The sequence below is a fragment of the Panthera tigris genome, chromosome D4 (assembly GCF_018350195.1).
Source record: "Panthera tigris isolate Pti1 chromosome D4, P.tigris_Pti1_mat1.1, whole genome shotgun sequence".
NCBI lineage: Eukaryota > Metazoa > Chordata > Mammalia > Carnivora > Felidae > Panthera > Panthera tigris.
Window position 1 is genome coordinate 53,360,347 of NC_056672.1, and position 144,179 is coordinate 53,504,525.

Below are 144,179 nucleotides of genomic sequence, written 5' to 3' on the forward strand. Positions count from 1 at the left end.
CAGAACACCTTCTAAGAATCTTTCTCTATTCTTCAAATCAGTACCCCAGGGAACATAAATTTCTTCTCTTCCAAATGATAATCAACATTTGCTGTTAATTTCTATGCTATGTTTTCGTGATGTATTTCATTTCCAATACTTAATGGCAATGCATTGTAAGTACCTTGTTGGTTTGCACGCTGATATCTCTGAGCTGTTTGTGTAGTAACACACATACTATAAACGTTTTTAAATTGTAAATAAAAAGACTATGTATGTGTCTATAACTATATTCCATATATTACCAAAGTTATTACCGATATTGGTTATTTTAAGTAAGTGAATATAGGGTATTTACTTATTTTTTTTTCATCATTTTATTTTGTGAGTCAGGGAATTATGTTTCCCAAACACTCACCTGCTGTTTGATTTATGGTATACTGAGTCACACTGAGACTTCCCACAATCTGTGCTCAGGCACCCCTGTAATCGAATCACCAATCAATCTTATTTAGAAGCTGGAGGGCTCATAATAAAGTGTATGAGAGCAAAGACAGGGAATAAACATGTGTAAGATAAAATATTCTGTGTACTTTTAACCTGTTTCTTGTTACTATACCTTCATTACTCAATTAACTAGTAAATATCTTACTTAAGACTTTAAATATTTCATTGTGGAGTAAGCAAAACAATTACTTCCCGCATATAAAAGAATTGGAAGGTTGTTTACCGACTTTACAGGCCAGGACAGATTATGTTATACAAATAGTTGATATCAATTTAAAAGTAATATGAATTTTCTCTTGAAAACTTGTACCTTAAGTAATTATTTTGGACTCCAGTGAACTACACTGTTAAAAGCATTTCCATCTTAATGAAGTATTTTCATACACACACATGCCCCAAATACTGATCTTTGGATAGAAGTATGGGCTCAGTAATCAGAATACATACTTTTTCAATTCTTCACTCTGTGATGTGACTTACATAGAGGGGCACAGGTCCATGGGCAATTTATTTAATCTCCTGGGGTATCAGTTTTCACAAATCTGTTCATAGAGATAGCAATATTAACAGAGAATGTGGTTGTAAAGGTTAAAAGAAATAAAATAGATGATGTTCTCACACTGTCTGGCACACCAAACTGATGAATATAACTATTAGCTTTTCTATTTATCAGTGGATTCCTGCCACAGTCTCTAATATCTTTCAGGTTATATAGATACACATCTTCCTGTCTAAACTCTCCCACTACCTGACATATTGAAGCATTTGTTGTGTACCTCAAATGTAACCTTTATTAAATGAATTACATTAGTTAATTGTGGCTCTTGCTTGAGAATGCCCTAATAGCATGACAGGAAATAAATAATTAAAAGAGTTGCAGAGAGAGAACTACCTTCCTAACAGAGAGAACTACCTTTGTTTAGAAAAATGTCCAATGAATATGGGTAAGAACGGGAACAACATCTTCCAGGCTTGGTTTGAATGGGCTGGAATGAAAAGTAAGTATGGATGGAGAGAGAGAAGCAGCAAAGGAGAAAAGCAAGTTCGCAGAAAATGTCTGTGGGAATATATGGCTGAAGATTTTTTGAATAATGGAGAATATTTTATATTTTTACTGATATGCTATGGTTTGTATTGTTGCTCAAGTCTAAAACCATCCTAAAAAATATGCTTAGTATTTTTAACAAATTTTGTAAATGCAGATGGGTTTCACATTGGCTAAACTTATGGCACAGAGAAGGTTATAGGCCTTGTTGTAATACAATTATTATTAAAATAAAACGAGATGTTGATAAGAGGGGACCTTGGAAATGAGAAAGTAAGCCACTAGTAGACATCTTGTATTGTGTATTAGATTTCTCACAGGATACATATATAGGAGTTCAAGGCAATTTTATTCAGTTTGACAATTGAAAATGTCAAGGTGACATCAGACCACAGATCTTCACAGCATACACAGTTTGCAGGATATTACAGTCTTCAGAGCTAAGCTCTTAATTTAATCACCTGTGTTACTGATTTAATGTTATCAATCTTCCAGTAGATAGATAATATTGTTGTAATAAATATCTTGCATACCCTTCTGAGTAGGCTTAGAAAATGCCCACTACTGCTCATCGTTTGTTTCCCTCTACTGGATATGTATTTCACATCTTCATAGTGATAATTATATTTAGACAATTTGAAAGATTTTCTCCCCCAGAGGCAACATAACTTGTAGAATACTAGGACTGGGTGATATTATGTACATTTTTAGGGGTGAGTCTTTCCAAAGTTCAGTTTTATGTCTGTACTGTGAGTAGCCATATTTATACAACCAGCTTATCCCTTTAGTATCTTTCTTTGATAGGAGTACATAACGGTGAAGAGCAGAGCTGGTCTGCCATGTGTTGAAGGAGTCTACTAAAACTAAGGCCAAAATGAAAGTAACAGCCAAGCCTTGAATCACTTACTGCTACAGTACAAACAAGAAGCTAAACTAGGAAAAGGAACATCTCCACTGTTCCTCCACTCTTTCAGTTTTTCCCATAGAACTGCACCGGCCAGGTGTCAGGTGGATTAGCACAGGTATGGGATCCTCTCACTGCAGAGGTAGTCTCAAATAATAGGTTTCTGCCATCTTAGGGATGGGGAGCCATGGAAGGTGGAGAGGGAAAGGGCTAGAAGGAAAAGGTATTGAGTTTGAGTGGAGAAAAGTATGTTCAAGCTTGCCTCCCACTAGGACGCTTCCCAATGGAGGTGCCTAGGCTAGGAGTACAGATGGCTATAAAAGCACAGACATTCACAGGTGCCTCAGTCCTTGACTGTCACTCCCTTCGCAGACCAAAATAACAGGTGTGCGCCAAGTGTACTGTAAGTCAGCTTTTTCCAAAGAGGCACTGCCAGGTGAAACCATTTTAACCGCCTACGGTTAGGACTAAAAGATCACTCATGGGCCATGACCCACCCAGACTATATAGATACTTCACCCAGATACTGGGCCTACTACCTACCATTATCTAGACCCTGACCTTTCGTTGGTGGTTGATGGATCCTAGTGAGATATCTGATCTCATGAGAAGGTAAATTCTATTTCATCTAAAGGGGCTAAACAAAATCATAAAATACGAGCTGTTAAAAAACAAAAAAATCTATTCCTCCCCACCCATGGACTAAATAAGCAGAAGCACATAGTTACTAACAAGAAAGAAACTTAATGTAAATGCAGTCAAGTAGTGAGGAGCTGAAGAATATTCCAATGTTCATCTGAGAACCTCGTTCTAGTTCATTCTTACGGTCCCGTCAGATCCTTGTATTTCACCTCAGTGGATATTTCTTACTAATGTAACATGCCTTCTCCCACTTTGTTTGATGTGGCTAAATTACTTGTGTTATTTGAAACCACGAGTCCCAGGAAACACAAATGCATACATAAAGGGAAAACCAAAACAGTAATGCACTCTTTGAAATTTCCAAAACATACATAACCACTTCTTTAAAAATTTTCTCTGAGAACTCACTATTTGGCAAAGGCTTTTATTATACATATAGATTGAATCTATAGATTTTTAAAAATTTTTTAATGTTTGTTTATTTTTGAGAGAGATAGAGAGTGCACAAGCAGGAGAGGGACAGAAAGAGAGGGAGACACAGAATCCGAAGCAGGCTCCAGGCTCTGAGCTGTCAGCACAGAGTCCGACAAAGAGCTCGAACTCACAAACTGTGAGATCATGACCTGAGCCAAAGTTGGACACTTAACCAATTGAGCCACCCAGGCGCCCTGAATCTGTAGATTTTTTAAAGTCAATTATGTCTCCTGAAAACTTCATCCTAAGTATCTTCATTCAGCCCTCTACACTGAGGTAAAATCAATTATAATTTTTCTATATGATCACTGCTTAATGATCACAAAAGAGCTAGGTCTAATAGATTTTATCAATTCACTTGAAATCCTGACTATAGTAGCAAACTACCAGTGATATTACATAATGTAGAGTCTTCCATTGATTTTTCCTTTTGGTGTCACTTCATTTGTAGTTTTTAAAGAAAAACATGAATATGTACACATTGGACACAACACCCATATGACTATAAACTCATCTAAGGATTTTTAAAAATCTAAACAGCCTATGCTTATAGAGCAAAAATCTAGACTTTGTATTAATCCAAAAATGAAGACTGAAACACTGAAAGTTTATATTCAACAGGTATTTTAATTCTACATTGGTAGTCAAGTTTGTTGGAAGCAAATGCTATATATAAACAAAACCCAGTGGTGCCTGGCTGGCTCAGTCTGCTAAGCCTCTGACTCCTGGTTTCGGCTCAGGTCATGAGGCTCACGGTTTGTGAGTTTGAGCCCCGCATTGGGCTCTAAGCTGCAAGCACAGAGCCTGTTTGGAATTCTCTCTCTCTGCCCCTACCCCACTCATGCTCACTCACTCATGTGCATGCTCTCTCTCAAATAAAAAATAAAAAAAAATAAAAACAAAAAATAAAGAAATAAAACCCAGTCATAGCAACTGAGTGACTGATTGCCCTTAAGTGCACAAATATATTTTAAAATAAATGTGTACCAATCAGCTTAGGCTTGGTTACTGCATTAAAAAGCAATCCCCAAAATCTCACTGGCAAAAATCAAACATTTTTGCTCTTACGTTATATTGCAAGTCAGCAGAAAAGTCTCTTTAGAAGAAAAGGCTCCTGTGGCAGAGAGATAAAGAGGAATAGTGGGACCATCGCAGACACCCTGAGCTGAGCTCCACATCACTGGTTATCACATGTACTCCCATTTCCCGGCCAAAGCAAAACCCATGGTCAAGCCCAATGTGCAAAGAATGAGTAAAAACAAATCTTATGGTTAGAAAAACAGTTAAATAACTACAAATATTAAGTTGATCAACTACAGATTAATTAGAAAAAGTTCATCTTCCAAGTAGAAACATAGTCACAGTGCATACACATGTGATTCACAGAAGGGAGCATTCAAATGACCAAAATAACAGAAAAAGCAGTTACGTATTAAAATAGAGGCAAAGTAAAATGAGGAGGTATACTTTTTCAACCATCAGATGTGCAGCTAAAATCTAGTGTTGGAGGTATTATGAGGACTGAGATATTTTATAATCTGTTCTGACTGTACTACTCTGAACATGCTCAAAATACTTTTTTAAAAAAAGGCAAAATTGATATTGATTCTCTTCAAGAAAGTGTTGACTTGCACACTCCATTACCTGTGCCAGTTTGAAAAATTGAATGCTAGCCTGTTTTGTGGCATTCTGGATTCTTCAGAGAAAGTCCTTCCCAATGCCAAGTTAGGTAAGTCACAGACACAAGTCCTTATCCTGACAGACTTCCTTGGAGAGTTCAGAATACCACAAAACAAGCTGGCACTCATATCTCTAAGCAAGATGTCGCCAAGAAAGTGTTGACTTCTGTACCTCCATTATCTTCAATGGAAAACAACTGATAAAGACAGAACCTCTATAAGGTTATTGTTTACAAATCACCTGTGCAGGTAACGACCTTATGTAGGGATAAATCTGACAATGTTCAACATTTGTGGCTTTTGGCTATCCCTACGTTTTCCACTGCTTTTAAAGTCCTGCTTGGGTCATCATTGCCATGATCAAACACAGTATATCAAAATGCCCCAAAACAGACACAGACCTTCATTACTAAACCAGACAATCAGCTTAGTGAACTTACTTTAGTTCATAAAGTCGAATGTGCCATGGCAACCTGCTTGACAAGTTTTAATTCATGGCCATACTTTTGTTTTCCATGATGTACCTCAGATTACAGTCTGTGATAACAATACAGAACAAAAGAACAAGATTTCCATCATAAAAGACAAGAGTCCTTTGAGCAGGGAAGACATTTTGAAGGTACAATTCAGGACACTAAGAACCACAAAACTGAACTCAAAAGCAGACAAAGGTGCCTTCTAACTGTTCTTCTAAATCCTACACCAAAAGCATTACCAATGATGAGGACAAATAGAGAAGTTTTGACAAGTACAATGAAATCATCAACTGGCTCCATAAGAATCACATTGCAGTAAATAAGACTTTGCATATCAGCAGAAAGAGTTAGAGAAAATCTGCATCCCCATCATCACCAAGCTGTACCAAGATAAGGAAGCATACCAGAAAAAATATTTAGGTGCATCCCTGGGGCAGAGATCTTTCATCTGGACTTGCTTCTTCTGGATCCATCACTGAAGAGATTGATTAAGCCAAGAAAAACACAGAAACCATCCATTATTCTATAGTTGAAGAAGAAGAAGAAGAAGAAGAAGAAAAAGAAGAAGAAGAAGAAGAGGAGGCGGCGCCTACATTTATGGCAAATTCAATGATATAATGTTGAACCGATACATCAAATTTTCATCACTCTCAATACATAAATGAGTACAGAGGGAAAAAAGATAACAGTGCAGCATAGCAGCTCTATGTTGTAAGTTAGTAGAAAATTCAGTATTCTAAATGAAAACCCTGTTAAAAATTGGCACAGAAAATAATAGTAAGGAATACTAAAATTAATTAATTAACTAAATAAAACTGAACATATACAATTCACATTTAAATATTATATTCCAAATCATAGATCATAATTGCTCAGTTTTAGAATAAATCCCCCCCTTTCCAAATTGATAGGGAATTAGTTAGCACAGCTGTTCACTGCTGTCTCTCTGTAGATTCCACAAGTAGAAAAAAAATAGAGGAAGAAGACAAAACTAAAAACATAAAAAGATAAACATTGCTTTAATCATTACCATAATTACTATATTTCCTATTAGTAATTTTCTCTTTTTTGAAAAACCTTAGTAAACCTAGCCAATTGATACTAAAAGATAAGGTTAAGAATTTTATTACATTTTAATGTGGCATTTGCCTTACTAGATTTTCTCCCTTCCTGATAGTAATATTTTTGATAAATGAATTAAACACAAGATACTATCAATTAAAAAAGCAGAGATGATACTTCCACACATTAATCTCATTTATGGCAATATTATTCCTGGGCATATAAGGAAATCAAGGACTGGAAAAATATAAATATGGAATGCTTAGCACTGGATATGCACAATCTATCAGAAAAGGGATTTTTTAATTTATTTTTTTTTTCATTTTGAGATGTGAAATTACTCTGCTTTGCTGCCCTTGTCAGCAGGATCAATAAATAACAGTTTAATGGTATGAAGGCTTTAACACAAGGGAAGACTTATGTGCTCTGTAGTTGAACTGCAGCCAGACTATATCTCATCTGTTTTAGGTACTCCTATTAGTTTCATCTGCTACAAGTACACAAATGGAAGATTTGTACGCATTTATTCATACATAACTCAAACAAATGCTAATAAGCATATTTTAATTGGACAGAAACTGTACTACTAAAAAAGTAAGTTTATTGCCACCATATATTCATACATCAACTTAGTATGAAGCATCAAGAATAACTTAAAAATTACTTTTTAACTATAACTCCAAACGTTTTCTACCTATTAACCTAGGTGCTATTTTTTCCCCAAAATTTAGGTTGTACTTAGAGTGATAATTACATTCTAGGGAAAACAAAGGGAGAGGAAGACCAGTCAAATTTAGTGATAAATATAGATATACAGAAATATAAGGAGTACAGACATCTCTAATGTTACGATTTTAAATTAAAAGAATTTATCCTCAGCATTTTAATAATGACCCGTTCATTATTTAAAAAAAACAAATAATTCATGATAAAAATATCAATAAAAATCATTAAAATTTTTTAAATGATTGACATTGTCAGGCACTGCGCTCTTCCTTCCATAGACTGTATGTCACTTCACACACACACACACACACACACACACACACACCCATACCCATAGGAGAGAATTATTGTTTTCCCTATGCATTATATATAAATTATAATTCACATACATAAGTGATACTCCACTACATCCTTGCCAAGCCTGAACTGTGGACTTGGGGGATTTTTTGTGAGGCTGAGGATTTTTAATTCTTGTTTCCCCACACAGCCATTATTATCCAGGTTTAACTGTCTGCCTTGAGCACGGTCAAGAATCAGAAAAACACTGCCCACTGCTCCAGTCTCTCATAGACTATTATCTTTTCCATTACTGCAGGGAACATACATATCCCCCCTAGAGCTCTTCCCTTCCCCATCAGTATTTTGTTTGGAATTTAGTCAATAGTATTGCAAATAGCGTTTTATGATGATAGAGGATAACTGCACTTGAGGTGAGCAAAGTGCAACTGACAGACTTGTCCAAACACTATGTTGTACACTTGAAACACTGGGGCAACCATACTTCAATTTAAAAAAAAAATTTAGAAGATCGTCACTAAAAACCAGGAAACAGAGAGGTTTAATGTTCACTTAACAAACAAAAAGATCCCCCCAAATACAGAGCAAAAATAAACCCCTTAAACACAGCACATGTTCACATATTGTCATGTCTTAACGATCACATACAACAATCTGGGTTATACTGACTCTAGTCAGAGTTCTTAACCACAGCAAATTAGAGATTATTAATTAGCATTTCTTAATAATACGTATTCAAAAGTCAGACTGGTTAGCTTCAGTTCCACTTGATCTTAGCCAAAAGACCAAGAAGCAATGGTTAGCTGCAGTTCCCAGCTTTACCATGTGCCCGTTTTCATATAATTTTTGGACAGAACATGTCTTTTTTTGGTTTATTGTGATAAATAAAATGACACATGTCAAAAATGTAAGACTATGCCATACCTTTGTGTTTGTCAGACTTTGATTTTGATAGACAATATTGGATGGTATGGGGAACATAGGTTTTGGAGAAGTATCAACACTGCTCTTTATTTTTCTTAATTGAGATAAAATTGGTATATAGCATTATATCAGTTTCAGGTTACAACATAATAATTTGGTATTTGTATACACTACAAAGGGATTACCGTAAATCTAGTTGCCATCCATCACCACACAACTGACCTCCATCACCCTTTTTGGCCACCCCACAACCCCTTTCTCCTCTGAAAACCACCAATCTATTCTCTGTATCTATGAGTTTTGTTTTGTCTGTTTGTTTTTCAAATTCCAAATATAAGTGAAGTATTATGGAATTTGTCTTTCTCAATCTGACTTACTTCACTTAGCATAATACCCTCAAGTTTCATCCATGGTGTTGCAAATGCTAAGATTTCTTTTTTTTTCCCTTAAGACTAAGTACTGTGTGTGTGTGTGTGTGTGTGTGTGTGTGTGTGTGTGTGTGTTTATACACCAGAACTTCTTTATTTATCCATCAATGGACACTTTGGTTGTTTCCATACCTCTGCCATTGTAAATGATGCTGCAATGAACAAAAGGGTGCATCTATCTTTCCAAATTAGTATTTTTGTTTTCTTCACATAAATACTCAGAAGTGCAATAGCTGGATTATAGAGCTCTTCTACTTTTAATTTTTTTGAGGAACCTCCATACTGTTTTCCATAGTGATTGCTCTGATTTACCTTCCCATCAGCAATGTACCAGTGATCCCTTTTCTCCACATCTTCTCCAACACTTGTTATTTCTTGTCTTTTTGATAATAGCCATTCTGAAAGGCATTAGATGATATCTCATTGTGGTTTGGGTTTTCATTTTCCTGATGGTTAGTGCGATTGAACATCTTTTCATGTGTTTGTTGTCAATCTCTAGGTCTTCTTTAGAAAATGTCTATTTAGATCCTCTGTCCATGTTTTAATCAGATAAATTCTCTTTTAAGGTGATAGTGACTCAAATTTGAATACATTCTAAAGAGTCTATATTTTTGCTCTCCTACTTTCATCTTTTATGTCCTTTTTTACATCTTTCTATTTTGTGTATCCTTTAAATTACCCCATAAGTATTCCTTGTATATCCCTTAACTATCCCTGTAGTTACAATTAATTCTACTACTTTTGTTTTTTACTTTCATACTAGCTTGATTAATAATCAACTATCTACTAAATATTTGCTTTTGCCAGTGAGATTGCTACTTCCATGTTTTCTTGTTTTTAATTTTCCAACTATTTATTTTGAGAAAAAGAGAGCACAGGAGTGTGTGAGCAGGGGAGAGGCAGAGAGAGAGAGAGAGGAAGAGAGAGAATCCCAAGCAGGCTCTGCACAGGGCTCAAACCCAAGAACTGTGAGATCCCATGACCTGAGCTGAAACCAAGAGTCACATGTTCAACTGACTAAACCACCCAGGCAACCCCGTTTTGTTTTTAATTAGTGCCTTTTCTTTTCAGTCTAAAGACATTCCTTTAACATTTCTTTAAGGCTGGTTTAGTGGTGATGAACTCTGTAAGCTTTTTCTTATCTGGAAATTCTTCATCTCCATTTCAATTCTGAATGATCATCTTTCAGAGTAGAGTATTCTTGGTTGGAAGTTTTTTTTCTTTTTTTTATTTTATTTTTTTTTATTTTTCTTATTTTTTAATGTGAAATTTACTGTCAAATTGGTTTCCATACAACACCCAGTGCTCATCCCAAAAGGTGCCCTCCTCAATACCCATCACCCACCCTCCCCTCCCTCCCACCCCCCATCAACCCTCAGTTTGTTCTCAGTTTTTAACAGTCTCTTATGCTTTGGCTCTCTCCCACTCTAACCTCTTTTTTTTTTTCCTTCCCCTCTCCCATGGGTTTCTGTTACGTTTCTCAGGATCCACATAAGAGTGAAACCATATGGTATCTGTCTTTCTCTGTATGGCTTATTTCACTTAGCATCACACTCTCCAGTTCCATCCACGTTGCTACAAAAGGCCATATTTCATTTTTTCTCATTGCCACGTAGTATTCCATTGTGTATATAAACCACAATTTCTTTATCCATTCATCAGTTGATGGACATTTAGGCTCTTTCCATAATTTGGCTATTGTTGAGAGTGCTGCTATAAACATTGGGGTACAAGTGCCCCTATGCATCAGTACTCCTGTATCCCTTGGATAAATTCCTAGCAGTGCTATTGCTGGGTCATAGGGTAGGTCTATTTTTAATTTTCTGAGGAACCTCCACACTGCTTTCCAGAGCAGCTGCACCAATTTGCATTCCCACCAACAGTGCAAGAGGGTTCCTGTTTCTCCACATCCTCTCCAGCATCTATAGTCTCCTGATTTCTTCATTTTGGCCACTCTGACTGGCGTGAGGTGATATCTGAGTGTGGTTTTGATTTGTATTTCCCTGATAAGGAGCGACGTTGAACATCTTTTCATGTGCCTGTTGGCCATCCGGATGTCTTCTTTAGAGAAGTGTCTGTTCATGTTTTCTGCCCATTTCTTCACTGTGTTATTTGTTTTTCGGGTGTGGAGTTTGATGAGCTCTTTATAGATTTTGGATACTAGCCCTTTGTCCGATGTGTCATTTGCAAATATCTTTTCCCATTCCGTTGGTTGCCTTTTAGTTTTGTTGGTTGTTTCCTTTGCTGTGCAGAAGCTTTTTATCTTCATAAGGTCCCAGGAATTCACTTTTGCTTTTAATTCCCTTGCCTTTGGGGATGTGCCGAGTAAGAGATTGCTACGGCTGAGGTCAGAGAGGTCTTTTCCTGCTTTCTCCTCTAAGGTTTTGATGGTTTCCTGTCTCACATTCAGGTCCTTTATCCATTTTGACTTTATTTTTGTGAATGGTGTGAGAAAGTGGTCTAGTTTCAACCTTCTGCATGTTGCTGTCCAGTTCTCCCAGCACCATTTGTTAAAGAGACTGTCTTTTTTCCATTGGATGTTCTTTCCTGCTTTGTCAAAGATGAGTTGGCCATACGTTTGTGGGTCTAGTTCTGGGGTTTCTATTCTATTCCATTGGTCTATGTGTCTGTTTTTATGCCAATACCATGCTATCTTGATGATGACAGCTTTGTAGTAGAGGCTAAAGTCTGGGATTGTGATGCCTCCTGCTTTGGTCTTCTTCTTCAAAATTACTTTGGCTATTCAGGGCCTTTTGTGATTCCATATGAATTTTAGGATTGCTTGTTCTAGTTTCGAGAAGAATGCTGGTGCAATTTTGATTGGGATTGCATTGAATGTGTAGATAGCTTTGGGTAGTATTGACATTTTGACAATATTTATTCTTCCAATCCATGAGCATGGAATGTCTTTCCATTTCTTTATATCTTCTTCAATTACCTGCATAAGCTTTCTATAGTTTTCAGCATACAGATCTTTTACATCTTTGGTTAGATTTATTCCTAGGTATTTTATGCTTCTTGGTGCAATTGTGAATGGGATCAGTTTCTTCATTTGTCTTTCTGTTGCTTCATTGTTAGTGTATAAGAATGCAACTGATTTCTGTACATTGATTTTGTATCCTGCGACTTTGCTGAATTCATGTATCAGTTCTAGCAGACTTTTGGTGGAGTCTATCGGATTTTCCATGTATAATATCATGTCATCTGCAAAAAGCGAAAGCTTGACTTCATCTTTGCCAATTTTGATGCCTTTGATTTCCTTTTGTTGTCTGATTGCTGATGCTAGAACTTCCAGCACTATATTAAACAACAGCAGTGAGAGTGGGCATCCCTGTCGTGTTCCTGATCTCAGGGAAAATGCTCTCAGTTTTTCCCCATTGAGGATGATGTTAGCTGTGGGCTTTTCATAAATGGCTTTTATGATCTTTAAGTATGTTCCTTCTATCCCGACTTTCTCAAGGGTTTTTCTTAAGAAAGGGTGCTGGATTTTGTCAAAGACCTTTTCTGCATCGATTGACAGGATCATATGGTTCTTCTCTTTTTTTTTGTTAATGTGATGTATCACGTTGATCGATTTGCGAATGTTGGACCAGCCCTGCATCCCAGGAATGAATCCCACTTGATCATGGTGAATAATTCTTTTTATATGCTGTTGAATTCGGTTTGCTAGTATCTTATTGAGAATTTTTGCATCCATATTCATCGAGATATTGGCCTGTAGTTCTCTTTTTTTACTGGGTCTCTGTCTGGTTTAGGAATCAAAGTAATACTGGCTTCATAGAATGAGTCTGGAAGTTTTCCTTCCCTTTCTATTTCTTGGAATAGCTTGAGAAGGATAGGTATTATCTCTGCTTTAAACGTGTGGTAGAACTCCCCTGGGAAGCCATCTGGTCCTGGACTCTTATTTGTTGGGAGATTTTTGATAACCGATTCAATTTCTTCGCTGGTTATGGGTCTGTTCAAGCTTTCTATTTCCTCCTGATTGAGTTTTGGAAGAGTGTGGGTGTTTAGGAATTTGTCCATTTCTTCCAGGTTGTCCACTTTGTTGGCATATAATTTTTCATAGTATTCCCTGATAATTGTTTGTACTTCTGAGGGATTGGTTGTAATCATTCCATTTTCATTCATGATTTTATCTATTTGGGTCATCTCCCTTTTCTTTTTGAGAAGCCTGGCTAGAGGTTTGTCAATTTTGTTTATTTTTTCAAAAAACCAACTCTTGGTTTCGTTGATCTGCTCTACAGTTTTTTTAGATTCTATATTGTTTATTTCTGCTCTGATCTTTATTATTTCTCTTCTTCTGCTGGGTTTAGGCTGCCTTTGCTGTTCTGCTTCTATTTCCTTTAGGTGTGCTGTTAGATTTTGTATTTGGGATTTTTCTTGTTTCTTGAGATAGGCCTGGATTGCAATGTATTTTCCTCTCAGGACTGCCTTCGCTGCGTCCCAAAGCGTTTGGATTGTTGTATTTTCATTTTCGTTGGTTTCCATATATTGTTTAATTTCTTCTCTAATTACCTGGTTGACCCACTCATTCGTTAGTAGGGTGTTCTTTAACCTCCATGCTTTTGGAGGTTTTCCAGACTTTTTCCTGTGGTTGATTTCAAGCTTCATAGCATTGTGGTCTGAAAGTATGCATGGTATAATTTCAATTCTTGTAAACTTATGAAGGGCTGTTTTGTGACCCAGTATATGATCTATCTTGGAGAATGTTCCATGTGCACTCGAGAAGAAAGTATATTCTGTTGCTTTGGGATGCAGAGTTCTAAATATATCTGTCAAGTCCATCTGATCCAATGTATCATTCAGGGCCCTTGTTTCTTTATTGACTGTGTGTCTAGATGATCTATCCATTTCTGTAAGTGGGGTGTTAAAGTCCCCTGCAATGACCACATTCTTATCAATAAGGTTGCTTATGTTTATGAGTAATTGTTTTATATATCTGGGGGCTCCGGTATTTGGCGCATAGACATTTATAATTGTTAGCTCTTCCTGATGGATAGACCCTGTATTTATTATATAATGCCCTTCTTCATCTCTTGTTACAGCCTTTAATTTAAAGTCTAGTTTGTCTGATATAAGTATGGCTACTCCAGCTTTCTTTTGGCTTCCAGTAGCATGATACATAGTTCTCCATCCCCTCACTCTCAATCTAAAGGTGTCCTCAGATCTCAAATGAGTCTCTTGTAGACAGCAAATAGATGGGTCTTGGTTTTTTATCCATTCTGATACCCTATGTCTTTTGGTTGGTGCCTTTAATCCATTTACATTCAGTGTTATTATAGAAAGATACGGGTTTAGAGTCATTGTGATGTCTGTACGTTTTATGCTTGTAGTGATGTCTCTGGTATTTTGTCTCACAGGATCCCCCTTAGGATCTCTTGTAAGGCTGGTTTCGTGGTGACAAATTCCTTCAGTTTTTGTTTGGGAAGACCTTTATCTCTCCTTCTATTCTAAATGACAGACTTGCTGGATAAAGGATTCTCGGCTGCATATTTTTTCTGTTTAGCACACTGTAGATATCGTGCCAAGCCTTTCTGGCCTGCCAAGTTTCAAAAGAGAGATCAGTCACGAGTCTTATAGGTCTCCCTTTATATGTGAGGGCACGTTTATCCCTTGCTGCTTTCAGAATTTTCTCTTTATCCTTGTATTTTGCCAGTTTCACTATGATATGTCATGCAGAAGATCGATTCAAGTTACGTCTGAAGGGAGTTCTCTGTGCCTCTTGGATTTCAATGCCTTTTTTCTTCCCCAGTTCAGGGAAGTTCTCAGCTATAATTTCTTCAAGTACCCCTTCAGCACCTTTCCCTCTCTCTTCCTCCTCTGGGATACCAATTATGCAAATATTATTTCTTTTTAGTGTATCACTTAGTTCTCTAATTTTCCCCTCATACTCCTGGATTTTTTTATCTCTCTTTCTTTCAGCTTCCTCTTTCTCCATAACTTTATCTTCTAGTTCACCTATTCTCTCCTCTGCCTCTTCAAGCCGAGCCGTTGTGGTTTCCATTTTGTTTTGCATTTCGTTTAAAGCGTTTTTCAGCTCCTCGTGACTGTTCCTTAGTCCCTTGATGTCTGTGGCAAGAGATTCTCTGCTGTCCTGTATACTGTTTTCAAGCCCAGCGATTAATTTTTTGACTATTATTCTAAATTCACTTTCTGTTATATTATTTAAATCCTTTTTGATCAGTTCATTCGCTGTTGTTATTTCCTGGAGATTCTTCTGAGGGGAATTCTTCCGTTTGGTCATTTTGGATAGTCCCTGGAGTGCTGAGGACCTGCAGGGCACTTTCCCCGTGCTGTGGTGTATAACTGGAGTTGGTGGGCGGGGCCGCAGTCCGACCCGATGTCTGCCCCCAGCCCACTGCTGGGGCCACAGTCAGACTGGTGTGTGCCTTCTCTTCCCCTCTCCTAGGGGCGGGATTCACTGTGGGGTGGCGTGTCCCGTCTGGGCTACTTGCACACTGCCAGGCTTGTGGTGCTGGGGATGTGGCGTATTAGCTGGGGTGGGCAGGCAAGGTGCACGGGGGCAGGAGGGGTAGGCTTAGCTCACTTCTCCTTAGGTGATCCACTTCAGGAGGGGCCCTATGGCAGCGGGAGGGAGTCAGATCCGCTGCCGGAGGTTTGGCTCCGCAGAAGCACAGAGTTGGGTGTTTGCGTGGAGTGAGCAAGTTGCCTGGCAGGAACTGGTTCTCTTTGGGATTTTGGCTGGGGGATGGGCGGGGGAGATGGCGCTGGCGAGCGCCTTTGTTCCCCGCCAAGCTGAGCTCTGACGTCCGGGGGCTCAGCAGCTCTCCCTCCCTTTGTCCTCCAGCCTTCCCGCTTTCCGAGCAGAGCTGTTAACTTATGACCTCCCAGACGCTAAGTCGCACTTGCTGTCGGAACACAGTCCGTCTGGCCCCTCCGCTTTTGCCTGCCAGACTCGGGGACTCTGCTTGGCCGGCGAGCCGCCCCTCCGCCCCGGCTCCCTCCCGCCAGTCCGTGGAGCGCGCACCGCCTCGCCGCCCTTCCTACCCTCTTCCGTGGGCCTCTCGTCTGCGCTTGGCTCTGGAGACTACGTTCTGCTAATCCTCTGGCGGTTTTCTGGGTTCTTTAGGCAGGTGTAGGTGGAATGTAAGTGATCAGCAGGACGCGCGGTGAGCCCAGCGTCCTCCTACGCCGCCATCTTCTAGAACTCCAAGTTTTTTTTCCTTTCAGCACTTTGAATATTTTATGCCACTCCTTTCTGGTCTACAGAGTTTCTAATGAGAAATCAGCTTATCATCTTCCCTTTTACATGACAAGTTGTTTTTCTCACTGCTTTTAAGATTCTTTAATTTTGACATTATAATTATAATGTGTCTTCATGTGGATGTCTTAGGGTTCATCTTATTTGGAAATCTCTGTGCTTCCTGGACCTGTGTGTATGTTTCCTTCCCTAAGTTAGAGAAGATTAAGCCATTATTTCTTCTAATCAGTTTTCTGCCCCTTTCTCTGTCTCTCTTCTCTTTCTGGGACACCTGTAATGCAAATATTATTCCACTTGATGTTGTCCATAGATCCCTTAAGCTATCTTCACTCTTTAAAATTCTTTTTTTCTTTTCACTGCTGTTTGGGTGAGTTCCACCTGTATTCCAAGTAATTGACCCATTTTTCTGCTTCATCTAATCTTCAATTGAAACGCTCTAGTGTATTTTTAAATTCAATTATTTTATTTTTCAGCTCTGTGACTTCTGTTTCTACTTTCTTATATTTTCTCTTTTTTTAATTCTTTTAAATATTTTTTAACATTTATTTTTGAGACAGAGAGAGACAGAGCATGAACAGGGGAGGGTCAGAGAGAGAGGGAGACACAGAATCCGAAACAGGCTCCAGGCTCTGAGCTGTCAGCACAGAGCCCGACACGGGGCTCACTCGAACTCACAGATCATGAGATCATTACCTGAGTCGAAGTCGGACACTTAACCCACTGAGCCACCCAGGCGCCCCTCTGTCTCTTTTTTAAAGTTCTCACTGTGCTCACCCATTCTTCTCCTGAGTTTGGTGAGTATCTTTATGATCATTACTTCAAACTCTCCTTCAGGTGGATTACTCATCTCTGTTTCATTAAAGTCTTTTTCTGAGGCTTTGTATTCCTTTTTCATTTGGAATATATTGCTCTGTTTGCTCATTTTGTTTGGCTCTTTGTGTTGTTTCTGTGTATTAGGTGACACAGCTATCTATCCCATTCTTCAAGAGCTGGCCTTGTATAGGAGATAAGCCTTATCATTCAACTTTCTCCTAGGTCTTAGTTGTCTCTTTCATCTTTGAGATTGTGTGAGAAGCCTGATTTAATCCTGATAGGTCCCAGTTGTTGAGGGTGTGCCAAGACGTGCCAATATTCCAAAGGGAGGGATCTCAATCAGCACCTAGTTTCATGTTTATCAGAAGCCATACCCTCAGGAAGCAGCTTTTTAACTTCACAACTATTAGTTTAGGAAGCTATTAGCATTGATACTTTAAAATAAAAATTCTACCCTCAGAGAGTCATTCAAGTTTTGATTTGTTCAAAGGGGAAGAAGCAAACAAAAACTACTTACTCTATAGGACCTTAAAATAAGGTAATTCTGAAGTCCATATGCAAGTATTACATAGTTCTATAATTCAAGTTAGTGGTCATTGCTATTTCTGTATTCTAGAAATTGGGAAAACTATAGTTTAAGTTCCTGTTACTAGTTTGAGAAGAAAGATTTATTTGGAAGTTATTTAAAAGTTCTCAGACTTGTTGATAGGATCCGACTATCATTGGAGTACTATCAACGACTATCTTGCCCTTTGTTAGACATGCACTCTTTACCCTGCTCATACTAAGCATTGTACAGAACAATCTCCAGTGTTACTGTTACTTCTGAAAGCCAGATTTCTGGGTGCCATGACACCATAAATAAATATCCTACATATGTAGGTGTTGCCTACATATTGATGTACTCTGAATTCATGCCATATGTACATCTATCTGAGTGGCAGACAAGCCATATTCCGGGTACCTAGCCTCAAAAAAGAAGAGGAAGCAAGTTAGACCTCTGCCTGGGAGTACAGGACGCATGTGAAATTCCCCATGCCTATGAGGACTTTGGAAAATGCCAAGAGGCCGAGATGCACAATAATTTTCCAAAACACTAATAAAACTTCAAAGCTCATTGTTTTTATAGTCCAGGAAAATTGAAAAATTAGCCACACGCAACCCCTGTGCAGTTTTGGGGTCGTTATGTTTCCTAAGATTTATATCTGCCACCCCTTCTTAGAGAACAGATTGCTGAATGAATGAGTGTTCAAATAAATGTCTTTACAAAACCACTTGTGTCAGCACATGTTCACAAGCTATGTCATAAACATTGTTATCCTCAAAAAAAAAAAAAAAAAAAAGCTGAGGCCTACTATTTTGGAAATAATACAACCATGTATACAGCTGTTTATACCATAACTGATACCACTATAGTTATTCCCTAAGGGTGGGTACTTGTACTACCTTCCTTATCAGAAATGAACATGCTTGTGTTGCCTGAATAATGTTCTTTTCTGGTTTAGTATTGTTATAGCTGATGTTCAAAATGCTAAGGAAGTCCAAACATTTTTTTTTTCCTCAATAAAAGTGAATACCTACAAAAATCTCTCTTACTCACAGAAGATATATTCTCCCTTTCCTCTCTCCAGAACAACTACTAACCAGGTATGGAGAGCAACCTTAAAGTCGACCATGATTGTTTCCCTTACCAAAAGCTGAGATCCATGCAGGTATAGTCCTAAATATTTTGTTTAATGTTTATTTTTGAGAGAGAGAGAGAGAGACAGACAGACAGAGTACAAGTGGGGAGGGGCAGAGAGAGAGGGAGACACAGAATCCAAAAGAGGCTCCAGACTCTGAGCTGTCAGCACAGAGCCCAAAGTGGGGCTCAAACTCACAGATTGCAAAATCATGACCTGAGCTAAAGTTGGACACTTAACTCACTGAGCCACCCAGACGCCCCAAGGCGTATAGTTTTAAAAGGTAAGAATTAAGAAGCAGAAGTTCTCCTTTCTTATCCCACTACGTAATCACTAAAAATGTCTGCTTGTAGTTTGATGTTAAGAAACAACTGTCAGGCACCTGGGTGGCTCAGTCAGTTAAATGTCTGACTCGTTGATTTCAGCTCAGGTCATGATTTCATAGTTTGTGGGTTCAGGCCCCATATCGGGCTTTGTATTGAAAGCGCAGAACTTGCCTGGGATTCTCTCCCTCTCTTTCTCTGCCCTTCCCCCACTCATGCTTGCTCTTTCTCTCTCTCTCAAAATAAATAAATAAAACTTTAAAAAAAGAGAAACTGTCATATGCTAGAGCCATTATATAGTAGAAATCAAGCCTTATGATTGCCTCTGAATTTTTTTTAATTTGCTTGTTTGCAAAGAACTCCTCTGAGTTACTCAAAGTCCTGCATCCATCATATGATTCAATACTTATTTTAAGAGATCAGACAGTGACTGAACAGTAAAACATTTTGATGAAGAATAGTCAGGGGCACCTGGGTAGCTCAGTCAACTAAGCATCCAACTCTTGGTTTCAGTTCAGGTATGATCTCACAGTTCTTGAGATGAAGTCCTCCTTTGAGCTCCATGCTGATAGCATGGAGCCTGCTTCGGATTATCTCCCTCCTTCTCTCCCTCGCTCTCTGCCTCTCCCCTGCTCTCTTTCTCAAAATAAGTAAATAAACTTAAGAAAAAAAAAAAAAAGAATAGTCAAAGGGAGCACCTGGGTGGCTCATTTGGTTAAGAGGCCAATCTTGGTTTCGGGTCAGGTCATGATCTCACAGTTCATAGGTTCAAGTCCAACATGGGGCTCTGAGCTGGCAGCACAGAGCCTGCTTGGGATTCTCTCTCCCTCTCTTTCAGCTCCTCCTCTGCTTGTATTCTCTCTCTTTCAAAATAAGTAAACATTAAAAAAAAAAAAAAGAAGAGTCAAAGAAATCATGCTTTTCAACCTTCTTGAAGAGCTACTTCCTTGTTAAAACCATTAAATGAAAAAATAATTAACTTTTAAAGTAGCTCATTGAAAACAGCCAACACTAATGTAATTCCTTTAAATTGAATTCTGTAATTGTTAATGCTATGGTCCATCATACAGAAGTTATAGTTATAATTTACATGGACTTTCAAAACCCAGTTACATTGCATAATGCATCGCAATGTGTAAACAACAGCAAAACAATTCTTGCATGTCTACCCTTTTACTCCGTAGCCATAGGAAACCCCAGAGCCGGTAGGTAGTTCATGAACTTTCTCTGTATTCTTACTTCTGATTAAACCCATATAAATATTCAAGACATAAAGTTAATTTAAAAATGTTAGATGAAGTTTATGGAATACTTACTTTTTATGAACTACAGCTCTAAGTCCTTTGTATCCATTCATGCATGTATTAATTATTACATTAAAGATGAGAAAAGCAAAACAAAATAGAATCCTAAGACACAAATAAAGTTTAAAATAATTCTAAAAGGGCACATTCATTATGAACCTCTAAAAGCAATCTACTATAAGCCACTCTGCTCTAAATTAATACTAGGTTAGGGGGTGCCTGGGTGGCTCAGTTGGTTAAGTGTCCAACTCTTGCTTTCAGCTCAGGTTCTGATCTCACAGTTCATGAGTTCAAGCCCCCGCATCAGGCTCCATGCTGTTAGTGCAGAGCCTGCTTGGGATTCTGTCTTCCTCCCTTGCTTGTACTCTCTCTCTCTCTAAAAATAAATAAACTTTAAAGATAAAAAATAAATATTAGGTTAATTTTTTGTTATTTAGAACAGTTTTTCAAATATGCACAACGTGTTTGCAAAACATTGAAGAAATATACAAGCGTATAAAATTTGGCTCTTGGTTCTTGGCCTTTATTGATTTCAAAATTAGTGGTGGATGGAGTCTGTTGAGAAAAGATACGTATTTAATGTGACTACTACCATGTCAGTAGTAAGCTCTTAAGGTGGAAGTGGTCAATCCTGTCTGCGATGAAGAAGGTGAGCCTTTAGGGATAAGTATTTGCCAGGTAGAAAATATGGTGGAAGATGAAGAAGGGGTTGTGAGAAAACGTTTCAGGACTAAAAATCATGAGACTGTAAAAATACAACTACGATCCTCAACAGGATCAAAGCAGTGTGTTCTTAGGATTATTTTAAGAAATTGGAAAGAAATTAGGAAATATAGCTTGGGAAGGTGGCTGAGCCTAGTGGGCAAAGTAATTTGAATTCTATATTTTAAGCAGCCCTTTAAGCAATAAGGAATGAATGATCAGATATTTAGACACACCATTTTCATCCTGACAGCATTTTAGTAACACATTTTTAAAAACAATGTTTAATACTTAAAAATGTGTTAACACTAATTAATCTCTACTAAAAATATATTAAGCTGGGGCACCTGGGTGGCTCAATCAGTTGAGTGTCCGACTTCGGCTCAGGTCATGAACTTGTAGTTCGTGAGTTCGAGCCCCGCGTCGGGCTCTGTGCTGACAGCTCAGAGCCTGGAGCCTGGTTCGGTTTCTGTGTCTCGCTCTCTCTGCCCCTTCCCTGCTCATGCTCTGTCTCTGTCTCTCAAAAATGAATAAACGTTAAAAATATTTTTTTAAATATATTAAGCCAAGTTTCATCTATTATATTTTCATTTATTCTAATTAACATTATTGAAATGTATTATTTTCTTTAAATATGATTTATTTTTACATCTTTTTGTTTTTTTTTCACTTTAAAATTTTATCCCTTATAGCGTCTGCCACTGTAAATCTGCACACATGTGTGTTTGTGTACCATGTCTGATGTCTGCAGGTAAAAATATTTCCAAACTCATTTCACAATGAGAAGTTTTGGCCACTATTATTATTATTATTATTATTACTTTATATTAAAGACAAGTGCCAGTCATATTCGTTCTGGTTAGGTAGCAAGTACTTCTTCCCTTTTAACCAATGAGAAAATATGGAAAATTACCTTCAACTTTATTGACCAGATTGCATGTGTTCTACCACTCACTCTATGCAGCAGTCACCTTATCGCTTTGCACAGGATACTGTAACTCTCCCCACCAGTAACAGAGCACAGATGAAATAAAGGGTTAAACAGTGGCCTCAAAGTGCCCTTGAGTGTGAAAATGAAAAGGTCCAAGTCTTCTGCCACAAAGTGCGGCTATCACAGTTACTTAAAAAGAGAAATATTATTTAAAATTTTAAGAAAGATAGCTGGTAGCATCATGGGCAAAGGCATAGAGTGTAAGGATAGCAAAAATAGGAAAATAATAAACAAGGGTGTGATGACGGCTAAAACCGAAGATTCTGAGCTGTCCTTAAGAAGCAGAGTCACACATGTGAGGGGGAGGGATGTGCAAAAATAACTCCAGAAAACTGGTAACAAAGAGAATAAAGTGGAGTAAGCATTGTTAAAATAGTTATTTAAAATCCTACCCGGAGGACCTTGAGGAAGTGGGGCTTATGCAAGTCTATTGTCTCAAATTCTTGAAATCATTGCTGAACTGAGCTAAAAGTCAAGACATATGCTACATATTAGGGTGGACATAAATGGATTTCTCCCAAACCTAGAACCTATCACGTATAGCTTAGTGTAACTACAGCTATAGCAGACCTATTATATTTTTCAAAATAGTTTATTCAAATTCCCTCTTTCCTCTTGAAAAACTCTAACCTCCTTTGTCTTCCCCAAAACACACTTTTTGATTTTATCAAATATGTGACTCCTAGATTGTAATCCCTAACAGCCCAAATAGACGCATATATTTTATTTTGTGGCTTGCAGTTTTGTCTTTCATTGGTCAACAAAACAAAGTCCAGCAACATGTTATTAAAAGATATGCAACCGAAATCATTGTATTTCAAGCGGCTCAAACTACGGGAATGAAATCCCAACTAAACTTAATTTGAAAATGGAAAAAAAATGTCTCACATAGAATTGGCAAAAAAAGCAAATTTCAACTGTACCAGTTTTGTCCAGATGACAATTAAAGGTGTATGTTACACATTGTTCCCAGGATTCCTAAGTATTTTAGTTTCTAGGACTTCAGGACTTGTATTTTCAAGATTTTCATATTTTATGGCTTCTGGCTTCATGATTCTAATTCCTTGTAACTTTCCATCCCAATTAATCCTCACCTATCTGTGATTCTTTTTGTTTGAGGCTTTCTCAATTGATTGTCCCTTTTATATACACACTCATACATACATATCCTGCAAGGAGAGGAATTTTACATCAATAATTCACATCAATGATGTAACAAACTGTATTAAGCAACTTTTCCTACAATTTCTTCCGTTATATCACTGACCCTAGAAATTCCTAACTCCACCTTTCACACAGGTTTCAGATTCTTTCCAATAACTAACATTCCCTAGGTCCTTCTTCTCCTTTATTCCCTCTTTTCCTCTCGTAAATTACTATTTATTTGCAATGGAAATTACATTAGCTATCTCTTTGGATTTCCCTCTAGACCATGACTAAAATAGTGCCCTACCTTTTAATGCCAAACAATCTTTCCTAAACTTAGTTCTCTTCCTCAGAAGGATTTTTTCTAACATAATTTACTTTGGCTGTTTAGACATATTTCCAATCGTTATACCTGCTAAGCTTTGTGATCTGCTAATTTTTGCATTCTAATTCAGAATTTGATTAGGTATTTAACTTCCTTATAAAGACAAGGATGTCTCTCCACACTAAAATATTAACTGCCTCATTTCATTTTAAGCTGTTCTACCAATCACCTGAAGGAGATTTTGTTAGTGATGGCTTACATTGGTCAGCAAGAATTGCTGATATCCTTGCGGATAATAAATGCCATTCTAATAAGGGTGAGTGAGACTACTCTTTCCACACAATGCAGTCCCATATTATTTAAAATCTTATTTTTAAGTTTTCGCTTACTATTCATTTGAGTGACGATTCTGGGCAATGGTGGTTATACTTCTGCACCTACAGAGTCCATAAAGAAGGAAACCTCACACATCTTCTCCACTAACATGACAGTATTAGAAGTTTCAGTCCACATGTCCTGTGAAACTAACTTGAACAAAGTGATTTCAACCTGGAAATGCAAAGGCTGACTTCAGGAATCTGTGCCGTTTATTTGACCAATCCTAAAAAGACCCTGGGTGACCAAGATTGTGAACACATTCCAGATAAACAACCAAGTTTTCCAACCACCGCATCCATAAGGTCCAGAAAAAAATAGGAACTAATCATTGCCCTCTACACACACACACACACACGCACAAGCACACACAAATAGTTAATTCATTACGTCAGTAAACACTGCAAAGCCTTGGGAACTAGAAGCTTGAGATCTATTAAATGTTATGTTTCTAAATAAAGCACTTATCAGATCTACATATCAAAAATCTGGGGTTGGTTTTATTTGACCTTCTCATTCCTCATGGTGTGTAGTGAGAATGAATGCGATAGGGTAAAAGATTGGTTTTGAATTTCTCAAAATAAATGTCCTATATCTATTCTAGGAACTATTTCAAGAGATGAATTTCAGAACCTAAAATCTTAAATTGCCTCTGTGTGACATGCCACAGCATAATGTCTTAGATTCTTCTCTTTGCTCTGGGGCAGCAATGCCCAATATTTTTTCAGGCTTTGACACAGTTATGAACTTCTAGGAACACATTGTATAAACAAATAGAACTTCTCAGTTGGAGCTGCCTCAACCTTAAGGGAGATTATATTTATAGACCCTCTACCATGCAAGAGGCACCATGTAAAGCTTGTTCCATAAATACACTTAGCACTTCCCACAATTCTAGGCAATGGGTATTATTTTAGGGCAAACCAGGGTACAGACTACTTTAATTGTTAAGCTGATTTTCAGCTTATCAGTTGTATCACATTGAGAAAAATCTCCCAACTTTTACAATTAGCTGTGAAGCTGAGGTTGTTCTGACATCTGACATACTGATAGCTAAGTACTTTTACCTTTTATCCCTCAATTGTTAATATGCATTCGCTGACAAAGTGGCCAGTCTTCCCAGATTAAGATTGGTTCTTTAAGCAAGAATTGGTTAAAGTAAGAAATTAGCTAGAACTTCCAAGAGGATCTCGAGAACCATTTCTCATAAAGGTATTAAATCTTACTTTTTGTATTTCCAAAATTCTGCTAATCATGAAGTTCTTCTGTGAATCGAGTTAAATTATATATATAAATATGCATGACAAAAATTAAAACCTAATACAAGTGTAACATTATGGACAGTCATTACACTACAAATAACAGAGGAAAAATTGAGTTAGGGAGAAAACAGAGCAAAGTAAATTGTGGGTGAAAAAGCTAAATTGCATATGCATATGGAGGTGACAGATTCTTGCTCAGGAATTCTGACTACAGCTTTACAATCAAAGTCACCAGTCAGGATAGTCTTGCCATGCACATGATCTTGGACATGGACTTGAGCAACTTTATATACTGCCCATCTTTCTGCCACATGGACAAATCCAATGTGATCACCTAATTAATTAAAGACTTATGAGAGGTCAGGGAGTGACCGTTTCCAAGTTTGGTTTAACACAATTAGAGTTTATCATTCCTCCTTCCAAACTTTGGAAACAATGTAAGACATTATAAAAGCTTCATGTCATACATGACAACATCTTTCTCTTACAAAGCTGATTAGGGTCTCATCAGATAGGTACTCTACTGTCCTTTGCTTGAGAAATCTAAATATCATATACAAAAAAGTCTTAACATATTGTCCTTACCGATTAGCCACTAAATTATGAAAACTTTTATTGAGCAGCCAAGCATGGCATTGTGCTTATTAAGTGATTCTTGTGCTCAGTGTATAATCCTGGCAAAGTAGAGATCATGTGGGGTTGAATAATAATTATGCATTCTAGCACTTAGTGGCTAAGGCAATGCATAATGCTTGAAGTCATTATTAAGTATATTAAGTACAATCCTTTGAACATCTCAGTGAGGCAGGTATTACTCTTCCTTCTTTATAGAGAGGAAACTAGAGTCCCTAGTTTTATGTATGTTGCCTGATACACTTTGTGGAGTCAACAGCAGAACTGCTGTTTGAAAGGATATCCGTCCAATTCTGAGCCATTTTCATATATGAAAGCATTTGGGGAACCAAACCATATTCACAAACAAGCTGCTATTTGTAAAAAAACAGCCCATTTGTAAATTTGTTATAAATTTTTTCACTTAATAAATTGTTTTATATTTTATGAAGTTTTCTTTGAACTAAATGATTTACACATAAGTGCAAAGATTCTCAATAATGTAAATTGTCTATATAATCCTTTACATTGCAATTAAGTTGTATGACATTTCTAAAATGTGACAGAAGATTTATGCCAGAAAGAAAAATAAATGCCATTATATGCATTTTAAAATATGGATTACATTTAAAATTCTAATTGGACTTTCATCAAGTTGAAGTAAATATAATGTCATTTCTTCTAATTAGATATTAATTTTAACTAATGCAAAATCGAAATATTTTCATAGACTTATACATAATTATATGAGTTACATGTTGACATTCCACAACTAAAAATAGTGAATCACAATACTTAATGCAGAAAAAAAAAAATTGCTTTTTTTAATTCTGTGGTTTTCTTGTTACAACAAAATTATGTGGTATATGAAAAGATGCTAAATACCACTAGTCATCAAGGAAATACAATTCAAAACCACCATGAGATATTACCTCACACCTGTTAGTGATTACCACAAGAAAAAAAAAGCTAAGTGTAGGGGATAAGTTTAGGAATCCCCAGGGCTTACACCAATGGGTTAACAACGAATAAAGAAATACAAAGTCATAAAATACTCACACCTGAGTTTGGGTAAACCAGATTGACACTGCAAAAATAAGGGGGTGCAAAGACAACCCAAGAATACGAGGTGCAAAGTTGCCAGAAATAGGGAGGTGCAAAGGCACCCCAAAATACAGGGTGCAGAGCCCTCAAAATAGAGAGGGAGAAGCAAAGGCCTGAAATAGCAATGACACAAAGGAGCCCAATACACAGGAATAACAAGATTAGATATTCAGGGTGGAAGCACCCCCAATTTAGGACTATAGCAGAAAAGCTGCTTTCACAGGAGAATAGGGCCAGGTTAGGTAAATTGGTGAATTGGACTATGGACTGCTGCACTGCAGGCAAAGCAGCCCAGAGAGCAGATGATCAACAAAAGAAAAGGTGCCTTATTAACCCTGAGGTTATTCTCCCTATCTGCCTCATCCCCTAGGATAGCTAAGTTAAACAGGCACGGAGTCTCCTTTCTGCTGTTAACCATCTACCCATCTGCCTGGTGCCTAGATTTTGTTTTATATTGACCCAAACCCCAAACACTGTATATCTTCAAAGCCTCCCTTTTCCCCCACGTCCACAAGTTAATGTTCACAGTTTGTCTCTTTGTACACGCCCATCATGTTTGTAAGTCTTCTGATCTGAATAAATATGGGGCAAGGACGCTTATTCAGGGCTCTTGTCTTTTTCCCAGACATTAGCCGTGCCTCATTTTAATCCTGCATCCGCTCTTTTGCTGGCCAAAAGAGAACTTTAGACTTAGAGTCTATGACAGGTAAGAGTTGGCAAGAACATGGAGAAACTGGAACTCTTGCACACTGTTGGTGGCCAATGTAAAATGGTACAGCTTTTATGGAAAACAGTATGGAGGTTCCTCAAACAATTAAAAATGGAACTACCATATAATCTGCCAAGGTCATTTCTGGGTATCAATCCAAAATCACCGAAATCAATATATCAAAGAGATATTTGCATTCCCATGCTCACTGAGGAAAAATAGCCAAGGGGAAAAAATAATTTAAATGTCCACTGATGAGTGGATAAAGAAAATGTCATATGTACATACAATAGAATACTATTCAGTGTTAACAGGGAAATAATGCAATATATGACAACATAATGAACCTTGAGAACACTACACTGCACTGTCTTGTTAACTATAGGCACTGTGTTGTACAGATCTCTAGAAATTACTCATTTTGTATAACTGAAACTTTGTATCCATTGAAGAGCAAGCAATTCACTTTTTATTTATCCCCCAGTCTCTCTCTTTTTTTTTTTTAGTGTTTATTTATTTGGAGAGAGACATCATGTGTGCAAGTCGGGGGTGGGGGGGAGAAAGAGAGGGAGAGAGAGAATCCCAAGCAGGCTCTGTGCTGCCAGATTTCATGGTCCATGAGATCATGCCCTGAGCCAAAATCAAGATGCTTAACGGAGCCCCAGAAGCAAAGGCAATTCTTATCAGAAGTTTTCTGAAAGGAACAAAAGAAAGAGGGATTGGAGTCTGGGAGTTTGAGATACGGGCTTGTTTGCTGTTTCTTTACACAAAAAAGAAGCAATGTGTAAGATACAAGTCAGAAGCAATGTGTACTTGTAACAAAGTTACAAGCAATGTGTAAGATACAAGTGAGAATAACACACAAACAGAAAAAAAAAAAAAAACTGTATACCTTTCTAAGGTGGCAAGAGCAATGGACCAAAACGTAGGTGGCAGGATTAATTTTAGATAGTAAGGCATTGCTTCTATTGCAAAAAGTGAGAATGAGGAAAGGTACAATTAGAAATAGGTTAGTTTAGTGGAAGGACATTAACAAAATTCAGGCTTACTGGCCCATTGCTTTGTGTATTTTTTTTTTTTTTGTAGAAGATACTATCACTTCACTATGATATGGGGAAAATTTTTAGGCATTTTAGGAATTTGGGGAGAGGGAAGAATAACTAGTTGTAGTAGGGAGAATGAGAGTGTGTTGAAAAAGAGAGAAATAATAGAACAACCAGAGAATAATAAGGCCTTGCATTTTGTGACCATCAAGCTATAGTGGTACAAAATAGAGAACTCTTTCCAGCAAGAGTCAACTACTTAGATAGAGGTATGATTAGAATGAATCCTGGCACACCTGATTGGGCTCAATGGGTTGAGCTTCCAACTCCTGGTTTTGGCTCAGGTTATGAACTCTCAGTTTTTTGAGTTTGAGCCCCACATTGGGCTCTGTGCTGACAGTGTGGATGCTACTTGGGATTCTCTCTGCCCCTCGCTCTGTCCCTCCCCCACTCACACTGTCTCTCTCTCAAAAATAAATGAATAAACTTAAAAAAAAAAAAAGAATCAATGAATCCTTTGGTTTCAGTTATGTTTTGAGATTTGCCAGAGAGGGTGTGTAAAAATGAATGAACCAAGGAGCCTATAGTTTTGTCAATAATGTATAATTTTAGATAAATACAAAAATTAAAATAAATTAGTAAAAATATCACTTGTAATACATGCAAATAAGTACTTATACTTACATACCTATTAGACAAGCTGTATAATTTATAATAAACACTCATATATACACTACATGTACTTTAATGCTAATTTCTACCAATTAAGATTTAAGTATTTTACAGATATAAGTCATTTCATCCTCACAACAATCCTACAAAAGAGGTACTAATATTGAGAACACTAAGGAAAAGAAATCCAAGCACAGAGTTAACCATCTGGAAAATGTCAGGGATTAGATCTGAACCCAGATTTTGTGCCCACAGCATCCATGCTCTTAACAGTGTGCTATGACATTTTCTGAAATGGAGAAGCACATAATAAGACTGTAAATAATGTGGGTAACATGGGACATAAAATAAAGACTTGAATGACATATTTGCAACAGTTAGAAGGATGTTAGACTGAAAGTCTCAATGAAGCTGTCAAAGACTGAGGTGGGAATAACTGCCCAAGCAAACTGGAAAAATAAAAGGTTATAATAGCCGGGTGTAAAACTTGAAAGATTTTTAGAAATGGCTTAGAAATGTGTAATCATCATGTATAGAATGTGGGCAGGTAAGTAGGTAGCTAAGATAGAGGGTCCAAAAGTGTGTGGAGATAAAGAAGAATGGCTACCTTATTTGGGTATTAAAATTGATACCAAAATCATCCAGCATGATGCCAGGTTTAGGAAAATGTGGTGAGTCAGGTACCAAAATATTTAGTGAATCAAGATAAATGGCAGGGTGGTTGACAGATGGTAGGGTAAGGAAGGACAGAGATTATTCAATAAACCAAACACCAAACATTTTAAAAGACAGTCATAAAATAACGACTGGGAAGTGAAGTATGGTAAGATGACGGACGCCAGTTCCATATTCTGGCCCTGAGATCTAAGGGCTGTGAATACACAACTACTTTTTTAGAAAGGGCATGATGAGAATCAACTCCTCAGGTAAAAACTGGCTTTTATTAAGGCAAAGAGATAAAAGAAACATCCATAGAGAAAGCTGAAATAGAGGAGTTTTGAAATTATGGTTAAAAAATATGATTTTCCAGATTGTTCACTAAAAGAAAATTATTATGTGTGTGGAAAGATCCCTTGTGGCTAGCCTTCCAAATCTGTCAGGTTATGCTCTTTCAAGATGAAGGCAGGCATCTGGGCGATTTTGTTACTGCGATGAATCAAGAGACTGTCTGCCTACAAAGGGGAAGTACCATCAGTAAGGTTCAAGAACCCACTGGTCTGAGGGTCTCAAAGAAGATCACTTTAAACGGTGGGGCATTCATCCTATGCATGAATAACTCCAAACTCAAAAGAGGTAGACATTACTTTCTACCCACTTAGGTAATTCTCTCAACAGTCTTCAAGGTGGGTGGTGATTTGTCTCACAAAGCAGCTGATCATGAGGGCCACCATTGTTCTGTGATCATTTGTGTTTGCTGCCTTTGTTTCTGGCTTTCATATCTCAGCTCTGAAAATGTCAGCAATGCTCAACTCAACCACCAAATGAGATCGCCACTTTTCCTTCAACTGTTTTCCTGGTTGGTGCTTCTCAAATCTTCTGACGCTTTGTAAGTCATTCCTTTTTTTCTCCTGCAGGCAATTATCTCTCTTTTCTAGACTACAACTTTGTTGTTTTTGTTTTAAGTGTTGGGGGACGCAGAGTGCTGCAGCCAAGGCACTGAAGTTCTTAGCAACAGTCCTTTCTCTTGTTTTAACGCATAGTCCTCTCCTCCTCCTAATAAGCAGGTATTTAAGAAAAGGTGATAATTGGTGTGGCATTCTATTAGGATGTACTCAAATGCAATGTTATACGGTACCAGTGACCACAGCTCACCCACCACTCTCAGGGCTGCTGCTGATCTATCAACCCTGCCAGCACCATTTCCCACAATGCTTGCATTCTCCTTCACCCCTCTCCAGACACTACCTTCCAGCACTCCATCCCTGAGATAAAATACACAACTCAAAATATCAGGTGTATTAGGCTGTATATGAATGGGACTCATGTTCTTCACCATTGGATCCCTGGAGCTGTACAAGAAATTTGGACAGACAACTGTTCAGACATCCTTAAACATTCTGTGTGAGTTAAAGAGGATGTTTTCTTTTTTCCCCTCTTCTGTAGATACCCTTACTTAGATGGTCTTATAAAATAAGTAGACTGTTGTTTCTAACCCAGAATAATTTTTAAAGCCATTTTAGTGATGTTTGCTACTCTTACAAAACAGGGTACCACTAAAACATTAATACACAGATGCAGAATGCTCCCGATGTGTAATCTGATCAAACTTTACATGAAGTCTTTCTTTGTTTTTCCAACTGACCCTCCAGTGGCCTTGAGAGTTTGAATTAGCTGTAAGTGCCTTCACAAGCCTTTGCACAATTCCGGTGTTTTATAACAAACGCCTAATCCCATCATTTTTTCCCCTTTCTAAAATGGCTAAAGTCACAATTTTCCTTTCATCTCTGTGCTACAACTTTGATTTTCCATCAGCACAAACATGTGGATAAGCTAAAATAGATCCAGAGCTAATGCTCAACACCAAAAGATCAAGATGAAAACACATACACCCATGTAGTGTTTGTTATCAGCTTCATCTGAGCAGAACAGGATGGAACATTAACTTCAACCTCCTCACCTCACTGATCCTGGGTGAAGGCTTTCAGATGCCGTGTTGATTTTGAACTCCATTAGTCTTTTATGCTCAGGCTGTGAGAAGATTCATTCTCATGCAAGGCCTGGAACTGGTTGCTAATAAAATCCTACCCTGACAAATAAATGGACTGTAATATAACCTGCTTCAGGGCAGTGAAATCTCTACCACACAAATATGATCTGTGGCAAAGCAGTACGTTGCTCTTACTTACTGTTTCCCCAGCGATTCCTGCAGAACGGTGCCCTGTCCCTTTGCTTGTCCCAAATTTCCCCATTAATGAATCTAAAACCATCCCTCATCTGCTGTAGGACTGCAGTGTTCTTTTGTTGTGATTTCTGAGATACATTTCAACAGAATAGCTGTTAAATTTTAAGACAGACTCCTGTTGGAGCTGTAGACACAAATTTTGGGATTTTTTTGTGTGGATCAGCATGGAGATTGAATCAGGTATAACATAGGGTCCCCATACCAGCTGAAAACTTGAAATTTTCTGTTTTTACATTTTATCTGTGAATTAATTTGACATTTCCATTAAAGCATATGGCATCTATTTATCTAAAGTTTGTGATTGTAACTTAGCAAACTGTGAAAGACATAAAAAGGGAGGGTGAGAGAGGTTTGGAAAAGATGATTATGCTGATGGGGGCAGGTTAAGAAGATTTATAAAGCACACCCTGTAGAATTTTCTTCCTTTCTTTCCTCCCAGGAACACTTTGAGGATCAAATGTGACATGTTAGTGAAATTGTATTACATGTTATGAAGCAGTAAACAGAGGCAAGGTATTATTTTTACCAAATAGAATATGGTCAGTCCTTAATAAACATTATCATTTGCTAAATGCTATCTCAGCTATGAATCTGGCACCATAAAATAGTATTCCAAAAAGAAAAAGAGTCTGAACACTTAATTTATTATTTATGGCATTTACATAGTTGCCCATAGGTATAAATAATAATGTTTAACTTTCTCTCTAATAAACTTGCTGAATAGCTCAATTAATACTCATTGCTAGTAAGCTTTTTTCTTATTTATGTCACACTAAGGAATTCCCAGGTACTACCTAACCATAATTGCACCAGTTGCACTGAGTTCTGAATGTACATTCAGCTCAGAATTGTGTACTTTCATGTTTTCTTTACAGAGAAGATCCAGTGAGGTAGGTCCAGTCAATGAGTACATCATCTGTAAAAGTAGAACATCATGAACCCCAGATTCTCATGGAAAAGAAAACAGAGAAAGATAAAAGAGGATGTAAAAAACCCAGGAGGATCAATCAAGGTGGTCTCTCTAGGGGAGTGTAACCATGAAGGAAGAGGGAGTGGTAGGTTCCGGAAGAACAAGGATGAGGGCATAGCTGAGAGTATGTCACACAGCACACGTATGCGATTTATGTGAGATTGGTGTTAAGATCATCTGGTCACCTTGTATCATAGCTGGTCAAGTAGATGAGCCCCAATGGACGTACATAAAATATGAAGTGACATAAATTATTCCAAGACCTCAAGATCTTAGAATCTTTTGAAGTGAAAAAAAAAATATTTTTAACTAAAAACAGTGTGTGTGCCCTTGCACAGATCACTTAACATCTCCAAGTCCTGGTGTTCTCAGCTAGAACATGAAAATAATGACTGTGGCCAGGATCATTATGAGGTGCTCACTTGTTAGTACCTATTAGTGCTTAGGAATCACTGAATTAGAAGTAAAATAGTGATGTGCTATTTATGGAAGAGAAAGAAGATTGTTTAGGAAAAAACATTATTTCATTTTCTTCCAATCAACTTCCCTAATTGTAAGTGAATTATATATGAATCATAGGTCACGGGAACTATTTTGCTGGGAAGTTTCTCAAAGATCAAAAATATCATATATTACAGAGAAAACAGACTTAGTCATTCCAGAAATGTCTTCAAATCTAGGATCTCTCCGTTATTGTGTACTTTTGCACAAAGTAGTTATTTGTACAGTAAACTACACAGTGGCATTTGTAACTCACGTACAGCATGGAAACTATAATTAACAATACATTCTTGAAAATAAAAGGAGCTAGCTGGCCCATAATTCTATCGGAGTCAATGTTTAACTTCATGTCTAACGAATATTAAATGTAGACCAGAATTGTTCTAAAGTAACTCAGCAGCCTTCATCAGAGAAAACTGTATGCCACATTCAAGCAGAAAAGAAAAACATCTATTTCAGACATTCATTAGCCTGAAAACTGGACACTGTTTAATGTTTGGTAGCATCTCAAGACATTACTTTCCTGAACCCTGGAATTTTGGAAGGGAGATGGAAAACGATGTAGAAAAAGTTCTTTTACGTGACATCTTTTGTTCATCATTCCCTCTGGCAATATTCAAGTGGTACTGTTTCTAAGAAAAGCAAACCTGTAATGCTCTACCCAGAGCCTAGAAAATTATTCCCAAAATGTTATCAGATTACAGCTTAAAATTGAAATTAAAAACATTTCCTGGTTTTGATAACAGCATGTCATAATTTAGGACTAATTCTTAAAAAAAAATTCAAATTAACTGGGGTGAAAATATAAGGATTATTAAATAATGGGTAATACTTAAACATTACAAGCATCATTGCTGAAAGGTGTTATACATTCTTGAAAATGAAGCACTCAGGGCTTCAAGCATTGCTGCCTCATCACAGTCTGATGCTAGGCCCAGAAATATGCATAACTGGGCCCTGACTTAGTTATTACTTATTTATTATTTATTAGTGTGGATTATTTGTCACACAAGTAGTTCAGTCATAATCCTTAGTCGCTTAATTTATTAGACTGTGAGCATCTTAAAAAGCACACTGTTGGGGCACCTGAGTGGCTCAGTCGGTTAAGCATCTGACTTCTATTCAGGTCAGGATCTCACAATTCGTGGGTTCGAGCCCCGTATCAGGCTTTGTGCTGACAGCATGGAGCCTGTTTCAGATTCTCTGTCTCCCTCTCTCTCTCTGACCCTTCCCCACTAGAGCACACTCGGTAAATAAATAAATAAATACATACATAAATATTAAGAAACACACTCTGCTTTTATTTACTTAGCACTGAATTCACCTCTTGTATTTAGTGACTGAGTGAATGAATCAATATATAGGAAGTGACTCCTATATGAATCTTGGATTAAGAAATTTATTTTTAAACATGTAGGTAAATTATGAACTAGTTGTGGAGAAAAAGCAGATATATATGATGAGAAAAAACGTCAGTAATCAAATTTGAAATTAAAATTCATATAGCACTCTGGCCGCTAAAGAATATATATTAACTAATCAAGATTAATTGCCATTTTTGCACATGAAGCCCTGAATGATACACTAGGTTTTGCTTTGAGATTTCACACACGCATATATGCACACAAATAATAATCGTAACTGAGGCATATTATTTTATGTGGACTAAGAATCAACCTTCAGTGCAAGTATAAAACGGGTCCTAATTATGCATTTACCCATTTTCTGATGTGACAATCCTGTGACAGAAACGTACGCTCTCTGGCTCACATATTAGAAAAGAAAAAAAAGGTTTAAAGCCGTAATTCCTAACTGATTTGCCCAAAGCCATCCTCTAATATCTCTTACTGAGTTCACTATCATGAAAGATTATTCTACTAATCAGCATTGATTAAGCAATAGGTAATTTATTTTCCTATTTATTTAAATGCAAAACATCTGTGTTTGCTTAGCAGCACTTGTACCATTAACTTCATATAACTGTGATTATCACAGCAAGTAGAAATAATTTCTACTGACGTATTTTATGATAGTCATCAACTCTAGCTAGTCACAGCAGGTTTACTAATGCCCAAGTATACTCTGACCTACAGGTGCTTTGCAAGACCAGATATTTCCTGTGTACCTCCCCCCATCACACACCTGCCTTGAGTAGACTAAGAACACATGAGCTCATGTTGAGAAGCACGGACTTGTAGTTCGTAGATACAACGAAGACTAATTTGCAAATAAGAAGAATCCAGGGATAGACGTTCAAAGGACTTTTCCAACATTGATACCTCCAAATTCTAAAATTTTACAGGCACAGGACTGTGAGGAAATGGAATACATCTATAACAGATCTTTAAAAGAGGACATCCTATTAATTTGATCAGATTTTGGAAACCAATGCCATATATGTTATTCTATGATGTCAAGCATGGTGTTACTCATAAACCCATCATTTCCATCATCTACAGACTGTAAGGAAACAAGTTGTTTGTGTAAAACCAACGCTATTGTGCCAGTGTTGACACCTTTGTAATGCAGACTTTAATATAAAACTAGGTAGTAATTACACCCTAATGCAACATTTAAGAAATTATAACCAGGTACTCAGTTAACTACTGAGTGATAATCTATGTGCATTCCATTTTTCATATTCTAATGCCTACATTGAATCTGGAATGCTATCTTAGCTTTTTAAAGCACATTTCAAAACTAAGCTATAAAAGAGTAAAAATACAACATCATACCCCAATACTGTTTTAATATCTAGTATGTACATATTTGTATAAATAGGAGATTCAGGAACCAAGAAATATATTTCAGATGTGTGTTACTATTTACATTTGTTCAAATTATTCCAAGTAAATAGAATACATTTTAAGTAATAAAGATAGTAAATTCATAAATAAAACCTTTACCTCAGTCCACAGTCTCCTTTGGCCATTATTACTACATGTAAGTTCCAAGGCAACGGCTTTGCTCTCTAATGGATTCTTCCTCTAATGTTCTTCTACAGTACAGACTAAACACTGCATCAAGGATGAAAACGAAATTTTCCCAGAGAAAGTGCAATGTAGGAGATATCATTTATGGATTTTCCAGTACAGATTCAGTGACAATAAAGGTGGTGTGAGATAATAAACGGATGGCACCAGAAGCCTAGAATTCTATACATGTAAGATTCTGGGTATTGTGGCTAACACAGTGTCAGCCCATGCAAACTATCTCAATGCCCTTGAGCAAAACCATTCAAATACCCTATGCCTCTGTCTATTCATCTTCATAATGAGAAGTTAGATGAATTGTCCTTTTAGTACACTTCCAGATCTAATACTTTAGGCTAGCCTACCTTTTATTATAATACAAACAATCACTTTGATTCTCCCTTCTCTTTTTGCACTCAGGAAGTAGCCAAACATTTCCTTTTTAAAGGATGTGCTGCAACCCAAGTCAGAGAAAGAGATGGCTCATCATTATATAGGAAAAGTAACTAGATACCAGAACATCTCTGCCTAGAGCAAATGAGATAATACCCCACTTAAAAACCAATGTTCTGTTACTGTACTGTCTTCCAGTTTGAATAAATAACTGTTTTCACAATGATGTAATTCATCTCTATAACTTGTATCCTACAACTTTTCTTCCAGATGCCTTAAATCACAGCACCACCAACGATGAATAGTTTAGAGAATGTCTCTGATACATGTAGAAACTACCGCTGACTCATCCAGTGTCTCACAAGTCACAGGAAGCAAAAGGGAAGGAAGCAGAGAATGCACCTTCTGCTCTGGGTCCTGACTAGCTATTAGATGAAAGTTGTCTTTTCTTTCTTTCCACGGTTGACATGTGGGATAAAAGAAATGCTCTTTGACAGCATTCCTCTCCCTGTGCTCACTTCAGCTATGTAAATACGGAGACACCGTGAAAGCGAGGTCAGAAACAAAGCCCAAATCTATCATTCTTTTAGCTTCTCAAGCAGATGCTTATAGCTCTCTGGCTGGGAGCTATTTCAGTTGTCTTTTTGTGGCTCCCATTCCCCAAAGATGATGCACACATGACCCAAGGTGGGAATGCCATGGCAAGAGGGATTTCAACAATGTTTCAGGGAGAAGTTGCCAAGATATTAAAATAATCTTTTTCATTGTGATTGTTGTGATGTTTGCACTCTTTTCCCTCAAGCTGGAGAAGAAAATGTAAATGCGAAAGCATTCTTTACACCCTGGCATGGTGAGAACTGGCAGTCAGTATAGAAGAGTAATGAACTCAGGACACGCTCTATTGCCAGGGTGTTTACTGGAGCTTCGGCAGCACAGGAATTTGATTTGCTTTTCGAGAGCAAAGAGAGCTAGTTAGAGGCTTTCAGTTTTTTGTCTCTTTCTAGGACATAGGAACAAATGGTTTCATCAAAATGATGCATTTTGACCATGTGGTAAAAATGTAATAATTTATTTTTTCAAGGACATCTCTCTTAAAACATCAGTTTCATTTAGAACAAAAATAAGCTGCACGACCAAAAGAATTGTTCTGCTGCTGTGTTTTAATAAAGCTATAATTGATACCTGTAAGCCAGTTGTGTTTTAATGATAAAAGGACAATGACAACTCTCTGATGAATTTCACAAAAACTGAAAAGCACAAGCACTGTTGGTGGCCAAAGGAAATCAATGAACATGGCTGTCTTTTCAATTAAGCTTCTGTGAATACAAATTATTTAATTTTCATCTTTAAATAACCATCTAAGCAATTTAGCAAATGTTATGAAAAACATCATCAGTATCTTATAAGCAGGTCTTTATTTTTCCAGGCATCATATTGTAGATACATCTTTAGTTGATTTTTAATTCACTTTCAAAGTTGTAATCAATTTTAGTCTACCATAGGGGCACCTGGGTGGCTGAGTCGGTTGAGCGTCTGTCTCTTGATTTCCACTCAGGTCATGATCTCACAGTTCATGGGCTTGAGCCCCACATTGGCCTCTGCACTGGGATTCTCTCTCTCCGTATCTTTCTGTCCCTCCCCTGCTCTCTGAGAATAAATAAACACATTAAAAAATAAAATAAAATAATTACCATAAGAAGAAAGATAGAGGGGACCCTGAGTGAGTCAGTCGGTTAAATGTTGGACTCTTCATTTCGGCTCAGGTCATGATCCCACAAGGTCTTGAGTTCGAGCCCCACATTGGGCTCTGCGCTGACAGCATGGAGCCTGCTTGAGATTCTCTCTCTCTCTCCCTCTCTTTTGCCCCCCCCCCACTTGTGCTTGCTATCTCTCTTTCTCAAAATGAATAAACTTTAAAAAAACAGAGAAGGAGAGTAAAATTGAAAAAGGGTTGATGTCAATAGTGGGGAAAAAAATCCATTAGTAGAAATCAGAAAGTAAAGGAACCCTTTCCAAAAAAGGGGAAACATCCAAATCAGAATGGACTTCATGTTGCCCAGGGCTTTAGTGAGAATGTAATAATATAATTGGGTTAACTAAGTCATAGAAACAGCATCAGACATTGAAATCAAACACTTGACTCACTTAATTTCAAAACGAACCTCCTCACTGTCAGGTAAGGAATGACTTGTTTTCTTAGTATATAGTGGAAAGCCTGAGGCTACCAGGCAAATTTTGGCCCAGAATCCCAGAGTGTCCCTGCCAGCAGTGTTCTACGTCTCTCTACATTTAGCTTGCTGCCATTTTCACCAGAACACAGAATCATACCTGCAGTCACTGAAGTGTCTGATATTACTTAATTGAAATCCTCATTTCTTATAATCAGGCTAGTGCCAAACTCAGAAGATAAGCTCTGATCATATATGTATGTTGATTTCATTTTGATTTCAAAATTCTTTTTCACAGAAAAATACAAACTTCTAAAGTACGAAACACATCGCCCAAAGGACTGCTGGTCACCAAAATCCACTATGGATGTTTTTATTATATTTCTTTTAAAGAACTAATTTTTCTTTTAATGTTCATATAGTCACTGATATATACTTTTGTAGCCTTTTCTTGCTTAGCTTTTTCTATATTTGCCATAGTCATCAGAGCCTTATTTCTAATAAAGTTTCTATGTGATATTAATAGTAATACTTTATGCAACATGGGTGAAGGAGAGGGAAGATATAGGCTTCCAGTTATGGAATGAATAAATCACGGGGGTAAAAGATACAGCATAGGGGAGATAGTTGGTGGTTGTCTTAATAGGCTGCATGGTTAACAGATGACAGTGACACTTGCAATAAACACTGAAACACGTATAGACTTGTTGCATCGCTATGTGGTATGCTTGAAATGAATTTAACATCATGTGCTAACTATATTCAAATGAAACCAAATAAAACAAAGTAGTAATAGTTGATGATTTATGCAGAGTTTTACTGTCTTATGAGTGTTGTACTATCATATGCAACCATCTCAAAAGCGCCCACTACTTGTTTTTAGTTTTTCTGTTTAAATAACACCTGAAATTAATTCTTTAGTGCTGTGCCAATATCAATTCTCCAATACAGCATAGCTTCTCTCACTATGTCAGCCATATCCAGGTTAAAAAAATTGTAATCACATATGTGAAAATTGTATCTCAGTTTAAAATTGTCATTATTGAATTAGCTTTTATGTCTAATGGCTACTGGTCATTTGCATTCTGTTTCTTTTACTTCTTGCATTTTATTAGACTTAAGGTTCCAATTATTTTCTGGTTTATACAGCATTCTATGCTGTGAAGCTATCCGTATTTATGGTAAATATGCTCTCAGTGTCTGGTTTAGGTTTTAATTTTGTTTAACAATTTTTTCTTCTACCTCTTTTGCCTTACTAATCATTCTCCCTCCCCCCACAAAAAAAGGGCGGGGGAGAAAACAGGGAAAGTTTATCATTCTGGAGTTTACAAAATTACCACCGTTAACATCTTCTTATCCACACACTGTAAAGCTGATTCTCAAGGTGTTTGGACCTTTTCAGATATAAAGACACTTGTGGCCACTTGAGCCAACAGGCACGCTGCTGTTGTGCAAAAAGAAAAGCCTCACACCGCCAAGGCAACAACAGGCTGACTTTGTTCCTGTCACACCACTTTTTACAAAGACCTCCAGGTGGTCTTTCTTTCATAACTACAAACACCAGCTATCATGGTGATTATACTGTTCTAGTTGTTTTATGATGAAACACACATATATGCATCCATTGAAACACTTAAAAATCAAGTCTATAATTGTTTATCTATAGGTGTTTCTTCCCAACAAACCATGAGCTACTGAGGAACATGTATTTTCTTTACTCCAATATTATGCCTTGAACAGAATAGGTGTCCAATTAATGTTAAATGAAGAGCATAATTACCTAATTATTTAAATGACAAGAAGCAATTAGAGAGTGAAATACAGAGGGACAGGAGTAGAGAGCAAATACATCATTATACCATCCTGTCATGACGAGGAAGGACTAGCACATCAGGACACTCGGAAGCACCTAATGAATAGAAACTGCAATCAGTCACCTATTCAGACAGAAAGCAAGTGGCTGGACTCCCAGAAGCCCATGCACTTACCCAAGCCTCTGGTTTCCTGTGGAAGATATCTTCTTATCTGCTGCTTCATGGCTGCAAAGTGTCTGTCGGCCTCGCCCTCTTAGGAGTCATGCTCCCTTTAGAACCTGTTTTCTCACATTTCGGCTATTACAATTATGACAAACAAAAAAGAGCTATGCCCTTGAATGGAATATACGTCCATTTCCTATGTAGAGACCCATAGAGATGCCTCGTATACCACGTGGCAGCCCACTCACTCTCCCACAAAGACTGGTCTACCATAGGGTCAGTGTCTTTTAAATGAAAGGAGAAGCAACAAAAAAGGGAGAGGAAGATGGCGGTGTAGGAGGACGCTGGGCTCACCACGTCCTGGGGATCACTTAGATTCCACCCACACCCGCCTAAATAACCCAGAAAATCACCAGAAGACTAGCAGAATGTATTCTCCAGAGCCAAGTGTAGACAAAAGGTCCAGGGAAGAGGGTAGGAAGGGCGGAGAGGCGGTGCGTGCTACACAGACTGGCAGGAGGGAGCCGGGGCAGTGGAGGGGCAGCCCGCCCTGCAAGGCAGAGCCCCCCAGTCTGGCTTGCAAAAGCAGAGGGGCCGGACAGAGTGTGTTCTGACAGCAAGTGGGACTTAACATCTGGAAGGTTATAAGTTAACAGCTCTGCTTGGAGAACGGGAGGGCTGGAGGACAACGGGAGGGAGAGTTGTTGATCCCCGGAGGACAGAGTTCAGCTTGGCGGGGAACAAAGGTGCTCACCAGCGCCATCTCCCTCGCCCATCCCCCGGCCAAAATCCCAAAGGGAACCGTTCCAGTCATGGTACTTGCTTGCACTGTGCAAATACCCAACACTGCGCTTCTGCGGATCCATCCCTCTGACTGGTCTGCCTCCCTCCTGGTGCCGCAAGCCCTTCCCTAAGTGAACCACCTAAGGCAAAGCAAGCTGAGTCTGCTCCTCCCGCCCCCATACACCTTGCGGATCCACCCCAGATAATACACCAGATCCCATGGAAGCAGCACCACAAGCCTGGCAGTGTGCAAGTAGCCCAGAGGCCATAGCACTCCACAGTGAGTCCTGTCCCTGGGAGAGGGGAAGATAAGGTACATACCAGTCTGACTGTGGCCCCAGCTGTGGGCTGGGGGCAGACATCAGGTCTGACTGCGGCCCCGCCCACCAACGCAAGTTACTCCAGACAGAAAAGAGGAAGAGCCCTGCAGTTCCACGCCACTCCAGGGACTATCCAAAATGACGAAAGGGAAGAATTCTCCTCAAAAGAAATTCCAGGAAGTAGTGACAGCTAATGAACCGATCAAAAACGATTTAAGAAATGTAACAGAAAATGAATTTAAAACAATAGTCATAAAATTAATCGCTGGGCTTGAAAAAAGTATAGAGGACAGCAGAGAATCTATTACTTCAGAGATCAAGGGGCTAAGAAACAGTCAGGAGGAGCTAAAAAATGTTATAAATGAGGTGCAAAATAAAATGGAGGCGACCAAAGTTCAGATTGAATAGGCAGAGGACAGAATAGGTGAATTAGAAGATAAAATTATGGAAAAAGAGAAAGCTGAAAAAAAGAGAGATAAAAAAAAATCCAGGAGTATGAGGGGAGAATTAGAGAACTAAGTGACACAATTAAACATAGTAACATATGCATAATTGGGATTCCAGAGGTGGAAGAAAGAGGGAAAGGTGCTGAAGGTGTACTTGAAGAAATCATAGCTGAGAACTTCCCTGACCTGGGGAAGGAAAAAGGCATTGAAATCCAAGAGGCACAGAGAACTCCCTTCAGATGTAACTGTAATCGATCTTCTGCACTACATATCATAGTCAAACTGGCAAAATACAAGGATAAAGAGAAAATTCTGAAAGCAGCTAGGGATAAACATGCTCTAACATATAAAGGGAGAACTATAAGACTAGTGACGGATTTATCTACTGAAACTTGGCAGGCCAGAAAGGAATGGCAGGAAATCTTCAATGTGATGAGCAGAAAAAATATGCAGCTGAGAATCCTTTATCCAGCAAGTCTGTCATTTAGAATAAGAGAAAAAAAAGGTTTTCCCAAACAAACAAAAACTGAAGGAATTCGTCACCACTAAACCAGCCCTACAAGAGCTCCTAAGAGGGATCCTGTGAGACAAGGTACCAGAGATCACTACAAGCACGAAACCTACAGACATCACAATGACTCTCAACCCGTATCTTTCTATAATAACACTGAATGTAAATGGACTAAATGCTCCAACCAAAAGACATAGGGTATCAGAATGAATAAAAAAACAAGACCCATCTATTTGCTGTCTACAAGAGACTCATTTTAGACCTGAGGACACCTTCAGATTCAAAGTGAGGGGATGCAGAACTATCTGTCATGCTACTGGAAGTCAAAAGAAAGCTGGAGTAGCCATACTTATATCAGACAAACTAGACCTTAAATTAAAGACTGTAACAAGAGATGAAGAAGGGCATTGTGTAATAATCACAGAGTCTATCACAGGAAGAGCTAACAATTATAAATGTCTATGTGCCGAATGCAGGAGCCCCCAAATATATAAAACAATTAGTCACAAACATAAGCAACCTTATTGATAAGAATGTGGTAATTGCAGGGGACTTTAATACCCCACTTACAATGGATAGATCATCTAGACACAGGATCAATAAAGAAACAAGGGCCCTGAATGATAAATTGGATCAGATGGACTTGGCAGATATATTTAGAACTCTGCATCCCAAAGCAACAGAATATACTTTCTTCTCGAGTGCACATGGAACATTCTCCAAGACAGATCACATACTGGGTCACAAAACAGCCCTTCATAAGTTTACAAGAATTGAAATCACACCATGCATACTTCCAGACCACAATGCTGTGAAGCTTGAAATCAACCCCAGGAAAAAGTCTGGAGAACCTCAAAAAGCATGGAGATTAAAGAACACCCTACTAAAGAATGAATGGGTCAACGAGGCACTTAGAGAAGAAATTAAAAAATATATGGAAAAAAATTAAAATGAAAATACAACCAGCTAAATGCTTTGGGATGCAGTGAAGGTAGTCCTGAGAGGAAAATACATCCCAATCCAGGGCTATTTCAAGAAACAAGAAAAATCCCAAATACAAAATCTAATAGCACACCTAAAGGAAATAGAAGCAGGACAGCAAAGACAGCCTAAACCCAGCAGAAGAAGAGAAATAATAAAGATCAGGGCAGAAATAAACAATATAGAATCTAAAAACTGTAGAGCAGATCAATGAAACCAAGAGTTGGTTTTTTGAAAAAATAAAGAAAAGTGATAAACCTCTAACCAGGCTTCTCAAAAAGAAAAGGGAGATGACCCAAATAGATAAAATCATGAATGAAAATGGAATTATTACAACCAATCCCTCAGAGATACAAGCAATTATCAGGGAATACTATGAAAAATTATATGCCAACAAACTGGACAACATGGAAGAAATGGACAATTCCTAAACACCCACACACTCCCAAAACTCAAACAGGAAGAAATAGAAAGCTTGAACAGACCCATAGCAAGCGGAGAAATTGAATCAGTTATCAAAAATCTCCGAACAAATAAGAGTCCAGGACCAGATGGCTTCCCAGGGGAATCCTACCAGACGTTTAAAGCAGAGATAATACCTATTCTTCTCAAGCTATTCCAAAAAATAGAAAGGGAAGGAAAACTTCCAGACTCATTCTATATAGCCAGAATTCCTTTGATACCTAAACCAGACAGAGACCCAGTAAAACAGAGAACTACAGGCCAACACCCCTGATGAATATGGATGCAAAAATTCTCAATAAGATACTAGCAAATCGAATTCAACAGCATATAAAAAATTATTCACCATGATCAAGTGGGATTCATTCCTGGGCTACAGGACAGGTTCAACATTTGCAAATCAATGTGATACATCACATTAATAAAAGAAAAGATAAGAACTATATGATCCTGTCAATCGATGCAGAAAAAGCATTTGACAAAATTCAGCATCCTTTCTTAATAAAAACCCTCGAGGAAGTCGGGATAGAAGGAACATACTTAAACATCATAAAAGCAATTTATGAAAAGCCCACAGCTAATATCATCCTCAGTGGGGAAAAACTGAAAGCTTTCTCCCTGGGATCAGGAACACGACAGGGATGTCCACTCTCACCGCTGTTGTTTAACATAGTGTTGGAAGTTCTAGCATCAGCAATCAGACAACAAAAGGAAATCAAAGGCATCCAAATTGGCAAAGATGAAGTTAAGCTTTCGCCTTTTGCAGATGACATATTATACATTAAATCCGATAGACTCCACCAGAAGTTTGCTAGAACTGATACATGAATTCAGCAAAGTCGCAGGATACAAAAGTAATGTACAGAAATCAGTTGCATTCTTATACACTAACAATGAAGCAACAGAAAGACAAACGAAGAAACTGATCCCATTCACAATTGCACCAAGAAGCATAAAATACCTAGGAATAAATCTAACCAAAGATGTAAAAGATCTGTATGCTGAAAACTATAGAAAGCTTATGAAGGAAATTGAAGAAGATATAAAGAAATGGAAAAACATTCCGTGCTCATGGATTGGAAGAATAAATATTGTTAAAATGTCAATACTACCCATAGCTATCTACACATTCAATGCAATCCCAATCAAAATTGCACCAGCATTCTTCTCAAAGCTAGAACAAGCAATCCTAAAATTTGTATGGAACCACAAAAGGCCCCAAATAGCGAAGTAATTTTGAAGAAGACCAAAGCAGGAGGCATCACAATCCCAGACTTTAGCCTCTACTACAAAGCTGTCATCATCCAAACAGCATGGTATTAGCACAAAAACAGACACTTAGACCAATGGAATAGAATAGAAACCCCAGAACTAGACCCACAAATGTATGGCCAACTAATCTTTGACAAAGCAGGAAAAATATCCAATGGAAAAAAGACAGTCTCTTTAACAAATGGTGCTGGGAGAACTGGACAGCAACATGCAAAAGGATGAAACTAGACCACTCTCTTACACCATTCACAAAAACAAACTCAAAATGGATAAAGGACCTGAATGTGGGACAGGAAACCATCAAAACACTAGAGGAGAAAACAGGAAAAAACCTCTCTGACCTCAGCTGCAGAAATTTCTTACTTGACACATCCCCAAGGGCAAGGGGATTAAAAGCAAACATGAACTATTGGGACCTCATGAAGATAAAAACCTTCTGCAGAGCCAAGGAAACAATCAACAAAACTAAAAGGCAACCAACGGAATGGGAAAAGATATTTGCAAATGACATATCAGACAAAGGGCTAGTATCCAAAATCTATAAAGAGCTCACCAAACTCCACACACAAAAAACAAATAATCCAGTGAAGAAATGGGCAGAAAACATAGACACTTCTCTAAAGAAGACATCCAGATGGCCAACAGGCACATGAAAAGATGCTCAATGTCGCTCCTCAACAGGGAATTACAAATCAAAACCACACTGAGAGATCACCTCACGCCAGTCAGAGTGGCCAAAATGAACAAATCAGGAGACTATAGATGCTGGAGAGGATGTGGAGAAATGGGAACCCTCTTGCACTGTTGGTGGGAATGCAAACTGGTGCAGCTGCTCTGGAAAACAGTGTGGAGGTTCCTCAAAAAATTAAAAATAGATCTACCCTATGACCCAGCAATAGCACTGCTAGGAATTTACCCACGGGATACAGAAGTGCTGATGCATAGGGGCACTTGTACCCCAGTGTTTATAGCAGCACTCTCAACAATAGCCAAATTATGGAAAGAGCCTAAATGTCCATCAACTGATGAATGGATAAAGAAATTGTGGTTTATATACACAATGGAATACTACGTGGCAATGAGAAAGAATGAAATATGGCCTTTTGTAGCAACGTGGATGGAACTGGAGAGTGTGATGCTAAGTGAAATAAGCCATACAGAGAAAGACAGATACCATATGGTTTCACTCTTATGTGGATCCTGAGAAACTTAACAGAAACCCATGGGAGAGGGGAAGGAAAAAAAAAAAAGAGGTTAGAGTGGGAGAGAGCCAAAGCATAAGAGACTCTTAAAAACTGAGAACAAACTGAGGGTTGATGGGGGGTGGGAGGGAGGGGAGGGTGGGTGATGGGTATTGAGGAGGGCACCTTTTGGGATGAGCACTGGGTGTTGTATGGAAACCAATTTGACAATAAATTTCATAATAAATAAATAAATAAATAAATAAATAAATAAATAAATAAAATGGAGCAGGAAAACTGCATCATAATGATGTTTAAAAAAAGAAACAGGAAATAAGAATTTAATGAAGAAATAAACTAAAGTAAAATATTGTGAATAATTAAAGCAGAAAAATGCTCTTCAGAGAAGGACAATATTAAGTCCCCAAAAGATCAAAAGCCAGGATTTCTATGAAGGAGAGTTTAGTGAAGTAACAGATATATCTATTACACTATACATAAGATAAGCTTGATTCTCACAAGCTAATATGAAACAATAATCTGCAGATATCATGCCTATATGTAAAGCTTGTAGGATCAATTAACTATGACCTAGTAAGACTCATTAGACATGTTTCCTTAGATAAGATAGAGCTTCTCACCAGTTTGAGCATTTTCAATCATACCATCTTTTATTGAACATATATTTATAATAATAAGAAATCAAAATTTACATAATACAACTGATAAGCAAAAAATATAGCAGTAATTACTGCAAATGGACAGTGTTTATCATCTCTCTATTCATTTTCAGAAGGGAAAAAAAGGTTCCATGTAAGGCATTTTGCTATGTACAAGTTTAAGCTTAGTCTCATTGTTCCAATTTTAAAATGGCAGTTATAGAAGAAAAAATGATATACCCCATTTCCTCCTGGATTTTACACAAAATCAACAAGGAGAAACAATGACTAAAAAACATCATCTTTGGGGCACCTGGGTGGCTCAGTGGGTTAAGCGCCTGACTTCAGTCAGGTCATGATCTCATGGCTCCTAAGTCGAGCTCCATGTTGGGCTCTGTGCTAACAGCTCAGAGGCTGGAGCCTGCTTTGGATTCTGTGTCTCTCCCTCTCTCTGCAGCGCCCACCCTCCAAGCTGTCTCTCTCTTTGAAAACTCAACATTAAAAAAACAAACAAACAAAAAAACATCATCTTTAACAAAAGTCTGACATATCCATACAACCAAATCTAATAAATAAGGAAAGACTGATTTAGTGAAGACAGCTAAGGATATTCATGATTATAGGTCTCCTAATAAAGTCAGGATTTCATCATGAACAGTACATCCTGTGGGCCAAACCAACTCCTTATTTTTAACAATGGAACCCAAGGCCAGGGCTGTGCAGCAATGACCTCCATAGACCGCAATCAGCAAATCTGGAAAGGCCGGCAGAATGGAAGCACCCGCAGAAGTCATTTTTACAGAAAGCAAACTCTCTGTGTATTCATGTAGAAAGAAAACACTGCATTTTTACTAACCCTGCCATTTTTAGTTTGCTGGGGAGACAAAAGAAGTGAAAAACACAAACTCTCAATAACTAGATCATTAAGTGAAATCTGCTACCATGGGACCTCCCTGAAATACCTGGTGCAGGGAAATCCACTACTTCCAAAGATGAGTAGTGTTATAAAATGGAACTGGAAGTAGATCTATTCAAAGACGTTACTTTGTATAAGAGAAAAGAAGAATTAGGGAAGGGGAAAAGGAGAAAAAATGCAAAGGAGTAAGAATGTAAAATGTATACACACACACACACACACACACACACACACACACACTGCCAAAGAGAAATTGAAAATTATAACCAAATTCCAAATTTATATAAATATCTATATTGACATATATGTAAAAGAGGGAGGACATCGGTATCACTCTCAGAACAGACTACACCTATCCTATCAGAGGGTTTCTACGAGGCCCTCATTCAGGGCACTTGGCGCAGGGCAACAAGGTGTGGTGGCTGTTGGCCAGCTTCTGTACCATAGTCCTGTCTCTATCCACCTCTCCCGCTAGGCCCCTTATGATCTTAGAAGGGGATCTCATTTCTTTCCTGGGGTCAGAATGGCACCAACCTTCCTACTCTATGGCTTATTGGAAACTTCTGTACCCTAGTCTTCCAGACTCAGTGCTCTCAAATTTATTGTTTGTACTTACAAAAACTGTTCTTTGAAGATTAAAATGCATGTTGGAGATATCCACTGTGAAAGCCCTATTTTCAGATTCCAAACCGCACATCTACCTTCCCTATCAGCTCTAACTGGAGAACACTGAGGCAACTAAGAACAAGCCTAAGTTACTAGGAATATAAGTACTTAAGCTTAATGTATTCAACAATAGTATTTCTGATAGAGTAATATAATGATTCAAGTTTTATCTTCAGTAGAAATATGAATATATACCATAATAAATTCACTTCTTATACCATAATACAAACACACTGAGAAATGACTGTGAAGAAATGTACCACTTCTAATGTATGTATCAATGCAGAAATACTTGCTGCATTTTTACTATGTTCCAGGTATTGTACTGGGCACTAGAAACAAAAGGATGAATAAGACACACTTACCTTCTTCCATTTCTTCCTTCAGTGTTGTGGAGTTTAGGGTTATCCTCAACTAGCCTCATCCTTAGTAATTTATCTTTCCTCAGCCTTTTTACTCTGGCAAGAGGTATCGCATCACCAGTAACGTTTCAGAAAACACGTTTATTTCACAAATTCTATCTTTTTAAATTCGGTAAACAAGACTTTGAAAATACTAGCCTGTAATTTACACTGAGATATGAAGAAACTGAAATCTAGGTTTACGTCACATCCCATAAATGTCAATTGTTTCCTCACTCACCCTTTAGGGGATTGTTCCACATTCTGTTAGTATGGTCACCTGCTGATCCTAACCAGTCTCTTAACACTAAATCATTGTGATTTATTTCTTATGGTACATCCACTATTCACTGAAATCCTCAAAGAATGCAAAGTCAGAAACATTTTGCTTGTCACTGTCCCCACTGTCTTGGGGAAAAACACACTTGACTGGTGATTAATTCACATCAAACTTCTTTTGATTTACGTTCTTTGGGCCATTTCTTCAAGTAAGTTCCTTTATTTTTCAACTCATGCAGAACTGGACGTGACTCTCTATAGTTCTTAAGGTTTCTGCTGTTGTAAAGAGGAGTTGCGACTTTTCCTGAGAGGAGGAGAAACAATGTAACATAGTTTGTCACAACATTCCCAGGTAGTAAATGTTATCATTACCTTGTTTAAAGGGAAAAGACATGAATGGGCAAAAAGCTTCCTTGCACTCCGATCACATTCGTACAATGAATTAGCAGTGGATTCAAGATTTCAACCTAGGGATCTGGCTTCAGGTGCCCGAGGCCAGGTATTCTGTCTTACTGAACTCAAGTCTCCCTGTATTCTCTAGTGATATTTCAATCTCCTGGGGCCTCTTAATCTTTTAAGGCCTCCTGCAGAATGGGAAAAAAACAAAAACAAAACCAAAAAAACGTGATCGGAGGAAAAAGAAAACGAGGTCTGGAGGCATGGAGAAACCACTATAACAGCCTAGGTCAGGATAAAGCAAGTCTACCAACAAGTGGGAAGAAAAGATTTAGCTTTAGGAGGGAAAAAAATTTTCCTACTAACTGGGACAGGAATGATAGAGTATCTGCGTCACCTAATCTGATGAAGAAGTTTATAAAATCACTAAATAAAGAGGAGACAAGGGATACGTTTCATCCCATCTTATCAACAAAATTCCTGTGTCTCTACTTTCTTCATCTTGATGTAAGATTCACAGGCCACACAGATACTCCTGATATTGAGGATTTCACACTTGACTATTTTAAACAAATATATCCAATGCATCTTCTATGTAATTGAGAAAATGGAATTAACTTTAGATTCCTGCAGGCTGGAATTATAGGCTGTAATTCAACACTTTCTGAAGTCCCCATTCCCCCTTAACACAGTGCCTAGTATTTAATATGTGATAGATAAGTATCTAATTTGATGTACACATCATTGTGGAACCGGTTCAGGATTTAGCTATACTACAAATACAAGAAATTTAAAAAGTATGGTTTTGCACTGTGGAAGCTTGAACATATCTCATTCACGCACAAGACTGAAGCATTTCATTATTTGTTTCTGTTGCAGTTGATGTTATGAAGCCCTCATGTGGGTGATGGCATATTAAACACACGTTCTGATGTTATGTTGAGAAGTGTGTATCTAAAGAGTTGTCATATTATATATATCAAGATAGTTCCATGTTACTCACAGTTTTTTCATTCCAGTGCCGACATAGTTAGACTAGAGAGAAATATGATCATAGGAAAAAAAAGATGGAAACTGGATGCTTGAAGAATAACACTTGATGAGTTAAGTAAAATCAGTGCTATCATTTTTTATATATACAAATGGTATTTTGAAGTAATTAACTCACAATTTATTGACACTAGTGATGCAGAGGATTGGAATATGAAAGGCTTTTGGGCTGTGTAAGCAAGTGGTCCAGATATACAGACTAAGGAAAGATTCAAGGAAAAAAAAACACAAGTGAGGAAACAGTTTAGAATGTTTCCTTCCTCTAGACATTTCAGTCAGTCTTCTAATAAAAGCCAGACATAGGCAGTATTAGAAACCAAAAGCTACTCCCTGTTAACAAATCTTTGGACATCCTGTGATCTCAGTGGTTTTTCCAAACTTATTTTTCCTCTATAATCAGGGGAGACTCCTGCCTTTTGTACTAATTTACACTACCCAAAGCATTTGAGTATAGGACTGTGTTCATATACTCATAAATCTATTCCATACATTTGATAAAATAACTATTTGCCACATGTTTATCTTAGCCCAATACACTGCGTTTAACAGCGGAGTCTTTATTACATTCCAGATATCAGGCTAAATGTTTTACATGTATTATTATATTTAAGTCTAACAATCACCCTCTCTATCAGTTACAATTATAATCTTAATATTTTAATTGCAAAAAAACAGAGGTTTGGAGATTTTTAATTCAACCCAAAAGCCCCACCCCTAGCATCTAGTCTAAGCTGATATGATCATCTCTTGCCTCATCAATTATTCTCTATCCCCTTCTCTTGATTTACTCTCCTCTATCATTTAACACTTAACATCCTATTTTATATATTCTCATGATTTATTTATTGTCTCTCTTCCCTTTCATCCTACCAAAGTCCAATTCATGCCTTCTACATAGAAGGATGGGATGTGATTGTAGAAAAGGATATTTAAAAATATTTTTTTCTCCTGACAGAAAGATGATGACTTTAAATCCTGCAGTTAGAAGCTTCCAGTTCTGAGGTCATAGTGGATTGAGGTTGTTCCATAACTTGAGAATTTTATGTTGGGATTCATCCAATTAGTCATTTAACCAATTTATAACATTAACATAACTACATCAAATCAATGTGTTACAGGTATGAAAAAACAATTTTAAAACATGACAACATTCCTGCCTTTAAGGAGTTTACAGGCTATAATAAAGTAGATGTCACTGAATACTCATTTAAAATGCATCTATTCAGTCACTCATTCTGCAAATGTTCATTGGGTGTCTACTGTTCACCAGGTCCAGTTCTATTGCTAGACACATTGATCTGAATGAGATGTACATCTCTGAATGCAATGAACGTATATTTCAGCAGAGATACACAGACAAACAGTAACAATTAATTCTAGAGAATAACAAAGCAGAGAAAGAGAATAAGCAATGCCATCTTGTTATGAATGCCATTTTCGATAGGATGGCCAAGAAAAGCCTCACTGATCAAGTACTATCTGAGCACACACCTGAAGAATGAGAGTACATCATACAAATAGAGAGTGAAATAGCTTTTCATCATGAGGAAATAGAGTTATAAACCAAAAAAGACTCGTCATATTGGAGAGAACAATACATAATAATGTACTATTCAAAACCAAGATAGTTAGGAGTGCCTAGGTGGCTCAGTTGGTTAAGAGTCTGACTCTTGGTTTTGGCTCAGGTCATGATCTCACGGTTTCGTAAGTTCGAGCCCCGCATTGGGCTCCGCACTGGCAGCACGGAGCTTGCTTGAGATTCTCTCCCCCCTCTCTTTGTCCCTGCCACACTCATTAAGTTTCTGTCTCTCTCAAAATAAATAAATAAACTTTAAAAAGATCAAAACCCAGGTAGCTAATAAAATTGTTGTAGTATTAAAAAGTCATCTGTTCTATTATCTAGTGCTATTTTGAATGGAATGAATGCAAAATAAATGAAAATATATTGTTTCCTAAGTTGTAAATTCACTGATCTCTGAAGTAACTCCAAGAAAGGAGATTAAAATGGAAGAATTTATATTCAAACATGCATTACTGTCATGCATTGTATCATGATGTCCTAGCACTTTTTCCAGAAAACAATTTTACCCTCAACATGGTATTGTGCATCACAGCAATCCTATCCAGAAATTCTGTCTTTAGTTAGAATTTCTCTCTAGTCTAACTATGTAAAGATTAAAAATATATATAAAGATGAAAACATAATCTATACCATACACCAAAAACAAACAAAAGCTTACATTGCCACATACTGTGAACATTTTCTAAGATTATCTGATATTTCTTCTATTACAATTTTATGATTCATCCATAGGTAGAAAACATCTGATAAAAATTATCAACAGCAAGAATTGGAAAAGCAATGCCTGACCCAGTGCTCAACCCCCAGCAGGACTCACTCATGGTAAATGGAGGTAATATTTACACGTTCAGAGATTTACTGACAATTGCAAATCATGATTAATTCTTGTAATTCTTTTCTCCATAGTGAATATTTTTTCTTAATGACCCTCAACCTCTGTAATATATTTGTGTATTAATACACTATCACAGTACACAGCACATTTCTAATTTGTAGATTTTTCACACTAATCCTGTAATGAAGACCTTGTTGATACTCTAAGGACCTGGTTTTAAAAATATGAATGATATCAGAAGTGCAGAGCCAAGTTGAAATCTGGCTGGCGAGGAAAGGAAGTATTTCTAGGAAGGAAAAGGAGGAATAATACATAGTAGTGTATGAAAAGAAATTTGAAGGTATATTATTAATTTGGGTTTCCATGCAAAAAATGATGGAATGACACTGATTTGTTATCATTATCTTCTTTCAAAAAATAAACCATATCATGAGCTGATTTCATATATATAGATAAGGAACTTATTCTCAAAGGTAAGAAAGACACCAGATCAGCTCTTCTCTGCTAATATTCCATGGTCAAGTCTCTAAGATACAATTTTTTTTATTCTATAATTTTTCTGGCACCTGGAAATTAGGCACTACTCGGGACAAGCTCACTTAGTTACACCATATAGCTACTGATATCAAAGTCATAATACTGAGCTTTTATTATCCCTTTAGCTCTGATGCCTTCAATATTCCTACCTATAAAATGCCTCTTGACAAACCTAAAAATATGGGAATGTGCTCTGTTAACCATAAAGATAGTGGGGGAAAGTTATACTTCTGTTTCAATCTAAAAGAGAAAAACAAAATAATTCAATTTAGAGCATAAGCCTCATTCCTAATGATCTATATGTACTTCTCTACCAGAAAGGGTAGAAAATGGTCACTTACTAACATAAATTTTTAAAAGTCATAAAACTAAACCACCCTTTTAAAACATCTCTCCATGAGCATGATGATTTAATTTTTATTTAAATATTGTAAAATACAGCAGTAAACTCAATGACTTAGCAAACTTAGAGTATTTTTGTACCTTTTCTAATGTTAAACATCCTAAATAAACTGTCCTGTGAATCTAACTCTAGAATACCAATACAATGTTAATCTTTTTTCTTCCATTTCTCCATGTGCTAAGATTAAAGGATTCCATATATATATACATATACGTGTGTATATGTATATATATGCGTATACATATATGTATGTGTGTGTGTATATATATATATATATACACATATACATAAATGTCAAGTCTTCTGACATAGATTTTTTTACTTTATTGTATTTTTTTTTAGCAACTGGAAATTAGGCACTACTCAGGACTCACTCAGTCATACTATAAGACCTTTGATTATTTATTTAGCATTTTATACTTGTATCATAGAAATTACAACATGCATCATCAACTACTTAAAGTGTATCATAAATTCTTGTATCCATTTCAAACATTTCAATGTTAAGTGCTATGCTACAGCATGTAGCTCAGTTCTTGGTGAGCTCAGTAATTCTCTCCTGAGTTAAAAACAGCAGGTGCCCTCTCAAAGAGACCCTAACACAAGAGATAGAAAATAACATTCCATAGGAACAAGGAGCATTTACTGTATATCTTTTTAATTCCTGTGATTCATACAATATCTAACTAGCACAGAACAGTCAGCCTGAAAAATATCTATGGATTTATAGTTTCCTCTTTCAAGATTCAGGAAAATACTATTAAATTCATTTAGCAATGGGACAACATATTACATCATAACTTTACATACTGGTAATGTTTTCTACATTAGGTGGCATAAGAAGTATTTATATATGAATCAATGTAAAGAAAAAAGGAGGTAGAGTTTATAAGAAATTAAATAATATTAGTAATAAATCAGTTGATCATCTACTAATTGTTCTAGATGTTATTTTAAAATGCTATATTTGTAATATGTGTTTAAGCAAAAAGAAAGATAGGTCTTTTAATAACATGTAGAAAGTAACTAATTACCTAGGTGACCCAAACTTCACTTTTAACACTTGTAAAATTAAACAAGGAAGACATGAAGGTTATAGCTTAAAAGTGGATAATTTATGATCAAATTTTCTATGGATATTGAGTAATGGACTCAGTCAAGTCTTTAAAAGTTATTATATCTCATGCACCAATAAAGGCTAATAGAGTTATTGTACTCATTAATGGAAAAAATTATAAGTAAAGCTAAACCCAATGAAAGGTTTGAGGAAATTTCTTCTGTCTTCCAAAGTGACTGAAAATGGTGGAATAGCTTATTTCAAAACATCTCTTCCATAAAGTTCAACCAAAGAAGTTTGAAAAAAAAATAAGGGAAATAAAAACAAGTGTATGAAAGATGCTGGGAGGTTCTAAATCAGTCAGGAATTTGAGGGTCAAGATCCTAGAAATAAGGGAGGCCCATAGAAGAGAATTTAACTCGGTATAGCTTTTACACTTGTGAAATTGACAGACTGAGAGGCTGCAAACAAAAAGAAAGCTTAAAAACTGAGGACATAAGAGGATAATTAGATCATCTTACAGACATGAAAAAATATTTTGATTTCAGAGTCTTCTGAGGAAAGGGCTACTGGTAAGGACCTCAGACTTTGAGCTAATACCTCCAGAATACTAAAACCCAAAGGGTTAAGAGAAACAAAAAATAGATAACCCCCCAAACAAATGCCAGAAAAATTGCTGTCAACCTCTTAATATATGTCAAATGAAAATATTCTTTAAAAATGGCAAAAAAAAAAAACAAAGATAATTTTAGACAAACAAAACTGAGAGAATCCATTACCCATATGCTAAAAGCAAAAGAATTGCTAAAGATTGATTTTCAGGAAGAAGAAAAAGGATCCAACATGGTGAAATATAAGGAATGAAAAGCAAAGAGTAAACATTTAAAGAAATCTAAATGAATATCAAATATACACAGTAACAATAATGATATGTATGATTTAAAATATAATCAAAATACATAGCAATAGTAACTTAGATACTAAGAGGAAGTAAATGAATTTAAAATGTTAGAAAATGCATAGAATAATTTATGATAGATTTTAAGTATTTCATGATGCATGCTCTAATTTCTATGATACGTATAAAATTCTGAAGAAATAAGTAACAAGTAAGTTAATGGAGGAGAAAAAGGAATTTTAAAATAACTTGAAGTGAAAATAGGAGTGCCTGTGTGGCCGGGTCGGTTAAGCATCCTACTTTGTTCAGCTTAGGTCATAAATCACAGTTCATGAGTGTGAGCCCCACATAGAGCACTGTGCTGACAGCATGGAGCCTGCTTGAGATTCATTCTCTCTCTCTCTCTCTCTTTCTTTCTCTCTCTCCCCCCCTCCCTCCATCCCTGGCCCTCCCATATGGATGCTTTCTCTCTCAAAATAAATAAGCATCAAAAAGACAAAGACAGAGAGAGAAGTGAAAATCATACAGTAAAACAAACATAAAACAAAGAGCAAAATAACAGATTTAAACTTAAGTACATTAGTAATTGCATTAAGTATAAATGGCTTAAAAACAAAGTGCTACTTAAATTTATATATAAAATAAACATCAAATATCTTGAAGTCTACTCTTACAAATATTAGGAAAAAGGGCAACAGTCAATAAAAGCTAAAATGAAGAAAATGAAGAGCGGCACAGACAATGCAGAAAAGGAAAAGAACTACCCCCCCCCCAAAAAAAAAATGGGTAAGAGAGAAAATAAGGGACACTGAGAGGTAGAAAAATGGGAGAATTAGACATGGCTATGTGGATGGGAAAAGAGAAATATACACATAAAACTATGATCTGATCCATAACTGGTATAAATTTAACTTCCATTTTAAACAGAAAAGGAAATACTTAAAATAGCCAACCTTCTTATTAGCAGTTTAAAATTTTTTTTAACGTTTATTTATTTTTGAGACAGAGAGAGACAGAGCATGAACAGGGGAGGGGCAGAGAGAGAGGGAGACACAGAATCTGAAACAGGCTCCAGGCTCTGAGCTGTCAGCACAGAGCCTGACGCAGGGCTCAAACTCACGGACTGTGAGATCATCACCTGAGCCTAAGTTGGACGCTTAACCGATGGAGCCACCCAGGCACCCCCCTATTAGCAGTTTTAGATATATTCTTTGCAAACATCTAGAAATAGTGGCTTTAACATTTTCTTTGGCTTGTATTTTAAAGCGAACTGAAACAACTCTCCAAGAGAGATGAAAAAGATACTCCTTTACCCCAAAAACCTCTTTTTAAAATATGATGCATAACATTCTATAATTTCAAGGTTTTATAGTAAAACTCTATAGCATGGCCTGGGACATTTTGATTGATGACTCAAATCATCAGGTAGAGAAGAGCAATCCATCTCTCTGCTTTTGATGGATTTACTCTAAGGGTCTACAGTTTTTAGATTCATCAGTCATTTGGTACATGAAAAAAATGTGATATCCAGGATTACAGTAAAAGGTAGACAATGTCTTTCCATGTACTATATAGTGCTGATTTATTCAAAAGATCTAGAGAGGATCAGCTTAGAATTTCACTTCTTTAACTGGCCTGCTTAGGCTGGGACATAGTGCATTACAAGTGGAAAGGACAGTAAAATCTGAATAATTATTTTAGCTGCCATATCAAAAATGGTCTTATAGTCCAAACAGCTAAAATAATATAATTAATTTTTAGAAAGAAATGGCCATAGTAAGACATTTATTCACATATGAAGCAACATACTTAATGCTTACTTTTTATCAGGTGCTTCGTTATGTGTTGGAAATTGAAAATAAAAATATACCCACTGATTTTCAGATACCTGCAAGAAACAAAATAGTCTAAGTAATATACCAAAGAAATGTGTACACAGCACAGCTGAATTTTTTAAAAAGGAACTGATGATTACATTTAGTTGGATGAAAGGGATCAGCAAACATCATATGGAGAAATCAACTTGAACTGAATTTTGCAAAACTAGCAGATGCTGTCCAGTTGGGGGGGGGGGAGAAAGAATTTAAGCGGGAATGGAATGAGCAAAGGCATGGAAGGGATACGGAAAATAAAAGATGTGGGGCATCTGGCTGGCTCAGCTGAAAGAAGATGCAACTCTTGATCTCAGGGTTGTGAGTTCTAGCCCCACACTGGGTGTAGAGACGACAAAAATAGAAACTTAAAAAAAATGAAAATGAAAGATGTCAGAGAGGGGCAAGACACACGGGATCCTGATGCATTGCAATAGGTAGTTTGGATGTGCCCTCATAGATGGTGAGAAATTTTTGAATTACTAACATGAGCGTGGCATGATTACATTTGTGTTTTATCTAAATGACTATGGTAAGAAGATCAGGGGCGAATTTTAAGAGTGTGAGATTGCAGGGAAGGGCACAATAAAAATCCAATGAAAATAATCCAAAAGAATGTATTTGGGGGATAAAGCATTTTAGGGATGAGAGAAGAATAGAGATGGAAAATACACGTATTAGAGACCATACAAAGAAATCACGCACATCATCAGGATGTGATTTTTAAAAAACATTACCAAATAATACACCATATATGTAGTATATTTTTTCCAAATCACTAATTTCTGGGTTTGCATAACTTTAAGTAGAATGCCAGTCACTTTCAAAACTAAGTTGCTCTTCCCGGGAATATTGCAACCGCTAGAGATAGATGGGTTAGGAAGCAAATTTATGCTTTAAATCTATCTGTTGTCAGGTGAATAGTTTACATCATGAGGTATTAATTGTACTAGTAAGAAAAAAAAAAGATCGAAGGTAAGATAAATAGTATCACTTGCCTTATGTGACAGATGATCCTAGAATTATGTATTGAGTGTGTGCACGTGTGCAGGTCTGGGTATTACACTTTAATTAGTATGATCATTGAATCAGCAAATGTGGAAAATACATCGTACTGGAAAGCTATTTTCACACCATAGCAAACATTTACTATTAAGCCAAATAGATGATTAACAGAAAACAATATGACAAAACAAGTCTTAAATCTGCAAAATATTGAAAACCCTGCTAAATCACAAACACACCCAACAGTATCTTGCATTAAACTCTCATAGTCAATGGCAATAAGGAGGGTGTTTGACAACGGGTTTTATGCCTGTTGTACTAGTGTAGTTCTTAATAGCATCCTTTTTCAGTCTTTAAAGTGACCACTTTAGATAATAAATTATCTATTTCACCCCAATTTTAGGCCTTTCTTGAATTTCATCAACACCTTATATTTATGCCCTGGGTCTCTCTTGCCTCTGCTTTATATATTATGTTAAAACTAGCAATTCCTTGAGACATACTTTGTGACAGCAGAAGTGTTTGTGTGAAGAGAAGGATGCAGGCAGTTGTTTACAAGTGGGAAAGTATATCATTTCAGTTTTATTTCTTCCTATGTACCTTCTTCATCTTAAAGGAAAAGAAAACCTATTGTAGTGATCAAACTCCAGAAGGGAGCATCATAAAAGAACAGGTATTGCAGAACAACAATTTTATCAAATTAACACTGGCTAACTATTTCATACACTTCATAAAAATTACTCAAATTCACTTTTACAGTAGACAGATTTTAGCTATGTAACTGAAGGAAACTCACAGCATTTTAGCTTACACGGGTTTGACTAACACGAGGGCACTTTAAATGCTAAAGGTTTATGTAGGAAATGTTAATTGGCAAAGATTTGAATACATGAAACAATCTCTTGCTTTATAATAAATGAAATAAGTGTCTTAAGAAATAGCACTGTGAATATCCTCTTCATTATTCCTCATGGAATTCTACGCATATTACTAGTGAAGGAAAGTTCCAGAGTGGAGTTCCCAAGCGTCCTTCAAAATAAATTGTACCACTTACCCAACCTTTTCCACCATATTATTTAAAACACATATGTGCGGGGCGCCTGGGTGGCGCAGTCGGTTAAGCGTCCGACTCCAGCCAGGTCACGATCTCGCGGTCCGTGAGTTTGAGCCCCGCGTCAGGCTCTGGGCTGATGGCTCGGAGCCTGGAGCCTGTTTCCGATTCTGTGTCTCCCTCTCTCTCGGACCCTCCCCCGTTCATGCTCTGTCTCTCTCTGTCCCAAAAATAAATAAAAAATGTTGAAAAAAAAAATTAAAAAAAAAAATAAAATAAATAAAAAAATAAAACACATATGTGCTACTGTGGTTGAAGCATATGTAAATATGTGGGTTTTTCCATATCCTGAAAGGTTTGTTAATTTCATTTGGGTACTAGGTCAATATGCAGTGATTTTCTTATATAAAACTTCATCAACTGTGATACAAATATAAAATGATACAATGGAAATTAAATTTAATGAGACAACCACAGCCAAGAGACCTGGAAATTATGTAACTTGCAGACACCACTACAAGGTGTCATGTATATATCAAGAGAAATGTGAGAACAAACCCCGTGTACTGAGTGCTTTGCCAAAAGGCTAAGGAAGGGCTCCACACTTCTCTAAAGTAATTGCACACCACCACCAACTTTGCCTAGCTCATATGTTTCTCAAAATTAAATATTTCATGTCTGTAAGATGTAACTCATTCTTACAGTCTGGTCTCACACACTTGAGCATTGCAAAGCATTTCTGAGTCATTTTCAGGAACTTCAGAATATTTCTCTCAGGTGAGAAGCAGATATTGAAACCTTATTTCATACCTGGAGATTGAAGGATAAAATTTTTAAATGAATTATCTGTTTAAAGTTACATGGCAATTACACAGTATGATAATGACTATTGAGCCTTTTTCTCATAGGCAACAAAATATGTACTTTTAACATATGTCATTTGACAACACAGTGATTTGACAACTCTGTTTCACTATGCTCACCTGAAGTGTAGCTGCTACCATTTGTCACTATACCACACTATTTACAATACCGTTGATTATATTCCCTGTGCTGTATTTTCTATCCTTGTCAATATTTGCAGATGACCTAATACTATCCATAGAAAACCCTAAAGACTCCACCAAAAAAAAAAAAAATCAGAAGTAATAAATGAATTCAGTAACGCTGTAGGATTCAAAAGTAATATACAGAAACCTTCTGCATTTCTATATGCTAAAAATGAAGTAGCAGAAAGAGACATTAAGAAAACAATTCCACTTACAATTGTGCCAACAAGAATGAAATACTTAGGAATGAACTTAGTCAAGGAGGTAAACTCAAAAACCATAAAGCAATGATCAAAAACAGATGGAACAAAAATATACCCCATGTTCATGAATTGGAAGAATATTTTATTAAAATATCCAACTACCCAAAGAAATCTATAAATTCAACAAAACCCCTATCAAAATACTATTTATTAGCTTTTATGCTTTACATAAAGGAAATCAATTGTACCCATAGAATAAAGTAAATAATTCAAAGCATTTTTAGCGTCTTGCCTTATTAAATTCTAAATTAATAAATTCATCATTGTATGTAAACTTGGAAATGTTATGTACTTTTTAAGGTCTAAAGAGTTGTAATAAAATTATCGAAGGTCATAAAACTGTTAATCCACAAGATTTTCAAAGTTCTAATTGTTCAGTTACTAACGGAAGAAAAATATTGGTAGGGAGAAATACTGTTTAGAAAGTTTACAATGAAAATATAAAGACTGAAAAGAGACTGAAAAAAGCATTTTTCAAAATTAGGATTTTCACATATATGAAGCCAGATAAGCATATTCTTTTGACATTAAAAGCTAAAATAATACTATTAATTATACATTAAGAAGCCATCTAGGGGCTGAGCCTGGGTGGCTCAGTCTGTTAAGCTTCCAACTTCAGTCCAGGTCACGGTTGTGTGTTTGAGACCTGCATCGGGCTCTATTCTGAAAGCTCAGACACTAGAGCCTGCTTCAGATAGGCTGTGTCTCCCTCTCTCTGCCCCTCTCCTGCGCACTCTCTCACTCTGTCTCCGTCTCTCTCTTAAAAGAATAAACGCTAAAAAATTTTTTTTTACAGGGCACCTAGGTGGTTCAAGTAGGTTGAGTGTCTGACTTCGGCTCAGGTCATCATCTCACAGTTCATGAGTTTGAGCCCCGTGTCAGGCTCCGCGATGACAGCTCAGAGCCTGCAGCCAGCTTCAGATTGTATGTCTCCCTCTCTCTCTGCCATCCCCCCTCCCGCTTGCTCACTCGCTCTCTCACCAAAAAAAAAAAAAAAAAAAAAGAATAAACATTAAATATTTAAAAAAAATGTTTTAAAGAAGTCATCTAAAAGCCTTTATTATTTTTAAAGAAGAACAGTGGAAATAAATATGTATGCATATATTACAGTACACATGAGGCTCCATATATTAAAACCACCAGTAGTAAAATAGAGAAGTAGATAAATGAGATAGAGATAGATATCTACAGATCTACGTATAGACATCTATCTCATTATTGGTGGTTCTAATACATGGAAAATTTAGTTTACAAAATTAAAAATACAGTGTAGAGATGCGATTTAGGGAAAATTAAGAGAGGACTTGTTTCTCAAACCTGCCTTCCTAAGAGAGCTCCTCTTGCCTGTAGTTGGGAGGAAAATCAAGGAAAGGGATTTAATGCTGGAAATAATTTACTTGGAAACCTAATGAAAAGACTGAGGGACAGGAGGTCTTAGAAGTCTCAGACACCCTGTCTTCAGCTGTTTGGAGCTCCAGAGCAGTGAAGCTGGCCAGGTATCCTCTGGGCTGTGCCCCTGCCCCATGCTGCCAGAGAAAACACAGCTTCCATTTTCCTTCTTGAGAAATGCTTGACAGAAAGAAATCTAAAGTGGAACCTGATGTCAGTATATCAGGAAAATGCAACTTTGACTTTTCCAACCCTGTGACACAGAGAGGAGCATATAAGTTGTTAGGGTACGATGCAAGATGCCAACAGTTATCAAGCACTCTGCTCTTTAATGCAATGGAGGAGTGGACATCATTGCTTCTCAGAATGGCAGAATTCTCCATTTCCAGTTTATAATAGAAAGCCATTATTGCTTAAGTAACTTAAACTTCCGATTCTCACATTGGGCCAAGACAAAGGAAAAAGAAAATTTCTAACAGAGGTGGCAAAAGTCAGTTCTTGGTTTATTAAAAGCATGCTGCTTTATAATAACTAAGACCATTTTTTTCTGGTATCATAACCAGACATCACATCCTACGGGACAAGAATCAAGATTCCATTGTTGCTGCTGGAAGCACTCTCTTTTGGACTTAGAAGTCCCAAATAAATGGGGCATTGATCGGTTTCTCTGTGGGAGTTACTACTCTAGCCTCGTACCAACCTCCCTGGGCTCTTTCTCCTCGACAGAGTTCTGTCTCACTCTTTAGTGTTAGTGTACCTACCTGCTTTTCTATTTGTCTTCTCAGAAACCTAAAGTCTGTCACGGAGCTATTGTGCTCCTGAGATTGGAGAAATCCTCACAGTTTCCTCCAATTTCCCAAAACCCATGCAGTTTGCCAGTTACTTGGAACATTACTAAGTGCTTTTAGAAGACTGGACTATTATCCTCAAAGAGGTGAGGTTAATTGCTGATCGAGAGTTCTGACAGGGTACAAGAATTGGAACGTGCAGGCTGCCTTGAGCTACGGGGCTAAGGCAAAGGAGAAATAAAGTCTACTTCCCAAGGAAAGATGGGCTCAGGGAGAAAGGGTCTGTGCAAAGGACTGCAGATATGGATATATGAGAGAACAGATGGAGTTGGGAGGTGGAGCATTGGAGAATACCTGATCTAGTAAGAGGCAGAGAGCAGATTTTGTCAAATGTCACCTAGTAGACTCAAGGGAGAGACAAACTAGTAGGATACATGTGGTTAGGGGCGTTTATAGGATATTAACAATTGTCAGCATTTCCCATGCTTGGAAAAAAAGAGAGAATTCTGTAGAGTGGAAACATATTTGCAAGTATGCCAATCTGCTGGTGGGTGATTTATCTCTAATGCTTGCCTGTAACTTAGGTCATTGCTTCTATCATAACTTGTAGCCTGACTGGACAACCATTTCCAAGTCATCACTCTTCTCTGGCTAATTCTGCAATAGCTCAAATTCCAGTTATAGCATATGACTAGAAACACATTTTAACAAAATAAAAAATGAATATTTTTCTGATTTATTTTAGTGTTTGCTCCAATAATCTTCAAGGAAAAATTAATAAATCAAAGACAAATAGGTGGAAAATTCACAAGGATAAAATGCAAAGGTGAAGATAAAAAGAGTGGCATTTCTTTGGGATGGTCAGAGTATGGAAGTCAGAGTGACTGAGTGCAGTCTCTTAAACCACCAATCATTATACTGACCAGTTTGTGAAATAAAACAACTTAAGATAACCCTTTGAAAAGGCTTAAATAAGTCACTATACTATAGCCTTATTAATTATATGCCCATCTATACTGTAAAATTATATTCTCACTTTATCATCATAGTTTTTAATGACTATTTTTTTTAGTTTTACATCACTTATTCTTCCAATTATTTGTATTTGAAGGTCATTGTGTATTCTTAGTCATTTTCATCACAGTCGCTTCTTCAACTTTATTTTCTAATTCTTGCTATAAAAATTTCCTGTTTAATTTTTTTCAAATGGTTTTGAGAGAGACAGAGACAGAGCATGAGCTGGGGAGGGATAGAGAGAGAGAGAGAGAGAGGGACACATAATCCAAAGCAGGCTCCAGGCTCTGATCTGTCAGCACAGAGCCTGACACAGGGCTGGAACTCACGAACCATGAGATCATGACCTGGACCCAAATCAGATTCTCAACTGACTGAGCCACCCAGGCACCCCATGTGAAGAACTATTTTAATATAAAGTTTGAAACATATTTTTAACTTTCCGTCTTTGACTCTTTTCATTCAGAAAGATCTTGTATTGAAGATTTTTCTTTTTCTTACCATCAGATAACATTTATCGGCAGTACTCTATTTCATTTATCTGTGTCCACAAAGACAGACAAATCATTTGATGTGGACTTGCCTTTTTTCAGGTAAATAATTGAGGAGTTAGATATTCAGGTAAATTAAAGGGATACAAAAAATTACCCAAGAGTTTCTACCATACCTACTCTTTCTTGAATTAGGTAAGATTGGTACAATCTTGCTCTATTATACACAAGTCTGCATGCGTATGTAAGTCTCAAAGTCTTAGGCTAACACAACACAGGTGAATAAAAAAAAAAGGTATGAACATCGAAAAGAAAAATGAAAAAGACAATAATGAAAAGAAGCCTTTCTTTTTCTATCTGCTAAGTCTCTATTTGTCCAGTAGTTGACAGTGCAATTGAAAAAAAGAATGACAGAAATTTTTTTTTTTTTCAAAGACTGTAACATCTTTAGGTTCTACAGACACTGGAAATGTAATGGAAGCAATGGTGTCAGTAAAATATAGACACAACATTCAAATGTCATGTTTAATTGTCCTATAGTCAGGTTTTCCTATTATAGTACGCGTACATTTCACGCATGAGATTACTGAGATGAATGATGAGAACTTTTTTTCTCTATGAAGGAAGGTTACATCCCTTTCACCTTTCCTCCCCACTCCATTCTCCAGTTTGATGAAGGAGCTCTTGAAGCTTCCTGACAACTTGGGACTTGCTCAGTTATGCTTGGCTCTGATTTAAGACTCATCTAAACTCAACCTGCTTTACCACACCAACTCCTTAATAACTGGGATTGACTATGTTTCCTTAGCCCATAAGGAGTAATAGGAAAAAGGAATACAATAATACAGAAACCACAATACTTAACTAAAGGTCTGTATCAGTCCCAGTAGATCACTGGTAGATAGCCATGGCTTTGTAAACTCATACTTCTTACTTGGGTTGCCAGGGTGAAAGGAAGGCAGCATCTTTAGAGCATGAATAGGAGATTTTAAATTATGTTTTATATTTATATTATATATTTATATTTATTTAAATATCTACAAATCGATTTCTATTTCTATTCTATTAATAGAATTCTCTAATATAATATGTAATTTCATTGCTTTACTTTCAAACATGTTTTTAGTAATCCATTGCAGTTAAAAGTATGAGCCCACAGTCATTGCAAGCCTAGAAACTGGAAGGTACATTTCTCTCCAACTACTCAAAATAAGAGGATTATTTTTAAAAAAATTTTTAACATTTATTTTTGAAAGAGGGAGAGACAGAGAGTGAGCAGGGACAGAGCCTGACGCAGGGTTTAAACTCACGAGCTGTGAGATCATGACCTGAGCTGAAGTCGGATGCTTAACCAATTGAGCCACCCAGGCACCCCAAGAAGATCATTTTAAACATGACTGAGGTTTTATAACAAAAGGGAATTTTCAACTTCGGGTTTCTTATATGAAATCTTCTGCTAATTAAACTTCTTAATATAGTTCTCTGCTCAAAACTGATGGCTAGTTAAGGTGTCCATGTAAATCAGTCTAGGCTCTTGAGTGAAACAGTATATTCAACTCAAAAATTATTAAATACCGTATTGCAATGATTATAAGATTTTAAAAAGGCATAGTGCAAGCATGTTCACATTTTACTTTAATTTGTACATCTGTATATACTCTCTCTCTATACACACACACACACACACACATACACACACACACACACACTACCTCATTCTTTCTCAACATGTAATCATTGTTTATTATTACCTGATCAAAGAATTAAATGGATCAATTATCAGCTATTCCTAAATACAGTTTGCAAATTTACACTACTTGATATTCTAAATGTCACCTATTAATCCTTCCAGAAAAATTCATGAATCCTTTAAATCCCTGGAATATCTTCAATGCCCTTTGAAGAGTTATTTAAAATAACTCTTTCAGAATTAAATATGATAAATTATAAGAAACAAAACCATCAGGTCAAAACTAAATGGAACACCTTAATTACTGCTGGATGTCTTTAATTCCCAAGCTAGAAAAATATTCTGAATTTCCATGTGTTAGCTGTATCTACAGTATTTAAATGTCAGTGGGTTTATTTTGGATTATATAAAAAATGAAAGTCCTGGCTATCAGTTACAAGGAACAGTAAGTGCTACTAAAAGCAGAATGAAAGTGTATGCTACTCAACACTCTACTTCAATATAAAAGTAAAAATGAAAGCCTAACACTAAGAGCAGCTCTTCAGCTACACTTATTTCCTGAGCTCATATTTACTTGGCATGTTTGCTTAGAGATGAATAAACCAATACATATTCAATAAATAGCATTAATAAATGTCTGACATACTGGCATTTTATTGACATTTAAAAATAGGATCATGATCAATACTGATAAGCTCTATCTTGGTACTAGGGAGACAAGGTGGTCAAATTCAAATTTCATACCTACCATGAACATGAAATTCATGGAATGAAAACAAAAACAAAACAAAGTAGAAAATTACAAAATACACTTGAAGGAGGTAGGTTTTTAAAAAGGACGTTAGTTTGTTGAGATAACATCTCTAAATCTTTGAACCTACGGGTAGTATGTCTTAAAATGGGTAGTATGTCTTAAAATCAATCTCTTACACCTCTATTCCTAAATTACAATTCATACCCCATTGTGCAATATTTATTGCTGAAAGCCTCTGGAAAATGACTAAAACCTGGTTATCTTTCATGGTGAACACTCAATTTACAAGAATTTCACAAATTCTTTTTTAAAAAATTTGTTTTTGAATGTTTATTTTTGAGACAGAGACAGACAGAGGCAAAGCATGGATGGGCGGGGGGGGGGGGTGGCAGAGAGAGAGGGAGACACAGAATCTGAAGCAGGCTCCAGGCTATGAGTCGTCAGCACAGAGTCTGATGCAGAGCTCGAACTCAGGAACTGTGAGATTATGACCTGAGCTAAAGTCAGATGCTTAACCAACTGAGCCACCCAGGCGCCCCCGGAATTTCACAAATTCCTGACAAGCCCAAGTATGAAATATCACAAACACCTTTGCTCCTCCTTTCAGTCAACCTCTCTCCAATTATGTGTTTGCTCAGTAACACACAAAAAATCCTAACACATAGAATGCCTAATTAGATGCTCAAGTCGGGAAAAAAAAATGCCAACCCACTTATCTATCAGGTACCTCCTCCAACTTTTGTTGGAGTACTTTCTCTCGCTTAGCTTTAGGAAGGGAAAACATTCTTCTTAGTTTCCTTTGCATCACAGAACCTTTCACCACAAAGATGATCATTCAATTATCTCTCCTACTCGTCTTATATGTATACAGAGAGGAGATTCATATCAGATATGTCATAGTAAATGCCATATGCAAAATCCTAGCATCTGGTTGGCTGTTTTCTGAAAACGTGAGGATATTTTTCCTCTGTTGGGCCTTGCCCACAATTTCAGATAACAGAAAAATTTTCAGTCCATGTATTATTGCCATAATAATTATTTTCAACTTCTCCATCCAAATAATCCTCGAGTTTCTTATCGGCAACTATTCCTCAAGTGTAGTATTCTCCAAAACCACTGGCTCAAAACTTATTCCTCTAATTAACATCAGAATTCCAAGCTAGCAGATTTTCCAAACATTCAGAATTATTAGGCTGCCCCTTCGCGTACGGTTTCAAGTTGAATCACTGTCAATGGAAGTGTCAATATTCGATGTAAAACACTTTTGCACCCCCCCAGAAGAACAATTTTATATGATTCAAACTAATATTTAAGAGAAATAAAAGGACCAAAAAGAACCAACAAAGAAAAATGAAGTAAATTAAATGTGTAGGCATAATTATGAGTAGCTATCATCATGTCTTTTGTTTTTCATATAAAATCCTTTGCTTACCTTTCTCCTGATGTGAAAAAGAAACACTCTGTGGTGTTATTATAAACACCAACACAAACAAAACTATGCATGACTATTGTGTCTATGACCTTTATAGATGATGGAGAAAAGAAGTTGAAAACAATATGATGAAATATCAGAGAGAAGCAATAAATGAAGGACTCAGAATGTGTGAGGAAAAAGCACCTGCTATTCTCTCGTGGTTTCAGGAAGCCCACATGTGTTCATATTTACGTCCCATCTTCGGTCTTTACACCCTTACCCATCCAAGTAGATGGCTATAGACAAAAGCACAGGACTACCATTCCCAAAATACATGTGACTATCCAAGAATTTTGAGTACATTTATTTTTTAGATCTCAGAACCCATAAGACCTATGTTATCTTAGCCAAAAGACTCCAATCTTTTGGATTAAGTTTTCATGAAATCTTAACTTTCTTGTATTTGTGCTTTTAGTTGTCAGATAATCTTCCTCTCTCCTCTCCAATCCCTTTCTATCTCTAGTTTGTTTTAATTTTTTGATGTTTATTTATTTTTGAGAGAGAGACAGGGCACGAGCAGGGGAAGGGCAGAGAGAGAGAGAGAGAGGAAGACACAAAATCTGAAGCAGGCTCCAGGCTCTGAGATGTCAGCACAGTGCCCGACGCAGGGCTCGAACTCATGAACCTTGAGATCACGACTTGAGCCAAAGTTGGACGCTTAACCAACTGAGCCACCCAGGCTCCCCTCTATCTCTATTTCTAATAAAAGTAGCTTTCATTTTAAAATTCCTTTTTGAAAATATTGAGGATGAGTTTCTGCAAAGAGTCACATGTGTGTGGACCACCAAAGTACTACCAAAGGCTTTCAGGTGCATATAAATGAACACACAATGGTTGCTTTTGCTGCATTTATCTTTGTCATTCCGTATTGCCCATCTACCATTCAAGCCTTTTAGTTGTCTGCAACAAAAATGTACTTTGGTTGATTGATGTAGAAAGATATCTTACCAAAAATAATTGGGAAAATCAGTGAATGATTAAGATTTTGAGAAAATTACCTCAGAAAAAATGAAAGGAACACAGGTAGGCCAGTCAGACAAAATGATGGGCACAGCCATACCAGAGAACGAGTTCCACGAGGATTCTGTTTCTGATGCGGCAGCTGTTAAACCACCAACCACAGGGTACACCACACCGCCCCGTGCTTGGACTTCAACTCTCCCCGCAGGCAGCTTTGCCACTGCTGCTCTCAGACACTGGCCATCGCTGTTGCCACCGCCTCAAAGGAAATCTGCCTGTGAGCAAAGAGCTCCAAATTAGAAATCCAATCCGGGAGCCCCAATTATCCAGATCCTTAACAGCTAAGAAAGAAATCTCCGATTTCTATGGCACCAGGTATATTCCGTCTCATTGCTGGACAGGCAAAAGCTGCAAAATGCAAACACAAAACAAAACTCAACAACTTACTCTTCACTACGGTACTAAGATACAATTTCTGTTATAGAGCAATTTATGTAGATAAAACATAGCTTCATTTAAAAAATATAAGTAAATAATAATTATGGTGCCATGCCAAAATGGCAGTATTTACAAGGTGGTTCCGAAATGCTTGGATTTTGAGTGAAACTGATGTGTCGCTCTGACGCTCAGTACGTTCAAGTCTACTGCTAGGTCTATCAGGAACACAGGACTTTCGTGCTGTGCCCGTAGTGATTGCACCGTGGCTGACTCTTCTTTTAACCTTTCCTCTGCAGGTTAATCTAACCCACTTACAGAGTTAAGTTGAAGAATTCTGGGTTCCACATGTTTAAACCTAAAAGCATCATGTAAGTAGCATTGATGTGGTGTTAAAAGCCAGTTTAGTCACTGGTGAAAGGCATGAAAGTGATGGCTGAGAAAAAAAAAATGGATAAAATGTACGTACTGTTGAACATGCAGTGCTAAACTAATACTCAATTTTAGTTCGTAATCATTCAGTGGGCGAAAGTAACCACAGAAGTGCCAGATGCATAAAAATAAACAGAAAAATCTATGTAGTTTGACTCAAATTTCATTGTGGGATGGGAAAGTTGTTCACATTGAGTGAAATTTAAAGGACAGTGGAAGATAAAAGCAAAGTTTTACATTTGTACGTAACCACACGTTTGTTCGTACCACCAGTTAAGAAGATTTGAAAAGCACACAAAAATGTCAAACACATAGGGATTGATTACCTGCTTTGTTCCTGAAAAGGCTCTTGGATATGTGACTACAACTGGGTTTTAATCTATCATATCGTAACACCCCATACCCCAAGTACCAGCTGGGGACAGAGTCTCCCAGTAGACTCTAATCTAATCAGTTGCCAGAATTGATACCTGATCCTCATCTATCCTGAATAGTACATCAGTTAGAGATACATCTCCTGACGTGAGTCTGGAAATCCATTCTGCACCAAGTATGCATATTACATGGAAGTCAGAGAAGGAGGGGACAGAGTATTTTTATCCTGTAGGCAGCTTACCCTAAAAAGATCAGTAAATAATTACTATTTTATATTCACAGACTTTGTTTCCAATATTTTTTAAATTAATTAATTAATTTAGAGAGAGAGGGACGAGGGAGGGGCAGAGAGAGAGGGAGAGCTAGAGAATACCAAGCAGGCTCTGCACTGTGAGCGCAGAGCCTGATGTGGGGCTCAAACTCATGAGCTGTGAGGTCATGACCTGAGCCGAAACCAAGAGTCTGACACTTAACTGACTGAGCCACCCAGGCAACCCTGTTTCCATTATGAACAAGATCAGTGTAACTGCTTCTAATTATGTGAAATGGGAAAAGGAACCAAAAACCTAACTCATATTTTTCTCTGAAAGCAGAAAACCCCTCCTAGAATTAGAAAGAGGATAGTGTTCTTTTTAAGAATGACTGTATTTGGTTCTCTAACCCATCAGACTTAGAAGTTCAGGTTGTTGTTAACCCTCAAGTTGTCCCCTTGGAGGAAGAGTACAGAAATATTTAATACAAGCCTGCTCTCATTTTCATGAGAACACTCCCAAAAGCCAGCCATCGTTCCTTCATGCATCTTCCAGAAAACACTGTTGAACAGGACAACTTTTGGCCTAGAAGACTCTGATACGTTATGTCAATTAAATTAACTTTATGGCCTAACTGCCCTATGGGCCAGTGCTTCATTTCCCATTCTATTATTTATTTTAGATTACGCCCAGCTCAACTGTCCAATACAGCTCCCCAGACATCAGGTAATGACAAAAATCAGAAATGTAAGCTGGATAGAATTTGTTCAATAGTACTCCCTTGCTATTATCAAACGCTTAGGGTGGCAGTGAAGTTCAATAAGAATGAGCGTTCTCCTTGTGGGATAAGACCAAAATGAATTAATGTCTATATTTATTTTCAACCTGCTTTTATTCATTTATTTATTTACTTATATTTATTTATTTTGAGAGAGAGAGAGCACAAGTGAGCGAGTGGGGGAGAGAGAGGGAGAGAGAGACTCTCAAGGAGTCTCTTCACTGCCAGTGCCTGATGCAGGGCTCGATCCCACAACTGTGAGATCATGACCTGAGCTGAAATCAAGAGCTGGACACTCAACCAAACTGAGCCACCCAGGAGCCCTCCAACCTACTTTCTTAATTCTGATCAATCTCAGCCATCATTAGGTTACCTGTGTATAAGTGGGTTTTTTTGGTTATTTTTGGCCTAAGATTTGTAGAGCTGATTCAGAACTTTCAATATGGTTGCTATTTAAAGAGGCCAAAAAAAGTGATAATGCATATAGGATTATTATAATTCACAAAGTTATAAATATGCAAGAAAATTCTCAGGCTGTACAATTACTCCAGGAAAAAAACAAAACTCCCATACCTTAATATGTGGTATAATCCAGACTCACATTGCTTAATGTTGTCAAAAAAATGAAAGAAAAAAAAATAGACGGGGGAGGGAGAGACTCAGAAGTTTCTAAGAGACAGAGGGGTGTAGTGAAAATCTTGAAGGAAATATTTTCTTCCATTCAGCCTCACTGGGATTTTAGTGTATTGCAATCATCAAAAATCAATGAACCTAAACATAATTGCGAGAAATCACCTATCACGTGGGTTGATCATGATAGTATGATTAACACAGTTGCAGGAAAATCTGCTTTTGCTTCCTGCTTTATTTCACAGAAAGTAACATCCAACACATCTGTCTTACAAAATGCTAGAAATTAACAATGATAACCCCTTTGTCAACTGCTTTAGGGTGGAATCTTCCCCATGCTACATACATAAAATCTTTTTGTTCACCTTCCTCCTTGGAACCATCTTTTGGATATTCCAATGCTGCATGAAATGTGGCCTTTATTTGAGGTCACTTCCTTTCTCTCTCATGAGCAGACTTTTTTTTTTTTTTGGTACTATGGACATTGGTTTTTGTTACTTCCTGCCTCTTCATTCTCAGTATTTAAATTAACTTTTTAACATTTATTTATTATTGACAGACAGAGAGAGACAGAACACGAGCGTGGGAAGGGCAGAGAGAGGGGGAAACACAGAATCTGAAGCAGGCTCCAGGCTCTGAGCTGTCAGCACAGAGCTAGATGAGGGGCTCAAACCCACAAACTGCGAGATCATGACCTGAGCCAAAGTCGGATACTTAACTGACTGAGCAACCCAGGTGCCCCTTCATTCTCAGTATTAAAAACTCAAAGCTTCTTTAGTATGGTTTTGCCATTGTGCTCCCATTTCCTTCTGGTGGAGAAATATTTGCCATAGAATCCTGAACTCAAGCTTCTCTTAGGATTTCTAAAGGTAGGGGAGGGGGGTTTCTAGTGATAACAAACATCTCTGCTGCATGCCTCTCCCCCAACCCCTCCCCCTGCCAGAACCAAAAGTTTCCCTAAGATCTTCAATTTTCTGATTTTCAATTTTCCCATGAGTAATTTTTGCTAACTTCAGTGACAGCAGAAATATTTTGCTGTCCAAAATGCATAGTCCTCCAGGGTTCTAGTCTTCTACTGTTCTACCCACATTGCTTTCTGGAAATCTCAGCTGAATTTCTTTTCTTTTCTGTTTTTTTTTTTTTTTTTTTTTTAACATGTATTCATTTATGAGAGACAGAGGGCATGAGCAGGGTAGGGGCAGAGAGAGAGGGAGACACAGAATTGAACCAGGCTCCAGCTCTGAGCTGTCAGCACAGAGCTTGATGCCGGGCTTGAACTCACAAGCTGTGAAATCATGACCTGAGCCAAAGTCAGATGCTTAACCGCCTGAGCCACCCAGGCACCCCACAGCTGAGTTTCTTCATTTCATAAACTTCATAATTCACTCCTTTTTCTTTTTAACTAAGTGTAGGGCTATTACTATTTATTGGATCTAGGTGCTTGCTTGGTTACATTTTCTTCTCGTTTTATTTATAATCCAGACTGTTGTTTTCTGTAGCATGCTTTCCTAGAAGTCAAAGAGTTTAGAATTTACCAAAATTACTCATTTTTTCAAATGTATTACACACCCCTGCTTTGTATGCCACCAGTGAGGAAACACATCAGACCCGGATTACACAGAAGTCTGGATTTTGTGTGTGAATGTGGTCTCCGGGTCCTCCGTCATGTCTCAGCATCCCAGGTTTTCCCTCAACATTCCACCTCCGCACGGTTTTTAGTTAGGGTCTCTGGGCCAGCATCACCTCCTGAAGTAACTGTGTTACCTTGAAACTCAATTAATAATGCTCACATGCTCCCTCAATTCGGCCTCCATTTTTTTTATCTATACTTCACAAAGTTTTCAAAATGTAAAGGGTGAATTCCCCAACTGCTCCTATTAATTGTGTATCTGTAGCTTTAAATATTGTGCCATTGTATTTTTCCCTTTCTGATTTCTTCGAATCCTTTAAATTCAAAATCATGTCAAAACCTACATATTATAAACCCATCATAAGCTAGCTAGATATGAGTGGGCAATCAATGACTTTAGGACATACAGCTTCCACCACATCCCTTCAGAAACAAGATACTCATACTCTCTTAGACAAGACAACTCTCTTAGTCCTAGATAGAGTTTGAAATAACAGAAAGGACAGAACTTGAGACTGTTAGTCTCAAATTCCATCCATGAATGCTTACCATTACAAATTTATAGCTAAAAATTAATACACTATTAATCTATATCTCCTATACAAGTTAACTGCCTTCTGGAGTTTAACTTCTGGCCTACAATCCAAGTGGAAAACCACAATACAACATAGACAATCATTATGGATGAAAACGTAACTCTTTGCCGACTATTTAAGTGTGTGCCACTCCTAAGGAGGCCAATGCCAACAGCTGTGACTCAGTTGTTAGGTACAAAGGCCTAAAAACATCATACTGGTGAATGATGGCAAACAGCCATGGCAATACTGGCTTTATCCTGTCAAAGAAAGGCTTGAGCTTCCTAATGTCTTTTTCATCAATAGGCACACTTTGATCTGTATAAATAAATCTGTTCACTCTAGTTACTAAATGTAAGTCCCGCTCTATTTTTCATTGTTTTCCAGACAAAACATAATTTGTGGCGGATCATTAATCATATCCTTTCAACCACTAATATTGCTGGTTCTAATGGAGGAAAATGTGCGCGCACACACACAAATAATCATAAAAGGGAAATCAACGTATTAGCTTCAGTATTATACAAACTGAATTGATAAAAAGGAATGAAATCTGTGATTACAACTGGTTTTCTTAATATTGTCTCCATTGTCTGTGGAAGGGTGTTTCAATACATCACCCGAAGATATAATTATCTTGTCATCTAAGAGATGAGACCATCATCTAAAGGACATAATGGCCCATGCTCACCAAGCTCCAGTAATCAGGAAAACAGACAGACAGACCTCAGTCCCATTAAAATGAATTTACCATGTAGACTCAGAGAAGGGAGAGCAATTACCCCCATCGTGTATTCAGCCCAGACTCAGAGAGAGAAAACGGAGCTTAGGGCAGGAAAGCTGTAACCTTTTATCCCATTGCACCAAAGAGAAAAAGCCTTTCTCTTTGAAAAGAAGGAAGATAAATGAGTAAATCCATGTGGTCAGGAGTGTTAATTTAATGACAACATGGGAACAGTTTATATGGTTGTATATTTGCTTTCTTCTAAGTGTGAAAAACAGACAGGAAAGACTGACCTATAACTTCCTTTGCTATTTCTCATATCCTGCTTAAAAGAAAACTCAGGAGAATGAGGCATCATCAAAAATGGCAGAGTAGAGAACTCCACGGCTTTGGCCCTTCACGACTCAACTACTCTGCTGGCATAACAACAAAAGTCAACTTTTACAGAATTAGAGAGTCAGCCAACAACTCTCACCAACCAAGCAAAGACTAGGTGACAAAAGAACTGGCTGCTTTTGTGGGAAGAAAGTGTTGTGGCACTTCAAACAGCCCACCTGCCATCCCCCAATTCTCATTTCGCAATGGCCATCAGATGAGAGCCCGCACCCTCGTACATGCTGCTAGTACCGGAGCAAACAACTGTACCTTCTTTTCAAGGAAATGCGGTTGTTCATTTTGACCTGTCTCGTGGCCAACCAGGGATGTTTGTCAGGGCTCGCCTGTATTTAGCCCGTCCCAGAGTGTTCTGAGGGCTGAGGTGGCTTTCTGGGTATCATTCCCCAAAAGCAGTGAAAGCACAAGTATTGGCAGCAGCAGACTGGACCAGAGAGCAACAACCATGATGCGTAACAGACAGAGTGTAAACAGAAACGTGAGTTAAATTCAGAAAAGGGATAAAATTGACCAAAATAACAGCCTTTGGGGGCACGTTTTATGATCAGGATCTATAGATGAGTGTGCTCCATTTAGTTGTAATCTCAAATGTGGTAGCTTCCCAATAAATGTTGTTTGAATGATTCATGAATGGATCTATACTGGGTAGATGAATGGAATGAAAATGGTCTACATTTACTTCTTATTTATTATAACTTGATTCTTATTTAGCCTTGTCCATATTTCTGTGTGTAATACATATTTCCATAATAGAACCATAAGACCCTCTTCTATTTTATAATAGCCCATATGATATATATGTGTATAAATACATGGCATTTTTTGAAAATGCTGCTTACTTAACTTGTGATTTCGTACTGCTTTCTGATTTTCTAAAGAATGGGCTAAGTCATGAAAATAGGCAGTTGAATACAGATTATTACTAAGAAATGGGCTAGCAATTTAATATGACCACATTAAATCTTCATAATGACCTATGATATATATATATATTTATTAGGCATGTGCTACAGATGTGGAAGCTAAGGTTCAGAAAGTTAAAAAAAAAAAAAAAAAAAAAAGAAAGAAAAACAACAATAACCAGGATCACACACAAAGTAGCTCCATCTGAATTTAAAAGTAGTTCTACTGGAATGTGAAACCAGGTCTGTCTTTCCTTAAAGCCAGGATATTTTTATATAGTATCCCCATGCAGAAAATAGTAATTGAGAGAATTATGAACAAACACAGTATTGGCATTAATACTTGAAGTTTAAATAAAAGGCTTTGGATTGCATTATATTTTCATGCCATTTTTCCTCACATACAAGATTTAAAGATTAAGTAAAAACAAAAACAAAAAAGCTTGGAATAACAATACTGATACATGCAGAAAGTTTCAATTTCTTGTGTAACAAAGTAGACAGCTTAAATGCAAATAATAAAGACTGATTAAATAGCATTTATTTTGCAAATGCTAGGTGCTATACTCTTACACATACTTCACTTCATTATTTTAGATTAAAACCCTAGACTACACAGATATTCAAACTCTTAAAAGATAAAACCAAATTCCAGAGTACAAAAATTGAGAGGAAGAAATGGCATTCAAACTCAGAGCCAACACTTTCAACCCAGAGATTTGTATTTCTTTCAATTACAGATCCTGAATCTGTTCCAATGGTTTAGTAATATTTTTAATAAGGCATTAATGTTAAATTTAAAGTAAATTCAATATTTCTTCTAAATACAAAGATAAGTTAACCAAAAAACGAAGTGTTAAGATTACGTCCTATAATCTTAAAATCGATTAAATCCTATTTTCAAATGGAACCAGAGTATTTCTTCTCATTTAGATCATGTCATTATCAGCTTAATATTGTAGATTTTCAAATATGCCAACATATTTTATGTCATTATTTATTCCTTAATAGTGAGAGGTGCTTGCACCAAAGGCATAGGATATAACCAAGGGATAGGACAGGTTAATAAGACGCATCATGAATGAGTTAGGTCCTACACACAGGATATCTGATTTTATCCTCATTATAGCCCTATGAGGTAGAGATTTTCATTTACAGTTAACTGAGAAATACTGATAACTGAGAAAGAGAGAAGTTCTATATTAGCATACATCACATTTTGGCTAGTGTTCAAAATCACACACACACACACACACACACACACACACACACACACACACACACACAGTAAAGCATCAGAGTTTTTCTTCCTACCACCAGTCTCTGCCTAACCTACCCTCCCTAACACCCTATGGGGTACAGGGACGTGGATGCTGTGCAGCCTGAGGATAATATAAACATTGCATGTCAAGAGTTAGCAAGATGAAGATAGCAGCTTGCATGGTGGCAACTCCCAAGGGCTGGGGGGGGAAAACTGTAACAAATGTTTCCACTTGCTTCTATGCCCATTTTTACAACCAATACTTGCACACACAAAATATTTTCTGCTCATATTTATAATATTTTTATAAAAACAAATAATCATTTGAAAATAATCTGTGAGGGAAGACTGGGAAATGTGCATTGTCAGGGACTTATCCACAAAATTGTCCTGAATAATACCCTCTCTAGGAACGCTTCAAGTTGTTCTTATCTCTGTTTCTAGACAGCTTCATAAGAATAATAAAATCTCTCAAGTCATTGCTACCTGGATTGCTGCTTGTCCTCATTATGTTACTTTAAGTCTCTCCAGAGATTTGACTAGAAAAGGGTTTTGAATGGGATATATTGTATCTTATTAATCTTACAAATTATCATTTTGAACTAAATCTACATGTTGACATGTCTGACACCCCCACTACATGATAGATTTTCTATTCCTTAAAAGCAGGAGACATTTCTTATCTTCTTTGTTTCATAGCATTTAACCCAGTTCTTGTTACAAAGAACTTACTCAAATAAGAGCTTATTGACCTAAACTACATAGAATTCTTTAGTGAGAAAATAACTTTGTCTTAGAAATAATGAACCAATTTTCTCTTAAACTACTTTGGTGCTTTAATAGTCCCTCAGGAAGCGGATGTACAGATGAGGAATAATGCTGAATCCATAGAGGACTAACATTGACACACACCCTGTAATGGAGGTCAACCTTTTGACTTTCCCCAAATAGAACGCAATTTCTTTCTTGCCAAGGGGAGCTATTCCACTTACCATTACATCCATGGGAAATCCAGAAGGTGGTAATAATTTCATTAAAGTATCAAGTTTAAATTTAAACATACATGGGAAGCGCAGGGCCTTATTTGAGATATTTACTTAAATTCACTAAGACAATTTTATTGGGAATGATTGATACACAGAAAGAATTTCTCTGGATATAAAGTCTCTCTATATGCTTTAAGAGATTAAAAGTATTTCCTTAAAGCACAGGAATTATCTTGTAGATATATTGCCCTGTTAGAATGGATGTATTCATATTGTAAAGTAAATGAATCAAGATTGAGCCAGTAGTTAGGATTTAATAAATTAATGATTATATATTTGATATAAGTATCCACAACCAGTCTCAATTCCAAAACAAACGTAAAAAAAATGAAGGATTCAAGAAGAGTCACATATCATAATTGGTAATTTATTATATGTTATAATGCGTGAATGGAATGTCCATTGTGATGGACCTGCCGAGAGTTCCTTCTGAGCAAGATGGATTCTGCATTTAAATATCTTTATTCCATCTTTGAACAAACAGCTATTAAGGAATGATGTTCCTCAATAATACTTCATTATATTTTGGTGTCCTGCTATAGAATTAAAGGGAAAAAAATGTGTGCCTGGTTTCTAGAAATATTTCATGAATAAGGAAATAATAAAATTTGTTCTGTATACAGAAACATACAAATTAAGGAAAGTGGGGAATTTCTACTTTGTGTTTTCAAAGGCTTCTTCCTCCACACTTATTCAATGCATCTTGGAACAGACACAGGCATTTATAGTAAATCTATGTTGAATAATTCTTACCAAGCACTTACTATGTGTGAAGCTCTGTCCTAGAATCTGGGGGTACAGACATGAGCAAAACTGAGACCCACTATCACGAAATTTAATTGCAGTTCAGGGGAAGGGAAATGATTTAAAAATGAGATCAACGAATAGTGAATATAACTTCCACTGGTGATAAATTCTACAAAAAAAAAAAAAAAAAAAAAAAACTAAAGGTGAGACAGTGAAGAGTAACAAGGTTCTACACAGGGTTATTAGGGAAGGACTATTTACGGGGGTAACATTTGAAAAGAGACCTAAAGCATCTAAAACTATCAGATGGCTAGAGACCTCTGAGAACCATAATGATAGTAGAAACTACAGTAGCAAAGACATAGAAACAAGCACTAGATGGCAGGTTTAATAATAGAAGAGGGCCAAAGTGGCTAGAGCAAAGGAAGCACGAAGAGATACTAGAACATGAAATTGGCAAGGCAGTCAGGTTTCAGATCATGGATATCCTTCCACATTACAGTAAGAGTTTATAGTTCAAGCAGGGAAATTAAGCAATAAGATTTCCTTTGAAAACATCTCTCTACATGTAGTGTGAGTAAAAGGCAGAATGGGTATAGAAGAGGCTAGGAAATTAGGAGGATATGATAGTGTTATAAGAAATTGATAATGATTTGAGGTGGGCTTATGCCAGTCCTTTTTTTTTTTTTTTTTCTTAGAGAGAGAGCACAAGTAGCGTAGAGAGACAGAGGGAGAGGGAAATAGAATCTTAAGTGGGCTCCACACTCAGCATGGAGTCCAACATGGGGCTCAATCTCACAACCCTGGGATCATGACCTGAGCCAATACCAAGAGTCGGACACTCACCCGACTGAGTCATCCTGGTGCCCCTATAGCAGTCATATTTGATAAATATTTTGTATTTAGAGAAAACATGACTTACTGCTGAATTGGATGTGAGGCAAGGAATAAAGAAAGACTTGTTTAATAAGTCAGCTCTCAAAGTTCCTTAAAATTTAACAATTTGTGGGGTGCCTGGGTGGCTCAGTTAAGCACAGACTTTGGCTCAGGTCATGATCTCACAGTTCATGGGTTCGAACACTGCGTCGGGCTTCTGTGCTGACAGCTCAGAGCCTGGAGCCCACTTTGGATTCTGTGTCTCCCTCTCTGTGCCCCTCCACCACTAGCACTCTGTCTCTCTCAAAAATAAACATTTTTTTTTTTTTAAGTAACAGTTGGGTTTTGTGAGCTGTTATAACCTGGCTCCAGCACACCACTTGGTCAAATCCTTACTCCTTAGGGTAAGGTAGTAAGATTGTTGTCATAATATACAATTATTTCAAATTTTGATAATTATTGACACAGTCTCAACAAATTCATTCAGTTAGGATTTGTATCAGTAGAATCTGTTTATCAGTGCCCTCTATAAAATTAATAACGGTGCTTAAATTTTTCAATCTTGTAAATGATATTTCACTGTTATAATTTTCTATTACTTTACTGATTCATAAAGTATTTGTGTTTATTAGTCATTTATGTTTTTCCTATAAAAATAGGAAGTTACAGCCTTAAATTTTTTTCATAGCAATTGTCTTATTTTTACATGAAATGTAACAGTCATAAATATGTTCTATCTATTCAATCAATTTATGGTGAATTATACAGCAATAAAATAAAATCTGTCAACATTTACCATTGAGGCTTTCAGTTTTCATGCCAGGTGTAAAGGCAACCTTACCCATACACTAGATTCTACAATCATTCTCTGTTATATAATTTTATATTATCTTTTGTAAGCTATTATATTGACATTTATGTGTGTATACTATGAAAATGGATCTAATTTTACTTTCTCCTAAAATGATAGTTTTAGTATTTTAATTTTTTTTATGTAGGCTATGCCCAGATACTGCCTTCTGATAAGAAAGTAGATACCTTCTAAAGTAATTTTGGCCATAGGTAATGATATTTGTATCATACTGTGAAAAATACTGGATTATCCAATATATTGTGTTAAGGCTATTGGCGGTTTATTCTGAAAAAGGCAAAATATTTAGGAATATATATATTACTTTTTTCTGAGGGTAAGGAAAAGAGCAGAGAATTAAAGCTAAGATTTGATCACATCATGGACAATAACATACTGTATTGCTTACCAGATATTTGTACATTTCATGGAGATAATTAAGACGGATACCAGTAGATAAACAGAGAGTTTAAAGGAATGTGACTGAAGGACTTTTTCCCCAATTAAAGCTGCTAATATAAAACCTATTTTCCATTTAAATATTTATTGTAACCAACGTAATATTTGTATTTTCTTTTTTTTTTTTTATTTTTTTTAAAAATTTTTTTTTTCAACGTTTTTTATTTATTTTTGGGACAGAGAGAAACAGAGCATGAACGGGGGAGGGGCAGAGAGAGAGGGAGACACAGAATCGGAAACAGGCTCCAGGCTCCGAGCCGTCAGCCCAGAGCCCGACGCGGGGCTCGAACTCACGGACCGCGAGATCGTGACCTGGCTGAAGTCGGACGCTTAACCGACTGCGCCACCCAGGCGCCCCAATATTTGTATTTTCTAATGAAATCTCTTCTTGATGACAAAACAGAGCACTGAAGCATCCCAACTGTGGATAGATGGTTTAAGATGCCCTCACTCCCATGTGTGGATCTGGGTGAACGCTGTTAGGTAGGCTCTCTGTCCACAGAGTCTCTCCACACTGTAGTTTATTTAAGGGGATCCTTACAGTGTTACAGACAGGAATGTTTCAAGTTGGAAAACCCCAATTTGATCATTTCAGGATCTTATTAAACTTCTTTTTGTGTCCTGTTTTCCAATGCTCCATGCCAAAGCAAAGATATGTAGCAAAGAACAGAGTCACGTGAGTGAAAGATGCATACAAACTTGGATACCAGAAGCCAAGATTCATTTGAAAGCATTAAAGTAATAATCTACCACAGTGTTCTTCCTAGTTCATGTTCTGACAACAATACAGAGGAACCAAAAACTATTGAGCCGTTTCTCAGAGGGATATTTTTTTTCCTTTTTGAAACTAATTTCATTACTAATGATTAGTAGATGGTGATTCATTGTGTAAACATCATATTCCATTTCATAGAAGATATAGTTTAACTTTATACTTTGCTAATTTGAGGTAAATTCTGTTATCCATGACTATAGGGAAGGCTGAACTATGCTCAGGTATATCATGTCAAGTAAGTCTCCACAATTATACATCACATTAATCATTTGAAGATTTCAGTGGATATTAAGGTCCAAAACATTATAATAGCATATAACAGGTCAAAAATATCACTATCAAAAACAATTCAAGTCCTTAGATTTAAAAGTGAATAGATAACAATCGTAACAGATCTTGTGCAATTTAAAAAAAAAAGAAATGATTCAAATATTTCTGTCATGTTTGCAGAGATAACACTAGGGAAAATGATCAAGGCAAAAAGAACAAAAATAGCCATGTGGTTTTTCATTTGTGCAGCTGCATTTGGAAACATGGGAATGAACCTAGACTCTACTGATGATGATGTTTGTTAAAACACCTGCTTTGCCACTAAATGGAAGTGAATGATTTATGATGTATGTTGGTCCAAAATGAGTCACAGGGCTAAAATCCAGGGCTGATACATTCTGAAGGCTCCAGGGGAAAATCCTTTTCTTTCCTCTTCCAGTTTCTAGTGCCTGCCAACATTCCTTGGCTTGTATCCATACATCTCCAATCTCTGGTTCAATAATCAGTAACCACATTACCTTCTCTTCTAGAAGTCAAATCTTCCTCTGCCTCTCTCTTATAAGGACACTTGTGGAGCGCCTGGGTGGCTCAGTCGGTTAAGCGTCCGACTTCAGCTCAGGTCACGATCTCACGGTCCGTGAGTTCGAGCCCCGCGTCAGGCTCTGGGCTGATGGCTCAGAGCCTGGAGCCTGCTTCCGATTCTGTGCTCCCTCTCTCTCTGCCCCTCTCCAGTTCATGCTCTTTCTTTGTCCCAAAAATAAATACACGTTAAAAAAAAAAAGAGTCTATATAAGGACACTTGTGATTATACTTAGAATGCACCCAGATAGTCATTATAATACTCATCTCAAGATCTTTAACTTAATCACATCTGAAAAGTCTCTTTTGCCATGTCATTGAACATGCACAGGTTCTAGGGACCAGAATGTAGATATATTCAGGGACACTTAGTAAGCCAACTCTAACTCCATAATCATGTGAAAACATAGTCAAAATATAAATACTGTCCAAATCACAAAAATGACTGACATCCCCCTGTGAAATATTAGTGACTGCTGCTTCTTATCAATTACAGCTTTAGCCTCACATGTATCTTCCTTCCTTCCAGATTAAGATTTCTTCAGTTACGGGGCACCTGGGTGGCTCAGTTGGTTGAACGTCCGACTTCGGCTCAGGTCATGATCCTGCAGTTTGTGAGTTCGAGCCCCGTGTCAGGCTCCGTGCTGACAGCTAAGAGCCTGGAACCTGCTTCGGATTCTGTGTCCCCCTTTCTCTGCCCCTTCCCCACGCATGCTTTGTCTCTGTCTCTAAAAAATGAATAAACGTTAAAAACAATTTAAAAAAAAAGATTTCTCCAGTTACCTAATCACTGAATTACCCTTACTTCCTGATAGAATCCAATCCTGGTTGAATCCAATCAACCTTTCTATCACTCTCTTTCTGACATGTCCATGATTCCCATGGTTTGGGTTCTGCTTCTCTGTAATGAGCAATGAGCAAGAAAACCTGTTCAACTACTGTTGTATCCCTGGTGGCCTTTGGCTAGAGAACTTGGCAAAGGAAAATCCACAAAATGTAAGTATATATTTGAAACTCATATAAATGAAAAAGATTAGAATTAGAATCCTGACCATATTAAAAATAGTGGTACAACACAATAAGGGAAAACAACCTAACATAAGCATTGACAAAGGACATCAACTTCAGAGATTAAAAAAATGAAAATATGAAGAGATACTTGACTTCATTAGTAAGTAGGGAAATAAAATGATAAAAACAGGTTATAAAATACCTCCACCTTGACTAGAGGAATAAAATTTTGAAATTTTTATAAAATGAAACTCATATAGTGCCAGTAAAAATGTAAATTGGTCAATCATATCACATCACATCACAACAGAAACGGGTTGAAATGATCTTGGAAACCTCAACAGTAGTTTTCCTGGTAATACTGTTTTTAAAAACCTCAATGTTCGGGGTACTTGAGTGGCTCAGTCATTTCAATGTTCAACTTTGGCTCAGGTCATGATCTCACAGCTTGTGAGTTCGAGCCCCGCGTTGGGCTCTCTGCTGACAGCTCAGAGCCTGGAGACTGCTTGGGATTCTGTGTCTGTGTCTCTCTCTGCTCCTCCCCCACTCACACTCTGTCTCTGTCTCTGTCTTTCTCTCAAAAATAAACTTTGAAAAAATTGTTAAAATTGCCTTAAAATCAGGAGATTTAACATAAAGATTAAAGTGTCTAAACTTTCTTTAAAAAATTGAAAAATTTGAGGCACCTGGGTGGCTCAGTTAGTTAAATGTCTGACTTCAGCTCAAGTCATGATCTCGCGGTCCATGAGTTCGAGCTCTGGGTGGAGCTCTGTGCTGACAGCTCAGAGCCTGGAGCCTGCTTGGGATTCTGTGTCTGTCTCTGTCCCTAGCCCACTTGTGCTCACTCACTCTCACTCGCTCACTCTCAAAAAATAAACATTAAAAAAAAATAAGATAAATACAAAAAAAACCCTCAATGTGCATTAAAGTAGAATTAAAAAAAAAACAGTTAATGTCTTTCACATTTATGGGACATTATTGTAGTAATAATGAATGAACAATAGCTGCCATACAAATTGAATGAAGAAAAATATATCTATCAGGAGACTAGACACAGTGCAACACCGTTTTTATGAACTCCAAATTGCAAAACTAACATGTATTACTTTAAATTTTTTTAGTATTTGTTTATTTTTGAGAGAGAGACAGAGCACGAGTGGGGGAGGGGAGGGGCAGAGAGAGAGGTAAACACAGAATCTGAAGCAGGCTCCAGGATCTGAGCTGTCAGCACAGAGCCCAATGTGAGGCTCGAACTCACAGACCGTGAGATCACGACCTGAGCCCAAGTTGGCCGCTTAGCCAACTGAGCCACCCAGGTGCCACTAACGTTTATTACTTTAAATTATTCTTATCTAGGGTTAAAGTATATGCAAAAAACAAGAAATAGAATTATAAAATCCAGAATTTGGAGGGGCACACAAATTTTTGCCAATGGTGTCATTATATCTCATTTTGTAGTGAGGGTGGGGGTTGTTTAGCTAATTATGTTTTATTGCATACATATATGTGTATATATATATGTAAATGGATATAAATGTAATCTGTTCAATTCTATGGAGTAATATACTTTTTTTTTTGAATACTCTAATTTTGGAGCCAAACTTCTCTTTAGCTAAATGTTAAGTAATGTGAGTACTGAGAAGCCTTTCTTTAACTCCAATTCTTCCCTGCTCAAAATGTGAAGCCACCAACGTTAATTCAGTTTCACCTTTCCCTGATCCCAGTATTTTTACTTACAGGGGTCTCTCCAAATTTCCCTTGCAGGCTGAATCCCTTGCAAAAATGATACATCATTTGTCTAGCTGCTCTTATATTTGCTTTAGCCTCCCTCTCCTCTGTGACCTACTTGATAGAGGAATTGTGGCCTCATATGTAAGCAATGTGACTAAGATAATTTGCCAGATTTCCTCACCCTCAGGCTTATGAATTATTTTACCCTTATGGGAGACCATTGTATTTCCCAGCTCACAACATTTACTTTTAGATAAATCTTTCTATTCTTTCTTTCCCACCTTACCAGGGATCCACATGTTTTAGAATAAGTGTTTTGATAATAATTAATTTTTAAAAATCTCCTGATATTACAGTGTAGTTTAATTCTGATGCTCTTATCTTGAATTACAGTCTTATTCTAATTTATCTTTCCAGATATTGTCTCCTTGATGACACCTGTGCCTATATCATGTGGCCCTCAGGTTATCACTAAACATTTAACTTTGATGCATGTTATTAGCAGGTAATAACAATTTGTTTAATTCAGCCAAAAACCATTTTTAGTTTCAATATTAGCATCTCCCTAAATTAAGAAAATTACTGACCTGATTTAAAGTTACTAAGATTTAAGTGAAGTGCACTGCATAGGACCAATATAAATCTGACCACAAGTCACTCTATCAAATGCTTCTGCAATACATTGAAAGATTTCCACAGAAGCTCTTTTTTAAAACACGAAACATACATTGCCCAAGGATAGGAGTGGGGAATAAAAATCAAAATAACAGTCTTCATTTAAATTACCCTCTGGCACGTAACAGTTGAGATATATATGTATATTAGAATACTGATTTTCAAACTTTCATAATAAAAAGACCTCTTAACCTTATCAGTATTTGTTTGGGAACTGAATCATTTTAGAAGAAAATGAAAAGACTTAAAGGCTTAATGAGATGCTGTATTAATCAGAAGTAATTATAACACCCAGTTCAGAAGGCTTAATTTCAAAATGCCTATGGAGATACAAAAAAAACAAAAACAAGCGTCAAAAAAACTTAAGAGCAAGGAAATGGAAGAGGAAATAGAAAAAATATTAGCACAATTATTGCAGTTTTACCCCAAAGTGCTTTAGAGAATGCCCTATCTTGTTCTGACATAGTCCTTTTTCCAAATGAATAAAAACAGGAGATGAAGCAGACTGAACATTCAGAAAAATATAACACAGAGAACTCACTTATGATTCCAACAGTTTGCAGACAATCAACAGAATCAAGATCCCAAACACAAGAATCTAGTCTGAAGATCTGTTCGTGTAGTAACCAGTCATATGCAACACTGTTCTTTCACTGCATACCATAACTACCCTATATCATCACTCATGACAATGTGCTCTTCCCTTCTGGACTACTTACATTACTTCATGTCTCTGTTTCATATTTATATTTACTGAGCACTCTCTGAGAATTATATGGTATTTTTGACAAATGGTGTTTCCTTTTCTCCTATAACTGTTAATAGAACATGTGAATAAAATAAAGACAGGACTTTAAATATCTCCCTGATTCGAAAATAAGTAACAACAAATGAAATTATGCTAGCTTTGCTTTTTTGGATGACCTTTTCTCCCTCTTAACACTCTCTCTAGCTAATTTTATTCATTCCATATGAGCAATTATATCTGTATATTGATGAATCTCAAATCTTTATCATACCATTCTCCTAAACTTCAGATCCGTGTGTCTGAGAAGATCCGTGCTCTCAGATAAAGACATCTCCCCAAGCCCACCACCTTCCTGGGTGCAGCCTGCCCCCACTCCTTGCACAGATACAAAGGCCAGGCACTTTGACTACAGTCCAGAACAATGCTGAACATTCAGCTCAGCTGAAGCTCAATTGTGCCTCTGTCCTGCATTGCTGTCTGAGTTACCCTCTGCTCAACCCTACTTCTGTCTCCTCCTCTCTACAGGTGTTATTCATTCTCAAGAGAACTCTCCCTAATCATATTCCCGAATGTTCCTTGCCATTTCAGAGTCAGCTTCCTGAGAAAGCCAATCTGCAATACCTTCCAACTCAATGCCCCAACTATATTGTAAGTATACCATATTACACCTTACTCTTCGCACAAAACACACCCACACGTACCATCAAATGTCATAACCAGTCTTACACCAGAAGATTAAAGCAAACTGTTGCCACCACATCATTTCACAGAAAAGCCCTGCAAAGTAATACAATTACAGGACAACTTTCTCAATAGAGTAATTATACAGAAAAAATTTAAATATAAAGAAGTGAGCTAGTTTTATTTTTGAGAAAGCTCTTTAATAAAACTGGCAGTAGCCAGATTGCACAAATACCTGTGGAGGTGGACAGCTGCCATAAAATCCTGTATTAGGTAGCAAAAACACTGTTTCAGGAGTGGAATGCTTCCCCACTCATCCTAATGAATAATTCACATAAAGCTCTTTTCTCATCAATGACAGCTAACATGGCTTAGCTAAGTCCAAATGAATGGTGAGTTAATGAAAAGACAGAGCCATGTACAAACTGAGCTAAGCCAAATTTTTGCTATCAAAGCAAAGTGAAAATTTGACACAATTATGAGAAATATATATATTTCTGCATTCACTGTATATTTCTCATAATTGTCTCAAATTTATAAATATGATGTATTTATTAGTACCAAATTATCATATACATATATGTATTTCTGCATTCAATGTTTTTGAATATTTGTTTTCTCAATTATGAAATATGGATACTAATATACTAATATATTTCATGATCATTGGTAGTTTTCCTTAAAATGTACAGACACTCAGTGCTTCCTATGATGTAGATGTTAAGTAAAGATGTTAAAACTTAGTTATAGCACCTAGTGGAGTATCCTCAAAAGCTTAAAATTAAAGGTTAACACTTAAGTTTGCTTGTTTTATTCACATAACCCATCATGTTTTTTATAAATTATAAACAGTGTCCTCTGGTCGATCAGGAAGAAAATATAACTTCTTACTTTAGAAAACAGGAAATGGGTAATTTTTAGTCAGACACAGAGAGATTTGTTGCCACACCCTTCAGGAAAACCATCCAATCCAGTTCACTCATTTTGTTGTTGTTCTGTGTTTTGTTTTGTTTTGTGTAGTTTTGTTGTTTTTGTTTTTTTAACATCTGAGGGCTCTTTTATATTGCCTCAGTCCATTTGGGCTACTATAAAAAAAAATCACAAACTGTGTAGATTACAAATAACAGAAGATTATTTCTCATAGTTCTGGATCCCAGGAGTTCAACATGAGGGCATCAGCAGATTCAGTGTCTATTGAGGTCCTACTTTCTGATTCTTAGATACTATCATCTTGCCACGTCCTCCCATGGTGGAAGGGCACTCGATTCCACTGGATTCTCTTTTATAAAGGCCCTAATTCATTAATGAGGACTCCCCCCTCATGACTTAAGTAGCTGCAAAAAGCCCCATGTCTACCAACATCTTTGGGGGTTAAAATTTCAACACGTGAATTTGGAGGGGACACAAGTCTTCATAGTATAGTATATGTACAAAATCTAAAGAGAATCCTTAATAAAACGGTAACAATAACAGGGTCATGGTACTCATTTTACTTAAGAAGGATTCAACTGAGAAAAGGAACTGTACTTGGGGGAAGCAGCCAGAAGCAATACATTATGGAGCCTATGCCACAGACACCTTATCATATTCTCATGAAGTAGAATATCAAATCTCTACTATTGGTGGTAGTGGTGGTGGTATATATTCTCCCCACGCTAATTTCTGCTTCAGATGGCCTCTGCTTTTCGGACTGTAACATACCACCACACTCCCTGGTTACCACCATCCCTACTGCTGGACACCTATGTTACTTTCATTGGATGCTGCAGTTCCTGAAAGACACAGATACTTCTGCAAGGTACTATTACTGTTTCTCAATTCACTTCATCCGCATAAGTCTTACGATTTATGCTCAGCAATGCTACTTCCTTAGGCACTACTGTCTCATCCAGGTTCCTCTGCCAAACATCTTTTCTGCTCCACTGCTGCTTGCACTTAGCTTCTGCCAAAGATTCCCTGTAATCTTTGCACTCCTGTGACTCTGCTGTGCACTATAGTGAAGGAGGAGAAATAATTCTGTCTTTTCCTATCAGTGTTTTAATTCCTATCAAGAAGTAGCATAGAACTTCCTATAGCCAACAGAGTAAAACTACATTTCCTATATTTACAAATAAATCCTAGCTGCTTCTCAAGACACAGACACGGATTCACTGGAAGTTAAACAAGAGGTAAATCAGCGTTAGATGTTACTAGGTGACCCGATTTGCACAGTAACAGGAAGCATGCATATAAGGACAAAGCTTGCCTCTACTGCCTGCTCATCAGGGACTATTTGCCAGGCTGAGGGGTTCTGCTGAATTGCTCTTTCCAATGTCTTTGGAAATGAATCACAGGGCCTTCCAGTTTTAGGAAAATACTGAACTTGCTTTTTTCAAACATTGCAGAAGCTGACATAAAGACAACAGGGTCTCACCTTGATTCTGAAGTTTTCACTTCAATCCAAAAGCTATGTTAAACGTACCTCCTTGGCTAGACCATGTGACTGAGCCCCTTCCCCCTCCCTCCCCCCCCCACCGCGCCCCCATTTAGCTCCAGGAAGGAAGCAGAACCAGAAAAGAACCTGCATAGAATTAGGTATGCTGCCATTCATCATTCTGTCTCGCTACTCATATATTTTCAGTAGAAGCAATGATACAACTAGATACCTGGGCTTTTGAGATTTAATGCATAAGCATTTAAGGTTCCCAGGATTTAGGCAGGGTCTCAAAGGTAGGTGGCCTTCCTATTTTCATTGCACTCATAAAAAAAAACAAAAACAAAAACAAAAACAAAACTTAATATGGAACCTGTCACAAATTTGCATATCATCTTTGCACAGTGGCCAGGCTAACCTTCTCTGTATCATTCCAACGTTAGCATATGCACTGCCAAAGCAAGCATCCCTAGTAAAAATCCTAATGTCCCTTCTAGGAGCAGAGTTTGAGTACTAGGCCACACTTATCAACTGACTCTTCCTTTCAGATGTATTTTTTTTTTCCAGTTTTTTAGGATACTTTTATTCCCAGGTTCAAGGTCAATCTCTGAGATCAACTGAAGCTGGAATCTTCTTTCACATTATGCCCACTAAGTTAAAAGTGAATATTTGCTCTAATGTTGTTTATATTTCTCTTAATAAATATAATAGAAAGGAACAAAGAATAAAAACCACGAGTATATATGATCAGAGCTTTTCAAGTTGACTGGAAGATGGAATTGTTCAGAAGGACTTATCTCTTTAGTAAACCAACTTAGAAAACAAGATCATAGAAGATCTGAAATCTTAATTCAATTGGGATATGTGATAGAGAACAATAACTGTGGTCAGATTAGCTACATTTTCAAATAGAAAAACTAAGCTGCAGGATATTATATACTGCTCTTATTTAAAATTGAAAGCAACCCAGAGATACTTATGCATTTTTAAAATGACTTTAATTGGCTCATTTCACACCAGGAAGTCAGTGTTTGTTAAATTATTAAGAAAAGACATCATATAATGATACGGGTCAAGTTCTTTATAAAACGTCTTTACAATGAAAAATTTACTGCAGTGAGTATATTGTCAAGGCACAGGTTAGTGAACTATAATGCTTTGGGGGTCTTAAAATAGTAAAATCAAGAAACTGGTAATTCAGTATGACAAATGCTTTTCTTTTCACCAGACTGCTAAAAATCCTCATATTTCATTTTTATTCTCTTCTTTATTAACCCTCATTCAAATGTAAAAGGATGGTGTGGGAAATGAACCTTAAATGGACCACTCTTGCCTTTCTGGAAAATTATACTAATCACATTATCTTATTGTCCAATTAAATAAATCATCTTTTCTGGTAGTAGTACAGTGACATTATCACCTTTTTAATATCTCAGGAACAAAATGCACAGCTGAAACACTTCCTCCAAATAAGAGAATATCAGCATGAGCCCCAACATATCTATTCCAGTGCATCTCTGATTTTCTACAAATAACCTTTAAAAAGATCAAATATTAATTTGAGATATTAAGTATGTTTAAACCTAAGTTGCCCTAAATCAATATTTTTTACTTGATGTTCATTTGTAACCTCAAAATGGCACATATTTCAGGTGCATGTGTGCATTTGAAATTTGTGATGAAAAGAATTCCTAACTTTAATCAAATTATCAAAGAAACCACCGAAGTTGCTTAAAAATTATTTTCTCAATCATTTCTGGATTGAAGCATCGCAATGCCCAATTGGTCAAATATCAGCTGAAGGACTGAGGCTTAAAATAAGCTCATGACAAAAGATTTCAAGAAGCATCAGGTTGGTTACTCCTCACTTGATAAATAAGATCTACAATAACAGTGCTGCCTGGCTCAGTACATGGTCCTTAGCCCGATTCTCATTTATCTTAACATCCATATACTATCATAAATTTGAGATAGGATTTCAAGGAGGATAGACCAAATTACTGGTCCGTCGCCAGGAGAAGAGATGGAAACAGATCTTCAAAGATTAATGCTGCCTTGTCACCACAAACTCCTCTATCATCTTAAAGCTAGGAAGAGCGCTAGCTTACCAAGGAGGAGTAGGCCACTTCTGCTTCCTCAGAGACTTAAGGTGATATGGATATTAAAGACTTTCAGGTGTATAAACCCGAATACCCTGATATCATGCACAGAGTTCCTTTCTTCCCTAGTCAGGGTGCTTTCCTCACCACTGGAGACCTGTCCAGATCGAGCATATAAAGCTTCTTGAAGCCCTTTTACACTTATGGATAGCTCTGGACCTGACTCTCAACTTTTCTTGATCTCAAGCTATAGGGATGCTGGGATCTCTTTATATGACCCCAAGAAGGTCCAATGGCTTTTACTCTAAGCTTTTAATTGATTAGTCACTTGCCATTTTTATTATCTTTCTTCAGAACATCAATTACTCCCACCAACAAGTATCTTCTTTTTCATTACTCTTTCTCCTAAATGTCTCACAGACTGATACATCTAGCAAATTACTAACTTGTTCTCAAGTATAACATACACTTCACTACCAGTGAAAGTCTGAGCAACCACATTGCTACCTTGGGCTAATGTCTACTCATACTCAAACCAACTACCTGGATTCTCCTTGCCAGCACCTGGCTGTAGATACAGTTCCAAAATCCCTTCACATCTTTCTGGACCCATATCTGGCACTGTCTGTAATGAGCTGAATTTCCTAGTATACAAACTCTGAGCTTTATTTGAGTACAGTGAGCTTACTAGGGTGTGTTCTTGAAGGGAAACAGGAGGAAATAAAATTAGGCTGAGGAAGAAACTGGACTACGATGAAGTCATACAAGGCCTCTGCCATTCCACAAGGGGCTATAAAGCAAGAATGGTCCTCCAGAGCTTTCTCATGTTGGGACATGGAGCAAGGTTTATATAACCAGTCCCAGGTTTCAGAAGAAAGTATGACCAGAGGAAAAGTGGCTCTCTTTGGCTGAAGGCAACTCGCAGAGAATTGGCAGATAAGGCTGTGCTATAGTCTGTAGATTTATATCCCCTGCACCAAATTCATACGCCAAAATTCTAATCCACAAGGTGATGATTTTAGGAGGTGGGGCCTTTGGGAGGTGTTAGGTCATGAGAGCGCAATTCTGATTGGGATTAGGGCTTCTGAAAAGGAGACCCCAGAGAGCTAGCTTGTCCCTTCCACCCCATGAGGTGATAGCACCATCTATAAACCAAGAAATGGACTCTTACCAGCCACCACACTGAATCTGCTGTTGCCAAGATCTTTGACTTCCCAGCCTCCACAACTGTAGAAATAAGTGTTGTCTATAAGCCACCCAACACATGGTAATTGTTATAGCAGCCCAAACAGATGGAGATAGGCTGTCTGTATCTGCAGCACTCCAGCAACCAGTAGAATCATTCCTTCAGTTCTGAAAAGTAACATGAGGGTGCAACACAGCATACACTAAAATAGTGCAATTAAACTGAATAACTAGCACAGTCATCAACGACCAAAGGTTTATTGCTCATTGATGCCTGGCTAAATCAGACCTGAGGACCCTTTCATTTCCCCGTTATTAGAAGATAATAACTATTTAGTTAAGAAAATTGATAAACTACTCAGCTAGTAAGAAAAATACTCAACATATACGTGAAAAAGAAATGAAACCAAATCAAAACAAATGTCTGTTAAGAGCTTGGTTATAGAGTAGATACTCAATACTTCTTGCATGGTTAAAATTCTTGGACACAATTAACTAACATTCAAATTACATCACCTTTTTATACATTCAAGGGACCAGCATCTATTTCCTTCTCTCCTATTCTTCCACCCGAGGCCAAGTGGGAGGTATGAGGGCAGAGTGAGTGGCTACAGGAAGCTTTAGGGAGATTCCAAGGATGGGAAGTGAGGCAGCATGAGGAGCCAAATTTGAATTTGAATCTTAGTAGGCGACAGTGAGACTTAAGCATTGAATGTGGAAAGAGAAGAGTCAGGAGGAACACTCCCACGAAATTCAGGGGCTTAGTTTCAGAGATAAGCACATTAACTTCATGCTGGGAAGGCCAATATGATATTGTATAAGAGAGATGTTGCATGAGAAATATTACAAAGAATCCAAGTGGATAATCATTTTGAAGTTCTTGCTAAACCATTTTCTAGAACAATTTTAGATTAACAGGAAGATTATGAAAATAGTGAGTTGAGTTCCCATATAACCTACATTCAGTTTTTCCATTATCATCTTATATTAGTATGGTAACATCGTTACAGTTAATCAACCAATATCGATGTATTATTTTTTTTTTCCCATTTTATTTTATTTTATTTTTTTTTTTTAATTTTTTTTTATTTTTTAATATATGAAATTTACTGTCAAATTGGTTTCCATACAACACCCAGTGCTCATCCCAAAAGGTGCCCTCCTCAATACCCATCACCCACCCTGCCCTCCCTCCCACCCCCCATCAACCCTCAGTTTGTTCTCAGTTTTTAACAGTCTCTAATGCTTTGGCTCTCTCCCACTCTAACCTCTTTTTTTTTTTTTTTTTTTTCCTTCCCCTCCCCCATGGGTTTCTGTTATGTTTCTCAGGATCCACATAAGAGTGAAACCATATGGTATCTGTCTTTCTCTGTATGGCTTATTTCACTTAGCATCACACTCTCCAGTTCCATCCACGTTGCTACAAAAGGCCATATTTCATTTTTTCTCATTGCCACGTAGTATTCCATTGTGTATATAAACCACAATTTCTTTATCCATTCATCAGTTGATGGACATTTAGGCTCTTTCCATAATTTGGCTATTGTTGAGAGTGCCGCTATAAACATTGGGGTACAGGTGCCCCTATGCATCAGTACTCCTGTATCCCTTGGATAAATTCCTAGCAGTGCTATTGCTGGGTCATAGGGTAGGTCTATTTTTAATTTTCTGAGGAACCTCCATACTGTTTTCCAGAGCGGCTGCACCAATTTGCATTCCCACCAACAGTGCAAGAGGGTTCCCGTTTCTCCACATCCTCTCCAGCATCTATAGTCTCCTGATTTCTTCATTTTGGCCACTCTGACTGGCGTGAGGTGGTATCTGAGTGTGGTTTTGATTTGTATTTCCCTGATAAGGAGCGACGTTGAACATCTTTTCATGTGCCTGTTGGCCATCCGGATGTCTTCTTTAGAGAAGTGTCTATTCATGTTTTCTGCCCATGTCTTCACTGGGTTATTTGTTTTTCTGGTGTGGAGTTTGATGAGCTCTTTATAGATTTTGGATACTAGCCCTTTGTCCGATGTGTCATTTGCAAATATCTTTTCCCATTCCGTTGGTTGCCTTTTAGTTTTGTTGGTTGTTTCCTTTGCTGTGCAGAAGCTTTTTATCTTCATAAGGTCCCAGTAATTCACTTTTGCTTTTAATTCCCTTGCCTTTGGGGATGTGCCAAGTAAGAGATTGCTACGGCTGAGGTCAGAGAGGTCTTTTCCTGCTTTCTCCTCTAAGGTTTTGATGGTTTCCTGTCTCACATTCAGGTCCTTTATCCATTTTGAGTTTATTTTTGTGAATGGTGTGAGAAAGTGGTCTAGTTTCAACCTTCTGCATGTTGCTGTCCAGTTCTCCCAGCACCATTTGTTAAAGAGACTGTCTTTTTTCCATTGGATGTTCTTTCCTGCTTTGTCAAAGATGAGTTGGCCATACGTTTGTGGGTCTAGTTCTGGGGTTTCTATTCTATTCCATTGGTCTATGTGTCTGTTTTTATGCCAATACCATGCTGTCTTGATGATGACAGCTTTGTAGTAGAGGCTAAAGTCTGGGATTGTGATGCCTCCTGCTTTGGTCTTCTTCTTCAAAATTACTTTGGCTATTCGGGGCCTTTTGTGGTTCCATATGAATTTTAGGATTGCTTGTTCTAGCTTCGAGAAGAATGCTGGTGCAATTTTGATTGGGATTGCATTGAATGTGTAGATAGCTTTGGGTAGTATTGACATTTTGACAATATTTATTCTTCCAATCCATGAGCATGGAATGTCTTTCCATTTCTTTATATCTTCTTCAATTACCTGCATAAGCTTTCTATAGTTTTCAGCATACAGATCTTTTACATCTTTGGTTAGATTTATTCCTAGGTATTTTATGCTTCTTGGTGCAATTGTGAATGGGATCAGTTTCTTCATTTGTCTTTCTGTTGCTTCATTGTTAGTGTATAAGAATGCAACTGATTTCTGCACATTGATTTTGTATCCTGCAACTTTGCTGAATTCATGTATCAGTTCTAGCAGACTTTTGGTGGAGTCTATCGGATTTTCCATGTATAATATCATGTCATCTGCAAAAAGCGAAAGCTTGACTTCATCTTTGCCAATTTTGATGCCTTTGATTTCCTTTTGTTGTCTGATTGCTGATGCTAGAACTTCCAGCACTATATTAAACAGCAGCGGTGACAGTGGGCATCCCTGTCGTGTTCCTGATCTCAGGGAAAAAGCTCTCAGTTTTTCCCTGTTGAGGATGATGTTAGCTGTGGGCTTTTCATAAATGGCCTTTATGATCTTTAAGTATGTTCCTTCTATCCCGACTTTCTCAAGGGTTTTTATTAAGAAAGGGTGCTGGATTTGGTCAAAGGCCTTTTCTGCATCGATTGACAGGATCATATGGTTCTTCTCTTTTTTTTTGTTAATGTGATGTATCACGTTGATCGATTTGTGAATGTTGGACCAGCCCTGCATCCCAGGAATGAATCCCACTTGATCATGGTGAATAATTCTTTTTATATGCTGTTGAATTCGATTTGCTAGTATCTTATTAAGAATTTTTGCATCCATATTCATCAGGGATATTGGCCTGTAGTTCTCTTTTTTTACTGGGTCTCTGTCTGGTTTAGGAATCAAAGTAATACTGGCTTCATAGAATGAGTCTGGAAGTTTTCCTTCCCTTTCTATTTCTTGGAATAGCTTGAGAAGGATAGGTATTATCTCTGCTTTAAATGTCTGGTAGAACTCCCCTGGGAAGCCATCTGGTCCTGGACTCTTATTTGTTGGGAGATTTTTGATAACCGATTCAATTTCTTCGCTGGTTATGGGTCTGTTCAAGCTTTCTATTTCCTCCTGATTGAGTTTTGGAAGAGTGTGGGTGTTTAGAAATTTGTCCATTTCTTCCAGGTTGTCCAATTTGCTGGCATATAATTTTTCATAGTATTCCCTGATAATTGTTTGTATCTCTGAGGGATTGGTTGTGATCATTCCATTTTCATTCATGATTTTATCTATTTGGGTCATCTCCCTTTTCTTTTTGAGAAGCCTGGCTAGAGGTTTGTCAATTTTGTTTATTTTTTCAAAAAACCAACTCTTGGTTTCGTTGATCTGCTCTACAGTTTTTTTAGATTCTATATTGTTTATTTCTGCTCTGATCTTTATGATTTCTCTTCTTCTGCTGGGTTTAGGCTGCCTTTGCTGTTCTGCTTCTATTTCCTTTAGGTGTGCTGTTAGATTTTGTATTTGGGATTTTTCTTGTTTCTTGAGATAGGCCTGGATTGCAATGTATTTTCCTCTCAGGACTGCCTTCGCTGCATCTCAAAGCGTTTGGATTGTTGTATTTTCATTTTCGTTTGTTTCCATATATGTTTTAATTTCTTCTCTAATTGCCTGGTTGACCCACTCATTCGTTAGTAGGGTGTTCTTTAACCTCCATGCTTTTGGAGGTTTTCCAGACTTTTTCCTGTGGTTGATTTCAAGCTTCATAGCATTGTGGTCTGAAAGTATGCATGGTATAATTTCAATTCTTGTAAACTTATGAAGGGCTGTTTTGTGACCCAGTATATGATCTATCTTGGAGAATGTTCCATGTGCACTCGAGAAGAAAGTATATTCTGTTGCTTTGGGATGCAGAGTTCTAAATATATCTGTCAAGTCCATCTGATCCAATGTATCATTCAGGGCCCTTGCTTCTTTATTGACTGTGTGTCTAGATGATCTATCCATTTCTGTAAGTGGGGTGTTAAAGTCCCCTGCAATGACCACATTCTTATCAATAAGGTTGCTTATGTTTATGAGTAATTGTTTTATATATCTGGGGGCTCGGGTATTTGGCGCATAGACATTTATAATAGTTAGCTCTTCCTGGTGGATAGACCCTGTGATTATTATATAATGCCCTTCTTCATCTCTTGTTACAGCCTTTAATTTAAAGTCTAGTTTGTCTGATATAAGTATGGCTACTCCAGCTTTCTTTTGGCTTCCAGGAGCATGATAAATAGTTCTCCATCCCCTCACTCTCAATCTAAAGGTGTCCTCAGATCTCAAATGAGTCTCTTGTAGACAGCAAATAGATGGGTCTTGTTTTTTTATCCATTCTGATACCCTATGTCTTTTAGTTGGCGCATTTAATCCATTTACATTCAGTGTTATTATAGAAAGATATGGGTTTAGAGTCATTGTGATGTCTGTATGTTTTATGCTTGTAGTGATGTCTCTGGTACTTTGTCTCACAGGATCCCCCTTAGGATCTCTTGTAGGGCTGGTTTCGTGGTGACAAATTCCTTCAGTTTTTGTTTGTTTGGGAAGACCTTTATCTCTCCTTCTATTCTAAATGACAGACTTGCTGGATAAAGGATTCTCGGCTGCATATTTTTTCTGTTTAGCACACTGTAGATATCGTGCCAAGCCTTTCTGGCCTGCCAAGTTTCAAAGGAGAGATCAGTCACGAGTCTTATAGGTCTCCCTTTATATGTGAGGGCACGTTTATCCCTTGCTGCTTTCAGAATTTTCTCTTTATCCTTGTATTTTGCCAGTTTCACTATGATATGTCGTGCAGAAGATCGATTCAAGTTACGTCTGAAGGGAGTTCTCTGTGCCTCTTGGATTTCAATGCCTTTTTCCTTCCCCAGTTCAGGGAAGTTCTCAGCTATAATTTCTTCAAGTACCCCTTCAGCACCCTTCCCTCTCTCTTCCTCCTCTGGGATACCAATTATGCGTATATTATTTTTTTTTAGTGTATCACTTAGTTCTCTAATTTTCCCCTCATACTCCTGGATTTTTTTATCTCTCTTTCTTTCAGCTTCCTCTTTCTCCATAACTTTATCTTCTAGTTCACCTATTCTCTCCTCTGCCTCTTCAAGCCGAGCCATCGTGGTTTCCATTTTGTTTTGCAATTCGTTTAAAGCGTTTTTCAACTCCTCGTGACTGTTCCTTAGTCCCTCGATCTTTGTGGCAAGAGATTCTCTGCTGTCCTGTATACTGTTTTCAAGCCCAGTGATTAATTTTATGACTATTATTCTAAATTCACTTTCTGTTATATTATTTAAATCCTTTTTGATCAGTTCATTAGCTGTTGTTATTTCCTGGAGATTCTTCTGAGGGGAATTCTTCCGTTTGGTCATTTTGGAGAGTCCCTGGCGTGGTGAGGACCTGCAGTGCACTTCCCCTGTGCTGTGGTGTATAACTGGAGTTAGTAGGCGGGGCCGCAGTCCGACCCGATGTCTGCCCCCAGCCCACTGCTGGGGCCACAGTCAGACTGGTGTGTGCCTTCTCTTCCCCTCTCCTAGGGGCGGGATTCACTGTGGGGTGGCGTGTCCCGTCTGGGCTACTTGCACACTGCCAGGCTTGTGTTGCTGGGGATCTGGCGTATTAGCTGGGGTGGGTAGGCAAGGTGCACGGGGGCTGGAGGGGCAGGCTTAGCTCGCTTCTCCTTAGGTGATCCACTTCAGGAGGGGCCCTGTGGCAGCGGGAGGGAGTCAGATCCGCTGCCGGAGGTTTGGCTCCGCAGAAGCACAGAGTTGGGTGTTTGCGCGGAGCGAGCAAGTTCCCTGGCAGGAACTGGTTCCCTTTGGGATTTTGGCTGGGGGATGGGCGGGGGAGATGGCGCTGGCGCCTTTGTTCCCCGCCAAGCTGAGCTCTGCCGTCCGGGGGCTCGGCAGCTCTCCCTCCCTTTGTCCTCCAGCCTTCCCGCTTTCCGCGCAGAGCTGTTAACTTATGACCTCCCAGACGCTAAGTCGCGCTTGCTGTCGGAACACAGTCTGTCCGGCCCCTCCGCTTTTGCCAGCCCGACTCGGGGGCTCTGCTTGGCCGGCGAGCCGCCCCTCCGCCCCGGCTCCCTCCCGCCAGTCCGTGGAGCGCGCACCGCCTCGCCGCCCTTCCTACCCTCTTCCGTGGGCCTCTGGTCTGCGCTTGACTCCGGAGACTCCCTTCTGCTAATCCTCTGGCGGTTTTCTGGGTTCTTTAGGCAGGTGTAGGTGGAATCTAAGTGATCGGCAGGACGCGCTGTGAGCCCCGCGTCCTCCTACGCCGCCATCTTCCGGAACCTCTCGATGTATTATTATTATATATTGTTATTCAGATTGAGTTTTTCCCTAATTTCCTTTTTCTCTTCCAGAATCCCAACCAAGGTACCACATTCCAACTAGTTGTCATGTCTCTCTAGATTCTTCTTGACTATATCAGTTTCTTACACTTTCCTTGTTGTTGAAGACAGTCAGATATTTTGTAGAATGTGTTTCTATTGAGATTTTCCTGATGTCTTCTTCATTATTAACATGAGGTTATGGGATTCCAGGAGGGAAATCACAAGGAAAGGTACCATTCTTATCACATCAGGAATAAATAATAATGTGCCTTAATCACTGTTGATATTAATGATCACCTGAGGTAGTGATTATCAGATTTCTCCACTGTAAAGTATCTCTACCCCCATCCCTTTTCCACACTGTATTCTTTTGAAGTTACTATGCACAGCCCACATGTAAGAAGTGGTGAGCAATACTCGGCTTCCTCATGGTTAAACTACCTACGTAAATTATTTTTCAATTCTTCTTAACAGGAATTTTGTCTCACATCTGCATTTATTTATCCATTCATTTCTTTACATCAGCATAGATTCACAGATACGTATTTGACCCTTTTGGCTACAGATCAGTACTACTTTTTTTGCTCAGATTATTCCTGTTGTGACCATTGGGAGTTTCATTCAATTGGTTCCTGTATTCCACTGACATACCTCCCCATTGTGGTATTTTATTTTATTTTATATTTTATTTGGGGGGGGCACACCCTTTCTTTCTTTACTATACAATGATACAGTCTCATCTTATATATTTCCTCTTTCTTAGAATCAAACATTTCTCCAAGGAGCCGCAACTCATTTTACTGGAGAATGATATTAGAAGCCAAGATCTGGGTGGAAGGTATGCTCAGAGCTACTCGGATGTCATTTTTAGGTTCTTTTCAGCTGACAGAATAAAGAAATACATGCATGTGTACTAACATACATACATTGACAAATATAACTGTCAGTAGATAGATATTAATCTAACTATGAATTTAGTGTGATCTCTGATTCTAATCCATTGCCACATGGATCATTCTAGCTTGCTTAACTCGTTTATCTGCAAACTTCCATTTCAACAGTTAGGAAACTGGTCTTTCATCTGCCATCATTTGTTATAGTTTAATTCCAGTATACAAGTGTAGAAATATCAGAATTATTAATTGGCACACTCGTAAGAAAAAATTTCATTAACTAGAGTATACCCTATGTTCATTTTCTTTCCAAAATTTTAAAATCAACACCTTTTCCCCCAGATTGTTTGACATACTTATAGTACAGTTACATTGTTTTCATATTATGCACTCCATTCTGTAATTCCTAAAAGCTCAAATTATTTTATAAAACGTGCATACAGTAAGGTTTATTCTTCGTGTTGCGAAGTTCAATAGTTTTAAATGAATGAACTGTGTCTTATATCCAAAACTGTAGTATCAAATAGAATATTTTTATCACTCTAAAAATCCCCCCCACTTCACCTATTCAACCCTTGTCTTCCCTTCCTGACCCACCGGTAGTCACTGATTATTTTTTCTGTCTCTACCATTTTGTATTTCCAAAATGGCACACACTGGAATCATTCATTATCAAGTCTCTTTAGAGTCACTTATTTTACTTAGAATTATCCTATGACCCATCTAAAAATGTTCATCATGCAATAACTTATTTTTATTGCTAATATTTTATTTTATTGATTTACCACAGTTTGTTTATGCATTCACTTACTAAAAGATATTTGGTTGCTTCCAGTTTTGGATGATGATGAAAAAACGGTTATAAACATTCATGTGTATATTTTTGTCTGGAGATAGTTTTCAAACCCATTGGGTATATATTTAAAAAACCTGACTGTTAGATGGTATTTTAACACTACATTTAGCTTTGTCAGATACTACCATACCTTATTCAAAAGTGGCTGTACCATTCTGCCACTCAGCACTGAAAGAGCCCTTCTGTTGTTGTACACCCACCAGAAATTGACATTGGCACTATTTTTTGTTTTAGCCAATCTAAACAATCTAATCTAATGCTTCAGCATACATAGTGTTATCTCATTGCTGTTTTTTAAATTTTCTATTGCCTAATGACCAATAATGCATAGTATCTTTTCACTTTTTTGTTTTTTTAGAGAGAGAGAACAAGTTGAGGAGTGGGAGAGTAGGGCATAGGGGGAAAAAGAGAATCTTAAGCAGGCTCCGTGCTCAGTGTGGAGCCTGACACAAGGCTCGATCCCATGACTCTGGGATCATGACCAGAACCAAAATCAAGAGTCAGACACTCAACCGACTGAGCCACCCAGGCACCCCTCTCTTCATATACTTATTTGCCATCTATGTATCTACTTTTAAGATGCCTATTCAGATCTCTTGTTCTTTTTTTAAATTGGGTTGTTTTCTTAATGTTTAAAGATTTCTTTGTATGTTTCGGATGTGGCCACACTTTGGTACAATTGTAACTTTAAATCTTATAGAAAATATTTTCTTACAAATGTTAATTTCTAGCAAATTCTACTTTATCGAGAATTCCATCACCCTAAAACGTTCTTGGCAAGTTTCTTTTACCACAAAGGTCACAAGAAGAAAGAGTAATAATCTCCTAAAAATAGAATTATCTTGACTAACAATAGTTGTACATGCACTATAAAAGTTGGTGAAACAAAGGGGCACATTAATGACCCAAATAGTTCTAGCAAATGTGTGGAAATGTAAGTGACATTATGGCATTAAATATTTCTATTCGTAGCACCTCTTATTCCTCCTTCTGCTCCATATATCCCCCCCCCCAACATCTCCTTCTTTTCCCATAGAATTAACAAAAATGTTATATAACTGCAATTGTCATGTTTTAAAAATTCCTCCTTATTCCTTCTAGATTCGGTTATGTCCAATAGCCTACTCTGTTTCATTATTGTAGTGTTCTTCCACATACATATCAGTAGGAATAGCAAAGTCTTAAATTCTAAAGAACACTTCTGATTACCAAAGATCCCTAGAAGCTTCCTTGGTTTGATTTTCTGATTAAGCATTCAAGTCAGAATTACCAACAAAGATTAGCTGCTGCTTAGAAGACAGGTCAAGCAAGAGGTCCTGATCAGACACAGAAAAACCGTATGTGTTTGAAATATTTGTAATGGGTCTGGATATTATTTTAAGAGATGTGTAAAAGACACTGCATGTCTTATATAATTGGACTTCAAGACCGGTAGTTATTTTTACAAAGTATATTGAACTGTCAAAGACTGCAAGTTGGAATTAAAAATGATTGAAAAAGTATACTTGGAACTAAGCTGAAATTAAAATGAAATCCACCTATTATTATGTAAAGTTTTGCTAAGTAAGTTGAAGATCCTCATACAGAAAAAAATAATAGAGAATTAGCTTATCAAGAGGCATTGGATACATTCCATAAATGCATCCATTTATTAAGTGAGAAATAAAGAATAACCATAATATTAGGTAAGTAGATTGATGATGATACTGAAATAAATCATTTTAATTTAAAATCTATTGAGGCTTATGGACAACTTAAACTATGACTTTAAAGATAAATTTCCAAAATTGCTATATAAATCACTGGTATAAGTTGGTATACAGTTGCATGAAGTTTATTATTCTTACAAGGACAACCAAAGAACAAGTAAACATCTTTTATGAAAACATTTCATTGAATCACAGATTTCTTCAACATTAAAAGTTTCTAGGAGATTGAATATTGATTCAACTATTTTAAAATACACTGATATGTAAAGTAGGATTTGTGAAAAACATAGCATTATTGAATATCTTTTGTTATATTTGATATTGAAAATCAATTGAAAACATGTTAATAGTGTGATATGCCACTGAGTAGTTTTAAAATGTAAAACAGACCTCAGCTTCCAAGAACACAGATATATTTTTCTCTATTCTTCCTAAATACAAGTAAAAGCCTTTACTATTCTTAGACTAATAAAGTCTATTCTACACTAAATACAACTAAAAGCCCTTGATACTATATATAAGACAATCATAAGTAAACATGTCAAGAGGCATATTGGCTAGGAACCACTTTGGAACCCAAGGAACAGCACAGTGGTGAGTTCCCTAGGTGTTCTGTTTTACCTCACAGATCTCAGACATGTTGCTGGAAAAGACAGTAACCTGGAAACAATAAATGGCACATCAAAAAAAGACACAGCAAGTTTCCTCTCTAGCCAAAAGACCAAGAAAAAGTCACTATGGGTTTCGAACAGAAAAGAACTACTCTATTTTAGCCAAACACTAAAGAAAAATCTGTGGCCCCAACCTACCCATGTCAGCAAAGGCTGAGACTTCCACAATTGCCAGGTTTTATCTAGTTATCGCAAGCTCAAGGTTCTCTACTAAGATAACCAGAGAAGGCTAAGTATGGAGTCAGAACTTAGGTTTAGTCAGTTAGTAACAAGCCCCATCCCATCTATCTTGTCAATGGAGACTGAATGGGGAACCTGAACTTTCAGCTCTAGCTGGCAGCAATGAGACCATAAATCGTGCTCATTAATGTAAAATATAAAATAAAAATTTTAGGAAAGAATCCATAGGACAAATTCTTTTCGAAAGGCTTCCTGAATTTACACCAAAAGCACCACCTATGAAATGAAAAAAATATAAATTACACTTCATGAAAATTAAAAACTTTTGCTCCGTGAAATACTCTGTTGAGGATAAAATACAAGCTAAACAGTGGGAGAAAATATTTCTAAACTACCTGTCTGAAAAAGAGAATGCTATCTAGAATATATAAAGAATTCTTGGGGCTCAGTCAGTTAAGTATCTGACTCTTGGTTTTGGCTCTGATCATGATCTCATGATTTCCTGAGTTAGAGCCCCACATCAGGCTCTGTGCTGTTTGGGATTCTCTCTCGCTCCATCTCTGCCTCTCCCCCCACTTACACTATCTCTGTCTCTCTCACAGTAAATAAACTTAAAAAAATGTCTCCAAACTCTATAGCAAAAAAAAAAAAAAAAAAAAGAAAAGAAAAGAAAAGAAAAGAAAAGAAAAGAAAAAAGAAATCCAGTTAGAAGATTGGCAAATGTTATTTCACAAAAGAGTACATCCAAGTGGGAAATAACCAATAAAAGATAGGTCCAAAAGTATTTTTCGTTAGGGAAATGACAATAAAAACAAAATATAACTACATATCTACCTTATGGCTAAAACTAAATAGTGACAAAATCAAACGCTGGCAATGATAGACACTACGTTCACCTTCCTGGGGCGGGGGGCCCCAGGATAAGGTATGCTTGCCATTATGACTTAGGAATTGTACTCTCCTGGGCATTTAGCTTAGGGAAATAAAAACTTGTTCACACAAAAACTTGTACATAAGTGTTTATAGTAGCTTTAATTGTAATGGTCAAAAGCTGGAAACAATCTTGCCTACAGCAACGAGTAAAGTGTTGATCTGTGGCACATTCATAACACAGACGACCACTGAGTAATAAAAAGGGCCAACTCCAGATGGACACAGTGACTTGACAGATCCCCAGGGAATTCTGCTTCATGGCAAAGCCAACCTCCAAAGATTACATACTGTAGGATTCAATTTATACAGAATTCTTGAAATGACAAAATTCAAAAAACGAAGAAGAAATTCACAGCTGGCAGAATTTAAGAATTCAGGAAGGTTTCCAGATAGCAACAGGAGGATCCTGAACTCAGCTCCTCCCACAGACCCACCAAACGTGCCTCGGCTGCAGAGGGAAGGAGACCGTTGGGAAAACTGACCGCGGCCTTTCGCACGCCGGACAAAGGAGAGAAGGCCCACATCCAAGCAGGTCCACGAACTCGCCCCTGGCACAGTGACCCCAAATCGGGAGGGAACTCAAAAGCAGAGCTTGAACCCCACACTGGGCACCCCAACTTCTAAGACCCGGCACTCAGAGATGAGTACTCAAAACACCCAGCTTTGATGAACAACAGGGGATAGAGCCCAGGAGACCCACAGAGCTGTATGGACCCAGGGAAACGCTCTTCAAGGCCTTCCCAGGGCCCAACTCACCCTTCCCAGGGCCCGGGGCCGAGGCAGCCAATGGAGAGGCGTCCAGACTTCGCGCGAAGGAGGCTCCTCTGCCGGGCTCAGAGCTCCGGCCTTGGCACACACCCACAGGCCTGCTGGCCGGCGGCACAGTCTTGGCGCTCTGCCTTGCTCCCCCCACCAGCACCAGCACCGCCTTTTGGTGGTTGTTGCTTATCAGCTCCAGGTGTTTCAGGCTGGTGTTTAGTTGGTTCTGCTGTTGTTTTGTTTCGTGTTTCTTTTTCCCAGCGAGGCCAGATTCGGGCCTCCCTCTACCTCACTGGAGCCCCGGAGCACACCTCCGCGCTCCCGCACTTACCTCACTCTGGAGCGCAAGTGTCTCCCGAGGGGAAATTTATACCTTGTGGTGACCGAGGGGCGGGGGTGGGGGTGGGGGGGTTGGGGCGGGGGTGGGGGTGGGCGGGTTGAGGCGGCCCAGGGCAGCCTTGACCACCTGCCGGCGGCAGCGTGAACGTTCACCTGTAATTGTTAATCACTTAGCAATGAATAATTTAATTCAGGTTGATTTTGTGGTTGGGTTCAGGTGATACAGAGTTATTTACTTTTAAACATCTATTTTTATGAAAGTGTTTCTCAACTGTAAAATGCTCTGCGGCGCATGGACGTATGATTTTAATCCCATTTAAATCCTGCTTCAATCAACTGATGAAAAGCCTCAATGTGGAACAAAAGAGAAACATCCATGACAAAAATTTAATTTCAAAAAATGGTTGAATTTTTTTTATTATACCTGTGGCTTCATTAGAGATATATAACTTGCATCTGAGATTTTATGAATATATTATAGATTAAATTATTGTCTCTTAATAAGCACAGAGATGTTCATGAAAAGAAGAGACTCCATAATTTTATAGAAACCCAGAAGGAAATAAACTTATCACAAAGAAACAGAGGAAGCTATCTTTTATCAACCTCATAGTACAGGGGCTTTTAATCTTTGTCTCTTGTGATAGGCTTACCAGAATGATGAATAGGAGAGTCTTCATTCTCCCAATTCATTTGAACCAACCTGTGAGTTGACTATGAAGTAAAGAAACAATAGAGTGAAATGAGAGAGTCCTGTGAGCGATAGTTCCAGTATTATCCAGAGCAGAACCTATAGATTATAGATCCTAAATTTAACAATTAAACAAAACAAACAAAAACAGGTTCAGGGATGATCTCAGTAGCACACACATTAAAATTATGGTCTTTTCTTTTTTTTTTCTTTTTACCGTTCATTTATTTTTGAGAGAGATAGAGCGTGAATGGGGGAGGGGCAGAGAGAGGGGGAGACACAGAATCTGAATCAGGCTCCAGGCTCTGCCCGGTCAACACACAGCCCTTCGTGGGGCTTGGAATCCCGAACCGCGGGATTGTGACCTGAGCCGAAGTCTGACGCTTAACCGACTGAGCCACCCAGGTGCCCCAAATTATGGTCTTTTCTAATTGTGATATAAAATATCAGAGATGGAATGAATTCAATACTAATGGACGTTTGATATAGACATATCAAAAATTAATACAACCATTCTTTTGCCTATTGTGATTGTGATTTTTTTTAACTGGAATTTAAAAATTTTGGAAAAGTGAAAACTGCTGAATTTAAAGACATGCATTTGTAAGCATGTTGATAGACTGAAATATAATCCTAAGTGATGAACCGTATTCTTTTTCTAAAAACAACAAACTTAAAAACCTGATTAAAAAAAAAAAAGTTTCCCTTTATCTTTTCTGACTCCTGTACTTCATTCTTTCCATTTCCAACTGGCTTATTAGAAGAGTTTACACTTTTATGTTTGTTTTACCTCAAATTCCATGCATTCTTTCAGGAAACATATTTCAGGAAACAAAACCTAAGGGGTTTGTTAAAAATGCAGATTCTCAAATGCCCAACTGTATTTCCTGAATCAAAATAATAGGCAAGGAAGCTAGAAATCTGAATTTGAAAAAAAAAAATCTCCCCAGGCAGCATATCAAATGTGGAAATACAGATCAAAGAGTAAATTTTCAACAGGAGACATTTCTGTGTGCTGCTAGTCTGCTTGGAGAAAGAAGAAATGGGAAGAAATGCACATAGCTGGGGCTCAGCTTCCCAGTTTTCCCAGAAACTGGTGTTTACACCTCTTTACGTGGAATTAGTTAAGTGTGTGGCAGTGGTATTCTTTTTCCTCGGAGTTGCTCTTTTATTGTCTTTTTTTCAAGAATGTCTTTTGAGACAAGGATCAGAGACGGAAATAACCCGTGGACAAGCAGTGACAGCTCTGGGCGTTTCTGGGGTGGGAGTGCTCAGCCCATGGAGATATCAGTGTATGGATCAGAGTCTGCTAAATATTGGCTTGGGTTCTGTTTCTCCTTCGTTTACGTATTCGAGGTACTTAGTCTTGTCTTTCACTGAGTGCCACTCCACTCTCAAGGCACTAGTACATAAGAACAGTATTTATAGCTTTGGATACAGCCATCCTCATTTAACCTGTCGTCCACTGGGTACAGTGTTTGAGCATAATCTAATCAACTCCTTTTGATGGACTTCAATATAAAATGTCCAAAAATTATCTCCGGGTTGTGTCCTCTGCCAGCCTCTCCCACCCCCAATTTAGCAAATTCTCCTCATGCTTTTTGAAACCCACACATTTACACATACACACACACAGATACTTATCGCATCCTGTAGGGTTGAAGAATATGGAGAAGAAAAGTATTCGGTAGAAAAGAATATGTATTCATTTATTCCTTGTAAGTCCACAGCAGAAAATTCACACATATATGTGCCTTTGTGTACACATAGTTACTCAGTAATGTACACCTGTGTTCTATTACACTAATGTATGCTAATTGCATGTCTTGGTATAAAACAGGGACTGGAAATCTAAGACATGCTCATCATAGTCCACAAAAGTGAAAATATAGCATGACAGAACTATAGCCAGCTATGATCTAGACAACTTATTGTGGGCATCATTAAACATTCGATCAGCATGAACTTCTCACACTCCCTCAAAGACAAGACATATTTGTATTCCTTCACACCCCCCCTCCCTCAATTCAGCACCCATTCCAGCTGTCTCTCTGGCAGCTATTAACTTATTTCCTGCTAGGAGGAAAGGGATTACTAGCTGTTAGCATTCCAAAATATATACAATTTGAATGGAGACAATTTAAGAGCATCTGTGGATTTGGAAGGAAGCCAAACCAGACAATATACAAGGCAATGCACTTGGCCCAGCCACTTGTTGTAGTGACTCCTTCTTTGGGCAAGAGTGTGCTGTCTTATGAGTGTATCGGGGCCTCATCCTCTAACACCAAATACATGTTCACCTCTCCTGTGCTCATGATATTGTGAATATATACACCTATCAAACTTTGCCACCATCGGGTACATATGCAGGCCACTGTTAAAGCAACAGCTCTCTGCTATGTAATGAACACAAAAACTGTTACTGATGCTGGTTGTGATCAAACAGATGAGACATGTCAGTTATATTAAGACTGTTTTGCAAGTGATGGAACAGCCAACTCAAACTGACCTACATCAAATTGAGTTTGTGCACTCAAATAACTGAGATTTATAGGGGTATCTACCTTTGTGTTTAGCTTATTTTAATTGATGTAATCAGGAATTCGTTTTGTCCCAGTTTTCACCCCTCTTACCACCTGGCTTTATTCTAGGATTCCATGGATCTTTTTTTGTAGCAATAGGCTTACGTTCTAATAAGTTCACTTCAGCCAAAAAGACAATTGTCCTACTCTTTTGAAAGATCCAGCAAAAATCTAAGTCTTACATCATTGAGTAGGTCAAACGCTCTTCCCTGAATCCAACACCTACTGCCAGAAGAAATACTTTATGTTTTAACAAGCCCATGGACCTTGTTTCTTCCTGGAGTTTGGAGGCAGAGTCAACTCTACATAAAATTCATGAATTAAAATCGGAGGATGAGTTGGTGGCCACGGAAGGATCTGCATACCGTCTAACAGGGGAAAAGTGTTTGATGCTGAATGGGAAAGTTAATAGATACCCATTATATCTACAGTAGCAAAATACTGGCATCCATGCCAGCACTCGCCGACATCCATCCATAGCAGGCGTTTTTATTCATCTTAGCCCCATTCCGATTACACTTACAACCTGTCCCGTAATTTTCTTCAGTGTACTCTCCAGGAAACAACTAGTAGTTCCCCTGAGCAAACTTAATATGACCTCCTTTGTTATGCTACACGCGACAATACTCTTGAGGACTGTGGACAAAACCCTGCATATGTGTTGATAACTCACCCTTGATCTCTCACCCTCAAATGTATCTAAGTCCTTCTTGAGTCTACTTATACTTTTGACTTTTCCACCTCTCAGGATAATTAATTATCTTCCTGCCTCTATTTCTAGAGGCATATCAAGTAGTTCAGTCTATTGCCTATTATATCTGGCTTTACATCTTCAATTTAAGGCTGAATTTTCAGTTAAATAATAGAAGCATTCAGATGTTAAAGAGCCAAATGTCAGAAAGATGCAGACAAAACTGGAAACTTAATTTTGATCTCCGGTGATATGTGACGAATCAAAAGAACACAAAGTTGATGTGTGTTTAGACTCACCTCTAAAGGAACAAACATTTATCTCACATATAGAAAATGGCTTTTGGATAATATTTGAATTGCTGCACAACTCTTAAAACCGTATAAAGACTTATATTATCATGTGCATCCATAGAATCTGGCTTTCTGACTGTAACATGTTAAAATGTCATCCACTGACTTAGTAGGAAGTATGTGAAGATTGAAACCTCTATACTTTATTCCAAATCCAACACCTCAGAAGATAGATGACAGGTATGTATGCATCTCTGTTGCCATTTAAACTATCATTCTTACATTAACCATCCTATTTTGCTCTGAAATTATAAAAATCTGTTTGTTAAAATACATTCCAAATAATATGCAAATCAAAGAAATTCTGATATTGGTAATGGAAAAAAATCATGAAATGACTCAATTTACAAGCTTCAGATATTTTTTTCAAATATATAAATATTTGGGTGCTGTGTATGTATTTATACACACTCTTGCATACAGAGCATGGCCAGAAAGATACTTAATAGCTAGATTTCTTATTTAAGTCCGTAAGTGACATATGAAGATGGTAATGGTGTTGTAAAGGTGGCAGGAATCATTTCATGGTAGCATTTGGCATTATAGTGCTACTAGTAACAACTATAAATATATCGTGAATTTCTAATAAAGTGTTATGATTTCCCTTGGAAGGTTACAGCGGTTTCTTTTCTATATATTTTTAAATCGGGGGTTGTTAATGTCATCTAATTAGTTGACTTTGCTTAACCACATGCAGTATCATGCACCTCTGTAATATCACTTGTTTTTAAAAATTGTCTATCATTTTTTAAGGTCACAACCCATAGTGATGATGGGAAGAATGAACCAACAGTTCGATGTTTAGTATTAGTCAATATAGAAAACAGTACTTTACTTCTTTGAGGCAAGGAGCAATTATTCTTATTAATAATTTTGTCAAATGTAATATGTATCCAAATGATAAATATATAAAGGATTTGAATTCTGTGGACAAATGCCAGCTCTTTTCTGATGCCCCCCAGACAGAATCAATAGCTCCAACATCGTCATTCCTATAACAACTTACACAGAAATCACATATGACAGTAACTAGGCTCTGTGGCAAACGGACACATTTATGTGTGTATTCACCCAATATTGTATCTTGAAGCTCAGAGATTCTTTTATCCTTTTCTGGATTCTCAGCATTATTTAGCACATAATAAGTGTTCACATAACATTTTTTAACTTGATATAAAATAAGGAAATGTAGGGTGTTTTGTACCCATGTGACAGTATATAGGATGCTAGACAAAATTTCCAAATCAAACTGACCACTTACCATCAGATTTCATCCTCAAAAAAAAGCAAAATTTTGTTACATAGCAACACGAGCTCAGTTTTCAGGCATAAAAGCTTAGCATCAGTTTTCACTGTGCTATCCTTTCTGTCTAGTCCCAATATGGTGCTTATTCTTTTGTACTTCCCTTTATGATATTTGTCATAGACAAGCTCCTGATTTTATTTTTAGGCTCCCTAATTCAGTATCAATTCTACCACCTTAGCCTGGCTTCATCTAAATGTTATCTACAAACTTTTATGATCACACACTACTATTATTAAATATTTCATTAATCATCCATTTCATGTACTTATATTTATAAAATATAATTATAAAATTATAATTTATAAATATAAAGGTTGACCCTTGAACAATGCAGAGGTTAGGGTCACCAACCCCTGTGCAGCTGAAAATCTGAATATAACTTCCGACTTCCAAAACTACTAAGAGACTACTGTTGATTGGAAGCCTTACTGATAACATAAAGTCTATTAATACATATTTTGTATATGTATTATATGCTGTATTCGTTCCTACAGAAAAGAAAATGTTATTAAGAAAATCATAAGGAAGGGGCGCCTGTGTGGCTCAGTCAGTTAGGTGGCCGACTTTGGCTTAGGTCATGATCCCATGGTTCACTAGTTCAAGCCCCATGTCAGACTCTGTGCTGACAGCCCAGAGACTGGAGCCTGCTTCAGATTCTGTGTCTCCCACTCTCTGCCCCTCCCCAACTCGCACTCTCTCTCTCTCTCAAAAAAAATAAATAAACATTAAAAACAATTAAAGAAAATCATAAGGAAGAGAGAAAACATTTGTATTTATAGTACTTTACCATCACCAAAAAATTAAAAACAATGGTTAGAAGCAATAAATCTCTTAAGAATTGCATAAAGGGGGTTAAAAAGTACAAACTTCCAGCTATAAAATAAGTTATGGGGATGTAGTATACAGCATGGTGGCTATAGTTAATAATGCTGTATTGTAGATTTGAAAGTTGCTAAGAGAAGAGACCTTAAAAGTTCTCAACACAAGAGAAAAATGTTTGTTGACTATTTGAGGTGATGGATGGTAACCAGTCTTATTGTGATCATTTCAAAATACACATAAATATGGAATCATTATGTGGTACACCTGAAACTAATACAGATACACACCAATTATATGTCAATAAAAGAATTTTATAACAAAAAAAAATCCACTTCTAAGTTGACCTATGCAGTACACACCTTTGTTGTTCAAGGGTCAATTGTAACACGTAACACATACTCAAAATAAAGGTAATTATTAAAAGTAAGAAAATAAAATAAATTTAAAGTTCTCTCTGCAACCTAAAGAATTAAAACATTCACCTTATTGGAATGTAACATAGTTTATAAAATAATTGATCTCAGTTATCTTATATGATGACTTATAAATTATCTTATAAAATGACTGATTCCTTGTTTTCAATTTTTCCTGGTCTCTTATGCATCCAGTACTCAGTATCTTCTTAAAACACTACTTCCTGCATAATAATGTCCTGATCAGAAATCTATAATGGTTAAGCTCAATTCTGATTCCTCAGTGTCGATTTCAACATTTCTGTACCTAGATTCTTCTCTGCTAATCCAAATGTATTTCCTGCTCTATACTCCTGAGCAACACACACATATTGATTATTCTATGTTATATAACACCTCTTCCCTTTCTCATGTGGTTTGCTCATTTTCTCCACAGGACTTCTACCTGTACCATTTATCTGGCCTATATTACAATAGCACAACAGCCCTAACCCAACCCTACATCATGAATCCTTGTGATCCAATTTCACCCATTCTCGACGCCTAATTTTAGAAGCAGTTGCTCAATGAAGTTTTCCTGGTATATTGATGCAATTTAACCATGCTTTTAAAATAAGGGCACTTTAGGTGTCTAACCCATCACAGGCAGATGTATTCTTGATTCTTTGCCAGAGTCAAATACCTCCTCTTTTTGGTGTTCCGAGGCTCAATTTCCAAAGGTGGTGATGGTGGTGGGAGTGTCCCCTGGGCACTCCAAGCAATGCTCAAAACACTTCCTGGGTTTCCTAGAATTCAAATCGATTCTGACACTACCTCCTGCAGATAGCATCAGATTTCATAGTTTAAAAGTTCAGTCCTATAAGAAGACTGATCCTTCCTACTACAGTTGCCAGTCACAAGCTCAGGTGGTTAACTGTACTTCTGACAGACTGGCTATACATTAGGTTTCCAGGACCTCTTTCTTGGGTTTGATTTATTTGTTAGAGCAGCTCATAGAACTCAGAGAAACATTTTACTTACTAGATCCCAGTTTATTATAAAAGTCAGGGTGCCTGGCTAGCTCAGTCAGAAAAGCATATGAATCATGCTCTCAGCATTGTGAGTTTGAGCCACATGTTGGGTGTAGAGATTACTTAAAAATAAAAAAATCTTTAAAATAAATAAATAGAAGGACAGAAGTCAAGAACAGCTATATGGAAAAGATATATAGGGCAAGGGAATGGAGCTTCCCTGACTTCCAGAAGTGTCATTTTCCCAGCAACAGGTGTTCAACCCAACCCAAAAGTTGTCTGAACCCACTCCTTTTGAGTTTCCAAGGCAGCTTCATTACATAGGCATCATCGATTACATCATTGGCCATTTGTAATTGCTTCAACCTCCAGTGCCTCTCCCCTCCTGGGAGGGCAGGAGGTGGACTGAAAAATCCCAACCCTCTAATCAAATGGTTGTCTCCTTTGGTAATCAGCACCCCCCATCCTCAGGTGTGGCCAAAGTCACCTCATTAATATAACAAAAGGTATCTTTAGCACTCTCAACATTGGAAATTCCAAGGGCTTTAGGAGCTGTGAGTCAGAAACTGTGGCCAGAAACCAAATATATGAATGGCCAACTATGTATTTCTTATAAAGCACAATATTACACCTCCCAAGCATTAAACACACACACACACACACACACACACACACACACACAATTTCCCTATAAGTATTGGATAGTGGTGGCATCAGACACACAGTAGATCCTCTATAAATGCTTAATTTTACTGATAATATTCTTAGGATATATCCCCACTCCCAACTTCAACAACTAAAGTGGGGTCTTAAACAAGAACCCTCAAACTAACATAGTTCTTCTCAGTAATATTTAAACGCCAATCAGATTTCTCACCGTAGAATAAATTGTAGGGCATCTGATCATTTGTAGGCAGCCAAATGTTGTTATCTGGGAATATTTTAATGCTTTATAGGAACTCTAGCCTTTCTGAAATACTCCTAGACACATTTTGTTATCTGAAGGAAACCCATTATTTGTTTTTGTGATGTTTGTGGACAAATATGGAATTAGTCAAAATCTTCTTCTAAATACCAATGACAATAATCCAATAATATCTGATGGTATTAAAATACAACAGTCTTATTCTGGAGTTTAATGAATAATTTTCTATCAACTTGGGACAGATGGATAAAACAGAACAAACAGATTCCTCTGGCTAATAATTACATGTTAAGAAGATAAATTTTTCTTCATTTCTTTGAATTTTATTTTCACTGAGAATATCATGCCAGTTGACATGACATTCTAGTTTTTATTTTTAAAAAGTGGTGTTGTTGGCAAATGTAATTATTAGTCTGCCTGCTTTCAAAAATATAAAAAGAAAATGACTTTAGAAATTTCTAAAGCATTTTGTTAAATGATTGTTTTGTGTCTAATTCTGTTAATTTCGTCAATCTACCTGTTCAAGTGTCAATACATCAGAGCCTTTCCCGCTCTAATCTAGCACTTTTAGAAAATTTTCCAAGGTCTTAGCCTCCTACAATGCTCCTAATCACATTTTCTCAAAATAGATATCTCTGCAGGACTCACTGTTATGTCTCTTACTTTGATTCACACCTTTATCTGGCCTCTTTGAAATTATTATGGACTTCCAGTTGGAATCTCAGATTCGGCCTCCTTATTGGACACTTTAAAAAAAATTCTTTAATAGAATGGTTTATTTATTTAAGTTTTTAATTGTTCGCCAAAATCATAAAACTACCTTTTTGTAGGATCATCTTCTTGTATCTTTGCTCACAAAGAGATCTTTGGGTATCTGTTGTTTAACACAGAGTTTTTCATTATTTATCTAATGGAAAGTTAATCAAGTTAATATTGAGTGTGGTTAATTTTTTTTAGTTTACATTCTTCACTTTACTTCTTCCATTTCAGCATTATAAGCAAACTTAGAGAATATTCTTTTTTAAAAAAATGTTTATTTTTGAGAGAGTGCCAGCAGAGGAGGGACAGAAAGAAGGGGACAGAGGATCCAAAGCAGGCTCCATGCTGATAGCAGTGAGCCAGACGCAAAGGTTGAACCACCAAATCATGAGATCAGGACCTGAGCCAAAATGGGACACTCAACCGACTGAGGTACCCAGGCTCCCTGGATAATATTTCTATGTCTATTAGTTTTCAAGTTCCATTTGAAGACATTACAATTCAGTGGTTCTCAAAGTGTGGCTTGGACCCCTTGCAAGGGGTTAATGAGATCAGATCTGTTTTTCATAATTATACAGACATAATTATACAGACAAAAATATAAGACAAAAATCTTCTATTTTTACTTTCATTCTTCCACAACTGTATAGATAAACTTTCCAAAAGCTAGATGCTTTATATATCACAACAGACTGAATGCAGAAGTGGAAATAATAAAGAAAGATCATTGAAGAAATATCAAACAATGCCACTCTATTAATTTTCTTATTTTTAAAGCATATTTCATAAAAATTGTTATTTATATTAATAGGTAATGTTTATAATGTTATTTAAAGTATTACAAATATTTAAATTTTCTTCCAGTTTTGACTATAGTAAATAATATACATAATATATATAAACAAAACCTCATGGGGTTCTCAATAATTTTTAAAATTGTGAACGTGTTCTGAGAACAAAATTTGAACGCTGTTATTCTTGTCCATAAACAATATAAATTGCATCCCAAATTGGTAAATACATAGTAAAATTTATTTCTTGCAGCTGACACAACAGAAGGAGTGTCTAAGTTCTCAAAACTGACAAGTGTTCAGGCGACAATAGGACCTAGAAAACCTACTTCTGAGCTCTTTGTTCCAGCAAGTTACAATGGATTAGTAACAGAATACACGCTAGAGTTAAATAAAGAATGACAGGAAAATTAGGCTAATTATGTCATCATGAAAGATTCCACTGGCAAAGAAGTGATAAAGAAGGGTTGGAATCAATAAACCCTCTTCAGTGTCATCTGTGTTAGCAAATGAAGTCAACACCCATGACTGCATTCAGTTCTTTAAGAAAGGAATGGGTCTAGATTTCAGAAATCTAGGACTACGTAGTCTTACACAAGTCAATCTATTCCATGTTGCCAAGTAGAGTGTTTAGCTTCTGAACATGCTCTTTTAGAAGGCTGCTAATTCCGGTAACTCATATGGTTTTTAAGTCAGTTTTATTCGGACAGAGCCTAGGCAAATTACCACCTAAAGCTCAAGCAAATTTCATTCATTTTATTTCTGTCTCAGCACCTAGACAATGCAGTCAGTAAATCAACTTCTGAATGTGTTAGTCTGATACTTCCTGACACTCTTATCCTGAAGGTCAGTTTCCAGACTTGGAGAAACCTGGGCCAGTATAAGTTGCCAGTCTGATAATATGCCATTATTATGCTAGGAATAGCCTCTTAAAAACCTACAATAAAATTTCTGGATTTGTAAAAATCTAGCGGCTGAAAATACATGATCAAAGAAAAGACATGATTCCTGGTGAACAGAGGGGAGTATATTTATATAAAATTAGGGTGTTTGTTAATAGAAATAAAGGACATGGCCCATGTTTTTATTTTCCACGGAGAAACTACCATTTTGTGTATATTGATTCTCATGTGAATAACTCAGTAGACATTCTGTGAGAGGTTTGCATGGGTCATCTATTTTCTTTTCTTTCTTTTCTTTTTTTGAAGTCTCAGTTACACCGCAAGAGTAGAAAGTATTATTGGAATTTTTTTTTTAGTTAAATAAAAATGCATGTATATAGCATGGCCATCATTAAATATGATTAATGTGGAAGGGAATATGAAAGCAGTTGTGGGACTAATTTAGAGAGACCAAATAAGTTCTGAGGCAGTGGTGAAAATTAAACTTAGCAATATTTCTTAAAGAAATGCAGTTCTGGAAGCATTTCATCAAACCTAGAGCTTGATGCTTTGAATTGCATATATATTTTGGAATTAGATTGTTTTAGGTGAAACTCTCCTGTTAGTCATGTTTACAGGCGGGCAATCTATCATATTACTTACTATGACTCTTTTCCTTCCTTCGTTCCTTTCTTCCTTCCATTCTTCCTTTCTTCCTTTCTCAACCCTGTTCTCTCTCTTTTGTTTTTGGTTGGTACACTAGGATTGTGGGATTGAATTAGTCATAATCTTTTCTGCATCAAATACTGTCATTATTGTTTGATGCAAAGCTCCATTCTCTCTCTCTTCTTCCCTTCCTACCTCCCTTCCTTCCTCCCTTCGCCTGTTTTCTCTCTCTCATTTTGTGTAACAGTGCACTATTTTACCATTCTTACCCTCATTTTTGATTTATTAAAGTCAAAATATGAACATCTACCTTACCGAAAAGCCATGAATATTGCGCTTGCTGAGTGATTCGTCGTCTGCCATCCTGTGAATTGGTCGACAGTGGGACAAGTGTCAGAGCTGGCACAGTACGTGCTGTGCATGAGATTGTAGTCCTCTAGGCCACCTTTGCAGTGGGTCCCTGGGTGCTCACTGAGCAAGTCCTGATAGCCTATCTGTTTAGTCCTTTTCAATTCAATTGAAAAACACTACCTTTAAGGGGATGGGGAGGGAGAGCCAAAGTAAAATCTGAATTAAGAATTTATGTATTTATTTTTTGCCCAGCTAGACATCTGTTTCCTATTAGACACGGACACCCATGATATAAAGCAGTTGTTTGATGTCATTTTCTAAATTATCACAAAATTCAGCTTATCGTGACTTATTATAACTACATATACTATGCATGCATATAAAGGGGGAATCATCATAAAGATACAAAGAATATTATATATGTTTTAACAGGGATTTACCATGGACACAGAAATCCTTTGATTAGTTCTTTGTTCTTGAAAAATATCTGATATAGCTTTTCTTCATGTGGTTTAAGTTTTTGTGGAGACAAAAATTTGACCTCAGGATCAGAGTATACATAAGGTGGAAATCAAATGTGACTAGCAATTTCCACCCTTATGTCCTAGCCGCTGCTCTGCATGCTGGTATGAGCATCATTACCGAGCTCTCAAACTACCATCATTATGTCTCTCTTCTACTGTACAAGCTGTGGAACTGAGAACATCCACCCCTATCCTCCAGCCTCATGGAGATATGAAGAAGGTTGAATACCTTCAGTGAGCACACATGTCCTCATCCTCTCCTTCTGCTTATTATTTATCTACTTGGATGATTAGGAATGGAACATGAAATGTAAAAATACCTAAAAATGTTTTTATTGAGTGTATATGCTCTTTGGAAATTTTTTATCAAGATCCATTAAGTAGACAGCTCATTTAAAAGACCTTTGAAAATCCAATTTGGATTAAAATGACAGAGTGTTAATGTCACTTACTTCAACTGTAATTGTTTCTTTTTTTTTGTTTTGCCACCGCCGTTTAAAGTATCTCTCATGCTATATTAATTCAATTCCAACACATGTGCTCAAAGTCCTTCCAAACAACTTTGATAGTTCTGTCCAATGAAGAAAAAAAAAATCTCTGTTTAAAAAAAATTAAAAGCATACCATTTGAAAGGAAGATATAAGTCACTCTCTATTCACATCAGACATGATATCCTATATTTAGAAAATCAAATCCTAGGAATTCACACACATATGCACACATAACACACATGCCCACCTACATAACAAATAACTTGTAGAACAAATAAGTGAGAGTATTCAGATTTCAGGACCAAATTAACAACAACAACAAAAAGTTTTCTTATCCTAAATACTAGCAACATACATTTGAAAGTTCAAAATCACACAAAAAGTAACACATATAAAAATAAGTTTAACAAAAGGAATGTAAGACTTCCACGCTAAAAACTCTAAAATATTACTGAGAGAAAGTGAAGATGATTTACATTAATGGATGGATATTCCCTATTCATAGAGTGGAAAACCCAGTATTATGCTAACAATTTTCCCCCAATTGACCACAGCATTCAACAAAATGGTTCTCAAAATTACAGCAGGGTCTTTTTGTTGTTGATGCTATCAGCTAAATCAAAACTTTATATGGATTAAAACAACAATGTGATTACACTACACATCTATTTGAATATCCAATATCTGAAACACTGACAACACCAATGGCTGGGGAGGATGTGGAGGAACAGAAATTCTCATTCATTGCTGGTGGGATTGTAAAATAATACCGACAGTTTGGTGGTTTCTGTGCATCCTTTTGACCGTATGATGTAGGAATTGCACTTCTTGGTATTTATCTAAAGGAGTTGAAAATTTATATCTACACAAAACCTACACATGGATACTTATAGCAGCTTTATTCATAACTGCCCAAACTCAAAAGCAACCTTTCAGCAGGTGAATGGATAAACAAACCGTGGTACATCCAAACAATGGAATATTATTCAGGCTTAAAAAAATGTAAAAAAGAGCTACCAAACCTTGAAAAGACATGAAGGAAACTGAAATGCATAATACTAAGTGACAGAAACAAATGGAGGGAAAAAAATTCTGCAAAACAAATATACCATAAACATGACTTTTAAAAATTAGCATTCTAGAAAAATATTTAAAACATACATGATAAACAAAAGGTAAGCATCCTTAATGTATAAAGTCAACAAAACATGGTATAGCCAAAATATACATTATATGCAACAATATCAGAACAGAGTTATATTTGAACTCCAAAGGGGCACCAAATTTTCAAACTTTGTTTCCTCTTTCACCTTTCCCTCCTCCCCATTTCTCTGCTAGAAAACCAACATGACATGAAGTCAGTGACATTCATCAAATCCCCTTATGCACCAGACCTTATTCTAGAGGCTTTGGATAGAATAGGGAGCAAAACATAAAGGGATCATCTCTCTAAAAATTTACTTTCATGTTCCATTTGCTATCAATAGACACAATAAATAGATTGATGTGTGAATAAAGAAGATAATCTCAGGTATTAACTGAAACAAATTACTATTAATTAATAGTCAAATAGGCTAATGCTATGAAAAAACCACCAAATGTATTGCTTTTAACCAGAGTGGTTATAAAATACCCTGATGGAAGGTAACACACACACACGCGCGCGCGCACACACACACACACACTATAAAATATATGTATGTATATATGTGTAAAAATACATATTGCCTTCTACTTTATACTAAAACAATAATGGCTTTAAATTAATTTGTATTGGTACACACTATGCTATTATGGGCCTATATGGCCTTCACCTTCTTATGCTAAATGCTAAGTAGATTGGCCCTCCCACCTTCTGCTGCTTCCAGCATTCTTTGCCAACCTTTAAGATTCACCTTAAGCACTACCCCCTAGAAGATACTTTCCTTCATATCCTTGCCTTATACAAATACTTGTTTTAGAGCTCCTGTGATGCCATGTCTAGTTATCCACCACTATATTTAAAGCTCTGGTTATCACTCTATCTTAATAAATAGCAACTTTTTCTCTTTGCATTCCCAGACCCTGCTCTAATGCCTGGTACCCAGGAGCTGCCTACCAATGTTTGATAGATGAACAAGTAAGCAATGAGTAAGTGAATAAATGATTCTTACACATGGGCACATCAACAAGCAATGAGAAATCACATTTATATATGAAAGGAGGAAAGTGATTTGAAGTCTCAAATGTTATATTTTTAGTTGCATTTGTGTCCCAAGACAGTCATTTACATTACAAGCTAGGGGCATAAAAAAGTTAGTAAATAGACCGTGACAGAGAATTTTATGCCATGGCAAATGCATTCTAGCTCATTTACAAACTTTTTTTTTTCCTCTCATGCTTGTTAGATTCATTTCATATAAGTATACCGATGATAAACTCAAATATTTTGGGGGCCTTAACCATTTATATGCAGTTTCTTTTTTCTTTGATAGTTAGCTCAAGCAAAATTGGATAATTCCTGCATCTTTCAAGAGAATAAAAGCTTGTATTACCAACTATTTAATATGACCTCCCATACCAAAAATTACCACCACTTAATGATTAAGAGAAAAGAAGAAAAATTAAATAGTAAAAGAAAGACAATCTGCCATAACATTTTCTAATTTGAATCTCTAGGTATTAATTTAGGCCTGTTAGCAGTTGTTCAATAATAAAATGATAAAATATCACTAAAATTGTAAATAATAATAAGAATAGCAATATCATGATCTATTAACTTTACTGCACATCCATTACAATTTTTAGCACAGCTATGGGGAATTCATTATTATAAGTGTTCTCTGAGGTGCATAAAGACAACACCCCTTTTTATTTAATCAGTAAATATTTCCTTAATTTTCAATATTTGAAGCAATTTGTTCATGGAATATTAAGGAATGCAATAATTAAATGTTTTTAAAAATAATATTTTAATCTCTTAGACTCAATGTTGCATTTTGCATTAAATATTAAATTTATAATGCCAGAACTACTTAAGCAATAGGATTATAATTTGCACATAGATGGGGATACACTATTTATATTAAATTTGTGGCTTTTCTTTTTATCTCATCAAGTTCTATTTTTCCATGCCCATGAATTAGTCTATGAGGTCAGATTCTTAACATGTTAAACGAAAACTATGTGAATAGAAAATCTATACTTCTAACACAAAGCATCTGTTTCAAAATTCTTTTCTCCTTATTGGCTAGTCATGTTCTCACCCATAATGCCAGATAAAAATAGTCCTGAAATGGGGCGCCTGGATGGCGCAGTCGGTTGAGCGTCCGACTTCAGCCAGGTCACGATCTCGCTGTCCGTGAGTTCGAGCCCCGCGTCAGGCTCTGGGCTGATGGCTCAGAGCCTGGAGCCTGTTTCCGATTCTGTGTCTCCCTCTCTCTCTGCCCCTCCCCCGTTCATGCTCTGTCTCTCTCTGTCCCAAAAATAAATAAAAAACGTTGAAAAAAAAATTAAAAAAAAAAATAGTCCTGAAATATTTGAGATTCAAACCTGATCAAAGATGAATTTGTTCTATTTGGAACTACTTATATTTTCTATATTAATAAGATTCATGGCATATTTTTTTAATGTTTGTATTTATTTTTAAGAGAGAGAGACAGAGCATGAGCGGAGGAAGGAGCCTGATGGAGGCTTGAACTCACAAACCATAAGATCATAACCTGAGCCGAAGTCGGATGTTCAACCGACTGAGCCACCCAGGTGCTCCTAGATTCATGGCTTATTTTTAATGTAAAAGGTTGAAAGAAACATGATTTAAGTGCAAAATAGGAATATATCTGTTTCATATGTCTGAAATTCTGGTTATTCTTTAAAATATGTCATTGATTAATTAATATTAACAGTTTCAGAGTAATATCTTGTGAAAATCCAGAAAAATATAATGACAAAAGATAGTACCTATTTGAATAGATATTTGGGAAATTAATTTATTATCCTTTATCCCTCTACCTACCACAGAAACAAATTTTTCTCTAGTATTCACTGTGAGGTCTAGTTCTTGGGAGATGAAACTCAGGCTGGAGACCCTCTATGAGTTTCCCTTGAGTTTTTACCTCTCAAAGATGCCCACAGTGAAATCTCCAGTTAGAGATCAGACTTTTTTAATCATAACACTGGTTCCTGCTCATGTTTCGCTAATGCGGTCTTTACTCCTGCAAGTAGTAATTATATTCACCTGCCATTTTCTCCAAGTTGGAAGCAGCTGTTTGCCCTGTGACCTCACTTCTCTTAGGCACCTAAGAGGAGTTGCTGATTTTTCAGTTTGTTTAGAACAGATCATCGACTTTCAAGGTTCTTATATACCAAACCAGAAACTCTTAGTCCCTTTGTCCTGCTTTGAACTTTAAAAAATTCACGAAAAATATTTAAGATGGTACCCTATCCATCCATTCTCATCTATTTCCTGGAGTTTCTCTTGAGATGTTTTAATTCTGCTCTTTTGTGTACTTAACATTTGCCTCTTCCCTGGTATACACACATACACATTCCAAATATTGAGTGTGTATATATATATATATATATATATATATATATATATATATATATATGCATTGCCTAATGCAGTCAAGTAGTAAAGTGAAATGAAAATTTTTTTTCATTAAGTTTTCAAAGAATACGCCTAACACAAAACTTATTTGAGGATGCTATTGGAGAATATGTTCCGTCAGAATGATGAAGTAAATCAGAAGAAAAGAGGATTCCAGAAACAATAATGTGACACATAATATAGCCTGATTAAATATTCATATTGTCAATTGTATAACAACTATATAGAGTTCAAAGTTTGGCAGAAAGAAGCAGGAAAACAAGGAATCAAGAGATTGTCCCACTCATCTCTCCATGTAGAAAACTATATTCAGAATCACTTAATAAAGTGTTTAGACAAAGAGAAAATTATAGTTCAAAGAAATAAGAATATGAAGGAAAACAAGAATTAATAGCATTTATAAAAACTAAAAAATATAAACAAAAGATGGCATAATCATAAAAATATTTTTGTTTTAGTAGTGACCAATTTTTATCTAATCATTATATTTACTTACTAAATAGTTGCGATATATTGGGAAGAGGAAGAAGAAAAAGAGAAGGGGAAAATGCAAAATAGACACACACACACACACACATACACACACACACACACATAAGGGAGTTAAAATTCTCATCTACTGTAAGATAAATTAAAAACATAATGTCTAAAACTGGTAACAAAATTTTCAGTATATGCAGAAATATGGAGAAAATAGAGATATAGAGAAATATGGACATATGGAGAAATATGGGGAAAACTAAAAATAATAACTAACTTTATTATAAGTGTTGCCTCTAGGAAGCAGGGTGGCGTTGACTGTTAGAAGCCTGCTGATTTTGGTTTACACTTGTAGCATTAGTCGTATGTGAATTTTTTTAAGTATACATGTATATTGATTAAAATAATCATTAAAAATAGCCCCCAGATAACCCAGTGAGGAATTTCTCACTGTAGCCTAAATAAAATACTTTATCCCAGCAAAGATACTGGCATATGTCTCCTGCTGAGTTTGATCCCCATAAATTCTCCATCCCAGACATTATTTTTACTCTTATCTACATTCCTGAAACTAAATTTGCCTTGGGCTTTTACCTCTGCTTCCTTGATTCTAGACAGGCTGTGTGTATATGTGTGTGTGTGTGTGTGTGTGTGTGTGTGTGTGTGCAAGTAAAAGGCAAATACTGTACATACTTGTGAATTTTGCTAGGTGTTTTTGTTCACATAATTGAGTGGAATGTAAATAGCTACATATAAGCATTCTAGAGTCCATCTTTTTCTTTATAAAGAGTAACTAATGTTTGATTGTAACTATATCATAATTTGTTGTATATTACTTCACTTAAAGATTTTTTTTGTCTCTATAAAATGTTTTCAAGGCACTATGGTTAGCAACTTCATTCATCTCTCATAGCATGCATCACAAATATGTATAAGTATTAAAATCTCTAGAAGTGAAACTGTTGGTCAAAGGAAATGTGAATTTTTCAGTTAGATGTTTTCTAAATGTCTTTTATAAATAACTGTAATAATGCACACTCTGACCAATAGTATATAAGAATGACTATTCCCTCTTATACTCACTGCTACTACAAAACATGTAAATATATGCACATCTGAGAGCAGAAAATGTCATCTGATTTATTTTGTATTTACTTAATTATAAGATCATTTTAATATGCTTATTAGCTATTTTTAGTCCTATGAACTAATTCATATCATTTATTAGGTTGTATGAGTTTCATTAATTTCAATGTCAGCCTTATCAGATATCAAAGCACCATAAATAATGTGACTTCAATCTTGTAGCCCTATTTTTTTTTGTTTACATTGATTTCTTTGCCTACTTTGCTCCAGTTCCACACAGCTTTAATCTATGTTGTTGTTTTTTTATGTTACATCATAATATCAAGTGGAACAAATGTCTTTTCATTTTTCTTCTTTGCTGTCATTGTATGGAAATCTTTCAGGAAATCACTAACATTGTGATTAAACTTATTACGGTTAAACTCAAGGTGTGTGCCATTTTTGTTTAAGCAGTGATTTTCCTCTATACCTTTCTGACCTATCTGCATTAGTTCACTATTACCTGAATGTTTCAGGAGGAAGTTGAGGAAAATCCCACAGTATCTTAATAATTAAACAAGCATAAATATGTCATATTGGTTAGCCCAACTAACAGAGGTCTGCTGTTTTCTTTGGAATCAGACAAACATGGGTTTAAATCCATTTTTACCATTTAAGAATTTACCAACAACAACAAAAAAGACATCATTTCTTAGGATTCAGGTTTCCTTACCTGTAAAAGGGAGATAAAATATCTTGCTTGAAAACAAGATATGTATTTAAGAACAGAATCAAATACTGGCTAAGAGTTCACACCTTGAAGACAGACATCCTTGGGTTAAATTCTGGTTCAAGCTTTTTACAGTAATGAAGCTTGTATAAGTCACCAGGTCAAAATCTTGTCTCTAATGACTTCTAACTTTGCAATCGAAGTAAGAAATGTGTCTCTAGAACCTTAATTTCCTCATTTGTAAATTGGGGATCACAGTAACTAAATGAGTTAATAACCAAAAAGTACTTAGAGCAGGACATGATGCTAAGTACTCAATATATATTTTAACTCTATTACTACTTGGACCTATTTAACATTTTATGTGGGTCTTTCTTGAATAAATAAAGAATCAACAAGTTAACTTACATGCTGCAAAGAAGGATTTTACTTATTATTTTGCAGTGATTACTTGTGAGTCCGCTGTGAACACTTTGTGCTCCTGATGCCAGAAAGGAAGGTCTATATGTGATTTATAGACTATTTGACCTTGAATTCCAAGGACATCCATGTGAGCACAATCCAGTGCCCTAGACTCCTCTCTGTTACGCATCTAAGGATTTCAAGTGAAACCCACTTACTTCATTTTCTTTCTGATAGATAAGGGATGACGGTGAGTATGGAACATGCAATACTTTCCTCTACCTCTTTCCAAAGCCATTACAATGAGAATTGTGTGTGTACATTTGTACTGTATGCCTCTGTGTGTGTGTGTGTGTGTATGTGTGTGTGTAACAGAAATATAAAACCTGTTGACCGACTTCTGCATTTGGCCAGATCTACAGAGTCAGTATGCGTAACAGGATAGGGAAGAATGACAATTTGGTTTTGTTTCAGATTTGTTTTCATTCTGGCTCACTCTTAAAGCACCTAAAAGGTACAAAATTACAAACAGCATGTAGGTGGTTGGACCCAGCTGCCGTTTTCTACCTCCTGTCTCATGGAGCTGTGCCAAAGTGTGGTGGTCTCCACAATTCAGGTGTAGTGATCTTACTCCATTAAGTCAGAAAATCTACAGACTTACATCAGGAAAGCACTAATCTTTGGATTCATCTCAGCTACAGAAATTACTTATAACTGTAAGTAAACCTTTAACCAGCACATACACCAGATTTAATGTTAGGGTTAGAGGCCTCAAATATCTTATCTTTGCCTGCACATGGTCACTCTCTCCTTATCTGCATTCATACCAATGACTGGAAATTTCTCCTTCATGTTTACCCGGATTTTCAGTGGTCAGTTCTAACCACAGCTCACCACAACCTCAAGCTCAATTTTTCTACCCCAGCACACAGCTAGTCAGTGTGTTGCTTCACAGCAAGGATCCAAATCAAATACCTATGAACAAAGCCTGTTGTGTAGGTGGCTCCCATACTTGCTTTTGAACATTAAAAGAGAAAAGAAAAACTATTGCTGAATGTGCCTCCCACAGTTTTTCATACTGCTGACCTCCAAACCTGACCCACAGGAAATGAAACATCCATTACCTTTTGTCCAAAGGTTTCAGAACCCTATGTGACTGAACAGGGAGCTTTGTGAGAATTGATTTTGCCACAGCACTCACACATGGGTATTGCTTTAGTATTATTTTGAAATCACCGGAGACTTAAATCATTCAGGGAACGTTTACTATGGGATTTGGTTAACAGTCAGTATAACTGAACAGTTGAACAAACAACATATATACACGGTTAAAACAAGACTTTTTTTTTACATTTTCTAATGACCTTTCTACTATCAATAAAATTTCCACATGAAATCTGATCTTGTTTAAGATTTCAGAGGTTTCATATTTGTAAGTATTTTACATGGAAATATTACAATAGTATCATACCAACTCCTAAAGACCAACTATCATCAGCTGGACCATATTGCTCACTTAAAATGTGGATAAATTATAGCCTGAAAGTACTATCACATGACAATTTTCTGATCAGTTGAATATATTTATATAGGACTAACATTAAGGGCTATAAAAAAATGTTATCCCCCTATTTTGAAAGAAGTCACTCCATAATGTGAATATAAAGTTTAACATCTTATGATAAGTGATCCAAAGACTCTTGAAATAGAATATTAAAAACTCAGAAAATGTTAGAAGGACATCAAAATGTCTTACAGAAATTAAGATAGCTGGGCATGAGAAATGGCTCCAAGTCTGCAAAGAACTTGCTTTCTATCACCTGACTCCTTCTTTCTGTACATGTCCACTTTATTCTTCTCTCTTTCCTCACTACTTTTTTTTTCCAGACCACATGGCCATAGATGATCACTGGCAGTGTCTGAAAAATGCCCACTGCACAAATAGAAACAAGAATAAAAAATAATTGGTTTAATTTGGTTAAGAGACATGGTCCCCTCAAATCCACTCAACCGTATGAATGGATGGTATAGGAATATACTATTCAAAAAAGAAGAGAATTAATGGCAGGTAATGATTACTATAGAGACAAAACAACAGATATACACTATTTTATCATTATGGAGCTTCCTTTAGTCATGACCTCTTACCTTACCTGTCAGTTCTACCACTTCTTCAAAGCAACCCATTGTTCTCAACCAACAACATACTTTCTACATTTTAAAACAAAAAAAATAACTAGGACTGAATCTGCCAATTGCATTTGATCTTACTTTTAGAACACAAGTTTCTTCCTCAGAAATCTGCTTTTTTTTTTTCAGGCAGAATGTCCTGGAAGATATTGAAACGTCATTGGCATAATTGCATGGTCTTGACTCAGTGACTCTCACAGCGCAAAGTCAACACTGTTTTTTAAATCATACATGGCAGGGGTGCCTGGGTGGCTCAGTTGGTTGAGCGTCAGATTTGGATCTTGTGGTCCGTGGGTTCGAGCCCTATGTCAGCCTCTGAGCTGATAGCTCAGAGCCTGGAGCCTGCTTCAGATTCTGTGTCTCCCTCTCTCACTGCCCCTCCCCCAACTCACTTTCTATCTCTCTGTCTCTTTCTCTCTCTCAAAAATAAATAAACATTAAAAAATTAAATAAAATACAGCAAACACCTCCTAGATTACATGACTTATAAGTTCCTACTTTCTGAGGTCATCATACAAATACACTGGAAAGAGAAACAAATCAAAGATTTCACCCTATGAAAACCCTTATGTATATTTACATAGTCCCTTCTGGTGGCTATTACCACTGCTCTGACTATCTTCTTCTTTGAAGATCCAGAATCATCCTTTTTATGCAACGCTCCTTCACATATTTATGTATTTTTAAAACATGAAAGTAATTGCTCTCAAGGTTTGCAAAACTAAGTCATTTCATATTCATGGAATATATAAGGGCTGTTTTGGTGGAGGGACTCGAGTGGTGTCATGAGAGTTAGGAGAGAGGTTCTAAACAACTGACCAATAGAGAATCAGAAGCCCATCTAATTGAATACATTGGTGTTTATCAAGACTAAACCTATTAATGTTTCATTAACCACATTTACACAAATGAAAGCAAGTAATTTAGAATTTATATTAAGAATCCATGAAAAATTAATAGAACGTCAAACTCCTAAAAATTTTCAGGCTATTAAACCAAATTCACATACCAAAAAGCCTCTTTGAAGTGATTGATGCTATCGATATACATGAATTCAATAAGACTAGTTATCAGGTGTGTGTGAACACCACCGTATCCCCAGCACTTAGCCTATACTCGGGCAAAGAGTAGACACTTAATAAAAATCTTTTGAATGAATAAATAAGCAAACACAAGCCATAAGATAGTTAACATAAACATGAGGAAGAACAGTGACCTTGAAGAATCCACTCATTATTTCCGGAGTTTTATTACAATAGTGGTTCCTCGAGTTAGCCTGTTGAAGAGTAGTTTCCTGAGCCTGGAAGCAGAAACAAAGATGACTTCTTTGACAAAGCAAATCTATCTTTTCTGTGATTTTCTGAGGCACGCAGAAGTGATACAGGGAACCTTCTGCACTGGGATCACAGCAACTATCTTTTGGCTCCCCCTAGGGTATGAACTGGAGATATAAAACTGACAGAGGTTTTAAGTTCTGAAAAAAATATGTATACTGAGGTGTAAAATAAAAAGTATGAATGTAATGTGATAGTTGAGTCGTGAATGAGTTGTTAATAAAAACCCAAGGTTGCTACGGTGAGTAAGGGTATTTAATACTATTATAAAGGCAGTATCATGCATGATAACTTGAAATTCTCCACAAAAAAAGAGTTTTTAAATGTGACTAAATTGGGTAGTTACTTGTTCTCTACCAACACCATAGTAGCAGATGAGAGTGAGGATTCAGACACAATAAAAGCAGCTTTTAAATGATTTGGAAAAATCATATATAAAAAACAATGAGGCAATAAGAAAAACAGTGAATTACTTAAATGCCATTAGCCCTTTTTATTTCTAATATTAACAAAAAGTAGTATTTAGCAAAAGTAAGTAACTGAACCGCTCTTAGTTTTTGAGGACCTTCTTACATATCAGGTTTGTTTGCTAAGTTTATCTATGTTTTATCATTAGTCTTTACAACTCTGCTTGCCAAGTATTAATAACTATAGTAGCGTAATTCAATATGTTTTAAGCCACACTTGTTTTTATATTATAAAATAAGGACTGAGAGTTTTGAACGCAGATCTCTTATTTCAAAGTCAGTGCTCTCTTCCAAATTGTTGCTGGGATTCATAGCTATAGCCATGACAACTTAGTGACCTCCTTCGGGATAACTATCTTTTCACAAATAGGTCCCTGATGGGTCTTGAGGCACTTTCTAAGCTCAATGAGTTCAAAACTGTACTCTGCTTTATTCATGTTACAAATACACTATAGTTCAAAGATCTTATACAGAAGAAGATAAAACAAATTAATTGCCAATTTATTTGGCGTGGTCTCTAGAAAACGTGGCCCTTCTTTTAAAGAAAAAGTTTTGGTATGGCAGCTACGTAATACTTACAATCTGTTCTTACTATGGCCATTTACTGTCACTAGTTTCCGTAGGGAATTAATTTTTAATAATACTGGTATGAAACATAAGCTAAATGTTAAAGAAAAGAGCTAAATATTATTTAAAAACATCTATAAGATTCAGAATGATTTATAGGGATAGTCACATCTGTTGGTTGAATTCTAAGCTTCCAAGTGCCCTTTCCCCTTCTCAAGACGTAACTAATTTTCATCAGGACTCCATCTAAAAACTGAGTGTCCTCAAGCTCCTCATTCTAGTCCATGTGAATTTGGCTAAGTCTGTCAACAAATTCCATTTTCATGGCCAAAGTGATTTATTAAGGGGCTGGAAATGTGATTTTCACCAATGCAATAAGAGTGAATGTCAGGGCTTTGTGTAGGAGTTACTAAGTTACTTAGTACTAAGTAACTAAGTACTAGTACTAAGTTACTAAGTTACTAAGTTTCTTAGGACTAAGAAATCTCTATTTATGTGAGCCACACAACTTGCAAGCAAAAGTATCTGAATTGATTCAGAATTTAGTTCAGGGAATTAAAGATTGACAGTATCAGATCCTGAAATTCAAATTAACTGAATTAAGGAGGCAGAACAAAGGGTAGTAAAGACCCCGCCTCTCCCTCCTCAACAACGCAAGATGGCAATCCTTATGTGTTGGTAAAGTAGCTGTGAATCTGTGATCACTGTACATAGCACTCAGATTTTGTCTATAATAAGCCTGCAAACTTAGGGTTGGGCAGAAAAATGTCCTAATGTCTGAGTGTGTTGACTAATGCTGCAGCTTTAAGGAAGATCCTGAAAGATACAAGCTTTTCTGACATCAGCCCATCTGAAAGCAGGAAAAAAAAAAAAATAGAGCTTTGCTGAAAGCAACTCCTTTTGCCTATGGACTGAAACAAAGAATGACCAAATTCTAAACATTATAGAAAATGTTGGAGAAGCCAAATTCTATCTATAAAACTAAAGTTAGGGCAAAGTTACACGAGATCGCTTTTGGTAGGTAGGATATTTGTTAGGCAATACGATCAGAGCCTAAGGGAAATTTGACATCATCTCCTATCTACAAACCCACAGCGTTATTGAAAAGCTTCAACCTGATTATTAAAAAGAGGAGGGGTGAGGGGAGGGAGGGGTGGGAAGGAAGAAGAGAGGGATAAGAGAGAAAATAACTTCAGGGATGTGTACTGAAGGCAGGTTCTGTTTCAGCAGCAACACCCATCCACAGTATTGAATTCAGAGAGATTTGGGGGAAGCCTGGGTGGCTCAGTAGTAGGTTAGGACTCTTGATTTAGCCTCAGGTCTTCATCTAGCAGTGTGTTGGATCAAGCCCCACATTGGGCTCTGCACTGTCAGCGCAGAGCCTCCTTGGGATTGTCTTTCTCTCCTTCTCTCTCTGCCCTCTCCCCGCTTGTGTTCTCTCTCAAAAATAAACAAACTTTTATAAAAAGAGAGAGATTATGAATGGTATGCTACAGTACAGTGCATGGGCGGGGCTTATTTGCATAACAAAATTCACAGGCCTGATTGGAGGTTCAAATGTTATAATCAGATAATCTTTCTAGTTTTGTTTTCTAGCACACATCATGGTCTCAAATCGGGGAGATGTGAAGCTTGTTAAAAGTTTTAAGGGAGTGGTTTTAAAAGGAGACTCCAATACTGATAAATAGGTGCCTATGATTATTCATCTCAGCACACAGTGGTCACACACTAGAATTTGCACTGAGAGGAAGATGGTTAGGGCAGGGTAGGTGTAGTCTCTAGTCCATGCACCTCTCAGATATAAACATGAAGGATAATGTATAAGAGAGAGTCCTGGAACAAACAGCCCTGGCAGCCAGGCAACCCCTTTACAATAGGCAAGAAAGGTTTTATTATTGCTAAGCAGAACATGAAAAGGTCCAGAGATGAGACGCGCGAGGATATTGTTTCCGTTTTCTGATGTTCGAATGGAAGCTTTTGCCATTGACAACTGCGTGTGTCCTAACTGTTCCATAAGCTTAATAAAATAAAGAATTTCATTCAGAAGGCCTTTGTGGGGTAACCAAATCCTTATCTTCTTGAGGGACAGAAGTGGGACATATTTTTAAAATGATGGTTCAATGCAAAACATTTTAGATCACTGTGTTGGTACCAAAGACTGCATATGCATAAAATCTTTTTCATGTTTTTACATGTGGCAGTTTTTATTCTTTTTGTGATCAAGTCATATCAAAGTAACATACAAGTTTGCCATGGATTATCTGTGCTTTGTAAAATGCAAAAAGGTGAAAATCTATGCTTCTTTATTTGTCATATATTTTTCCAGGGAAGTATTACCCAATGTATATTCTGAAAAGCAATAAATATATGATCCATTCCTTAAAGATGGGAGCCCCCTTGTCAAAAAAATTTGAGTAGCTTGGTATACATTTCATTTTTTTATGGAGCATTACTGTACTAAGTAATCTATTAAACCTTGTGAGAAATCTTAATTTTAAAAATTGTCAAATTTCGGTGTGCCTGGGTGGCTCAGTCAGTTAAGCCTCTGGCTTCAGCTGAGGTCATGATCTCATGGTCTGTGAGTTCGAGCACCACATTAGGCTCTGTGCTGACAACTCAGAGCCCGGAGCTGCTTCAGATTCTGTGTCTCCCTCTCTCTCTCTGCCCCTTCCCCACTTGTGCTCTCTCTTTCTCTCTCTCAAAAATAAACATTAAAAAAATAAATTTAAAAAATTGTAAAATTTCAGTAAGCTATAAATATTTTTAAATTTCATTAATATTTATCCTTTGATCTTTGAGTTAATTAGGAGATTTTTTATTAATTTCTGAATTATCAACTATAGATTCAGAGTTATGGATGTAGATATAGAATGAAAAAGGATATCATAATTCCATGTAGTCCCAAAAGATCATTCTTAAAGAATATAGGAATTGTAAGAAAACAAAGATAATAAGGAATGTCTAGTTCAAAATAGAAAATAATACTAAAACCAGTTTGAAAAATTAATTATTTTTACAAAATAGAATTATGGAAGTTTTAAATTAAATGTATCAATTAATGTTATTTAACACACATCCATCAGTTAGAACTAATTGCTAACATCAAGTAATGAGGGCTTCACTTAGACTCTGAAATATATTTATATGGAATACTTTCTTTACAGTAAAATCACTAATCTTATCTTTAATTGTAAATATTGAGGCATATTTCTTATCTTCTAACATTTTATAGTAGGCTAAACTTAAAATGAAAGCTAATATATAAAACAAGTATTATTGGGAAAGGACTCTAGTCAATATTTGTCAATGAAGTTTTTCCTTTTTTAATCTGAGCTACTACAGGATAGAGAAAGGCATTTTTTAAACAGGAGCTTTACAGCAGATAATTACTTTTAGAAAATCTTATTTCTTATAATCCCCAAATTATTCACGTGTTTGACATTATTAAGTAGCAATAGAAAGACCTTTAACCTTAGAAACACTAATGGCTATCACTATAAAGTGTGAACTATAAAAATACTTGGCTTCAATAACTGAAAGTGACCTATTTAGAAACTCATATTTTGTTTGGGGAAAAATAAACTTATAATGATCAAGTGCATCATTGATTAATTAAGAACCACAGTGACCAAGGTAGAAAATCATCCATATCATAAACTTAAATGAGGTTTAAATCCTAACCTAAGGCAAAGGGATTTGTAGTTTCTGCCAGACTTTGCTGAAGTTAATTAATTAATTAGTTAATTAATTAAACAAGTGTGTGTGTGTGTGTGTGTGTGTGTGTCTGTGTGTGTGTGTAATGAGCTAAAAGCTTCATATGAGTTATCATCTGGACACTTCTCATTACTTTTCTGTTTATATCTAATATTTATGTCTGAAATCAATTAGTGTTAGAGGAATGTTACCTGTGGGCATGCACTAGAAAATACTCAATAAATTATGTAACTTTGCATTTCTAACACGAAATGAGTATATAGATACCTAGTAAAATAATAACAAATGCTCCACACTGAAGAAACAAGAAATTTGCAGTGCTATGTGAAGTAAATGTCTGTAATGGGGACAAAGACCACCTAGTGAACAAATGTAAAGAATAGGAAACTTGTTGGATAAACATGGAAAGAAACAAAACTCCCAAGTTAGAGAATCTCAGGATATATCACAGCAAATTACCGACTCTGTGGGAAGGAGCAACGACTCTGCCCATGGCAAGGGCTGATGAAATTCGGATTTAAAGAAAAGAAACATAGAAGGCATACAGTTCTCATACAAAGCCAGCTTGCTGAGACCAATGTGGTTGACTCTTGATTCCCTCACAAATGCTCCAATCAATCAGATTTAGATCTGCCTCAATACTTCCATTCCTTCCCTGTGTAAGACCCACGTTGCCTCAGAAGTGATTTAAAAAGGGGGTGACTAGGATTGGTTTAGAAAAAAGCTCATTTGATTGGCTATTTTCGGGATCAAATGCACCACAATCCCCGCCAATTAAAAGGGTCATTTATCATTCGGTGGCAGTGAGGAATATAAGAAGATAACTGGAAGATTCTTTCATGATATCTCTTTTAACTACTTCACTCCAACTTTGCATTAGTTATCCAGAAGACTACTCACATGACCCTTACATACATTAAAATACCAAACACAACCTAGCAAAAAACAGTCAGAGCACATGTTAAGATTTGTCACTCAGAGTAAGCCCTGAGACAGCTGCATAAATGCATGTCACATTCCTATTATTTTAAGTAAACAGTGCACTTCATGTTGTGCATTAGTCTTTCTCAATCTTTATCTAGACTTGGGTTAAAATGAAACTTTTCAGGCTTACTGAGAGGAGTAATTTGAATTGAATCTCTCTCACAGACAGTGTTAGGTGATGGATTGGACACATCTCATGCCCTATCTCAAATTTCTCACAGCCCACTCTTTACTTTGGCCATGGCTGCGGCAACCAGCTTCCTACAACTCGAACACGTCTGCTTCTTCTTCAGCTGTTCCACACAACTCGCTTTCTGGTTCTGTGCTTTCTGATCCAGCAGAATGGGATGCCTCTGGAAACTCTAAACTGACCCAGTCTGGAAGTGGTGGCGCAAAGGATATGGGAGAGAACTTCCTTGCATAAATAATAAGAGACAGGACTCCTTTAAATACCCTCCTTTCAGTCTCTTGCACAGACCATTTCAACTATCTTCTTAGAAGACTATCAAACTATCCTTAGACTATCTGGCAAGATTGGGCACAGTTACTCACAGAGGTAACCTTGGAAAATACACCCTGAAATTGGCTTTTCCTCTTTACTAGTTTAATCATTCCCAGTCCTTTGTTTTTATTTCTTGAGAAAACTTTGCAGAGTAAGCTTACTTCTATATCAGCCTGTCTCAGATTCTGCTTTCCTGGGAAAAGACAAGCTAAGGCACTCAGTATCCTGAGAGACAAAGTGGGGCAAATAAGTGAGTAGCTCTACCTACAAAATGTTGGTTGGATGGGTTTTCTTTTACTCTGTTTCATTAATATTGTAGAATATTCCCAGTAACATACCAAAATTTAAAAAGTACAATCTTGGTGGGGCACCTGGGTGGCTCAGCCAGTTATGCATCTTACTCTAGGTTTCAGCTCAGGTCATGATCACAAGGTTTCATGAGTTCGGGTCCCCGGTCAGGCCCCATGTTGAAAGCGCAGAGCCTGCTTGGGATTCTGTCTCTTCTCTCTCTGCCCCTCCCCGACTTGCGCTGTCTCTGACTCTCTCAAAATAAATAAATACACTGAAAAAAATTTGTTAATGTACAATCATGGCTTCCAAGGTCTAGGTTTTCATAATCCTAAACCCACTGCTTCAGGGAGCTGTGTGCTGAGGGGTGTTAGAAGCAGCTGCTCAGATAAATGTAGGAACACTTTGTTGAGGCAGCGTATCTAATAAGTTCCTGAATCTTTGGTTTCTTCACAGTTTTAAGATTATATATATATATACATATATATATATATATATATATACATATATATATATATATATATATGTATATATATATAACTCCTTGATATTATTTTGTCTTGCTTTTTGCATAACATTTTGTGGAAAGACAAAAATAAAACCACAAACAGTTATAAAGACATCTGTGAAGAGAGGGTTCACCGTCTGTTCTGACTGAAACAAGCATATAGAAGAGTTGCTTCATAAGGTATGCATCTTGCCTGAAGAACACCGTGTTTGCTAAAAAGCAATTGCTTTTGTGTTTTCATTGCCCCAATATTCCATGTGAAAAAATAGCTGCTAAACACAGAAAATTTGACTACAAGCTCTGGATATCAACCTACCCTCCAGCTTACGATTCGAAATGGATATACCAGGTTGTCAATAAATAGCTCAGAGCACTAACCTGGTGTTAAGTCTTCACAGTTCATTGGTGCAGCTAGCAGTTTCTACTCTTCCCCTTGTAGGGTTACTCATGGTCTAGAAATAACTCAATTAACCAAGAAGGAGCAAACAAATAAAATTCATTAAAAACAATAACAAAGAATTTACAGAAATAGTCCATGACATGATAAAATTTTGTGCCCTAATGGTACCCTGGCCTCACTGGCCTTCCTTCAGGAAAGGCTTCTTGGTCTTTCTTTGACTGCTAGTAACTTCCTTGCAATGTGGTGTAGCTCAAACTTCTGGCCTTTGGGCATGATGCACTGATTACCATGGTTCACTGATATCAGTTCAGTGGTCTCTCTTACGGCCCCTGGACTCAAGGTCCAAACACTCAAATCTACCACAGACTTCATTCAGTTTATTGGTGATCTTTGGATCGCCACATTTCTTAACACTATCAACTCTTGTCTATTTTCTCTATAGCATTCTGAGAATCACAATCCTGCCCACATCAATACTATATTTTGTCATTAATAATCTACCTCCTATTTGCCCCCCTTTTTTATTTCTTTAAAGTTTAGTTATTTATTTTTGAGACACAGAGCTCACATGAGGGAGGGGCAGAGAAAGAGAGAGAGAGAGAGAAGAGAAGAGAATCCCAGGCAGGCTCTGCACTGTTAGCACAGAGTCTAAAGCCTGATGCAGGGCTCAAACTCACAAACCATGAGATCATGACCTGAGCCAAAATCAAGAGTTGGGTATTTAACTGACCACCCAGGTGCCTCATCTCACCTTTCTTTGAGCGCCTGCAAATTCTAGGATTCTGTCCTGGGAAATACACATAAAATACCCCTTTTCCCATTCAAAGCATCATTGTTTTTTATAAATAAAAAGTGGCCTGGCTTTCAGAAAACCATTTCTACTACGCACCAAAACTAATAGTTGAATTTTCCTCTAAACTGAGACCAACTTTTCTGTGAGGCAATAATAGGCATGGCAAAGTCCTCGTGTTGGATGTTTCGTAGAGGATAATCATAAAGTATAAACTAGAGATCTTTTAGACTATTCTGATTCATGTGCTAGGAAATGTGTTCAGACTGGGAATACTTCAATGCACAAGATAAGCAGTTACTCATACAGGTTTATATTTACATCATTTTTTACATCTTGTTCTCAAAAAGGGCCAGCCCCTTCCATTGTACATTGAATATTAGTAAGATATAATCCATATAACTGGTGGGCTATTGAACATAAGACACATGATTAATGGTGAATTTGTATTTAATGGGAAAATAAAATGAAAGGTATCTTTTGTTTCTGTAAGTTCTTATCCTTGACTGAGAGCATTTGATTTAAAAATTTATACATGCAGACATTTGTGTATATACATGTGTATTCTATTAATTATCTAGTAGTTGAATGAAAGAGTCAATATATTTGCTTCTTGATCTTTGTGTCCACACTTGTGATATCTAGAGACCGTGTTAAGGACAAAATAATGAGTAATGTGTAAACCAATGACTTCAAACAGTTTTGATCTAAAAATGTCAACCAGTAATAGACACTTCTTTGATGACGTGACTCCAAGAAGCATGTCAATTTTCCTTTCTATTGTTACTAAAAGCCGGGGCCACTTTAAATGTTGAGCAATTTATCTCTCCATGTACAGAAGGCCCCAATTTCTCAATGCAGTTACTATGTAATCATAGAAAACTGGACAGGTCATGAACTGGATAAATTATAGTACAATATTCAATGTAATATCATGCAATTATTATAAAAATAAATCTGATCTATACCTTTAAATCAGCCAGGGAAAGAGATTTAACATTAAATAAAGATGAAATTAGGAAGGTAAGTGGTGATACATATTACGCATAGCAAATTTATCACATTTTAGTGCTAAAAGTTTCATAAACTTTTACCCTTTTTTGAAACATGGATAATGCTAAAATTTCAATAGAATACTAGACACTAGCATCTCTAAACTATCTCTTGTAGACTACCACCTACTGCTTTAGATGTGTAAATTATTATTGTCATTAGTATTATTCTGAATTCTTTGCTACCTTCTTGAAGAAACATGGTACCACATGCACCACCATTTTGTTTCATCATTTTTTTTAAAAATGCATTCATTGCAAAAATAAAATCACTTTCGAAACTTTATTTGGAGCATTCACCCTTATCAAGCCACAGACCCAATGATGATGGTAACTTCTCATGTGACACCATTAGTGTCTCTTTTTCTAATGACAGCTGTGACCAGCCAGTCCGCTTACTGTTCTACTGACACTTAACCTGTGTGTTGCAAAGCCATGTTTTTCTGATAAACAAAGTCTACGTAGTTCTAGTCCTTTCTATTTGGGCAACTTAAAAACTGAATACAATGTGACTGAAGGGAAAATATTTTTCTCAGATGGAATTTGGGGTCTATGGTCAAAAGCCATTGAGTGAGAGTTCCCCACGGCCTTATAGAGGATAAAGGCAGTTGTGATAAGGCCCTTGTGCTGCTGCCGTGTAGCTTTCAGCGAACCGATTCCACTGTTGTCTCTCAAGGGAATGAGTAATAGAGAATGACAAGGAAAACAAGCATACACACACGCACACATACAATTGGATATTTTTCCCTGTAAACTGTGAGTTATACCCTTCTGGGAGCTTTTCTCGAGGGTATGACTAAAAATTGCAAAGAGAAAACTCTCCTCTGACAATAACTACTCAAGAAGTACCTCTTATAAGGAAATTAAGGAAGTGTTGCATGATTTCATTACTGTAAGAGATGTTCCCCCACCTTTTTTTGATATGAAGATCCACAAGGGATCAAGTAAGTCTTAAGAAAAATTTTTCCTTTAACATTTAAATATGGATGCCTGGGTGGCTCAGTTGGTTGAGCGTCTGACTTGGGCTCAGGTCATGATCTCGCGGTTCTGTGTTCGAGCCCGCATTGGGCTCTGTGCTAACAGCTCAGAGCCTGGAGCCTGCTTCAGATTCTGTGTCTCCCTCTCTCTCTGCCCCTCCCCTGCTGGTGCTCTGTCTCAGTCTCTCTCTCTCTCAAAAATGAATAAACATTAAAAAAATTAACATTTAAATCTTCCAAAATAAATGTTTAAAACATAATTCTGACTTCCTTTTAAAAAAGCAAAGAGAGCTAAATAAATATTGACTCAAAACAGGAGGTCTGGTTGTTTTAAAAGTTTGACCTGGATTCTATAACTTCAAGCTTTTTGAATTTTTTAGTTTGTTTTGCTGAATGTCTAAATCAAAAGCGTCAACCTCTTGGTGTGCCTATGCCACACAAACAAATGTTAGCATTTTTACAAATGGAGCTAAAAGAACTGTGACATTTGTCTGTCACATGAGCTCTCCTCCACACAGGTCCTCAGCAAATCTCAGCAGATCCCACTGCTTTCCAGCTTGTGCCAGATTCCCTGAAGAATAATTGGTAAACTACCTGAAGTCTCTTTTGAATCCGTAGTAACACTGAGAGTTAATGAACTCTCAAGAAGAAGCAGCTCCTTGCCTTCTTCAGTTTTGCAAGGAACATGTAGGATATAATGGGACAGTCAAGAATAATTTCTTCACCTACCTATAAAAATACTTATGAAACACCCACTGAAGTAAGTTTTGGCTTAATCATAGGAAATTCAAGAACCAAGTGCAAAAATAATAATAATAATAAATAGCCCTTAAAATAATGCTCACTATGAATTAAAGCAGTAGCATCAACAGCCTGTGTTTGATTTCTTAGATGTGTGAGTGCTGGTCGTGTTTGTTATCTGTGCTTAGAAGGTTTACACATAGTCAAATCTCTCTTTTGTTTTCCTTACAACCTTCTGATATTGAAATTGCTTCTTTTTGAAATTATATTTGCAAATCACCTTTAGTTCCTGGGAATGTAATAAAAATACATAGTAATTTTAGTCCTAGGAATAATAATAGGTACTTTAGATTAAAGAACTCATTATCAGAAATTGCACTGTTTCTTATTTATTTCTATTCAATTTATTCAAATGATCCACAAAAGTGATTTCATAGTATCTTGATAAAATGTAATGGCTATTAATAGAGAAT

General features: G+C 37.0%; 1 non-coding gene across 1 annotated transcript; it reads right to left on the reverse strand.

Moving 5' to 3' along the window:
• Positions 1-92,351: 92,351 nt before the first annotated feature.
• Positions 92,352-92,456, reverse strand: LOC122233307. The gene has a single exon (XR_006210868.1). It is a non-coding gene; the product is annotated as a U6 spliceosomal RNA (small nuclear RNA).
• Positions 92,457-144,179: the final 51,723 nt, after the last annotated feature.